General features: G+C 36.1%; 2 protein-coding genes across 2 annotated transcripts; one reads left to right on the top strand and one right to left on the bottom strand.

The window, feature by feature from the left end:
* Nucleotides 1-24,065: 24,065 nt before the first annotated feature.
* Nucleotides 24,066-24,572, top strand: LOC132562631 (uncharacterized). Its single transcript, XM_060227384.1, has one exon. It carries the CDS (start codon nt 24,066-24,068, stop codon nt 24,570-24,572), a length of 507 nt encoding a protein of 168 aa, XP_060083367.1.
* A 19,492-nt stretch (nt 24,573-44,064) lies between these two features.
* LOC132562632 (retinoblastoma-associated protein-like) lies at nt 44,065-119,089 on the bottom strand. Its single transcript, XM_060227385.1, has 29 exons — nt 118,991-119,089; nt 113,897-114,082; nt 112,753-112,808; nt 109,669-109,764; nt 108,876-109,007; nt 108,357-108,392; nt 107,917-108,002; nt 106,270-106,377; nt 105,521-105,621; nt 104,430-104,501; nt 103,790-103,899; nt 103,529-103,585; nt 98,099-98,186; nt 97,546-97,722; nt 97,076-97,190; nt 95,161-95,312; nt 83,212-83,262; nt 82,880-82,971; nt 80,928-81,079; nt 80,114-80,178; nt 79,521-79,598; nt 78,878-78,982; nt 74,185-74,317; nt 73,017-73,068; nt 71,051-71,174; nt 70,182-70,300; nt 69,896-69,994; nt 45,100-45,298; nt 44,065-44,310 (listed from the first exon to the last, which is right to left on the bottom strand). Exons 1-29 carry the CDS (start codon nt 119,087-119,089, stop codon nt 44,065-44,067), a joined length of 3,186 nt encoding a protein of 1,061 aa, XP_060083368.1.
* Nucleotides 119,090-124,073: the final 4,984 nt, after the last annotated feature.

Genomic DNA, 124,073 nt, shown 5'->3' on the forward strand with positions numbered 1-124,073 from the left:
AGCTCTAGCCATGACTACCTAACACTGTAGTCGTTACTACGTGCACACAGCACTAGCCACGACTATATACAACCCTAGTCGCGTCCACACAGTCCGGTTGGCTTATAGCTATCGCCAACACCTGAGTAGCTCACTATCACACACTGTCTTTTATTAATTATGTCTAACACAGCAGTGTTTGGGTCAAGGGAACCCTTATTCAGTGACTTCTATCTTCCCAACTACAGCTGGTCACATACACACTACTTACGGTACTAGGGTATTGTTGATGTTGATACACCGAGCTCCACAACAGTTCTCCCCAACTTGCTGGTTTTCGAGTATTTGTACCCTATGGCTATACTAACGCCACCTAGCGGTGAGAAATGATATAATCCCCAATACGTTTTACTTGAGCCTCTATAAACACTACTTCTGTCAAGCGCGTGAAGTACAGAGATAACCAAAAATGATTAAAGCCAGCCGATCTGTTTACATGTTTCTAACCTGAATGATATGCTACATTAACGGAGCTAGGATTACGATATACCCATTCATCACAATATCTATGTAATCCAATGTTGTATTGTACTCTCTATATATAATGCATATGTTTTTTATACGTATAACACTGCAAAGTATATGTAACATGCATATCTATGTAATTCAATGTTGTAATATACTCTCTATTTATAATATATTTTTTAAAATGTGTAACACTGATAAAGTATATGTATCATGTATATTAACGTAGTTGTAATTTGTATATATACTATATATGTGTACTATAAATAGGTCACCCAAACTACCTGGATGATATATACGTGCAGGCACTGTCACGAAACTGATCTGTTTTTGTGTTGTCCAGTTTTACATACACTGTCCATGTCTTGTGCATATGATATATATTATAGAATTCGTAATGCCCTGTGCTAACGTGACCTTGACATGCCCTGTAAGTTAACCCTTTATTTCGTTTGTTAAGACATTTTAGCGGGAAATCTAGAAATGTCAGATGCATGATAATTGCTTATATATTTTATAACTCAATATCATTTAGTTTGGTAATGATGTTAAAACTAAAAGGTAAGGTGGATGGATTTTATTCTATAATTGAATCTAGTATTTCGTTAACGCATGATTGATTTTGAACGTGAGATACACAAAGTATGAACTCTCATAGTAATGCAAAATAGTACATTTCTGGTCGGTTTTTAAAAGTGTATTTTATGATTTTCCCCGATGAAGTGGAATTTGATATAAACCTACTGAAAGATGATTGTCTTTGATCTTGTAGTAGTTACAGTCAGATCATAACCGGTATCATTTCTAAAATTGATCACAGAGATTAGTAAAAACTCTCATCCCGTAGTCAGGGTAAGCAATATTTCTATAGTGTTGAAATGAACCATTATGAATGAAATGTAATTTGTATGATATCCACTATGTATCATTTAACAAGTGGATTATCTACCCTTGTTATAGCCTATGTGATGTTCTTGCCATAATTATCAGGGTAGTAAGAGAAGACTGATGTTTGCTTTGTTAATTCATAAGACTAAAGGGTAGAGGAACACATTAATTTTATTTATTGGTACGGATATAGATTTTATTATGCTATTAACATACATGTAAATGTGGAATAGCCATAAAGGTTTTCATATCGTATTAATAAATCATGTACCGCAAGATCATACAGTATTCAGTACTTAGATATATATCTTATATGTATTGGATAAACTACGCGACGACATAAAATCATCGAACCCGAGCCAGTTGTCTTCGATTTCTCATTTCCGTGACCCCCTTAGGCAACTTATAGTTTTGTTTTAATATAATTTTGAAGACATTTTGGAGCAGATAGCAATAGGATTTTAATAACTTCTCTCAATGAATCTATAGCACAACGTCAAGGTATGATTACATGTATTTCGAAAGAAGGTAAATCTGTAAAATGTGTAAATATGTAAAATAATGGCAATCTACGACTTCTCTAGATTTTAAATTTTAAACACTTTTGCATAACTTTAATCCTTCCTTTAATGGATGAATATTTTCTATAATCATACTTCGTATTGTGTTATAAATAATGAACACTGCTCCGATATTTAAGCAATGCTGTGAAGTTGGACAAGGTGATCCAAGTAGTCAATCCTTTAGGTAGAAATGCTAAGTTTAACAAAAAAAGCAAATCCAAAATTTGATAGCAACAACTGAAATAATTCTGAATAACTTGTCAATCAGTACCCCTCAGATTCAAGTTTAGAAATTTTAAAGGATTTTGGTATATGTCTTGTCTCAAGACAGATTGGTACGAAACGGGTAGTGGAGATGAAATACTTTCAGATAGGAATTTCAATTGGATTCATCGAATTTTAAGAATCACTTTTTAACTTTTATCTGGAAAAATATCCAGACATTTTTTATAAACGTTAATCCCAGTTAAAAATACTGAATGACTTGTCATTTAGAAAATTTATTTTTATCGGAAAACAACTGTTATAAAATCTTTTTAACTTTAACTTATTTAACCCATTAAAAAGACAATTAAAAATGTAATGGATTTCTTAAATACTTCACCTTGGAAGGCGTAGATTGAAAAGTATATAATTTTGAATGGAAATTGATTTTACTGAAAAGAAATGAACCAAAATGAAGCCATTCAATATTTGAAGAAACTTGACAAGGTTACAAACTGTATTCATTGACATATTCTAAAATTACTTACAGAAATATAAATGAAAGGCAATGTGGTGCATGGCAGGGAACTTTATGCGTAAACATTCCTAAAGAATCCTGGTATAATCTTATTTGATTTTCATTGCGGATGAGAAAAACCTTCGATTTAAACTCTCTTATATAATACTTTATTTCAATACTACATTAATATAATCTAAAGGAAACAGAAAGGTGTACTTTCTGTGGCGAGGGAAGAGCAACATCATTATATTCATTTTGAGGGTGTTCTACAGTCCCTTTAATTATCTTTTATGTGTCTTTTGGGATCTCCATGTCAAGCTTCAACTTTATTTGCAAAATTCGTTTTACAAAGGGTAAATAGATAATGTTGTTTGAAGCTGAAATGGAATATGAAATAAAGTCTTCATTAAACAACTAAAATATTACAGCTAATTGTGTAAATCAAAGAGGATAACATCTATAAATGTTACCGATAGAAAACTTTTACTTTTTTCCATAAAAAAGAAGAGTATGAACTTAAGGTGGCAGTACGCAGTTTCTCAATGTGGCTATAGTAATATTTTCGTACATTTGATTATCCCATCATGAAGGTTTAAATTAAAATTTGAAGATAAATCCTTGCTAATATTGGTCTCGTCATGTTGAAGTGGACAATCTGGGTTTTTTCAGAATAATATTTTAGCTTTGTGTTGGAGATAATTATTTGGCCAGTCTCGAATCTGTGTCTATCCACTTAAACTAGCTTTACAGAAAGTGAAATTTTCACAGTGCTTACACATGGCCATGTTGTAAAGGATTTGCGTGTAGGAATTTGTTACCATGATAGTGTTGGTGATTTCTTGTTGGAGTGTAAGGTTGCAATTATCAGGTTTTTTTTGCATTTTTAGCAATTTACGAGTTGGTACCATGCCAATCACGTATCAGAAATTAGACGAAAATTTTGATTTACACAAATTTTATCTTTTATCTCTCTACTATTATGTAATTGTTATTTAGTTTATCAATAATATGATATAGGATGTATTTTTCACAACTAAACTTGTATACCTGTATATCTCAAACATGACCAATAGTTTCAGAAAAAATATAAATTAACTGTTTCCTGCTACCTAATGTACAAAAATATGAGTTATGGTAAATATTTACCTTTAGTTTAAAACAAACTATTTTGATACAAACCACAGAGGTAAATCATTGATGAAACACTACAAAATTAATGTAACTAGAATGACTATAATCTTTTGTTTCATTTCTCTTTACATAGCATCAGTAGTAACATCAAACACATAATTGAAATTAAATATGGAAGCAAGTTTTACAACGTATATAAATCCATCTCTAGTTAAAGAAAACCGTAATCGAAATTAGAGACATCAACTGAAATAATATGTGAGAAGAGTAAACCAGTAATACTCATAGTATATTGTCTATAGAAAAAAAGAGGAAGACTTTGTCACTCAGATATATTAACTGCATATATGTAAAGTTCCTGGTAAATGAAAGACCTTAGCATGCGTGTATAGTGAGAGGGTAAAGAACACTCATTCAAATCTTTTCGATCTGAGGATGATATTTTGCGTACATGAAAAACAAAGTATTTTCATCGATTGATAACTCTTCATCACAGAATAAGAGCAATTAAGTTGAGATTGGATGATTTATTGCCGCAAAGGAATGTGCACGGAGTTGACGGAAAAGACTGCAATGTAACAAACCCTTGTTCATTAGTGTTCATTAGTCTCTTCGTTTTCCATTCACGAACATAAAGGACTATCAACGAGATTTCTACAATATCTTGAAGAGCTACACTCCATTTTCAATCTGTAGTGGTGGATTTGATCCATCCTGCTACCGATATAATAGAAAGGTGGTACTTTGTGGGAACGATCAGAGAGATGATTTTACAGTCTAAGAATCGATGGACTATCTTTAATTAAGTCTGGTAAGGAATTCAAAAGCCCATTAACAGAAGGCAAAAATGTTTATGATATGAAATCGTACGACAGGGATTTGGACAAAAATGGTTTACCAACATGGGTATGGTGATCATGAATACGGTTGTGACGTTGAGTACAGTTTCGTGGATTCACTAGATCTGGGCCAATAGCTTTAGAACAGTCAAAGTTAAGTAAAGCATCTCTTACCTCGAGAACAGATGTATTGATATTTTATAAACTATTGTTACACTCATTAATAAAATTATGGAGAACATTAGATTCATCAACAGATGATTGGGCACAGAAGAAATCATTAAATAAACATAATCATCAGAGATAGAGATTTCATTGTGAAGAAGTGGTGGTATACAGAGTTTTCCGGAGTTTGGTAATAGTTAATGTACCGTTTCAATATATTTGATATTGATTATAATGAGGAAATTGTTAAATTGTTTAGTTCAATATCTAAAATGTCGAGCTTTTGTTTGAGACTGTGAACATTCAGATGAACAAATGAATAATTTGTATTGGTACCAATTTAGTCACTGGTAGTTGTTGAGACGGACGAGTCAGATGTGTACTTGAAGATAAGGGACCTGGATTTACCTCGATGCACCAGATAATGCAAAATGTCACTGAATTAGTGGACAATGTAAGTATATATAACATGATAGATCTACTATACTAATTTCTGCAACATTGATCACTGGATGATATTCATTTACAAATATCAAATATAAACGGATATAGAATCAATGGCAAGAGCCCAATACACAACATGTCATGGACGGTCACATAAGTAACATAACTTGAGACTTATACGCAATGATTAAAAACTCCTGCTCAGGCACGGTACAGTGGCAAATTGATAGTCATTTAAGTTACCCCAGAACGAACCTATGGGGAAAAAGACCAGTGTGCACGATGTGGTGTTTTAACAAGATGTGAACAGTTTGATATAGTAAGCAACAGAGGGAGGAAAAGGGGGAAAGACATTTAACTAAATGAAAAAAAAAATCTACCACAATACCCCGTGTTATTCAACTCCCAGGTCATTGGATAATCAATGCAACTGTTGAATAACATTTCTTTATATCACGCGTGGTATAAACTCTAAGCACATCACTTGACTTAAACAAAATAAGTCCGCAAAGAAATTAATTTTGAAAACACACAGAACGAATCTCTGACCGACTCCATTTGACATATACAGTTATCGAGAATACATTATAGAACACACTAAATGTCAACTGTTTGAATACACGGTTTGATCACATATACAAGTTATCAAATATACGCCAACCCACACAAACCAATCACATACCGCACACACACAGTTCTTATGCTGACGGACTGACAGATGTCCAGTCGGACGTACATGTTTACATACAGGTCTACAGTCACACATATGTTCATGTTATGTACATGTTCATAATATTATTATTATTGCTGTTGCCCGTCAGCACATAAAAGGTCATTAGGGCCATCAACCGGTAAACACACAGCGATCCAAAAGGAAATACCATTAAACAAACCAAAAGGTAAAAGACAAATGCTAAAAATCTTAAATAGGTATTTTAACACAAAAGATTAAAATGGTACGCCATAGTCTATTATACAGACTAACATCTTTCAGATAATGTAGAATTTTACAAATCTCAACAATTTCAAAAAGAGTCTTTAGTCCTTGTAATCTCTATTCAATGATGTAGGTAACATACGAAGAGTGTCCTTGCAAGTTATATTCAATGACGAACAGAAGCCTTGTAAGTTATATTCAATGACGTAAAGTGACCTTGTAAGTTATATTCAATGACGTACAGTGGCCTTGTAAATTATATTCAATTACGTACAGAGGCCTTGTAAATTATATTCAATTACGTACAGAGGCCTTGTAAGTTATATTCAATGACGTACAGTGGCCTTGTAAGTTATATTCAGTGACGTACATATGTCTTGTAAGTTATATACAATGACGTACAAAGGCCTTGTAAGTTATATTCAATGACGAACAGAGGCCTTGTAAGTTATATTCAATGACGTACAGTGGCCTTGTAAATTATATTCAATTACGTACAGAGGCCTTGTAAGTTATATTCAATGACGTACAGATGTCTTGTAAGTTATATTCAATGACGTACCGTGGCCTTGTAAGTTAATTCAATGACGTACAAAGGCCATGTAAGTTATGTCCAATGACGTACAGAGGCCTTGTAAGTTATATTCAATGATGTACAAAGGCCTTGTAAGTTATATTCAATGACGTACAGAGGCCTTGTAAGTTATATTCAATGATGTACAAAGGCCTTGTAAGTTATATTCAATGACGTACAGAGGCCTTCTTATTTATGTTCTATGATATGGAATTATAATCATAACATGTTATGAACTACAAATGAACACTATTTCCGTCCAATAAAGAAACACAATTTCCATTCAGAAAACGTACAATTGATTGAGATAACGTTATTGGGGGTGTCGATAAAAAAACTAGTCAAAGCTTTGGGTATGAACCTGTTGCGTCTTTTTCTGCCAAATGATGTATTGTTTTCTCGGGCGATATCTTATACCAATAGTAACGGTTATTTTAAAGACATGTGTACCTGTAGATAGACATGATCCGTGTTTCAGTGATTCACATGTTGACCAAGAGTCAAACATACACCATAAGTCATTTGTGCACTTCGATACATTGGTGTGTTACAGTGTATAAAAAATTGTATACGATACTTGTCAGCACACTGGAATTCAATTTTGTCCCTGTCAATTATTTTAACATTTATTAAGTTTTCGGAGTTATCTACTAAATGTGATATTGATTTATTTGTCAATATAATTGATTTGAATTATTTGTATAATTTATAAATTAGAATTATTGAGATCATCAATTTGAATAAGTGATTTAAAAAAATGAACCAGATCATATATTTAAATTGTTGCATTTTGAAAATGAATACTAAAACGGCACACCAAAGGCACTTCTATGAGTTGTAATTCTGTGCCTGCCAAAACATGGGAATTGAAAACCTTGGCAAATTTTGGTCAAATGCAAGAAAGAAAGTTTCATTTTTTGTCTTAACATTTCCCACGTCTATTGTTTCTGTCATTTTCATAAATCAGACTCAAAATGGAGCGAACTGTGAAACTTAAATGCGAAAAAAGGAAATCTGCAAGGAAATCGTCAATAGACATTAGTCAAAGGCAGTGCTTAGTACATTTTGAAGAAAAAAGATGTGCTGAAGAAGTCGGGTGACGTATGTAGATAGGATTTAACAAGATCAAAGAAGTTGCTAGGGAAAGATTAATGTATGCATCCCCTAAAGACAGGCTGGAAAACTTGTCACTAAACCTTCCAGGTGACCTTGATCCCGTCAGACATGGGATCCACAGAAAATGCTACCAACGATATACAAATATAGATAAATTCAGAAAAGGAAGTTGACTTCCTCCATAGATATTGAATGTGCAGCAAGTTCATCAAAGCGCGTACGGCGCTCATCTTCTTGCAGCAATGTGCTTTTTCAGGCTGACCAGTGCATATTTTGTGATAAGGAAACGATTAAAGTAGATTAAAGTAAAAGGTTAAAAAACAAAAAACTGACAAAGTGTGTGACAAAATGTGCGGAAGAGTCGATAAAATTAGCAGTCACTAACAAATGTGATGATTTGTGTGGTTTTGTCCTAGACCAAGATTTGATGGCAAGAGAAGCCTGGCAACGCAATGTTTATAGAAGGAAATACACTTGAAAAAAACAATACAAGGCATGTCTCTCACAAAGAATCCAGAACAACCCAATCCATAGAAGCTCACTAAAGCGCATTTGAGCATATTTGCAAATATATAGAAACATACATCATCGAAAGCCGGTCTTAATGCCGGTCATATTGGCAAGGCCAAGGAAGAATTCATACAGGACAGAATAACGAATTAAACTACAGTCCTATCAAACGGAACAGACTGAAAATATTTGCAACGGCTGAAGTGAAGAAAACGCTCAAGAGTTCCCAAAATAAAATCAAACAGATAAAAGCAGAGCGAAACATCTTTGGGCAACTTGTCTTGCTGTCTGTACAAAAAGACATTAATCTTCTCGTTATCATACCCCTTGAGCCCTGTTCCGTTGTCATCAACCACAGTTGATAGCGTGCCTGTCAAAACAGATAAATTAAAACTTTTGCACTACCTTGAACATTAATTGTACCAACATTGCTCCGTCCAAGAGACGGTGTTGTTCATATTTTTGATTGAATGCAATATTGCAGATAGTTTTGAAGATTTATCAGCAGTTGTATTCGGCCTCCTTCCCAAATCTGGCCGAGTAGATTTTGTGACTGACACGTACAAAGATGTCGTTCAAATCATTCGAACGTAAACGGAAAGGTTCCACACCCACTTTTTTTTGCTTTCTGGGTCGAAGAAAAAACACCACAGGACTGGAAGAGTTTCATGGGGAACGATGATAACAAAACCATAACAGTTGTTACAGATGCTCCTGAACCATTGGAAAACGGACAAATATGCTCTAGCTTTTCAGGATCGATTCGTCTACTACGTTCTTGAAGACACCTACCGTCGTCTTACAAGTCATGATGGAAAGCACACTGAGGTGTTTCCGAAATGCGCCCTTTCCTCTACATAGGGAAAGGCAGACACTCGCATTATACTTTACTGCATTCATGTGAAAGACACAGTGCCGGACGATACCAAAATATTGGTAAGGTCTCCTGTCACAGATGTCTTGGTTCTACTTTTGAAGTTTTGCAACCAAGTAGACAGGCCTGTGTTCTTTGATACTGGTTTTGGAAACAGTCGGAGACTACTTAATGTCAATGACATAGTTTCCAAGATTGATGAACGGCTTTGCTCAGTCTTGCCAGCATTCCACTGTCTTACCGTCTGTGATACTACGAGTGCCTTTGTTCGCAGAGGAAAGATATCCTCTCAAATCTGTTGAAAAGAACCCTGACTATATATCTACGCTTTCCAAGCTTGGACAAGAACATGACTGCAACAATGAAATACTGAAAGAAATTGTAAAACTAGTTTGTGGAAAGCCCAAATACAGTGACATCATCTAGTTACGTTATGACACGTTTTGCAAGAAGAACCTTGCACATGGGAATGCTTTGGATTCTCGAAACAGCATCGATATGAGTCTTTTACCGCCTTTCAAGGAATCGCTTGATATGCATGTGCGTGTCGTCAACTATCAAACATACATCTGGCTCCATGCTGATGACAAGCGACCAGAACACAGTCAAAGAAGTGGCTGGAGATTTGATGTAGAGGGGATGGAATATATATGGACAAGTTGTGCAATTGTGCCACAAGATTTGGTTGACATCATATGTACGTCAAATGAGTTTGACAGCGACAATGAGGACGAGGATGAAGTGGAAATGAACAGTCTTGTCTATGAAATATTTGATGAGAAAAGTGACGATGACCATGTCTGAACAGAAATCAAATCTTCAGTGCGTTACTTTGACAGCCATATAAATCATACTTGATGTGTTGAAGTTCAGCGCCGAAATGCCATTTGTCCTATATGGAATTTTGCTTATAGAAAAGATTTAAGATTTATACTTCATAAGTGAAAATACTCGTTTTTACCAAAAAAAGTAACTTAATTAATATTCATACAAATGCAAATGAGCTTAATTTCATATTTTAGCAATTAATTCAACCAGACATCATACCATTTATTAGATATCACTTGGACAAAACTATGGTTTCAAAATTGTCCAACATGTAACAGAATGTTATTTGGTACGCTAGCAAAATTTTGGGGTAGGGTTGATTTGAAATAACGACATGCCTAAACGGCCCAACACTCAAAGTTCAAACATAGCTTAAAATGTTGACAAGAAAACCTTCTTTAATAATAAACTAATAAAAACTATGGCAATTTCAATTTCTATACTCCAGAGGTAAAACCATGCCATATGTTATTAAAAAAAAGTCGGCCACTTTGAACAACATCATTGATATTCATAAATAGGCAAATTAGCTGGTGGACATATTTTGGCATCAAATTATAGCAGAAGTCATAAGCGGGAACAAACGTGTTTCTGGATCATGGCCTGACAGGTGCAGACCTCAAGTTTCGTTTCATGCTAAAAACTTAAAATCTACCAATACACTTGAACTAATGAACAGATAAAAGTAAATCATATGCTTGCCATCCATGAAACAGAGCAATATATGAAGGTATATTTCTTTTGAAAGCATTACAAGTTCATGGGATCGATACTAACAAATATTATTTTAGCATGTCTGAGGATTTCTTATAGTTTTGACTTAAAAGCCAAGTTATCACAACTTATTAATGTCCTGCTTATAAAACAGTTTATCACCTCTGCAAGTATACAAATGATTCATTGACTTTTCAATGACCTTCAAAGGAGGTCAGAAATAAAAAAAAATATTTTAGGCGTCGACAGCTAGTTAGATGACGCTTTGTATAGGAGTCGACATACAGGTAGATGACACTTTGAATAGAAGTCGACAGACAGGTACATGATACTTTGTATAGGAGTCGACAGCCAGGCACATGACATTTTGCACTGACTTGTACTTACACATATCCTTAATTATCAACGATTAAGTGTTTTTGTACATTCACCAGAGCTATCACTACACATGAGCAATTTTGGTGTCAGAAGTCAAAAGAGTTTATTTTTTATTTGAACCCGGATAATTATAAAATTATTAAATGCATAATTACAGCTCTTTCATTGTGTTAGTTTCAGCACCTTTTTTTTTTTTCACATCGATTGCCACCTCTGAATTTTATTTTTATTTTTTTCCCGGTAAATAACCTTTCTTGTAACTATTGAGCACATCAAGAGTGTTTGTTAAGATATTTGTGTCAGACTTCCGGTGACGTCACGAAGCATGGCGAACTGACTTTCTTACCTGGGAGACGGGCTGCTTATTTTTGCCTTAGTTTAGGCTTAGTTAGTATCATGGCAACTTAATTTTCTACCTAAACCTTGTCGGTGAGTGGGTCCAGTATTGGTGACAAGATTTTAGGATAGATTGTGTTGTCAATGAACGTTTTTGGATGCCATAGTTCTGAACCACGTGTTTCGGTGCAAGGCATCAGCGTCGCCATCTTGGACCCATCGACACAAAGTCGACCGAGTTCCCTAATTTCCTGGTCAAATGAATGGAAGGAGTGCTGGACGAGGACGTAAAGGTACTAAGGACGGGGCTAAAGGTAAAGTTGGCCCAGACAAAAACTTAGACGATTACTTCAATACACGCTCAGTGAACAGTAGTGATTTCGAAACCGGTGGCGGTGTTAACATGGCGGAGGACCGCGGCAGCGACTCGGTTGAAGTCTCCAACAAAGATCTCAAGGCTATTATGATTGAGATACAGCTTGGTATCTCAAAGTTTTTGTTACCTTTTAACAGTTAGTAACTTGCAAAATGTTTCGTTTGGTAATTGATTCAAGCATGATAATATTCATTTAAGCTTGTTCAACGTCATCGAGGTCTAATTTTATTGTTGACCGGGGTTAATAGGTCCTTAATTGATTATAACCTTTTCCTTTTTACAGTTACAATTGTATATTGTAAACCGTTGACCTTTATAATCTCATATTAACCTGTAAATATACTCATAGTAGGCCTGTAATATTTATAAACTCATGGTTTTTCCATGCTAAATTTAACAATTAGTACCTGTGACAAGATATTTCTGTTTCTCTCATTTCCACCTGTGTCAGATAGGCCTGTCCAGGGTAATAAACATGGTCATGATAGACGTTTATTACGCAGGCGCCTGTGTAATAAAGCCTCGCGCGCGGAGTAATTCGTAGTTTTTTTTTCCCATGTCCTCGTCAACCGCTTCATCCACAAACACGTATAGTCGATTGGAGTCGTTGTTTTCAGAGTCGTATTTACATAACTGTTCTATAAATATCAACATCACTAACCCTGGGACTCAGCCTTTCCGCCGACGTCCACGTGTGATTGAAAGTGACAGTGACTAACTTTCCTCCTGTCGGTGTGGCGCGAAATGTGTGACGTAAGTGACGTCATCTCACAAGCAAACCAAGAATTCCATTCATAAATGTGAAAGATTTGTAAGATTACTATTGACAGTAAAGTAGTATTAATAAATTGACCAACATGTTCAAAGATGTTAAATGTGTTTATGATATATTATACATTGAACAATAGTAAATATTAAAAAGAAAAGTGTTGTTTTATTGCGTGTTTTAAGGCGCTATATTTGAACGCGTATGCATGTCTCTTGGTGACATATTTGACAGGGTATTTGATCCGGCCCGCTTGAAGTAAAAACAGTTTACACTGACGTTGTTGGATGTTTACATTCACAGTCCATATTATGTTTTCGACAGCAAACATAGTTTGCAAAATTTGGGGATGGAGAATCTATTTCAGCAATTTTTTTTTTATGTATATAACCCAAGGAAAAAAATAGAATTCTGAAAAATGGCGGCGTCCAGTGCTGGCTATCGCGAGGTGAGTGCAAATATCTGATAATATGAGATTAGAAATGAGAGAAAAAAAAACTCTTTTCTATATGGGTATGTAGGATAGGGATATTCCACATACCCATATAGAAAAGAGTCTTATAATCCAGCCTCCACGCTGAATTAATTAAAATAGTTATAGACAACAGTACGTACTAGTCAAATGTCAATGGAACTTGCTTATCTAAACATCATTGAGTTTATAGTCAAGTGATTGATATTAATAAAATGCTTCTTGTGCCACGAGACTGATGGGCCACAGGCTTTTCAATCAATGAATGTTGTTTTTTTTCACCCTGGCCATCTTCTCTCAGTTGAAAATTAATGTTTTCTATATATTCCTTTGATGTCATTTTGTTTGTTTTTTGTGTACTTTTGTATTATTAAGACAAAATAAATGATTTTATTAGTAATTGGATATATTATGCTTGTACTGCCACTAACTATATTACAAAAGTTAAGAATAATATTTAACTATGGCAGTTAAAATTATGTCAATGAACTGTCAGGGACATAATGACTCTCAAAATAGGAGAGAGGTTTTAGATCTTCTTCAGAAAAAAGATTGTTCATTATATTGTTTACAGGACACCCACTTTATTTCAAAACAAATACCCTTGATCAGGTCCCAATGGGGCTTTGAATGTATCATTAACCCTTACAGGAGTAACTCTAGAGGTGCAGCAATATTTTTTCAAACCAAACTTTGAATACAAAATAGGTGAAACTAGAATGGATTGCAATGGTAACATTCTTGCAGTAATGACACAACTACAACCATTTACTTTTACACTAATAAATTTGTATTGTCCCAATAGGGATTCACCGGAATTCTTTGATCGTATAGCTGAAATTATTTCAGACTTAGAATCCGAATTTGTTGTTATCTGTGGAGATTTTAATTTGATGCTAGATCCTGATCTGGATTTTTATAATTAAAATAGAGTGAATAATCATCAAGCAAGAAACAAAGTTCTAGAAATTATTGATAAATTGGGATTATGTGACCCTTGGCCTATAAGAAATCCAGACCTAAGAAAATATACTTGGTCGAAAAAAACTCCTATTAAAAAACAGCTCCATTAGACTTTTTCTTAATGTCAGAAGAACTACTATCAAAAAATGAGTCCACAGATATTATTCCAGGGTTTAAAACAGATCATAGTGCCATCACCTTGTTCCTAAGATTGTCCACATTCACCAAAGGTAAGGGTTTTTGGAAATTCAACAACTCACTCCTAAATAACAAAAATTATGTAACCAAAGTTAAAACAGTGATTTTAGATACTTTAAAACAATATTCTAATGACACTTCAGAACTCGGTGAAAACTTAAGTGATATAGACTTTAATAATATCTCATTAACAACAAATGATACATTGTTTTTTATGTACTCTTGATGGAAATTAGAAGTATGACCATTGTCTTCTCGTCTGAAGCAAAAAGAGAAAAATTGAAAAGGGTTGAGGACTTAGAGAAACAAATAAAAAAATTGAAAAACATTCTTGATGAAAATCCTACAGATCAGGTTTCTTCAGATATGCTCGGTCAATATATGAAATAATTTGAAAGTCTTAAGAAGAAGGAATTAAAAGGAAGGATGTTGAGAAGTAAAGCTCTCTGGATTGAGGCAGGAGAAAAACCAACCAAATATTTTCTTAACTTAGAAAAGAGAATCTATATCAACAAAACAATTTCTAAACTTATTGACAAATCTGGTAGGGAAATAATAAGACAAAAAGCAATTTTTGAAGAATGTGTTTATTTTTATAGCAGTCTTTACAGATCGAGGGAAAATGAATTGGAAGATGTTGATCTGAAAACTCTTCTTGATAACAATGATAACCCCACCTAATTCTAATGATGACATTAGCGATCGAGGGGAAATAACTCTTAGTGAGGCTGGATTTACATTAAGTAATATGAAGAACAATAAATCCCCTGGTTCTGACGGATTTATTGCAGATTTTTTCAAATTTTTCTGGAGAGATTTGGGAAAATCTTTAGAGTCTAAACCATTCATATATGTCAAATGAATTGTCGATATCACAAAAACAAGGTATCATTACTTTATTGCTGAAAGTTAACAAACCTAGAGAACTTCTAAAAAAAACTACCGCCCAATTACATTATTAAATACAACATACAAAATAGCATCTGGGTGTATCGCGAGAAGAATTAAGTCAAAATTATACCATCTGATACATGAGAACCAGACAGGGTTTCTCAAGGGTAGATGTATTGCAGACAATACTAGACAGTTGTATGATATAATGCACTCTGCAAAAGAAAATATATATCCCTGGACTATTGTTACTAATAGACTTTGAGAAGGCTTTTGATTCACTCTCTTGGAAATTCCTATACAGCGTACTATCTTATTTTAACTTTCCAGAAAATGTGATTAGATGGATTAAATTGTTAAATAATGATTGTAAAGTTTGTGTTCTCCAAAGTGGTTTCTTTCCATCCTTTTTTCCAATCCAAAGAGGTTGTAGGCAAGGTGATCCGGTAGCTCCCTATCTGTTTATTTTATGTGCTGAAATAATGACCATAATGATAAGAAATAACAAAGATATTAAAGGTATTCGATTTGCTGACCATGAATATAAACTTTTGCTATTCGTTGATGACACCAGCCTTACTCTTGATGGCACGGAGAGATCACTTAGATGCTCCTTGGATCTTTTAGATCAGTTTGCTAATTTTTTTTGGCTTGAAGCCTAACATCGAAAAAACAAAAGCTGTATGGATAGGTTCTGAAGCAGTCAATAATGAAAAGTTATGTAAAGATTACAAACTGCATTGGACCAATGACATTTTTGTGGTTTTAGGTATAAAATTCAGTACTAACCTTCAAAGCATCCCAGAACTAAATTTGCATGATAAAATACTTGATATTGAACGTCTTCTTTCTCATTGGTTGAAAAGGCAATTGACAGTCATGGGTAGAATAACAGTTGTCAAGACATTAGCTGTGTCTAAAATAGCACACTTAATCTTACGTATTCCTAGTCCCCCTGTTTATATGATCAAAAAGTTAAACAAAATAATTTGCTCTTATGTATGCAATGGATCAATCGATAGAATAGCCAGGACAACTCAGTCATATGAGAAAGGAGGTTTAACCTAGAATACTTTTGTATGTCATTAAAATTGACTTGGGTGAGGAGACTGTGTTTGTCTGGGTCCTCTTGGCTTCATATCATTCTTAAAGATATTTCACACCCTAACCTGGGGCTGGCAGGAGCTGGAGACCATTATTATCAGCATTGTTCAGAAATAATATCTAATCCTTTTTGGAAAGAGCTTTTCAAGTTACTTCATACATTTTGTGTAAAGGTTCCTCTCAATGACTCAGTTGTTTTCAATGAACCCCTTATTGTACAACGCATTAGTTAAGATCAGTAACAACAGTATTTACCTGAAGGAGTGGTCTGAGCATGGTATTTATAATGTTCATGATTTATTTGATGTTTCAACTGGTAAATGATATACAAATGAAAGATTTTGTGAAGATAATCTTGTTGTCCACCTTTCACTAAATTTGAAGGAATTAAAAGGGCTGTTCTCAAATGTTGGCCAAATTTAAGTAGTCTTACTCTGCCTGTAAATTTGTCTGCATGGCCAGGAAGAGCCTTTGATATCATCTTTCAAGATGTTGAAAGATGTAGAAATATTTACAATGTGTTTGTAACTAGCTCTTATAAGAAACCTAAAGCCATCTTAAAATGGAGCACTAACCTTTTCCAAGAGAAAGATGAAATCTGGTGGGGAAAAAGTATTTATGTTACCAGTAAAAGTAACCAAAGATGTTACCCTTAGATGGTTTCAGTACATATTAGTTCACAGAATACTACCCACTAACTCATATCTACACAGAATACATTAAGTAGATTCTCCATCTTGTAGCTTTTGTGGTTTGTACAATGAAACTTATGAACATTTGTTTAAGTGTGACATTGTTATAATTGTTTTAATGAAGGTTAAAGAATGGTTGACACCATATGTTCTTGAAGATTTAAACCTTGAAAATATTATATGTGGAAGTGTAAATAGTATTTCTTCTTCAAATTTAATTCTCCTTTTATTGAAAAAATATATTTATTCTATAAAATTCGAAAATAGATTCCTAAGTATCAAGTGTTTTAAGGGGATACTTTTAGATTATTACAAGTCTTAGCGAGTCTTTTATATGCACAACAAAGGAAAAAAGGTGGTGAAGAAAGACTTCTAGACAGATGGGGGTATGTTCCCACAAATGTCCCTTCAGACTTTTCTGAGGTGAACTAAAACTTAAAAAAAAACACTAGACCAATTTCTCTTCTGATATCTTTAATGCAGTTGATTGTGTTATGTAGACTGATACATAAACATAGTTCGTGACAGTCAGAAATTTTGTTTTTGAAAGCAACTTTTTGTAACTAATCATATTTGTTGGCACCAAACATTGATATTGTGTTCCTACCATTTCTTGTATATCCATATCTCATATATGTATTTCATGTTTTGTGATGTCATATAAATGTGTTGAAAATCAAAAACAAAAAAATTGTGTCATAACCCTATGAAAATATGTAACTCAGGATATTTATCAACTATTGAGCTTTGTTTAGCACTCTTTTGTACGTGTGTTACTTTACCCTGTGTATAACATTTATTAATCATCTTATTTTTCGATCTGTGAAAATTCATGCTTCCCATTTTAAAGGAACCTGATTTTCATTTGATGTTTTCCAACCGTCTCCCTTGACGCTGCCTTACTTTCGGTCGAAAGTTCAGTGTTCGCCCTTGTGAAGCAAGCTTTTGGTTTGTTCTCTGACCGGGACATACCAGAGTCTTTAAAATGAAAATTGCAGCTCCCAACCTGACATTCAGAATTATGGTCGTGTCGTTACCTGTTCACCCATTGTGAGCGGATGGGGTGTTCTGCTGGAAATTTTCAAAAGTACACGCTCAACGCACAAATTCATCTCACCTACATCTTTTCATACCACATCATTTTAAGGGTTTTCATGAAATGTACAGTTATTTTTATCGTTTAATTAGGACTTTTCTCTTACAGATCATGCATTCATTACCCCTATGTTATTTAAAGGGTTTCCCGGTTAATCGAGTCAGATTTACATTGTTTATGATTTACGAGCAACGCATAGATCGATAAAGTGTTCATATTTTATTCCAAAATTGAATCACATGACCAAAAAACATAAAAATCCAAGAAAATTGGATCCGGAAACAAGTTGAAATAAGTTCAAACCGTTTCCAAAGGAAAAGAGAGATATAGACTAAGAAATGTATGTCAATATAGAAATCGAAATACATGTAGTGTTTAGACAGATTTAGAAAGAAGCATGATATACCTTATTACATGAGTGTTTCCTTCGAAGCTTGATTATAAAAATTTTGTGTCTCTTTTTTCTCTTGATTTTCATTGAAGAGTAAAAAGCGAAGTAGCATTAGTTTTTTCCACTAACTAAAATTTTATAAATATTAATTTCATGCAGTAGATCCAAATAACAATGAATCTACATTCATCCTCGCATTCTCAGTTGATTGAGGTTTAAACCTGCCATGTCGTATATAGACTTGTAATCAAATACTTTGCGACACAATTAGATAATGCAAGGGAAGCAACTCTTTCTATCGAGATTCACAGTGTAATCAATGGATAACTAGGAATTCTTATTCCTTAATGCTTGGTTAGAGTTAACTAGTGCTTAATGAATGAATACAACCCTCAACCGCACAACTGACATAGATCATATCGACGTTATTACATACAACCCTCAACCGCACACCTGACATAGATCATATCGACGTTATTACATACAACCCTCAACCACACACCTGACATAGATCAAATAGACGTTATTACATACAACCCTCAACCGCACACCTGACATAGATCATATCGACGTTATTACATACAACCCTCAACCACACACCTGACATAGATCAAATAGACGTTATTACATACAACCCTCAAGCGCACACCTGACATAGATCATATCGACGTTATTACATACAACCCTCAAGCGCACACCTGACATAGATCAAATAGACACCTGATATAGATCATAATCGACGTTATTGCATACACCCCTCAACTGCACACCTGACATAGATCATAATCGACGTTATTGCATACAACCCTCAACTGCACACCTGACATAGATCATAATCGACGCTATTAAATACGAGGGCTGATTGAGTTGAGAGCCTCATACTTAAAAAAGTGAATGCTTAGATTTCGTTGTTTTTTCCATGCGTTGGATTTCGGACTAGCGTTGTTTAAAATTAGACCATTCACAAAATTATAGCACTTTTTTAGAACAAAAAATGATAAAAATGATAAGCTGAAAACTAATACCGGCCGATAATCGCCGCGGTGTTTACCGTCAATTCTTGTTTTGATCGGGGATAACCCGCTGCTTTGTTATGATTTCTAAACTTGCATGCGCAAAGACATTGTTTACACACTACGAATGATAATGCTTTTAACTAGTGTTGAGTTGCTCCCATTTCATTTTAATATTTTGACGGAAAGAGCACAAATTTTAACAGATATATGTTATAATGCTTTTAATCAGTTATGAGATGAAAATCTAACCATGAAGTCGCTTTACGGTTTTTGCATTTTGGGCGTCATATTGCATACTTTTTTCAACATAATTCCCGTCAGTATCCATACACTTTTGCCAGTGATGTTTCAAGTCCTCAATGCCACTTTTCTTGACCATTCAGAAAGTCCTCCATGTATGACGTCATCATCTGACAAGATATTGACTTTTTCAATTTTGGAAATATCCGGTAGAAGAAAGCCTGATTGAGCGAGAACAGGCCAATAAAATGGATGCTCAATCAATTAAAGCCAAAATTGTTAATGACAGTCATGGCTATGACAGACTTGTGAACAGGAGCATTGTTCTGGGGGAACACCACACCTTCACTGATTTTGTCGCGGCGCTTGAGTTTGATAATTTCTCTAACTGCCTAAAAGTGATGCATAATATGTGCCATTGACCGTTTGTCTCTTTTGCAGATAAACTACCATCATGTTATCATCAGCATCACAAAAAACCGAGGTCATAGCCTTTCCAGCTAATGGAAAAGTCTTGCCCCATTTGGCGGATGTGAACCAGGATACTTCTCCAGGCCTATGGGGTGACGTGATGAACCAACGTTTCATACATTGTCACAATTCTCTTCAGAAAGGTAGCAGGATCTGCCTCTAAAAGGTTCGGATTAGCACGCGAAAAAGTCCGCCTGGTATGCTTCTGATCAACTGTCAGAAGCCTTGGTACCCAATGGGATGAGAGCTTTTTCAATGCAAGATCTTCTGTAATAATGGAATGTACTCTTTCCTGTGAAATCCCAACTGTACTGGCTATATATCTCTATGTAACTTGCCTGTCAGCCATGACGATATTCTAGACTTTCTAGGCTCTGCCTGCCACGCTCAAATTCCCCCACCCACCTTTTCACTGTAGCATATGAAGGGGCATCAATCCGTAGTGTTGCTACCATATCAGTAAGGATGCTCTTAGGTGCTAGACCTTTCTAGTGCAAATATTGAAACACTGTTCTTTCAGCGATTTTGTCCATTTTGCGAAAGTCTCTTGCCTTGTTTAATTTAGAGTACTGCCTCTTAGACATAAACTGACTCACAACTTATCAATCAGGATAATTGAATGTGTGTAATTACTTAGTATTTAGTATTTTGCAAAAGACAATAACTGATAAAAATTGTTATCAGTGTATCAATGTTTCAACATTTCAATGTTATAATACTGAATTTTTTGTAAACATGTATATTCCTTTTTTCGCTTTATATATGTATATAAATAATATAGCGAAGAAGAGAAGAAACGATAAACCTTAACTGAGCAACGTTGGAGAAGTAGATGAAAGAGGCAATAACGGGTGTCAATTGGTGTGTTATTCGTCCTGTATTTTCGAACCAATAACATATACTACATCTAATACCGTGCGTTTGAAATTAAATCAATAATTCATTCGCGATATATCGCAAAAAACAAGTGTGTTTATTCCCAATTCGTATTGAACAACGAACGACATTTAGTCCACGAAGTGCTATTCAGCACTAGATATAACTCTAGCGTTTTCCATGCATGACTTTAAAATCTGATGTGTTGGATATCATAAAGTTGAATCCCGATGTGTTTGCAGAGGGGTCTTTGATTTTTGTGTTTGCCTTCGGATCTGATTTCCATTATTGATATAGGAAATGACCCGATCCCCGCGGATATTTAGTGCCTTGGCTTTCAATTATGCTTTGCTGACAAATATTAAGCTCCCGAAGGGTAAGCGTCTTCTGCTTCATCGATGACACTCGTCAAATAAATCTTGGTTAATCCAAGTAAGTTATGTTATTGTTCCAAGTTAAACAACAACAGAACCACCAGGCATACTAACGGACACATTAAAGACCGAACGCGTTCAGAAATTAATGCTGATGTGCTGAAAGGATAGAAACAGGGTGCTGACAGACACGGATTTTAATTTCCCTGTCATTGTCGGAATACGCCTCCCACAAATATTATTGTTGTATTCAGCAGTAACGGAAAAAAGGGCGTGCACGTACATTAATTCGAGAGAAATGCTTTCTGATTTACTTACACATTTCATTCAAAAAATATAAATAACTGTTTAGATAAGCTATTGGCGCTCGGGAGAGAAAGACAAAAGTAGTTTTCGAAATGCTCTCCGCTGGTGTATTTCTGCACCCTCGCCAGAAAACTGCTTATAAGTCACTGACCATATATTCTCTATTTGTATATTCAGCAGTGGCGGGAAACAGCTGTATTTTAGTATTAATTCGACAAGATTGCTCTCTTATTTACTTTAATATTTCATTTAAAAGTAATTAAAAAAAACTTTAAATAATTTATCTTTTATGTTTCAACAAACAAGTTGATTTTTTGTCCATGGAACTGTGGGACTATATTTCTACGCGGAGCAATTATTTTGAAGCCTGGCACGATTTAGCGTCAGGCACAAAAAATTAATAGCCCCAACAAACCGTTGAAGTTTCGATAATCTGAATTTCCAAGAGTTCTGTCCGTATTCTTTAATTAGTTATGTAATCTGATCCGGTTCACTGAGATGTTAAGAAGAAGAAAAATTTTTAAAAATCGTGGCATGCTACCAACGTCTCTCTTTTCGATGCTGAACCAACATATATCTACGACACTTGAACCTCCAGAGTGACGAAAAATACAAAGGCTGTAAAATTAACACATTCAAAATAAGATGGACATGTGCAAATGCACTTTACAATATGATAGAAAAAGTAAATTATACCATAGCACTAAAAGTACCATTGCTGAGAAATCTTATCTCACACACACCACACACGTTCCATACTGTACGTTGATACAAGTTTCAAATCTACAGTTCATAAACATTACAGGAATCCTCTCCAAGACTTTATGTAGGAATGTTAGTACAGCTCCAAATATGGTAGATATATCTTGAAATGTACACAGGACGCGGTACAAGATACGTCTTCAATACCTAATGTTCAATAGAAAAACGTACACAGTTATCCAGCTGAGTATAGGATTACAGTACCACAGTGCCTACAAATGCACTAAACATTTTACGAGTTACCTCCCTTTACCCAGGGAACTTTCCATACATTACTGTGTCTTCTATCCCGCCTGACGTCGCGTAACAGGAAACAAAACACTGTTGTCACAGCTATCCATCCCAGTGTTGATACATTGGGATTAATTTTACTCCAACCATACCAAACTCCATTGCTCAGTGTTACGAGGTTAATTACGGACTGGACTCTGATCAGAATTTAATTGCTTACTTAGAAACCGTCATTTTTAATCAAAGATAATGGTACGTCGTATGATGTTCAACACCGCCATTGCGATAATGGCATTACGTTGGGTGTAATTTACGGATGTAGCCTGACGTAGTTCCTCCCCGCGGTGATTCACGGTAACTGGGTACCTTGCAGCCCCAGACTGAACTGCGAGGACACGGAGGTGGTCTTCCCCCCAGACATGCGGCATGCCAGACTCACTGGTGTGCGGACACGCCCTGGTGCCCATGAAGTAGACCCCAGCTACTGGGAAAATAGTATCTTTGCCTTAAGGTTTACCTTTGGGAAGGGACAGTCTCCGGTTATAAGCCCACGCTGAATTTGCGTAGAGCAAGGCGCCAGGGGTTACTTCCGACAATTGAAGAGATTTCAACTTCACTGGACAACTACCGCCTGCCTCAAGCTGAGCAGCCCTCAGCCAGTAAGGTGTTGTCCCGCCACTGACCACCTGCTTCATTGGATGCATGGACCAAATCGACAATTGGACACCTACTACCTGCACCAAAGAAAACACACAATAATACGAAGACTCCAGCTTGGGTGCTTGAACGTCAGAACAATGATGACAGGCTTATCATCTGATCTCCAAGCCATCTCTGATCTGAGAAAAACTGCAATCATCAACAGAGAACTACTTCGCCTCAAAGTCGACATTCATGCGCTCTAAGAGACTCGTTTTGCTGACTCAGGCAGCCGAAGGGAGGCTGATTACACTTTCTTCTGGCAAGGCAAATCTGAAGAGGAAGTTCTTGAACATGGAGTTTGATTTGCCGTCAGGGACACTTTAGTCGACAGGTGCAACCTGGTCCCAAGGCTACTGAACGCATGCTTTGCCTTCAACTCAGTGCTACAGATAGGCCTGTAAACCTACTCTGTGTTTACGCCACAACACTCACAGCTTCAGAAGATAGCAAAGACAACTACTACAACCAGCCGGGTGCCTTCATCAAAGACATCCCAAACAGGGAGGAACTGATAATACTTCAATGACTTCAACGCTCGCGTGAGCGGTGATAACGATTCCTGTCCCAACTGCCTTGGCAACTTCATCATAGGCAATTGCACCGACAATGATCAATGATTCTGGAGCTTTGTACATTCCATGAACTCTGTGTCACAAAAACATACTTCAGCACCAAGCTTAATCATAGAGTCTCCTGGAGACATCCAAGGTCAAAACATTTTCACCAACTGGACCACGTCCTTACCAGACGCAGGAGCCTTAAACACGTGCTTGTTACCAGAACGTATCACAGCGCAGATAGCGACACAGACAATTCACTTGTATGTCGTATGACAAGACTCAAGCTTAAAACGTTCCACTGCATAAAGAGAGAAGGAAAGCCACGGATATATGTAAGCAAGACACAGTGGCCCCAACTCTCCAATGACTTCATCTCTCGCTTTACAGTTACCTTCGATGGCAACTACAGCCTTACCGTATTTTACCAGTGGAACAACCTGAAGTTTACTACCCACACTATAGCACTTGTCACTTTTGGAAAAAAGAAAGGGACTTCACAAAACGACTGGTTTGAAGCAAACTTAGAGCTGCTTCTACCTCTTTTTGAAGCAAAGCGATAAACCCTTCAAGCTTACAAAGTCAGCCCCTCAGAAGAATGATTCATTCCATGAGGTCAACAAGAAGCGCCATCCAAGTCAGGAGCTGCGCGAATGAATATGAGACTAGCCTCTTTCATTCAATACGACGGAACAAAAAAGACAAGGAACTGTGGTACTCTAAGGAAACCATAGTTCACCAGTATGCTCTTGATGAGAACGATCAACAGAAATTGACCAAGAACTCTCGATGGAAGAATTTTCTAAAGCCATTGTCATGCTACTGGCGTGGATGGAATACCAGCAAAAGTCATCATGTGCGGCAAGGCGGGCCTACTACAGCCTCTTCACAAGCTCTTGATCAAATGTTGGGAGGAAGGTGATGTACCCCAGGATATGCGCAATACCAACATCGTGACATTGTACAAGAACAAAGGAGACCGGAGCGACTGCAATAAATATCGACGCATCTCCCTCCTCAGCATAGTCGGCAAGCTGTTCGCTCGAATTGCGCTACGCAGGCAAACAGGATATATTCAGTGTCACAGTATGGTTTTCGTGCCAAGAGGTCCACAGTCGACTTGATCTTTTCTCTTCTCAACTTCAGGAGAGAAATGCAGAGAACAAACCCAATCTCTGTACATAGCAATCATAGACCTGACAAAAGTGTTCGACCTAGTCAGCCGTGATGGTCTGTTCAAGATGCTGCCATCGGGTGACCACCAAAACTCTTGAGCATATTGAGGTCCTTTCATGATGGCACGATGAGCACAGTGCAAATTCGACGGTGATACATCAGCAGAGTTTGAAGTCAAAAGCGAAGCTTAACAGGGCTGCGTTCTCGCACCAACCCTCTTTGGAATCTTCTTCGCCCTCTTGCTGAAACACGCATTCAACTCCTCAGAAGACTCAGGGCAAAACCAAAGTCAGAAAAGTCCTCATCAGAGACAGACGACTCTGCCATAGTTTCTCATCATCAACTAGGGCTCCATAGACTTATGGACAGGTTCTCCGACTCTTGCGATCTCTTTGGTCTCACGATCAACCAAAAGAAGACCCAAGTCATGAGTCAAGCCACTCCAGAACCAACTCTCATTACAGTGAAAGGAGAAGAACTGGAAGTTTTTAATCAGTTCCAATACCTCTGCTCTACCACATCGGACTCATTGTCGCTAGATATGGAGATCAACAAACGCATATGCATAGCTTCGTCCACTCTCTCCTAACTCTCCAAGAGAGTCTGGAACAACAAGCACCTCACAATTCCCACAAAGATTAATGTTTACAAGGCCTGCGTTCTTAGCTCTCTTCTACGGCACGACATACCTCTACCAGGTAAAGAACCTCCAGGTCTTCCACCTCCGGTGCCTCCGCAGAATACTCGGGATAGTATGGCAAGACAGGGTATCTAACAACGATGTCCTGGCCAAAGCTGGTCTACCATCCATCTTCACCTAGCTGCGCCAACGTCGTTTACGTTGGTTTGAACACGTCTTCAGAATGGAAGACGGACATATTTCTAAAGATCTCCTCTACGGTGAGCTTGCCACAGTTACGAGAAAGAGGGATCGTACCCAGCTCCGCTTCAAGGATGCATGCAACATTCAGCCTAGGCCATGGGAAGACTCAGCCAGCTCAAGAGCGACCTGGAAGCAGCAAGTAGCCAAAGGCCTGAAGGAAGGTGAACTAGCCCTTTGGCAACTGAACAGCCAGAAAAGAGCAAGGAGAAAAACCAATCAGTGCACTACCAGCAATGACCAAGAGCCACAAATGTTTACATGCCAGGACTGCAGCAGAGCATGTGGATCGAGAATCGGTCTCTACAGCCACCGACGTAGATGTTCCCTATCAACCAATCAGAATGCTAATCCATAGTCGATACTTCTGAAGGATTCCAACCAACACCAATTTACGAAATTTTGAAAACAATCGGAGGAAATCCTATCACTTGTATGATGACTTCACTCATTACCAAAACACCCCTTTTCAGTGTTAAGTAATAAAGCATGAGAAACACGACGATTTATCTGTCAGACATGCGTTTTCCGCCAGAACATCGTTTAAATCAGTGATGTAATGTCTTAAAATATTTTAAGTGGCATTTTTTAAATAACTTAAATGCATATGGTGTAAATATTTGCTGTAGCATGCTGTGATGAACGGCTACTGCATTTGTTCAAATAAATGACCTTGACTGTCTTTCAAGATCAAAGGGGTTAAATGTAAGTTTTCAAATGACTGATTTTTAGCAACCAAATGGCACAGGCTTCTGATATTGTGCCTGTAGTATGCTAGGATCAAGGGGTACCTATTTGTGGTTATGATATGTCTTGACCCTTTTTAAAGGTGACAGTGATCAAATATGTTAAAATCTTCCAAATAACTTCTTCCCAATAACCGAATGACCCAAGGAACTCATATAGGGCCTATAGCATGTTTGGATAAAGGGGTACTTTGTTTGTTCATATGATTGACCTTTACACATTTTTCAAGTCACAGTCACATTTAAAATCTTTGAATTACTTCTTTCTGAATAACCAAAGGTCCAGGCTTTTGATATTGGTTCTTTATCATAACTGGATGATGGGCTACCAAACTTATTAAAATGTTTGACCTTGACCAACTTTCATGGTGTCTGGGGTCAAATGTGTTTAGATATTATTATTTTTTCAACAAGCAATATGTCCAGGGTCATAGTATCTGTATATTAGTGTGAAGTAGGAAAAGGGTTCCAGGTTTACAGAAAATATTTTTTATAACCGACAATGTCTTTTTTTAAGCTGTAGATTAGATGAGTTAGGTCTCACATACAGGTATTTATAGTCAGAAGACTATTAAGGCCCATGGGCCTTTTGTTTGTTTTTTTCCTGGAAAAGTTTTGATGATTTTGAATAGGTAAGTTATAGGTTGATCAGCTGGTGTTTGCTGTAGTGATTTACGAAACATTTATACTTTATCAATCTTATTATGCAATTAAAATCTTATGACATGTTATTTTCTCATAGATATTCATAAGAGAATCATATTACGTTTTCAATTATTAATTGATCTCTATGGATGCAGTCAGAGTGACAGAGCTGCATGTAAAATTATGGATGTTTGAAGTGATTTCAATCATTTCAATGAGTTTATGTGAATTAATATAATGTGGCGACCGTTCAATGGCTAATGAAAAATGATTCCATTTAATGGGGCATTGTATTATGAAATCGATTACGTTTCTTGTCCTATGTTCTTATGAATAAGTGAAAGAGGTGCATTGCTGTTGGGGAAGTAAGGCTGATGAAAAATAGACGAAGGTTATTATGACTACAAAAATTGTTTATAATCAAGTCGAAATATAACTCGGGACGTAAATCATCGGAGTAAATCTGTCTTGAAAAAGAAAGAACTCAATTTTATCAGGATTAGAAATGATTCCCATATCTGGTGCAAATGATTTATGAATGGCGACCTGACACTACAGTTACAACGATGTCTAAATACTGCAGTCTGTACTGCTGCAGTACCTGCTTGGCGTTCCATTTCTGTCCTGTCCTTGTCTCTGCGCTTAATCCTCTGACCTTGTCGTCTACGCTATCCCTCAGCATGATGACCTGTCGAACCTTGGTTACCTTGAACTCCTAAGTCACTTACTTGGGTGGAAATTAGAATTTGGTTGCAGATACAGACATAAGACCGCTCCAGCACCTTAGTTCTGGCCTTAGGTGTGGTGTTTTAAGTTTTAAAATCCAGCACAGTTATCTCAATTCAATAGAGTGCCCAAAAATCCAAGTAACATCTACAAAGTAAGCCACATATACACCATACAAGACCAAGATATCTCTCCCTCTCCTAACATTCGAAACATCACTTACTTACTTTCCCGGGATCTGTATCAGAGGTCAGTCACCCAGTGTAGACATGCAGAAATGTAGCACACCTTATCTGGTGGCTAAACAGAGTAAAGAAAAGACTCAATTAGGGATTATTTTTACTAACAGCTTGTTCCACCACAGAACACAGTAAAATCTACCAAGGGTGAGAATCCTCTGGTTAAAACTTCGTGGTTGACTTCAGCTCATTGCACCAGTATTAATTACTTTACCAGTTATCATTGCGGTAAATAGTACCAATAGATAGTAATAGGTGGGAATTTTGTACCTCTGCGTCGTGTGGTGTTTTTGGTAGGGCCAAATAGAAATAGAAAATAAAAGATGTACCAAGTAGTAGTAATCACTGATTACCCGAGTACACCAAGTTTTACAGGTAAACATACCTGTTCGACTATAATCCCTATCCTGTATTATTGTATAATATCTGGGTATGACACTGAGAGATCATCTGTTCGTTAGCTGTCAGCGTGTACTATCATTGCGTGCGATAACACTGATCAATTCAATTTAATTTTATTTCGAAGGTTTTACAATTTATTGCATTTTTACAAATGACAGATAACATGACATACATTCAACGGTCGTGCTTATTTCATCATAATCAACTAGTTGGAAATATACAATTTTACAAATGCTATTTCAGAATATGTATTCAAGAATATATCATTATCATTGACAGCAATAAATAGTGTTATTAACGTAACAAGAAAAGACTACAATAGATATTCATCATATTCTTATAATTTACACTCTGACGAGTTAATATAGATATGAGCTATGATAATTATTATATCAATTATGTTCGTTCTTTATTGGCTTCAAATATTAACTAGCTAGCTAGTATTATCGACACTAAGCAATTGTAAATGCTTATACATGGAAGGAAATCGCCAATAAAAAGGTTTTATAAATCTCATTCTTTGTCTTTGAACTCTCGGTATATTATTATACCTGCCAGTTTATAAGCCAAACTATGCGCGAAAAGGCGAAGTTTAGATAAACAAATTCGATATTTTATTAAATTAAACTTCGGCAAATAGTACTGTAGAGTAAAATTATTTGCAATGTGCTTATATAAAGTACATTTAAATGAGTAATAATCTCAGATGTTGCTGACTTTGGTTAAAAACTATTTTCTATATCAAATACAAAATACTTTTATAATTATAAGCTTAGTGATTTGTCCATACATCTCCGAAGCCTAGAGAAAAACGACAAGGTTTAACATGATTTACTCAGTTAAAACAATTACCTATATTACTACTACTACTAAAAAAGGTGCATCCTAGTTTTGGGCAATCAAAGACAGGTGAATCGGTGCTATTGCAGAGACCCGTGAGTTCTTGTGAGGGCTCATATTCCAATAGTTGGCACTCGATAGTTGCTATTCTACAGTGCTGTTAGCAGTGTTGGGTGTTTGTTATTAGTGTTGCTCGTTGGTTATTGATTGTTATTCTATTATTTAATCCACTTGTATATCTGTCACAGCAGAAATAGTATATAGTCACAGTGCTTGCTCAAACATAGCCAATGTCCCTGAGCCAGATACGCATATTCCTCTATACATATATAATTTATCAGAATAGTATTACATCCCGTTTGCTGTGGGATTAACTATTTGGAATCTCCAGTGACGACTGGCACGAACCATAGAGAACGTCATAAATGTCTCGTTTTCCAATCCAGCGTCTTGTACTGATAACAACTCTCTTCAAGATCTTTTTACTTATAGAAGGTAATGATATGTGTATCAGTGATTTACACATTGACCAAAAGTCAAACAGATACTACAAGTCATTTATGCACCTAAATACCATTGGTGTGTTACAATGTATAAAGGTTTGTAAACGATACAAACTGTGTGAGAAAATCCACCACAACAGGGAGCAGTTAACATGTGACCTCATGATGACGTATGCAGAAAAGGAAAACACGTGGCCACTTGTTGATGTACAGTCAGTACAGGTAAGTCAAGTATTTTTCAAACTTGTCATTTGAATCAGTCTTCAAACCGTTGTATCACAACACACCGACCAAACATCGGTACTGTACCATTCGTTACCAGGTGTACGTTGGTTTCCAGCTTAACGATTTCGTTCTTTGTAAACTTCACTTCATGAAAAGTGTAAATATACATTAAAATCCTTATGTTCAAGCCTTTATCTGTACTTAGGAGCAGAACAGGATTAAAACCCAACGCGCTCAACATTTCAATATTCAAAATTCAAGGTTAAAAATACGCAGGGATCGATTTCTTTCTTACGTCAATGTTGGAAATCAGATCCGAACACAAACACAAGAATTCGAGTCCCGTCTGCGAACATATCGGAATTCAACTTAATGATAACTTGTTTGATCTTAAAGTCATGCACGTAAAACTGCTGGAATTCTATCAGATATCCAGCAGTAAAACAACAGCACAACAGCAGCAAACAGTAATATACAGCAGCAAAACAACAGCGAGTATCAGGGAAAGGCAGCAAAATAGCAGAAAAACATATTTTCGGACGTGAAATATATCCGACCAGTTAAAATTGTTACATACATGATAATAGTCATTTGAATAAAACTCCTTAAAAGCTTAGATCAGATGATGTATATTGTGTAGTTGGATATTTTAGGTCAGATGATGTGTATTGTGTAGTTGGATATTTTAGATAAGATGATGTATATTGTGCAGTTGAATTTAGGTCAGATGATGTGTATTGTGTAGTGGGATATTTTAGGTCAGATGATGTGTATTGTGTAGTTGGATATTTTAGATCAGCTGATGTATATTGTCTAGTTGGATATTTTAGATAAGATGATGTATATTGTCTAGTTGGATACGTTAATGTGCAAAGTAACATTTATTACACTAGAGGAAGCACATATGATAGTTTTCGATTCATACGTAAATAGTTAAATAAACATCGTCTTTTGAACTTGAGGGACGTTTTATCCTGAACTTACATATTTAAGATCAGAACATGTTTTATTTTGTCAGCTTCATAGTGGAGCCTGCAGTGGACATAATTGTTCAATATATGAGAGATGTGTTCCAAAAACGGAAAAAGAATATATATGTTTGACTACCTTCTAAAGTGAGTATTCTTTGAAATCATGAAGTTGATCTTACCGTACGTAGTTTGAATGAGAAAAAAACCGTATACATATTCATTAAACTATAAATGACCGCAAATATTGTCACTCGAACAATTATCAATTCTGTCATTACGTATTAAACATGAAATAAGGTAGCTATACACACGCACCAAATATGATGTCGGCTGTTTTGGTATTTAGGTGAATGGGAATGCCATGAATGGACGTCAGATGAAAGTGCAGTTTTGGATGAGGTCGGATATAGCTTTGAGCAACAGAAAAGTATTTGTGAAGCAACAGGTAACCGTATCTACTACGTCAACAGTCCACTGAAACCCGCGGGATGTGGGACTTGCTGGTGTTGTAAGCCTGTCTTTAGCAGCGGTTCTAACAGTTCATAAACCAAGACAGTCTAGTTAGAATTTTCATTCCGCTTTGAATAAAAAAGGGAATGCACGTGTTATAACTTCATGATATCAATTTGCGATCAATTTGAAAAGTTTGGATGTGATTAAATTGTCAAGTCGACTGAACCTGTGAGTTTTCAAAAAGTAGAGAAAAAGAATCGTTTAATAGACTTGAATTGTTTCATTACAAATTATGCTTTTACTGCAAATTGTATGAAGACAAAGCTCATGAATGACCTTCAACAGTGAACAATTGAGATCCTTGATCTTCACGGGAAAGGATGGAATCCAATCGCATAATATCATCCCTGCAAAGCGGTTTTAGATCTAAGCGAGGTACCAACGATCATTTGGTTAGACTTGAAACCTTTGTGCGTGAGGCTTTTCTAAAGAAGGAGCACTTGGTTGCTGTTTTCTTCGATTTGGAAAAGGCTGACGTCACAACGTGGAAAAAATTTTGTTTCAAATTTTCTATCAGATAGAGTATTTCAAGTCCGGAATTGAACGACCCTTTCCGATGTTCATCAGCAGGAAATGGGTGTACCACAAGGTAGCATTTTTTCGGTTACACTTTTTGGACTTAAAATTAACAGTATTGTCAAAACATTATTCCCTTCAATGGAGGGCGCTCTTTATGTCAATGACTTCATCATATGCTGTCGATCTCACCATATGAATACCATTGAAAGACAACTACAACAATCTTTAAATCGACTACAAATTTGGGCAGTTGAAAATGGTTTTATATTTTCACAATCCAAACATGTTTGTATGCATTTTTGTCAAATTCGGAAACAACACGATCTAAATCTGTCTCTCTGTAGTGCACTCATTCCGGTCGTTGAGCAAACGAAATTCTTGGGTGTAATATTGGACAGGAAATTGTCGTTCCTTCTACACATAAAATATCTTAAAGCTAAATGCCTTAAGTGTCCCACACTGATTGGGGAGCCGATAGAAAAGTTTTGCTAAGACTGTATAGAGCTCTTATAAGGTCAAAATTGGACTACGGTTCCGTCGTGTATGGATCTGCTAGACCTTTATATTTAAAAGCATTAGACACTGTTCATCACCAAGGTCTCAGGCTCGCTCTCGGAGTTTTTAAGACAACACCTACAGCAAGCCTCTATGTATAGGCCAACGAACCATCATTTTATAGCCGTCGAAATAAATTGGCTTTGCAATACACCATTCAGCTTTGGTCAAATCCAAATCCTTCAAATCCTGCTTCTAACCTGGGAACATGGAAATACCAGGCAATGAAAAAGCAGATCGTGCCGAAAAGGACTACCACCTGTTGTTTTTAAACTTCATTTTACCGATTTTAAACTATCTATTAAACAAATATTAAAAGCTCAATGACAGGAGGATTGGAATACCTATACCAATTTTTGCTGTAAATACTGTATATTTTATATTTTCGACCACATGTGAGAAGAGTCTTTGACTCAATGTGTAATCGAATGAAAACAAAGTCTATTATTATTTTATTTATGATTTTTGTAATAACAAATTGCACTCCGTTAAACCTGTTATCGGTGAATGGTCTCCAGGCTATAATAATAATAATAATATACAACATTTCTATAGCGCACTATCTATTTTGAAAAAATAATCTAATGCGCTTCACAATTACATAATAATCTTACTACAAAATTTATAGAACATGTATAACACAGTAATCAACATATGTAACACAGTAACCAAATCAAGTAAGTAGTGGTGAAAGTATGTATATACAGGACGTCTGCGTGAGAGTCTGAAATGCAGACGTAAACAGGTGGGTTTTAATATCCCTCTTGAATTTGGCCAGGGATTTTGACTTTCTAGTAGCAGATGGTAAGTTGTTCCACAAAGTGGCCGCTACCTTTCCAAAGCACCGGTTACCATAAGTCTCAGTACTCTGACCGGAATCGCACGGGCAGCCAATGCAATAAGTAAAGGACTGGTGTAATGTGGTCCCTCTTTCGAGTTCGGGTAACTGGGCGTGCTGCGGTGTTCTGTACCCTCTACAGGCGGCTCATTAGTGTATCAGATACACCAACGAGTAACGCGTTACCATAGTCTAACCTAGAAGTAACAAGAGAATGTACCAATGTCTTGCATGCATCTGTGGTGATGAACTGACAGATACACCCAATGTTTCTGATTTGGTGATAACAGGAACTGGCAATTGAGTTTATCTGTTTCTCCATGTTCAGAGAGCTATTAAAGTGTACACCAAGGTTTCTCACAGCTTGGACGGCCTCAATAGTTTGGGCACCGACCTTTAGCTGGAGACTTATAGTGTGTTGATACTTGTGGGAAAAGACGATCATTTCTGTCTTTTCATGATTGCGCTTGAGCATATTTGAGTTCATCCATGCACTGATGTCATTTAGACAGGCTTCAAGACTTGCTACTATTATGTCCCAGTTGTCTTGAGGTCTGATAACCATGTAGATTTGTGTGTCGTCGGCATAACAATGGTACTGAAGGTTATGACGACGACAAATCTCCCCGATTGGTTTCGAATAAAGACAGTTTTTTCTAGGTCCCAGAACGGACCCCTGAGGAACTCCGAAGTCTAAGGTTTTGCTGTCTGAAACAGTTGATCCAATGGCAACACACTGTAGTCGTTCATTCAAGTAAGACTGGGTCCAGCGTAATGCATCACCAGTCACCCCATAAGAGTACTCCAGACGTTTGAACAGTGTGCCATGGTCAATGACATCAAATGCAGCAGACAGATCAAGCATGATAAGAACCGCTCTACACTTGTTATCCAGAGCGGCAGCAATATCACTGTAGACACGAAGTAGGGCCGTCTCAGTGGAATGTCCTGTGCGATAGGCTGATTGCAAGTTGTCATGAAGACTGTTAGCATGGAGATGAGCCTCAAGTCGCTGGGACACAATCTTCTCCAAGATCTTAGATAAGAAAGGGAGATTTGACACCGGACGGTAGTTTTTAATTCTTCTTTGTTCAGTCCAGGCTTCTTCAGCAGTGGTCTTACATTAGCCTTCTTGAAACACAATGGAACCCTAGACTCTGCTAATGATTTGTTCATGATTAAGGTGATCAAGGGGAGCAATGCATCAAGACATTGCTTCTGTAAAACTGTGGGAAGCGGGTCCAGCTCACAGGATTTCGATTGAGAGTTAGTAATGATCTTGCGCAATTCTTCTTCGGTTGTTGGAGTGAACTGCGTCAAAGGTTCACCAGAGAATTGGATATCGGCATCCATGGCAGAGATGCCAGTGTCGGAAGTTAAGTTCACAACATCAATCTTTTGCCTGATGGTGTTGATTTTATCCCGGAAAAAATCACTGAACTTGTTGGACAAGATTTTTTCAGATGAACAGCTTGGTAGGGCGACTTCACCAGTATGTCCTATAAGGTTTCTGGTGAGTCTAAAAAGCTGTCTTGTATCCGATCCACATTCTGTGATTTTTCCTGAATAATAATCCTTCTTACGTTGAATGAGTAGTGAACTGACTGCCCGGCAATGTTCTCTGTATATCAGGCGTTGGATGCTTAGTTAGGTCTTTCGCCAACGTTTCTCCGCCTATAGAGACAACCAACGAGACGAAGTTGTCCTTGCCCGTTTTCGGATGGGTCATACATATCTTACACATTCGCATATGTTGAAAGGCGGAGGTAATCCTTGGTGCATAGGCTGTGATGAGCCATTCACCGTTAAACATTTTTTATTGGACTGCAATTACCTTCTGTCTACTCGAGAACGTTTTAATCGTAACATTACATGCCTAAAATCCCTGTTTTGAAAGATTTGTAAAATTTTACATTACCTGAAATATGTTGGTCTATATAATAGACGTACCATTTTATTTCAATCTTTTGTTTTAACATACTCATTTAAGTTTTTTAACATTTGTCTTACCTTTTGGTTTGTTTAATGTTGTTTCCTTTTGGATCGCTGTCTGTTGTACCGTTTGCTGGCCCTAATGACTTTCTATGTGTTGACGGGCCATTAAGATTGTAGCAATAATAATAATAACCATCGTGTTCACGGCCAAGTAAATGTAGCTGATGACGTCATACATGCAGTGGAAGACGTTTTGAACGATCAAGATATGGACTTCTTTACAAGTGGAATCGATGTCAAAAGTGTATGGATACTGAAAGAGACTATGTTGAAAATAATACAATATGCCCGCCTTAAATCAAACCTTTAAATTCGAGGTTCACAAATTACCAATCAGTCCTCGTATATCACATGTAGGCAATTGTCAGTATCGAAGTTTTGTGAATATTTGTTATAATTTCATTGTTTTTATTGTTATCATGAATACTTATACTCTATATTTTGGAGAGGATGTTATTAATTTAACTAATTTTAACATCAAAATTTTAAAAACAAGGATCAATTATTATGACTGACAAAGTTAATTCAGCGGAGGAAAAACTGTCTCTTACTTAGCATATAAAAAATGGAAAAGAATAAAGTTGAAGACAATTCAGAGTAACTAGAATTACTATAATCATTTGTTTCATTTCTCTTTACATAGCATCAGTAGTAACATCAAACACGTAATTGAAATTTGATATGGAAGCAAGTTTTACAAGGTATATAAATCCATCTCTAGTTAAAGAAAACCGTAATCGAAATTAGAGACATCAACTGAAATAATATGTGAGAAGAGTAAACCAGTAATACTCATAGTATATTGTCTATAGAAAAAAAAAGAGGAAGACTTTGTCACTCAGATATATTAACTGCATATATGTAAAGTTCCTGGTAAATGAAAGAACTTGGCATGCGTGTATAGTGAGAGAATAAAGAACACTCATTCAAATCTTTTCGATCTGATATGATATGAAAGTATATTTCTTTTAAAAGCATTACAAGTTCATAGGATCGATTCCTAACATATATTATTTTAGGATTCCTGGTAGTTAAAACTCATTTCATAGCAATTTATCACAACTTATTGATTATTATTAATTATAAATAATTAATTAATTATTATTTATGATATAATTCATCACCTCTGCAAGTCTAAAATAATTTATTGACCTTTCAATGACCTTCAAAGGAGGTCATAAATAATAAAAAATATTGTAGGCGTCGACAGCTAGATAGATGACGCTTTGTATAGGAGTCGACAGCCAGGTAGATGAAACTTTGTATAGGAGTTAACAGCCAGGTAGATGAAACTTTGTATAGGAGTTAACAGACAGATTGCACTTTGTATAGAAGTCGACAGCCAGGTAGATGAAACCTTGTATAGAAGTCGACAGACAGGAAGTTAACAAATTTTATAGTAGTCGACAGACAGGAAGTTAACAAATTTTATAGTAGTCGACAGACAGGAAGTTAACAAATTTTATAGTAGTCGACAGACAGGAAGTTAACAAATTTTATAGTAGTCGACAGACAGGAAGTAAACACTTTGTATAGTAGTCGACAGACAGGAAGTTAATACCTTGTATAGGAGTCGACATACAGGTACATGATACTTTGTATAGTAGTCGACAGACAGGAAGTTAATACCTTGTATAGGAGTCGACATACAGGTACATGATACTTTGTATAGTAGTCGACAGACAGGAAGTTAATACCTTGTATAGGAGTCGACATACAGGTACATGATACTTTGTATAGTAGTCGACAGACAGGAAGTTAATACCTTGTATAGGAGTCGACATACAGGTACATGATACTTTGTATAGTAGTCGACAGACAGGAAGTTAATACCTTGTATAGGAGTCGACATACAGGTACATGATACTTTGTATAGTAGTCGACAGACAGGAAGTTAATACCTTGTATAGGAGTCGACATACAGGTACATGATACTTTGTATAGTAGTCGACAGACAGGAAGTTAATACCTTGTATAGGAGTCGACATACAGGTACATGATACTTTGTATAGTAGTCGACAGACAGGAAGTTAATACCTTGTATAGTAGTCGACAGACAGGAAGTTAATACCTTGTATAGGAGTCGACATACAGGTACATGATACTTTGTATAGTAGTCGACAGACAGGAAGTTAATACCTTGTATAGGAGTCGACATACAGGTACATGATACTTTGTATAGTAGTCGACAGACAGGAAGTTAATACCTTGTATAGGAGTCGACATACAGGTACATGATACTTTGTATAGTAGTCGACAGACAGGAAGTTAATACCTTGTATAGGAGTCGACATACAGGTACATGATACTTTGTATAGTAGTCGACAGACAGGTACATGATACTTTGTATAGGAGTCGACAGACAGGTACATGATACTTTGTATAGTAGTCGACAGACAGGAAGTTAATACCTTGTATAGGAGTCGACATACAGGTACATGATACTTTGTATAGTAGTCGACAGACAGGTACATGATACTTTGTATAGGAGTCGACAGACAGGTACATGATACTTTGTATAGTAATCGACAGACAGGTACATGATACTTTGTATAGAAGCCGACAGACAGGTAGGCCTACATGACAGTTTGTACTGACTTGTACTTACACATATCCTTAATCATCAACGATTAAGTGTTTTTGTACATTCTTCAGAGCTATTACTATACATGAGCAACTTTGGTGTCAGAAGTCAAAAGAGATTATTGTTTTTGAACCCAGACAATGATGTCTTAACCCTATGAAATATGTAACTCATAATATTTACCTTGATAGCTTGATTCCAGGACCCACTAACATTCGTGTCATGTTTTAAGCAATATTTTGAGGGTAATTTATGTGAAATATTATGATCAGGACATTTTGTTTCGTCTTTCAGAGTATCATTTGAGTGCGAGTACACTTACATCGTGTCACTATAGCGAAATATCATAGTGGATTTCACACGCGTCTTTCTTCGCTGCTATCTAAGTATCTGAAAAATGATTTAGCGTTTGATTATCAATCACATTTTATCGACAAAAGTGATAACCATTAATCAAAATACGACCCGAAATATATGTCTGTTGTAGGATCAAAATGTCCATCTATATAAACATGTACCAGAATCATAAATTGGTAAGATATTTATAAATGCTCCTCGTCCCTCTCTGTACTTGTTCCGAACATTTTTACATTTAACGACAATTACACAGTCCAGAACGATTCTATTCACTATTGGTGAAGAGTGTTAGGAAACGAATGTTCAATGTATTCATACTTCTAGCAAACGCCATATCATTTTTCAGTAACCATGGTATCTTAGGCTGAATTATTTTTTTCAAAACTGTGTGCCTTTTTATGTTTTTTTAACGTTAAAATGCAGGAGATTCGCCGTACTTTATTTCCAAATAGTAACCGTATAAAGGCATTCACCGCTGCGTCGTCGATCCTTACCAGCGTGGCATTTGAGAGAAGAGAGCATGTTCTTAAAGACCTATATCAGAAGACATAGGAAATAGAGAATGGAATCCGGGTAAAAATAATAGGAAGCATTGGTGAGATGTGGATATATAAGTTTAAAGTTTATCGTTTAACACGTAGAACAAACTCGTCAGGATAAGGCAAGGTTAACTAGCAGAATTAAACTTTTTTATTTATTTATTTATTTATCTATTTCATTTTCATGTAAATGTGACTTTGCTTTTTGAGCAATGATATTTGGAAAATTATTAAAACATTTAAATCTGTAAATGTATCGTTGAATAATTGGAATTATCATATTGTCTGCAATGAAATATATACTATTTTAATTATTAAGCTCAACTGGAAAGGACTGTTTGATTATCGCAAGAGGTATGTTAAGAAAATTTAGAAATATTTCGATATTTTTTAATCTTGTACTTAATAGCATTTTCACATCAGATGAACTAACGTATTTAATCAAATGTAACAAAAACAACACAATAGACTAATTAGAATAGAATACCTAAATTACACGTAGGACTAATTACATTGCCAGAATTACACTTTGGACTAGTTACAATGCCAATTTTTTTTAAAAAAAATTCCTAAACTTTCATCAAAAATAAAAGAAAACTGCACCCTATTACTTCTTAATTATACATCACAGTGAATGAATTATATGATGAGAATTGTATCATTTTGTCAAATGAGAAAGTAAATGGATGCTACAATTTGATCACACTATATTAGTCCTTTAATTTGTTACTAATTGTTAACTTTCAGACAGTCGTCATACATAATTTAGCATGTGCAAAAGCGCCATTTCATTGTGGCGTGTGATATAATTACCAGACCAGACATTAGTTATTGAGGTTCTGTATCAGATGTTCGTACCTCTAGTTAAGGTCGGCCTGGATGTGGAAGCTTGTTCGTCACACCCGAGTGACATATCTAATCATTGATATGGTTTTACCTCACTTATTAGAATTATGATGATTCCTGGTACATGCACACTTTTCCGTATTACCAGCTTTATTTGCATCGTTTATGATGGGTATTCAAATCGCCCTACGTCCGTGTATCGTTCGTCCTTTCCAGTTGTGTTCTTCTGATATCTTATAGGCGTCCATCTTGAATTTTGACTGTAAAAGATTGTTATGGCTCTTACGCGAGAGATACTGAATGGATCTTTCATTACATTTTACATATACATGTAAGATCTTGGTCGTAAGTTGTGGACTTTTAATTTGGGACTGATCAGAAAAACAAAATAAGCGACAGGCGACCATCTTGGATATAACAACGAATGATTATTATCACTATTCAAATTTCAAATAATTCAAAGCAACAACAGGACAAAATAGAATAGAATGGAAGAGATCAAACTTTTAGAAAACATGTAATGACAAAATAATGGTGGGCGCCAAAACTCCACTCGGATCTCTTGTAAACTGGAAATTCTTTGACACGTGATGAAAATATAAATATAAACTTTATTTATTTTACAACAAATGCGAAACAAGTTATGTCAACTTACACTGATTACTCTTGTTAGCCTGGATGTAAGCGCGCGATGGGACTCTTATTGTGGGAGGAAACCGGAGTACCCGGGGAAAACCCATGTGGTCGGGCAGGTGGCCCCTTACCTTTTCACGTCCGTTCCAGGAATCGAACCCCGGTCGGCGAGGTGAAAGGCGAATACGTTACCACTGTGCCACCCGACCACCCATGATGTCGTGTAAATCACTGATACACAGATCATGTCTATCTACAGGTAAACATGTCTTGAACAGTTACCACTGGTATAAGATATCGGCTGGGAAAACAATACATTATTTAACTGAAGACGCAACAGATTCATTAACAAAGCGTTGAATGGTGTTCTGTCGAAACAATTATTAACGTTATGTAATTCTCGATCATTTGTATGTTTCATGGATGGAAATGGTGTTTATTTATTGGATGGAAATAGTGTCCATTTGTAGTTGATAACATATTATGATTATAATCAATATTTTCACAGATAATAAACGTTTACTATGTAGCTTACAAGGCCACTGTTTATTTGGTACCCACATCTTTGAACACAACTTACAAGGTCAGTGTATATTTGGTACCTACATCATTGAATATAACTTACAAGACCACTGTGCGTATGCTTCCCACATAATTGAAAAAGACACACATTGCACTTTGAGTAAAGCATAGACCTCCTTTGTTATTGAAATTGAACACCTTTCCTTTTAATAAACAAAAAAGACTGCAGCACAAACTTTGTCTAAGGCAATAGGTTCAAACCCATAATTGTGCAATTTAACGTTTTTCTCTACGACAGCTCTGCCCTCGTGTGTTAAATCAAAATTCATTTCAGTATTAATTACCATAACGTTAGTATGTATGTCTTCCAATAATTCTCATTCCTTTGTATATAATTTAAACGAAAACGATAGCCAAATACCCCTCGTAAGGAGTTCGTCTATATGCCGGTCGTACCTCGGTCTGGTTCTTGGGAGGAGTAGCCAGACTCCGAATGAGCCCGCTCTAAAGCCGAATCGATTTGGACCACTCGGACGCTCTTTCAGAGCTTGCCTCGGTAGGGGTGTCGCAGTCATTGGTCATCAACTCCGTTGATGGATCCGATATGCCGGTAGCTTTTGGTTCTGTGGGTCAGTCCAGGGGGCTTTGGACGTCTAGACGTCTTAAGGCCAAGGTGGGTAAGTGTTCTGGCAAACGTTCCCATCCTAGACATTGTGACAAATATTTGTCAATGAATATGAAGCAGTGGATAAAAGTCATGGCTCTTAAATATATTACATTTACTCTTTATTAAAAACAGTATATGCTTGTAAATACTCCTCTTATACTATTATTGAGTTCTGTTCTCGACCATTGGCAATATTGATTCCCCAGTAGAGTTCATTCCCTGTATTATTCTCTTCTCTTTGATATGACTTTGTACCTATATACATATTTTTTCCATTCAGTTGAATGTCTTTCCCCCTTTTTCCTCCCTTTGTTGCTAAGTATGCCAAACTTTTCACGTCTTGTTAAAACAACACTTCGTGCACACGGCTCTTTTTTTCAAGTTCCTTCTGGGGTACTTAAATGACTGTCGATTTGTTACAGTATTGTGCCTCAGTTTTTAAATACTTGTGTACAAGCCTCAAGTTATGTTACTTATGTGACCGTCCTTGACATGTTGTGTATTGGGCTCTTGCCATTTATTCTATATCCGTTTATATTTGATATTTGTAAATGAATATTCTCCAGTGATCAATGTTGCAGAAATTACTCGTCTCACCATTTTGTCTTTAGTATAGTAGATCTATCATGTTATACATACTTACATTGTGCTCTAATTCAGTGACATTTGACATTATCTGGTGACGTCGAGGTAAATCCAGGTCCCTTATCTACAAGTACATCTGACTCGTCCGTCTCCAAAACTACCAGTGACTATATTGGTACCAATACAAATCATTTATTTGTTCATCTGAATGTTCAAAGTCTCAAACAAAAGCTCGATATTTTAGATTTTGAACTAAAAAATATTAACAATTTCGTTATTCACCGAGACCTGACTAAACGTTTGCGATAAGTATACAGATTTAATCTAAGCTACGCCGATTCATTCTGTTTTGTTAAGAGAGAAGTAAAATGCAGTAAATTTGAACACTCTCATTGAAGTAGAAGATATCAATGTGTCTGTTAAAAATTTTATAAACACTCTCCTTGATATTGCTTAATTGTGTATTCCCGACAAATTTGTTACAATCGGATCAAACGAAGCTCCTCGGATGTCGAACGAGACTAATTAGGAAACGTAAACATAAGAAAGTCAAACGTTGTCTTAGCGATGCTCATTGGGTAAAATATCGCCGTATTCGTAATAAATACTACAGAGTCAAATATATTGAAACCGTTCATTAACTATTACCAAACTCTGGAAACCTCTTCTTCACGATAATACCTCTACCTTTGATGATTATGAGAAAGCTTGTTAATTAAATGACTTCTTCTGTGCCCATCCTAATATTACTGGTTAGTGTAACAATAGTTTTTCTGATATCAATACATATGTTGTCGATGTAAGAGATGTTATACTTAACCTTGATTGTTCTAATGCTATTAGCCCAGATCTAGTGAAACCACGTTTACTTAAAGAACAAGGCAATTCAACAAATTATAGGCCTATATTTTTATTATCTATAGTTGTTAAATTGATGGAAAAGTGCGTCTTTTAACATGTTAATATGATTTCCTGCAAGACAATTCCCTCTTATCCGCTCATCAGTCTGGATTTAGACATGGCGATTCCCCTATCAACTTCTTGTTAAAGAAATACGAATGGTCTTTTTGTGATATAAGCAAAGCATTTGATCGGGACTTTGCATGAAATTGGTCTTAAGGGAAAGCTGGTGTTCTCCAGGACTCCATTCTCGGGCATCTTTTGTTCTTAATTTTTATCAATGATATTGTTTAAGATAAAAATGATATCATAAAATTATTCGCAGACGACACCTCCTAGTACATTTTTATCGATTCCTAGAGGTCTGTGCCAGCATTTGAATAGCGACCTTAGTCAAGTCAATGACTGGTCCAAACAGTGGTTGGTAAATTTTAACCGTGCTAAAACCGAAAAACAACTTCAGATAAAAATACTTTTTTTTATTTATCATACAACAAAAAGTGAAACTGGAACGAAGGTCCTATATACAATGGTGACCATCTATTACTCATCTTCTGGATTTCTGATGATCTAAGATCTAATCTACTGACTTACCTCTGACAGTCGACTAAGGTAATCTGCACCTACATTGTCTCCACCGTGGATAGATTCAATCCTGAATTGGTAGTCCTGTCATAGCAAAGTCCATCTCATGATCCTTTAGTTCAGCAGCTTGGCTTTGTTCATATACACCAGCGGCTGGTGATCCGTCTGTAACACGAACATCCGTCCGTACAAGTATGGATGGAGCATAAGCGATTGGATAACTATCTGTTTCCCATTCCTGTAGTAGAACAGCTCCAAGTCCTACGTTTGACGCATCTGTTCGGAGAATGAATGTCTTCTGGCAGTCCGGCTAGTGTAACACAGGGGCCTGAATCAACTTCAATGACTTCAAGGATTGAAAAGCCTGCTCCTGTTCACTTCTCCAAACTACTTGATTAGGCTGTCCTTTCTTTGTCAGATCTGTCAAGGGCTAAGCTATAGTTGAAAAGTTGGGAACAAACCGTCGATAATAACTGACTAGTCCGAGAAATGACCTCACCTGTTTCTTGGTTTTTGGTATGGGTGCTTCCCGCACTGCCCGAATCTTACCTGGATTTGGACGTAACTCACCATTTCATACTCAGTGTCCGAGAAAATCCAAATTGTTGAACCCAACCATACACTTTGATGGTCGAGCTGTCAGTCCAGCTTTTGGTAGACGTTCAAATAACTCCCTTAACCTATCGAGATGTACTTTCCAGGTCTCTGTATGAATCAATATATCATCTAAGAAACTGTCAATGTCTCTCATACCTCTCAGGAGAACTCTCATCATGCGATTGAATGTTGCTGGAGCGTTTACCAGTCCGAATGGCATAACTAAGAACTGATATAGTCCATCCGGCGTAAGAAAAGCTGTGTATTCCTTACACTCTGGTTTACTTTGATCTGCTAATATCCCTTGCTAAGATCAATCTTGGTGAAAAACTTACTTCTTGAGATGTTTGAGAAAATTTCCTCTGGATCAGGCATTGGCTCTACAACAAATACTGTTAGTGTGCTCAGACGTCTGTAATCTTTACAAAACCTAATACTGTTGTCAGACTTCTTAACCAACACAAACGGATGATGCATAGGGTGATGTCTATGGCTCTATTACCACCATTTCCAACATAGTCTTGACCTCTGTATTTACCGTCTCCCTCATAGCATGAGGAACTGGATACGGCTTAGACCTGACTGGCTCATCTGTTGTCAGCTTGATTACATGCTCTCCAATCTTGCAGTGTCCCGGTAGATTATTGATTTTAGAAATATTTACCAAAGACTTGTGTGAAGTACAAAGAACAGAATCATTTCTTCAAAAAATTAAAATATTAGTAGTACAGAACAAATGCATAAGGGGTATGTTTTTGTCGGTCGTAGTGAAAAATGAAGAAGCAAGACGATTATCTAAGAAAATACTTTTTAGGTTTGAGAGCATAACAATAAAGGTTAAATATAAGATAAGTCGATCACGTCAATTGGCTACTACAGTGAACCTCTACAGTTTTCGAAGTGAGAAACTAAATCGCTTGGGTCGAAACCCCTTTAATTAACGTTAACTACATGTGGGATGCAGATTATTCCGATGTATCTAACATCAAGCAGCATAACAAACAACGGTGTGTGTTTTTCACTCCTTATCATCTATCATTTGTCTCGGCGTGCTTTTGGTAAAGTCTCTTTAAAAGCCAACACCATTTAAGTCATGTAATATGCCTCAAAGAAAACATCCAAACGACAATACCCATCTCCCTGACTTCCACAAAGATTGACCTAATCTAGATCGTTTGGACGCTTCGCTCACACACTTGATAGTCTTAGATGACGGAAGTGGATGCAATCGTGACGTTGTTTATTACGAAGAAAAGTCATTACAGACACGTCAGCGTGGTATACATCATACATTTTTTTTTTAAAACAACACCACAGAAACATCAGTCGTAACGCCCAATGTATCGTATTGACGAAAAACTCTAAAGACGCTTCGTAAAGACGTCTGTCTCAACAGATGTTTCTTGGAGGAAGCACTCTTCTGCGAGAAGCTTACGATGACGCAACTTCTAAACCCCACGCCTATTTGCTTATAGATCTGAAACAAGATACTCATCCTGACCACAGATTGCGTACCGAAATATTTCTCGTACAATATCAATATACCCTTAAAATTTTATATAAGGTAACCGCCTATCGAGAGAATATTCAAACTTTCGAAACATGTCCTCGTTTCTAGAATAATACTTGTCACGGGTATATCGATCCTCAAAAAGGGCGACGTAGGTCTCCTTTATTGTATTTGTGAGTGCTTTCAAAACATATTACAAAGTCGGGTGCCATTGACGAATCAAAAGTAGAGACGGGTGACACTTCGAAAAGTCGGTCAGTAAATAATTCAAGAGACTGCCGTTAAAATAAAGGAAGCACATCGTCTAAAGGGAATGTTTCATTCAGGCACGGACACACATAATCTAACCGTTAGCAACCAAACTCTTGAGGTGACTGTTCCAGGGAAGATGAGAAAGAAAAGACATTGACGGTGATATGTCAAACATCTTAAATCGAGACGATCTTCCGTTAGACGATATAATGACGTTAGACAATCAAACCAGGAGTACATGGCCAGATACCGGCAATACAGACACGACAGTGATAAACCTATATATATAATCGTACAGAGTGTACCGAAAACTTCACGTTCTAAATAGGAAATCTTGATGAATCGATTGAAAGACGTCATCAGTTGGAACGAAAAGGGGGAATGCGGATGTAAAGGGTAATCAGTGATTCCGGGTTCGAGTTCAGTAGACTTAATAGGTAATGCCGCGCTGCACAGAACTCTGAAACACGTCAATCCCGAGGGTACGAACACTTTTATGACAGCTCTCAGACACGTAAACATTCCTCAGAGTTGGTTAAGTAATAAGTTGTATTTAGAAAAGATGACGTAACTTCCACTCCGTTCAAAATATTCCGGTTATTTCTTGTGGCACGGCAAAGAATCCTGGAGACTCATCGAACGGAATATCTAGCCATACAACAAACAATAGAAATATTGACAAAGATATGGTGGAATGGAAAGATGATGACAATGATGACGAAACCGGTTACAGCACTACTATTTCATTCGAAACTCCCGGATTACAAATGCCAATTTCCCGTCGACCAATATCAGAAACTTTGAAAAACTGGGAGATATATTACCCTTCAGATTAACATTTCAAATGAAGAGCTAGTCAAAAGGACAAACTGGGTCAAAATATAACAAAACCAAAAATCACGCACACAAAAAAGTTCACCAAGTCTACGGACAATACATGTAATGTAGAGACTAAGTGCGACAGCAGCTTGTCTATGACCATTCATCAACATCGCAATTGCTTAATCCCTCTGAGTTTGCTTTAAGCGTGGCATCTCGGTCAATGGCGAAATCAAAATGCCAATGTATGAAGTATCGGTTGAAATTATTCGTTTGAAACAATCAGGCTTGGCGTGATCACGCCGCGTGATTTGGTGTAAAGAGGCTCACAAAGTCAGAAAATGACATCGCCATGCTTGGCTGATTTTAGGGCAGGTTTTCGAGAAATTGTCGAAATCGTTCTCGATGTAATACATATCCAAATATTCAATTATTTCCCTACAGTTTAGGTGTGCTGCATGGGGGAACTTAGTGCATTTCTCTCTTTTATTAGTATATGTATCGTTGCTTTAATAAGAACATCATTTAAAAAGTATTGTGGGAGAAGTGTTTTTATAAACAAATTTCTTTTGCGTGTATTATGTTGCTGTAATATTGTGTTGTAGGATTTCTGTTATAAGCTCTGTTCCCGATAGTCGGAAGACTTAAGGGAGAAAAGAGTTTGAATATTGAAATGTTGAGCACGTTGGGTTTTAATCCTGTTCTACATGTATTCTTAAGTATAGACAAAGGCTTGAACCTCGAGGATTTTAATGTATATATGATATGCATATATAACACTTTACAAAGACAGCTTGTGTTTTCCTATATTTACAAAGTTTCATGAAGTGAAGTTTACAAACAACGAAATCGTTAATGGTACAGTACCGATGTTTGGTCGGTGTGTTGTGACAAAACGGTTTGAAGACTTATTCAAATGACAACCAGATGGCCACGTGTTTTCCTTTTCTGCATACGACATCATGAGGTCACAGGTTAACTGCTCCCTGTTGTGGCGAATTTTCTCACACAGCTTGTATCGTTTACAACCCTTTATACACTGTAACACACCAATGGTGTCTCAGTGCATAAAAGACTTGTAGAGTCTGTTTGACTTTTGGTCAATGTGTAAATCACTGATACACATATCATTACCTTCTATAAGTAAAAAGGTCTTGAAGAAAGTTGTCAACAGCATAAGACGCTGGATTGGAAAACGAGACATCTGTGACGTGTTCTCTATGGTTCTTGCCAGTCGTCACTGGAAATTCCAAATCGCTAATCCCACCCCAAACGGGATGTAACAATATTCTGATAAACTATATATGTATAGAGGAATATGCGTATCTGGCTCAGGGACATTTGCTATGTTTGAGTAAGCACTGTGACTATATGCTATCTCTGCTGTGACAGATATACAAGTGTATGTTTGCATTAGTTGACTATGGTGATATATACATGACTATTCTTGAATGCATATTATGTAATATCATTTGTAAAATTGCATGTTTTCAACAAGTTGATTATGATGAAATACTCACGACCGTTGAATGTATGTTATGTTATCTGCCATTATTGAAAATCTCATGTAACCATCGTACGCGTTGATATTTCAAGCTAACAGCTCACGAATAGATTATCTCTCAGTGCCAAACCCAGATATTAAAGAATAATACCAGGATAGAGTTTATAGTCGAACAGGTAAATTTACCTGTAAAACTTGGTGTACTCGGGTAATCAGTGATTGACACTACTTCATTTTCTATTTAAAAAAACTAATGACACATTTTGTAAAACATAGATTTGAAATATATATATTGTGATAACTTCTTTACACGATGCATAGGTACAAAATTCACACCTAGTACTATATATTGGTACTATTTACCGCAATAGTATTTGGTAAAGTAATTAATGCTGGTGCAATGAGATGAAGTCAACCATAGAGTTTTAACCAGAGGATTATATCCCTGGGTTGATTTTACAAAGTTCTGTGGTGGAACAGGCTTTTGGTAAAGTAATCCCTAATTGGGTCTTCCCTGTACTCTGTCTAGCCACCGGCTAAGGTGTGCTACATCCGTGGTTGTGTACACTGGGTGCCTGACCTCTGATGCAGATCCCGGGAAAGTAAATAAGTGATGTTTGGAATGCTGAGAGGGAGGGATTATTATTTTCTCCCACCATTCACAGTCGTGTCTCCCGTTTTAGCCGGGAAAGATCAGCTTGTCACCCCCTAGGGGAAGATAGTCTCGTGCCGATTACCTCGTGCTAAACCGGAAGTTCGACCGGAACTACTTCTGGATTGTAAACAAACATCGTCTGCTAGTATCCTGAAGCAAATTCAAATTGAAGATAATAGAATTGGTACCAATCATGAACTTCAAAGTAGGAAGTGTGGTGAGAGTAGGTGCAAATGGCAGAATTGGGAAAATAGTTGACACTTTTCGCCCCATAGGAACATATTTTATGTTTAAAGTCCAAATGTTTGACACCGGTGATATTGTTACGGCTTCAAAACATGAACTTGTAAAAGGGATGTCAGACGAGGAATTCTCGGAAGAATTTCAATTCTTGTTCGATTCGTTCCACGACACAGTTACTAGATCTAATGCTCTCCCTCCAGCACCCTGCCCACCCCCACAACAAGTCACTTCCCCGCAGACCTCCCTCTCAAGTGATACCTGTACTGAAACTGAAACTGAAAGCAAGAGATTTGTCCCAATGAAGGACGAAAACATCGTAGATTTTGTATCTGAGCACGAAAACAAAAGCACACTTAAAAAAAACGCTCTGTAACGTAAATTTGTTGAGAAAGTTGTTAATTTCTGAAGATGAATCACGTCCAATTCACGAAATACCACCAAACGATCTGGATCGGTATTTAGCAAAATGTTTCATTTGTGTCCGTCAGAAGAACGGTACCGAATACCAGCCAGGCTATTTGCGTGGAATGCTTGGATCATTTGAACGTTACCTAAAGAGACACAAATATGGTACAAGCGTTATCAGCGGATTCGAGTTTTCAGGTACGAAGGAGGCACTGCTATCGAAACAGAAAGACTTGGGAAAAAAAAGGACACGGAAATAAACCTCAAGACCGCATCGAAGACAAGGACATCGACACACTTTACACTAACGGACAATTAGGAAATTCCACACCTGCTACTTTATTGAACACTCTCTGGCTAAACAACACACTGTACTTCGGGATGAGGGGAGGGGGAGAAGAACATCGATCACTCTGTTGGGGGGATATTGAACTGTGCTATCACACTGACACAAGATTAGAATAATTAACTTACAATGAAAGGCAGACAAAAACAAGGACAGGAATCGACTTAAACAACATCCGACCTAGCAAACCACGAATGTATGCTACCCCTGAAAACAAGGACAGGTGTCCGGTGGAATGCAACAAAGTATTTAGTGATCGAAGGCCAGCCAATTACTGTAACAGAGATCACCCCTTTTATCTCGCGCCCGTCACATGTGTATCAAAACCAATTCCCAATCAGCAATGGTTTTTGAGAGGTCCTGTCGGGAAACATAAATTAAGCCAGTGTGAATATGTCACGCATCTGCCTGGCGATGAAAGACTCGAAATTCCCTGCCATGTGCACCGGTCGCGGTCGGCTACACTGATCACGACCTGTAACGTACGCTTTGAAGGGACAGGGAGAAAAACGACTGTTTATATATGAATATGGTATATTTAGCATCTGTTGATCGATCCATTGATATATAATATCAGAAATACTATATTGTAAATGAATAATTAATAAATATCATTGATTTTTTTACGATCTATATTATGTTGCGTAATGATTTACATGCAAACAGTGACGTCATGAAACGTGAATGGTGATATTCATGCGCCATTCAAACACTTGTACCGTGGGATTTTTTTTTTTTTTTTTTACGTCGTGGCGGAAATAAACGGGTGGGAGAAAAATAATCATCCCCTACCCTCAGTGGATGTGACAGAGAAATCTCCAACCCTCGGGGTGATTTTTTTGTAGTCTAACCCTCGGCAGAGCCTCGGGTACGACAACAACAAAAATCACCCCTCGAGTTGGAGATTTCTCGATCACACCCTCCTTTATTTCCTCCAAAATGAAGATTTATCAAGTTTATATGTACAATTGATTAACGCAAATTAAGTTGATTACAATAACATCATCATTCTATTATACACTGTTAATTCTTCAAAGCTATATGCTGCTTTATATATATACGATTTCCATTGCGACTTGCTCGGAAAAACTGCGTTTGCTAAATACACAATTAAAAAGTCAAACAAATCTTTTTTGTGTAGTATTTTCTCTGTATCGGGAATAAATCCACCTTGACCAAACTCGTGTATACTATACATAAATAAACATTTACTACCGATGAAGGGAAGGTGTGAACGACACACTTACTATAGTATTGAACAAAGTATTGATACTATTGTATTGAAGTATTCAAATAATCGAGTCAAGTATACAACGACCTCTGTGATTGGTCGGGGGCGGAGTTTAGACAACCTGAATAGTTGATCTGACACCCAATTTGTTCCGGTAGGCGGAGTTATTGTACACTATCAGTTACATAACAATTACTAAGTAATCGCTGGAAAAATGTCCGACGACGGCAACAGTACGCAAAATTTTCTTCGACGAAATTATGTCCGATACGAACGATATGGGGAATCCTGTTTTTGTACAAGGCGATGTGGTTGTGATGGATAATTGTGGATTCCATCACCATAGACAGGGAGAGCGCATTTTAAGAAATATGCTGAAAGAATATGGCGTGTCCCTGGTTTTTCAGCCGCCTTATTCCCCGGAATACAACGTAACTGAATATGTATTCAATGTCATGAGACAGAGGCTTCGGGCAAATACCCGACTTGTGTCAGAATTTCTGGAACTTGCAGTAGTAAATGCTCTAGATATTCCGCCCAACCAACTTCAAAGTTTTTTCACATGTTGCGGATATGTATAATTTTCGATGGAAAGATAAAAAATAAAATAAAAAATATATGGGACCACAGAATTCCTTTATTTTTTAATGCAGTATGAATTATCGGCATATATCAGGAGGTCCCAGGTAATTCGTAATTCTTTGTTACATATAATAGAGCTTGGGCTTAAACCGAAATATTTTGAGCCAACCCCCCCCCCCCCCTTTCAAAAAATAAATATATAAATAAAACTAGTACAGAATGACTATATGACTATATTCACTGTTAAGATGTTATGAATTCTCCGGTCCCAGTGATCTAACCTGTTGATATATATTTTGTAGGTAAATATGGAAAAGCAAGGTATCATTGGGTGTAGAACAAAAAAATGGGACAACCCAATTAGGTCTGATCTGAAGCCACCTGTGACTTGGACTCTTCCAATTAACGTCTCGCGACAGTCGAGTGTTTGTAAAATGCCGATGTCTGCACAGTATTTTTTCACCTGGCTCCACCCACAATCGATCTAGACCTTTGCTCTGCCAATCAGAGAGCTTGTTGCATAAATTTAAGGAATTCGATTGGTGAAGTACTTCAGTACAATACTATCAATACTTTGTTCAGTACTACAGTACTTGAAACGTTCACACCTTCCCTTCATCGGTAGTAAGAAATATGTCATGTGATAAATACTTAACAATTCATCCTACAGAGTAATATCAATGTGCGCTTCAACAGAAGTCCACCCGATCAAGGAGTTTGCCATGTCTGTTCTAGCTCTAGTGCTGAAATCTTGTATCGATTTTACAATAAAATTCTGAGTGCGTTCTAATTTACCAAGCTCTGATTTTGTTGTTTGCCATAATCCACATCCAAATAAAGCTGAAGGGTACACATATGAATTAGAATTATGCTCCAAATTATATCTGACACATTCTTAAAGATTAAAAGACGTACACAAACTACACATGTTCTTCTGGTAGGCAGATTGTTGTCTATTAGGAAACGCATCAATGTCTAACAAGGAATCCATTCTTTGAGCCAGAATCGACTCGAAAATTTTGAAGAAAACTGGTATCAAAGTTTTACCTCTATAACTGTTGGGGTCATTTCTGGGTTTCCCCTAACTTTTATAAAAAGTAAAAAATTGTACTCGTTTTCCAAGCTTTTGGTATTTGTTCATGTTTAATAATTAAAATGAATTATTTAGTTATATAAGTAAGCAAGTTATCTCCTCCATATTTAATATGTTCATAAATCAAGTTATCACAACCACCAGTTGTGTTGCTTTTAAGTTTCATACAAGCACAACACTTAAAATATCTGATAAAAACGTATCTTTTTCTATGTGAATATCATTTTGGATTTCAATAATCTTGAGTCATATATTTTGAGCAAAATTGTCGTCAAATGACTCAAAAGAGTTATCATTACCAAAGCATGTACTGAAATGTTTACCCCAGGCTTCTGGTTCACGTATAGTAATACCATTATACGTCATATCTGTTTGGCAACACCCAGCGTTTCGACAAATATTCTTAAAATGTTTCAAAAAGAGTTCTTGGTCGACATCACCAGATTTATCGAGCTCGAAGAGGTCGTCTAAATATGGTTTTAATCGACTTGTAAATTTTAAACAAATAAATTTCGCCTCTTGGTCAACCTGATGCGATTCAAGTTGACCTTTTGGAAACCGCCTCACTATGGAGAAGTGATACTTTTTTGTTCCATTATGGTTTCAAATATTTCTTAAAGGAACTTCTATTTATCGACCTCTCTGCAGCCTCAAGTAAACAAGATTGGATATGACCGTAAAAACATCTACGTCATCTACTTCTGTATCATCTTCAGGAGTTCATTAACAGTTTTCTGGTAAAGATCAATCGATCCATTTATTACTGCATCTCTCCATTTAAATCTCACAAAAATGGGACTTCACGTTTTACTATGATTTTTTAAGAATATTCATTGTACACATTACCGTTATATGATCAGATACATTCAGTTCATTTAAAACTTCACACTTGACAACCAAATATAAACAGGAAGACTCGATAATAATGTGATCAATAGTAGTAGTGCGGTCTGTAGCAGGAAAATACGTGTACTTCGGACCTTTACACATCTCTGATACGGTTACTGAAGTCATATTTACATCACCTAAGAATGACTAAGAATAATTTGAATGATCTATCGTTCTCAACAAATTTACACCGACTACCATAAATTTGGACATTCATATCTCCCTGTATAATTACTTTTCCTTTTACATAATATACAGAAACTAACGATTCCAGCATATCAATATGCTCCACAAAAACATATATCGACCTGGAGGGTGCAGGCATGTAAACCGAAAAGATAAATATATATTCGATACCCGGCAATTTAATTTAAAGTCCTTATATTCCTGGACTTTTAGTAATAATTTCTTGTATTCTCAAGTGATCTCTAAACAATACACACACTCCACCTCTAATATTACACCTGTAGCGAAACGGGTCTAGTTCTTGAATAGGTTTAACAAAATAACTATAGCCCGTGCTTTTAAATGAATCAAAAAAGGACAAGTTACATTCCCTGATCCAGTGCTCAGAAATACTTCATATATGGCATACTTCTCTAAAGAGGTAAGGAGGTAAGGGATTCCAGTCATAATACCTTCGATGTTCCAACACATAAGCTTTAGATTATCTTGTGTCTTCATGTTGATTTTGGAAGGCACCTCGAGTTAACCACTCACATGGACACTATCTGGCCAGAACGATGGATCTTCATTTCGGTTTATGAAATTTCCATCATCAGTTACATTGAGTTGAGCCGAAGCAGTACGTTTCCAAGACTACGAGAAATACCGTACATAAAAATATTTGAAAGAGTTCGTGGACAGATAATCGCAAAGTGCCTCAGCTGATGACTTCAACTTGTCTATATCATGTATGTAGTATCATCTTTCTCGTCTCCATTTTGTTGATGTGAATCCGACAAAGCTAGAACTAGAGCGTGTTGCCGACTGCGGCGCTTAAACAGCTGCCTTCTCCATATTATCTGGACCGCACACGGAAGAAGGAAAATGAGCTGGAATCGGGACTTCTGTCTGTGTTTAGGTTCCTTTATATTTTTCCTGCTCTTTTTGCAGGGTGTCATTCTTATTCGACTTGAGGAGAGTGTTATCTCTTACTACATCAGCCTTCGAAGTCAGATCTCGAAGTAGACTGTTCTGAGGTTTAGAGGTACTCAGTTGTGATGGATAAGGATGTGGAGGCGGTTGTGCGGGTTCCTGATTTCTGTTTTGTTCTCCAGTTACGTTAGGAGTCATATGTTCTGAATGTCCCCCTTTTCCTGTTTCATTTGTCTCTTGATGTCGTTTACTTGTTTCTGCAATGCCACCATTGTCTGTTTATTACGTTCGCTGTTTTGTGTTGTCAATTCAAGACTTTTGTTCGTTTCCATGACATCCTCTACACAGTTCTTAGTTGTTTGAAGGACGTATTTCAGTGTATTTTTTAACCTTCGATTCCGCTTGAGAGATCATCATTGAATCTCTGAGCAATTATCTCGCAATTAGTTGTTTTTGTCCATGTCTCGTCAAAATGCTCTTTTGAATTACGCACTACTTTAATCTAACACATGCTCTTCCAGTTCTTTGTTGTTTTCGTTGAAATAGTTGAATTCTTCTGTTTGTAAATCAAGTTTTACTAGTAGTTCACTGTTTTCTTTCTCTTAATTTGCATTGTTTTAATTTCCTCTGTATACTCTTTTGCCCTTTCTTTAGTATTTTCTTTTCCCTTGCACAAGGTTTCAGCTGTGTATTCATACATTCAACATCTGTACATAGAGATTTATCGTCTACTTTCAAGTTATGAACGTTAGACTGTAAAGTTACACCGGCTTCTCTCAAAGCTTTTATACCGTTAACTTCTATGTTTACAGAGGCTACCTTTTGAGAAGATTCGTGGGTTTTTTTTTTTTTTTTTTCGTTTTGAAACAACCCCACTAAACTCCTCGGTATACTCTCCGACCAAAGCTCGAAGTAACACGAAACAATCTCTAGCAAGTTTGGACTCTCTTACGGAGAAGACATTATTTGATAAAAAGAATCCTTTTCAGAGGCTAACTTAAAAAGTTTATACCTTTACTGTTCGAGATCTGGTTCACTGTCATGGGTTATGGACCGTATCAGTTCAACTAGCAATGCTCTGGGTTTGTCAATAATTTACCTCAGTTCATTGAGGTACCCAGGTATATCATTTGAGTTGGCATTACTAGATTCAAAAAATGGAACATGTGAAAGGTCGTTTTCATTTGGTGTATAGATAAAGGATTCATCGTCGTTACTTTGTCTGTTTTGCCATGAACTAAATGACTGGATAGGAGTAAGCTCCGTGTAAATAGGACGTTCCGGGTGTGACAATAGGTTGCTCATTGTGTAATGCCATCAATATCGAGTATTAACTATCGTAATATGTACGACAGTGTCCGATTACCTTGACGGCCATCTCTGTAGGAAAAACACCCCACCTAAGGTCAGAACTAAGGTGTTGATACAGTGAACTATCTTTGGTCACTGGAGCGGTCCTACGTCAGTATCTGGAACCAAATTCTAATTTCCACTCAAGTCAGTGACTGAGGAGTTCAAGGTAACCAAGGTTCGACAGGTCATCATGCTTAGTGATAGCGTAGACGACAAGGTCAGAGGATTAAGTGTAGAGACAATGACATGAAGGAACTGGCACGCCAAGCAGGTACTTGACATAGCAGTCCAGACTGCAGTATGCAGAAATCAGTGTAACTGTGGCATCAGGTCGCCTTGGCATGGAAGCCTTTTCCATTGAGTTAGTGATAACCACACGAAAAACTCAGGGACATGGCTCAGGCAGGGATCAAAATGATGGATAAGGACGTTAGGCAAGTGAATTCTAGGGCTTAAGCTGTCAGTCGCCATAAGCGCAAATGGTGAAAATGAACACTCTTTGGCGATTTAAAATTGCATTGGCGAAAGTGTGAAATTGCCAAAATACACCGATATTTCACTGTCCCAATGACTAAAATCGCCAGTCATGGGCATGTCAAGCTCTACTTTCCAGACACATTGGCACTGGCAAAAAGGTGTAATTATCTCACTCCCTCCTATCGTCTCAGGCACGAGACTCATATTACAGGTAAGGGGCCATGGGTCTGCCTGTACCCTCAGACGATCAATACAAACACTCTTAGTTAATGATCGTTAATAATTATTATCCTATGACAATGATTGGGGACCATTACTTCATAAACAAACACTGTTTATCACTGTCACGGTATTGATGCAACAGGTTCAAAGTAGAGCGTGAAAAATCATCTAGGTAACAAAAACATGCAGCTGTGAGAATCGATCAGTCCCTGGTTGGCCTGACCAACCAAGTCGGTGCACCTCTGGAGGACGTCGTGGAGAGCATCGCAACGTCTGAAGGAGGATCAACCTGATGACTGGCTAGCATTGGATTACTCCAGTGAATTCATGGTTCTGTCAAAGTACATAATGTATATATGTTTAGTAGATTAATTTCGGATTTAAATTAAATGAATGCACATATGTACGTATGAATAAGAATGCCGTGCGATAGTCATTTCTGTTGACAAAAGTTCACTGCTGTAATTGTACACCACAGACAACTTAATCATGGTCGCTAGATGTATGCAGCCATATTTTATAATTATATATTTGTTTCATTTATCCGGGTAATTTTTTTTTTTTTTTTTTGTTAGTTAAGTTATAATTTGGAATTTTCATTTGTTCTTAGTGTTGTTTGACTTTCAAATGCAAATAAGGTTATGAGTGTTGTATCTTCATATGTTCTGTATTGGTTTAAAAAAACCTGTTCTATCATTCCAAGTTATCTACCTCTAGTTGCCTAACCTACATGTAGTGAGTTCAAAGACACTAACCAAGATCTCATTCTAGAATCCGACTGAATCATATATTCATGCTGGACCAAGAGGACTCACTTATTAGTAGCCCTTCATTCAATTATGTTACAGAACCAATAGCAACCACAGTGACCTTTTGGTTATCAAGATGTCATTTGAAGATTTTAACATGTTTACAATGTGACCTTGAAAGTGGGTCAAGATCAATCATTTTAACAATCTTTGTAGTCCATCATCCCAGTATAAGGACCCAGGGCTTTTCAGTTATTAGGGACAGACAAGACACGACGCCTAAAGGTCGTCCTGACCTTTCTTTTGCTCTTAATGATAAGACATTTGAACATTCCTTTGCAGAAATAGCAATGATTATCTTTACCTGCCAAATTCATAATCAAATGAACACAAGGAGAGACCAAAGGGAACATATGTATGAAATTTGAGAGACATTCATTTAGTACTTCATATGAAATAACAATAAAACTTTTACTAGGCAAAACTCAGATGGTTGCCGGTGGGTCGTTTTGGGTTTTTTCAGCAGTCCCTAACCCACACAGGCACAACTAGGGACCGGAAGGAACCTGTATATGGCATTTTAGAAAGATTTATACAGTAGTTCTCAAGAAATAGCGATAACAAACTTGCAAAGTCAAAATCCAAGATGGCCGTCTGTCGGCCATTTGTGTTTCTGATAATTCCCAGAAAATTAAATGGGCACAAACAGGGACCAAGGTGAGCCTACATATGAAATTTAAGAAAGATCCATCGAGTACTTTTCAAGAAATAGCGATAACAATCTTCATTGAAAAAAATCCAAGATTGCTGCCTGTCGGCCATTTTGGTTTTTTTATCAGGCCCAATATCAAACAAGCACATTTAAGGACCAAGGGGAACCTACATATGCAATTTGACTAAGATCCATCCAATACGTCTAATGAAATAGCGATAACAAATATTGCTAACGGATGGGCGACGGACCACGGACGCAGAGCGATTTGAATAGCCATCTGATGATGGAGGCTAAAAAGGTTGATGGACGGACATTGCAATATGACAAAGGTCAGTTGGCCCTCTGAACCATGGGAACTAAAAACTTGAGTCCTCTTCATGCATCAATGGTTCAGATCAGAGTTGCTTCCAATTATGTTGTAGCTTTATCTGAAAAGGCTTTAAAAGTTTACATGGATTCTCCTTGCCCTTCCGTTCTTCCTAAACCGAGCTAGATCCTCAGGTTACACCAATATATGTCCTATCATCTTTTGGATACACTTGACCAAACTTTCACTAAAACTTAACATTATTTCCCTTATTTGATATGTCCTCCTCCCTAAAGGCTGACAAGGTTTTCATTATGTCATCTGACCGGAAGGGCCATCATGCTTCGTCTGTCATGCGCTGACTTTAACATTTCAAACTTCTTAAGTTCCAATAGTGGAATTGAGCTCAAACTTACATGAAATGATCCTCAGATGATCCTGACCAATTGTTATTTTTTGGGTTTGTCTAAATCCAAGATGACCACTGTCCTGAAAACATATCTTAAAATTCTTCTCCGGTTCGACAGGTGCTATTGAGCTCAACATTAGTGGGAATGTTGATGAAAGGTAGCCAACAAAGTGTTGTTACTTTTCGACCTTGTCAAAACTTTGATAGGCAGTCATGGAGGCCATTTTGTAACAAGATTGCGCAATCATGGTTTCCCTGTGCAACACCTATTTCAAACTTCTCAAGTTTGACCAGCTGGATTAAGCTCCAACTTTAAATAGGTAACACTTGCTACCTACTCCTCACCAAAACTACCATCTGTTTCAGTGGAAACAGCTTCTTGGTAAGATTTAATTCAATTCAATTTAAGTAGAAAAATAACCCTTCTCCCTGCTTAGAGTTTTTATAGTCAGATAGGCCTCTTGTGTCATACAAAATGAAGTCTCCTTCGCCTAAGTATGTGTATAGACCTATTTTGTCAAAACCCATTATGTAGTAGCATGGTATTGTTGATAAAAGGATTGAGGGATACAAAGGATGCAGTGTATCATGGCATAAAATGAGGACCATTTTTATAAAGACAGGTTTTCCAACGTATGTTATCATGTTCACCCTAAAATGGATGCAGCAAGATCCTTAGCATCCAGATGCACTACAAACATAAAACAGCAGAAATTATGATTTGAATTAAATCATGATTTCACTTTCATTTCCAAAGAATACCAAGATAAGAATATCAGAATTCAATAATAATTTATTCTATACTTTGAAAACTGCAAAAAAGGACATATATGTAAAAGTACATGTATCATGTATTCAAACAAAAAAATGTAACAATGGGCAATTGTGTAATACACTCAATATGTATTTCAGGTGTCCATCATAAAGAAATATTGCCTGAAATTAACACAAAAATTACATTTATATATATCTGGATTCCCTCTACTCTTGATTTCCTTTGGCCAATATATAGCCAATTTGGTCATAATTTGGGAGTACAGGGTTTTAAGGATATTGATGGGACTAATTGTACCAGAATAGAGAGAATTGTGGATTAGTGAGGGGCCAGTTCAGTTAGATATCATTGTACTCATCAGCATCATCTTGGTGACACAGTCCTTCCGCAAAATGGAAGGAAGTACAAACTTTGAAAAACTTTAAAAGTTATATTTGGAAAATCTTAATACGCTAGTAAAATTACTCTTCAACTAAAATAATAAGCAGCTGCTTCAAGAAACAAGAGATCCCAGAGGGATCTTGGCGCCCACCATTTGAGGATCTGTTTTCAGTTCTTGAAGATTTGTTTATTTATTTTTTTGTTTGTTACAGGTGTTGTAAATGTTCATGAACTGGTCTTCATTGAATGTACTCAATGATGGCACAAGATATTTTTATTAAGCACCTATAAGCAAATATCATTTGAAAAAGATCCCAAAGTATTATTAGATAGCAGTCAGTTACAGGTGGATAATGGACAATATGCTTGTGCTGTATTACTGTCGACATCCAAGATGGCTGCCTGTGGGCCACCTTGATTTCAAATCAGTCCAAAAATGGTACAATGCACAACTAGGGACCAAGGGAAACCAATATCTATGAAATATCAGAAGGATCCATCCAGTACTTCCACAGATATAGCAGTAACAAGATTTTGCTCTCAAAATCCAAGATGGCTGCCTGTCAGCCATCTTGATTTCGGATCAGTCCAAAAAGGTATAATGCACAACTTGGAACCAAAGGGAACCTGCATATGAAATTTGAAAGATGGAAAGATCCATTCAGTACTTTCCAAGAAATAGCGGTAACAAACTTTTACATCCAAAATCCATGATGGCCACCTATCGGCCATCTTGAATTCGAATCAGTCCAAAAAAGGTACAATGCACAACTAGGGACCAAGGGGAAACTGCATATGGAATTTAAGAAAGATCCATCCAGCACTTTTCAAGAAATAGTGGTAACAAACTTTTACATCCAAAATCCAAAATGGCCACCTGTCGGCCATCTTGAATTCGAATCAGTCCAAAAAAGGTACAATGCACAACTAGGGACTAAGGGGAAACTGCATATGGAATTTAAGAAAGATCCATCCAGTACTTTCCAAGAAATAGCGGTAACAAACTTTTACTTCCAAAATCCAAGATGGCTGCCTGTCGGCCATCTTGAATTCGAATCAGTCCAAAAAAGGTACAATGCACAACTAGGGACCAAGGGGAAACTGCATATGAAATTTGAGGAAGATCCATCCAGTACTTTCTCAGAAATAGCGGTAACAAACTTTTACTTCCAAAATCCAAGATGGCCACCTGTCGGCCATCTTGAATTCGAATCAGTCCAAAAAAGGTACAATGCACAACTAGGGACCAAGGGGAAACTGCATATGAAATTTGAGAAAGATCCATCCAGTACTTTTCCAGAAATAGCGGTAACAAGAATTGTTTACGGACGGACGGACGGCCGGACGGACGGCCGGACGGACCACGGACGCAGGGCGATTTGAATAACCCACCATCTATTAGATGGTGGGCTAAAAAACATGTGTTGTAGTTGTAAGCACCCATGAGCTCAACAATTATCTTTTTGAATTGAAGTTGTTTATACAAGAAAGTTTTGAAGTTTTTAAAACAAATTCTACATGGAGAGTTTTAACACCTTGTTGTACCTCCAAAGTATAAGAGTTTCAACTTTTGACAAATTACTAGAGTAGAGAGTTACATAATATAAATGAAAATGGGAAAACCGCCAGAAGATATAAAGAAATAAAACAAATATAAAAAACATTTCTCTTTACAGGAATGATCTCTGCCATGAGAATCTAATTCCTGGGATGGAGATTGACTCTTTGGACAATAATGTAATGATGAAACAGAGACTGTAATGAGTGTGTAACTTGTCATGGTATTGGTTAAGTTAATGCTTTTCTAAATCATTACAGGAAATAAGCATATTATAACATGGAGAAAATATGAAAGAGACTAACTATCTTACTTGCAGTATAAAGTATAGTCACTTTCTGTCTTAAAACAAAACTCCTTAAAATCAGTTCTCCAACATAGATAGTCTATTTGTTACAATGTCATAAATATTGATATATACATAAAATAGATGAAAATGAAACCACACCATCCGAAGAAAAACAATAAAATTTTTAAACAAAATAAAAATTACAACTTCCTAAAGTATATTCTTGTAACTTTCAATCAATAATCATCCTTTATATAAAATAAATATATCATTGATGTTAGACAATATTTGCAAACCATCATAAAACGAACCCATCCAACAAACAAATTGTATCAAAGCTGTAGAATAAAATTTTAATAGTCTTAAATCAACAAAATCAAAGTAATATTTTGGCTGTAGAAGAATAATTTGGTTAATGGTGCTTTAATCAATTCTAATCAGAGCATGACACTCTGGGTAACTGTTTTTCTAACAGAGCTCAGATGTTCTTTTTTCAAATAATTATCCAAAATGTAATCATAATTCAGCTTAAGATCATGATTAGATCAAGGTTACAAACTTATAATTTGATTGCTTTAGACTACCATGGTTTTTGTAACTTCTTTTCAATACTAAATAATACATGTTGGTGTATTTAAAATACTAATTCTCATGACAGTCACTCACATTCATATTGCCACTCACAACCTAGCAACAGAAACACTGAATAATACTTTCCAAATATATAGTTTCTATATTCTGGAGCGCTAATCTCGCTAATAAAACCACGAAGTAACTGATCCCCATCATAACACAACGAAACAAGAGGCCCATGGGCCTTAACGGTCATCTGACAAAAAGCAGGCCAAACTCTAACAACAGTGAGTCTGCTGTTAAAACAGTGGGCTTTATTCATTTGAATAAACTTGATAGCCCTTCCTTCCAGCATCCTACAGGCCCAATATCAGCACTCTAGGGCCTTTTGGTTACTGAGAAGAAGTCATTTACAGATTTTAACGTATTTGAACCCTGTGATCTTGAAAGTGAGTCAAGGTCATTCACTTGAACACATTTGATAACACTTCCACAAAGCATCCTACAGGCCCAATATCAGCACTCTAATCATTTTCGTAATTGAGAAGTCATTTGCATATTTTAACATATTTATTCCCTGTGACCTTGAAAGTGGGTCAACGTCATTCATTTGAACAAATTTGGTAGCATGTCATTCCAGCATCCTACAGACCCAATATCAGCACTCTTGGACTTTTGCTTATTGAAGAGAAGTTGTTTGTATATTTTAACAAATTTGACCCCTGTGACCTTGAAAGTGGTTCAAGGTCATTCATTTGAACAAACTTGGTAGCCCTTCATCCCAGCATCCTACAGACCCAATATCAGCATTCTGGGCCTTTTGGTTGTTGAGAAGTTGTTTAAAAATTTCAACATATTTGACCCCTGTGACCTTGAAAGTGGGTCGAGGTCATTCATTTGAACAAACTTGGTAGTCATTCCTCCAAGCATCCTACAGGCCCAATATCAGCACTCATGGACTTTTGCTTTTTGAGAAGAAGTCATTTGTATATTTTAACATATTTGACCCCTGTGACCTTGAAAGTGGGTCAAGGTAATTAATTTGAACAAACTTTGTAGGGCTTCATGCCAGCATGCTATGGGCCAAGTATTAGCCCCCTAGGCCTTCTAGTATTTGAGAAGAAGTTTTTGAATTAAAAGTTTACAGACGGCGCATGGCGGACGATGACGGACGAAGCACTATGGGTCAGATGACCAAAAAACTGCTCCCCCTAATAACACAATGAAATGACTGGTCATCCTAATAACAATGAAATAACTGGTCCCCCTAATAACACAATGAAATGACTGATCATCCTAATAACACAATGAAATGACTCATCCCCCTAATAACACAATGAAATGACTGTTCCCCCTTATAACACAATGAAACGACTCATCCCCCCTAATGGGCGGTGCCCCGCTCATGTTTACGATTCAAACCATACATCAATAATAATACTGATCAATATCCTCTTTATCAAAAGACTTTTTCATGTTTCTCAAGCAAGAATTGATATATATATTACTAGTTTCTTCCCAAAAATTATGTCTGAATGGAATAACCAATTTTGTGCAGCACATGATGCTGTCACTTAGTGCAATATAATCAGATGACTTACTTCAATGCATTGCAGATCCCTAACAGCAGAGCACCTCTGAATTTTTCATAAGTAACAAGAACGTGCTCTTTGAAATTTTTGTAAGTAATTAGAACAAGTTACATAATTGATTTCATAAAACAATGTCTTATATGTACTTATCTGTAAAACAAGTCCCCTAGTACTCATCACACCTTAATACCATCCCTTCAAACAAAATATAACAGAATGCTTTAATGAAACTGCACCTGTTCCAACTGATTGGAAATATTTTTCATTAGTCATTGAACAGCTGTCAGATTGTATCACTATCAGCATGTCACAGTTTGATTTAAATGATTTCAAGCATCCATCATTCTACACGCAACTACGTGTCACCTGACTGCAACCAGACAATTTCTTCTAAATGATTAATGTATTAAATGTATCATGCACTGCACCTGTTCCAACTGATTGGAAATATTTTTCATTAGCCATTGAACAGCTGTCAGATTGTATCACTATCAGCATGTCACAGTTTGATTTAAATGATTTCAAGCATACATCATTCTACACACAACTACGTGTCACCTGACTGCAACCAGACAATTTCTTCTAAATGATTAATGTATTAAATGTATCATTCCAGGCGCCATGCAAAGCATCAAAATAACATAGATTCATGTTTTGCCATTACAACTTTATTGTGATTTAGAATGTGTCTGCACACTCATAAAACGAACATAACCCTGTGACCTTGAATATAAATAAAGATCACTTGTTGTCAAGATTGTTTGGCTTTGTCATAGGAACATACCAGCCAAATATCATGCCTCTAGATTTTTAAGTTCATGAGAAGAAGACAATTAAATGGATTAAAAAAAAAATCTTTCCCCTGTGACCTTGAAAAGAGGTCAAGGTCATTTCTTTTTCCAAACTTTGTCAGACTTCATTCTAGGAATATGCCAGCCAAACATCATGTCTCAAGGCTTTTTTCAGTGCATGAGGAAAAGTCTTTTAAACGGTTTCACAAATCTGACCCCTGTGATTTCCAATCCAGGTCAAGGACATTTATTTTCGAAAATTAAGAACATACTACCCTAACATTTCTAAAAATTTGGTCAATCGGTTATTGAGAAGAAGTTGTTTAATGGAAAAAGTTGATGCTGGAGGAAACGCCACTGCATAAGCTCACTTGGCCCTTTCCCAAACCTGGCAATTATGTTTTCATCCCGATAAATGTAAAATTATCATAGGAAAACATATGGTCAAATTCAACTACAAGCTGAAAAAAAAGATTCACAGTCATTAATATTTGTGGACTCGGAAAAGGATATCAGTGTTACTATTGATGATAAATTAACGTTTCATAAACATATATGTGATAAGGTTAATAAAGTGAATTCAGTCATGGGAGTAATAGGAATATGCTGTCCAAGTCTGGAGCCCTCATTTGGAAAAACAGGTGGCGATCAAAAATTTCCAATGCCGGGCAACCAAGCAGGTACCAGGCCTTTCATCATTATCTTACACAGATCGTCTACGAATACTACAGTTACCAACATTAGCATACAGAAGATCACATGGTGATATGATAGAGGTGTTTAAAATAATTTCCAGGAAATATGACTGTACATATTTTCTGTACCTTGTCAGAATAAATCTATGTATCTATGTATCCATGTTATGTAATAGGTATGAGGTAAGGATATATACTACACAGTGACATCCTTCTTTCCAAAAGAGCATAATACACCTTCCATCTTTTTCAGCATTTTTTGTAAAAAGTGAGAATACATTTGAAATATTGTAAATTGGGGATGAAGAGTTTCTTGATTCTGGCTGCCTTGAAAACAAATACTGCTTGGGGAAAAATGCAGGTCAGATTGAACACTACAAAAAAAACGAAAATGTTTCAAAGGGGAAAAAGATAACGGATAAAAATTTCCAGTCTACAGAATAAAACATAAGAATGTGATTCTTGAAGAGATCAAATAATAATTGAAAACTTAATGTGATTTTCTTATGAATATCTGTGGGAAAATGACATGTCATAGGATTTTAATTGCATAACAAGATTAATAAAGTATAAATGTTGCGTAAATCACTTCAGCAAATGCTATGTCGACACCTGCTGATCAACCTATAAATCAGCTATTCAAAATAATCAAAACTTTTCCAGGAAAAAAAAAAACAAAAAAAAAAAAAAAAAAAAAAAAAAAAAAAACAAACAAAAGGCCCATGGGCTTTAATAGTCTTCTGACTATAAATACCTACAAGTGAAACCAAACTCATCTACTCTACTTTACAAAGAAGACATTGTTGGTTCATAAAAACATTTTCTGCAAACCTGAAACCCTTTTCCTACTTCATGCTAATACACAAATACTATGACCCTGAACCTATTGCTTGTTGAAAAAAGAATTTTCAATATCTAAACAGATTTGACTCCAGACACCATGAAAGTAGGTCAAGGTCAAACATTTGAATAAATTTGCTAGCCTTTCATCCAATTATGTTAAAGAGCCAATATCAAAAGCCTTGACCTTTGTTTATTCAGAAAGAAGTAATTTTCAAGATTTTAAACCATTTTGACCTCTGTGGCTTTTAAAATGTGTCAAGGTCAGTCATATGAACAAACTTGGTACCCCTTTATCCAAACATGCTATAGACCCTTTATCAGTATCTTGGGCCATTCAGTTATTGAGAAGTCATTTACAGATCTTAACATATTTGATCCCTGTGACCTTTAATAAGAGTCAAAGTCAGTTATAATCACAAATTGGTACCCTTTCATCCTAGCATGATACAGGCATAAATACTTCATTACATTTAACCCCTGTGACCTTGAAAGACAGTCAAGGTAATTTATTTGAACTAATGCAGTAGCCTTTCATCACAGCATGCTACAGGCCAAATATTAACACCATGTGCATTTACGCTATGAAGAAAATGCCAAAAAAGTTTTTAAGACATTTAATCCCTGCAATCTTGAAAGTGGATAATGGTCATTTATTAAACCAATCTCAGTAGCCTTAGTTACTTTTAGAAAAAAAAAAAAGAAAAGAAAAAAAAAATTGAGCACCACATATTTTACAGCATATGTGAAACTGATAAAAATATATCCTGATACACTTGAGAAATGAAATTTGTTGGACGATAACTCACCTCCTTTCACAAATGATCAAATTGAAACTAAGAATTGTATAATATTATTCTTACTATCAGGAAATTGATACTTGAATTCAATTTAGAATTTCATGTTTTGTACAAAACAAGTACCGGCCAGAATCCATTTACATGTTATATATAAACTACTCTTAACTATGATTTGATGTAAACAATCTGTTTGATATCATCCAGAGCTATTACATGAAATATCAAGCCATGAAATATACATAAAATGGACAAATTTCACAAGACATTCAGCTTGGTATGAAGACAACCGCATATCAGATTTCAGAAATTCTATGCTAATAAGATAAACAGATCAACATCAAAGGTAGTCTTGCACATCACAATATGCATCACCTGACATTATTTCTATGAACCTGTATCGTATTTAGTTTGGCATTATGGCATGTAAACAAAATATCTCATTGATAATTGGAGGCCATATTATAACAAAATTAAACCTGTCTTTATCGGATATAAAGAAACAAATCCAACTAAAAACAGACATGATCTAGTATTCATGATACCAGGAAGATAACAATCTTCAGTGATGAATGAATCCTATTGACATTGCTTGGAAAAACTATGAAATGTTAACACCATAACTACATACATCATTATAATCTTGTCGTTCACTGGGCATTCTTTTTGCATATCTTAAGTTTCGAGAGGTATGTATGCTATGTATCTTTTCTATATCCATCAGTTTTACAGAATGGTAACAAAACATTGCAAACTGACACTGTTATTATGTTATTTTTACCATCGTTTGGTATTTCTTTGATGTAACCCTGATAATGTCATTTATGTATTGCCAGCTCATGAACTGCCCACGATAAAGGAATATTGCAAGTTAAATAAAACAAATTGAGGTTGCCTGCCCACTATAAGAAGATGAAAGTTGAAAATCATAAATATAGGCATGGAACTGTTTTAAGTTGGCATTCATAGAGGTATGAAAGCCAACTGCATAAAGAAGTATGAACTCATGAGCTTTTCAAATACAATGACTTCAGTAAGGTTACAATGCAGCATCAACATACAAAGATATACATTGTGGAATAATGTATTTCATTAATACTTAAAAAATTTTGAAAAAACACTAATGATTGTTGAATTAAAGACTCACATGCTTTTAGGTGCCAATAAATCATGAACAGTCCAATACCACACAGTATTCACACCATTTCATTATATTAACATTATCCTCAATTTGGCCTTACTAATGAAATAATGTTTACACTTCCATAAACGTCAAATCTGGCACATAGAAGCCAGACCACTGTACACTTGCATTAAAAATTCGAGTGAATCCACCGCTACATTTGCTCAAAATTTTTTAATTTTGTGAATTTATGTGAATCAAAGCAATATGTGAATGGAAATATCTAAAATATCTCACACAATGGTAATAAAATGATGATAGTATTGTGGAATCATTTTCTGTTTTACTTCCTGTAGTTGACAAACTTTCCTGCGAAATTAGAGTCAGCTGTTTTCCTATTCCATCAGTTGTCAGGCTGTTCTGTTAGTGCCTATAACGTCCAATTATGGAGCGCAATTAAAAACAAAAAAGTTTATAAAATACAAATGTAAGAAAAATGTTTAACATGCATCATGTTAACCAGGCATCAATTCTTACCCCTACATGAATTCTGTAATATCATCACTGATCAGAAACTCTGTCATTTCCATTTTCACTGCTCCAATATCTTGAACTCAACATTTCCCCTTAGCAGTACAAAAAAAGATGAATCATTTTTGTCTTCACAGTTTAAAATAATGGGGTTCCATATACCTACAATCAAGAGTTTCTTCCTATGCTCGATAAGGTTAACTAGAGCCTTCTCCATCTGGGTTCTGTAACTTTTTATGTTCCCTGCAAAAGTAGACATTATATTTGCTCTTTAACATATGTTGCTGATGAAATTAAAATTAACAGTTTGAAGATTCTTTATGTCAAATCTGTATCTAAGATTTTGAAAAATCTCAATTCTGGGTTTGATTTGTTTGCCGAGAAAAAGGAAAATAAAAACAGATTGAAAATTCCAAATTAACAATTCTCAAGACTTCCGAATGTCTGTAAAGGAGTATGCAAACTTTCAATTTTGTGTCAGATATCATAGCCCACCTTATATATTTTGGTTGGTGTTTCATGGTGGTGATCTCCGTTCCTTGTATTGAAACTTTCTTTTTCTTTATCACAGCACAATCATCAGGTAATGCCATGCTGAAATAACCAAAAGGATTCCAGAATCAACACAATTTCCCTATTGACAGATGTTTATACAACTACATCATGTTTTTCAAAAACTTTCAGTTTCAAATTCCAGATCAGAACCTTATTCATTAAGTTTTATTTATTAGTTTATTTTAACATGTTTTTATTTTGTGAAAAATAAGTAGCATACAAGCACCTTTGTGCATCTGGTTCATCCATTTGGTCAAACATTAGACGTTTCTGGCTACGAGGCGTCACACTTCCACTTCGAGCTCTCACCATGGTCTCGTTGATTCGCTGTAACTTCTCAGACGACTACAATCAGATGCATCATACATTACAAACTGACATGAATATCAAAACGAGACATAAAGTTAATGATTGGATACAGCAGCTTAAATTCAGCATGCAACACGCATCACCAAGAAAATAAAGTATATATAATATACCACAGAAGAATTAATTAAATCATGACTGCACTTACAAACCAACAGAGTGTAAAATCATAGACAATAACAAAACAAAATGAAGTCTGTCAACTCAGTTTTCATTCGGTAGTGGAATATTAGACAGAATTTGTTAACATCTTTGTTATCGGAGATTCCAATTAAAAATTCACAAAGAGTTTAAATTTATATCCAATTGATGCTAAATTGTTCCAAATTTAACTCATTGAAGAGCTGAGTTTTCACTGTTCATACCCTATTAATTGGGAAAATTCTACTGCTTGCTTCAATTAATAATGACTATTAAACCATTACGGCAAGGATATGTGGTGAAATTTTAATCAGTTATGTCAGAGAGCTTATTAATGATTGATGGAAAGAATTATGTTAGTGTGGTTTATTTAGTATATCCCCAATTTTTTTTGTTAATCCATCACTATTTGAAATAAACCAAGGTATGTTCAAATCCAAAATACCTATGTAATGTCATTATGAAGTTAAAGAAAAACAGGATATAGATACTCATATAAATCAACCTTCATAAAACTAACAGCTTCTTTAAAGTTTTCAAATCTAATGCTTATTTTTAATATCATAGGCTTAAGGATCCCATTATTACCCCAATCCTTTCTCCGAAGTTGTACAGCTGTCTGCTTCTAGGTGTCAGCTGGCTAGGCGAAGGTGGTGGTTTAAACGGAGAGTCTCGTAGTGGAGAAACATAGAAACCGCGTCTGCTGGAGACACTGGAATTTGATGTGAAAATAGTAAATGGCTGCTCAGAGGATCAGCATATCATCTAATCATAAGGTGAATACACAAGTGGATTTATCATTCTACTGGTCCTTACTGGTCTAAAGTTCAATTTCTAATACTTATTCAATGAACTAGAAAATGTCAACAATACATGAATTTTCTAAACAAACTAGAATCTGAATGGGTATAAAACTTGATGTTGTGAAAATACAGTTTACAGGAAGGCCACTTCACAATTAGAGACCTTCCAGTCCTACATGCTACTTATTAAATCATCTACAACTAACATATATTGTTTAACATTTTCTAAGATGGAAAATATTTTAAACAAGCTTACTGAGTATTGCTGAAGCAATATATGTTGCCTGTAAGTCACCACAAGCTGTAACATTGTAATAATTTAAAAACTTTATGAAAACAATAAGTAACCTCAACTAGTTAATGTGATGCTTTAAAAGTGTGTGAAGTTTGATGAGAATTCCTTAATAATGAAGCATCCACAGCATGACAAACTTTCACACATGTAGGGGCATATAGACGGAGAGAAAAATTAGACCCCACCCCCAGCCCCAGCCCCAACCACCCCTCCACTCCTAACACCAACCCAAACTGAAATTGCAACCCAAATCAGCACTGAACAGCTAAATATGAGACTTACTACAAGAAGATGAGTACAATATCAACAAGAGATCCCAGAGGGATCTTGGCGCCCACCATTTGAGGATCTGTTTTCAGTTCTTGAAGATTTGTTTATTTTTTTTTTTTTTTGTTACAGGTGTTGTAAATGTTCATGAACTGGTCTTCATTGAATGTACTCAATGATGGCACAAGATATTTTTATTAAGCACCTATAAGCAAATATCATTTGAAAAAGATCCCAAAGTATTATTAGATAGCAGTCAGTTACAGGTGGATAATGGACAATATGCTTGTGCTGTATTACTGTCGACATCCAAGATGGCTGCCTGTGGGCCACCTTGATTTCAAATCAGTCCAAAAAAGGTACAATGTACAACTAGGGACCAAGGGAAACCAATATCTATGAAATATCAGAAGGATCCATCCAGTACTTCCTCAGATATAGCAGTAACAAGATTTTACTCTCAAAATCCTGACAGGCAGCCATCTTGATTTCGGATCAGTCCAAAAAGTTATAATGCACAACTTGGAACCAAGGGGAACCTGCATATGAAATTTGAGAAAGATCCATCCAGTACTTTCCAAGAAATAGTGGTAACAAACTTTTACTTCCAAAATCCAAGATGGCTGCCTGTCAGCCATCTTGAATTCGAATCAGTCCAAAAAAGGTACAATGCACAACAAGAGACCAAGGGGAAACTGCATATGGAATTTGAGAAAGATCTATCCAGTACTTTCCAAGAAATAGTGGTAACAAACGTCCACTTCCAAAATCCAAGATGGCCACCTGTCGGCCATCTTGAATTCGAATCAGTCCAAAAAAGGTACAATGCACAACTAGGGACCAAGGGGAAACTGCATATGAAATTTAAGGCAGATCCATTCAGTACTTTCCAAGAAATAGTGGTAACAAACTTTTACTTCCAAAATCCAAGATGGCCACCTGTCGGCCATCTTGAATTCGAATCAGTCCAAAAAAGGTACAATGCACAACTAGGGACCAAGGGGAAACTGCATATGAAATTTGAGAAAGATCCATCCAGTACTTTCTCAGAAATAGTGGTAACAAACTTTTACTTCCAAAATCCAAGATGGCCACCTGTCGGCCATCTTGAATTCGAATCATCTAATAATAGATGGTGGGCTAAAAATACTGTGATTATAAATTTTAATGATATTTTTCCAACACTTACACATAGATTGGTGAATTTAATGGTGAGGATCCTACCACTGGTGATAATTGTGGTACCTGCAAAACAATTTTATTTTTCTTTAGTTGCGTATTATCAGTATTCTCTTCTCAGACTTAAGACACTCTCAATACAACACCATACTCAAATACTGTTAACAGGACCATAGCTTGAAATCAATAGAATTGCTGTTAGTCTCATCAATCATTTTCTCCTATTGAGTACCAGGTTGATAGGATTTGTTTCTGACATACTGTCATATAAAATAATTTACGGAATTTAAATTTGAAAAATCATTGGCCCTCAATGTCAGTCTAACCAAAATTCAGAATAGAATTAAATTAAAAAGTGACTTCTTCTTGTGAAATGAACAGCAAAACAGTATTAAATACTTTACAAAAACAGATAAACAGTAAGTCCAACCGAAGTATGGCAGATTGACAAGACAAGGGGTCCAATGGGCCTGCATTGCTCAACAGGTATTCAATGTTCATCAAAAACAAAATTGGTATTAATCACAAATACATTAGTACATACACCATTGACATTCAAAGTGGGGATATCTGATCAATTTTAAATGATTTCCACAACAAACAGCTCCTAACACTCAATTCTGAACAGTTACAGTTGTGACCATGAATTTTTTATTTTTCTTGAAATTTGTCCAGCTTCGACCTAGAAACATCCTTTCACCAAATCCTGCTTCACTGACTTTTGGTTTACCACAAGAAGTCTTTTACAGGCTTTGACAATTTGACACCTATGACCTTGATTATCGTTCAAGGTAATTTCTTTTTGCAACTTTGTCAGGCTTCATCCCCCAGACCTCACAGTCTATGACATGCTTTTGTGCCTTTTGGTTAGTCAGGAGAAATCATTTTAATGTTTAAACAAATTTGACCCTATGACTTTGAATAAGGTCAAGTTCTTTTCTTTTTTCACACTTAGTTGGGCTTCATCCCAGCAACCCACCAGCCAAATACCATCACATTTGATCTGTTAGTTATTGAGAAGAAGTCGTTTAAGTGGAAAAGATGACGCCGGAAAGACAACAGGCGGATGAACGACAGATGCTGCACCATGGTATAAGCCAATTTTGCCCTTCTGGTTGGATGTGCTTCCAATGAAATATCCATCCTTCCATTTTCGTTTGTTTGGAAGTAATAAAGATGAGTGTTTCCACTTACCGCTTGTCTTGAAACAAACTGCAGGATGAAAGACTTCATATTGTGCATAAATACTTTATTGTAGAAACCAATTATGGAATCGGACTTGTCACCTTCTATCAAAGCACTCTTGTATACCTGTAAAACATAAGTAAATCGTGGATCAGTGATTACAGGTAACAATCATCTGTATCATAAGGGTCTGACCAGTAAACCACTACACAAAGAAACACCCAGAACAAGGATATTCAAAGATAAGAACAAACATAAAAACCATTTCAAGAGATTATCATCTTGAATTACCAATCAAACCAAACTGAGTGTGTGTACAGCGATCATACTATTACTTATTTATCATGCCTCTCTGTATATCTTACAAACATCTGCCGTATTTTCGGGATTATAAGCTGCAAATTTTTTCCTTCTGAGTCCGGCATGTGGCTTATATATTGATGCCGCTTATATGTGGACAAAATGACCTGCCCACCATGTATCTGTGACTGAAACGGAGCATGTTGACCTTTTACATGTAACTGTATACAGTATGATTTGAAGATTGCAATAAAAAAATTGTTATTGTGGATTTAAATAATCATACCTTTTAATATCAAATAATATCTTCTTGACTCTCGCGCTTACTTCTCTGCATTGCATGAGCAAGAAGTTTACAGTAGTCATAGCACCCTTGGATCTATAGGTCAATGGGTGATAGTATAATTCTAGAATGACTGCTTGTTTACAATATGTATCCCATTTACAGGTGTACCTTACAAGAAGACATAATTTGGAAATATAAGAATTTTGTCAGCATACAAGGGTCATCATTACTATTTAACAGTACCGACACCAATGGAAAGATTGTTTAGTAAACAGTATGTAACATCAGGCCCTATGTCACAAATCTGTGAGGGCATCCAAGCCAAACAAGTTTGATATTTTCTATTTTCATGTATTTTTAATGATCAAAATTTTTTAAAACACATCAATAAAATAAAAGATTTTTTGTGCATAAATTATTTGCTAACTTTATTAAATGTTTGACTGACTATCTTGATAAACTACCTTTCTTTTTTTGTTATATTGACAAACTATGGTCAACTATATGGTTACTATATCGTAAGCAGGGGTGTGGATTATATTCCAGTGTAGCAAATATGTGGATCAAATCGAAAAAAGGGCCTGTTTCCAGTAATGTTAATTCTCCATAGGAGCCTGCCCCCGTATAATTTCTTATCTAGCTCAACTACTGTTTTTTTCTTTTCCGAAAAATAATTTTACACCTTTCCGACACCCAGTGAAAATGTATTTTTATAAAGTTGTCAATTTCAGCATCAAAGACATAAGTTTGTAAATAAAAGAAGGTTATCTTGTAATTCGCAACATAGTATAAATTTCTTTTGATAAATATTTCCAAAACATCGTGTTTATTCATAAAACATAAAAAAAAAATATTCTCGGATGAAAATGCACTTGCAGAGACACAATTATGAAAAAAAATGCCATAAATTTGCAATTTTCTCCCGTTATATAGTTTTGGATGCAAATTTCCATCAGAAAATCGGATAGAGCTTTACTTGTTTCATATGTGTACCAAAAATCAGCTAATTCCATGTGGTGGAACGTTCTCATATCGCCGCCTGAATGTGGTTGTAAATTGAAAGAAAAGGGGAAATGAGTAACAACCTTGTCTGAAACCCTATTATATAGCTTATTATATACAAACTTTTATATTGAATATCAGAGCGGATATTTTCATGACAGTTTTATGATGTGTAAAAAAAAAAAAAAAAAATAAAGTACTGTTTCCCCGTCTCGATCTTGATTACTTAAGAACCATTACGTGTGGAACGTATCAGATATCTCTGGCTCCTGGTTACATCGCCAAACATTTAAGTGATGACGGCGACTATGAGGTGTGGCTTTACCAGCACTCCCCAGACCTTCTCCGATGTCAAATACATTCTCGACACAAAAGCCAAACGAAATATAACGTTTGGATACAGTTCACCGTTTTACCCGATGTTGAGGCCCCAATAAAGGACTACTACTGCCAGTGCCCAGTTGGAGAGAGAACTATGGGAATGTGTGCGCACATCTCCAGTATCTTGTACTACCTTGGGTATTACAGGACGCTGGAAAACCCTCGACCATTACAACCACAGGTAAAGAAATTCAGACAAAACTTGAAATAGTTTTCCATGCGGCAACGGAGTGTATATGTCGAAAGTATGTTTGGGGCTCGATATGAAAGATCCCCGTTACCATGTGACTAACCAAACTTATAAATATAGGTATTATACAATCGCCCATACCTATGAACACTCCCGTAAATGCGAAAACCAACCAAAATCATAAGGAACACGTTTTGTTTGTTGTTCTGTCTATTTGTCAGCCAATGTCTTCAACCACGGGGACTTGCGAAGTAGCCATCTTGGATTTTTTTATGAAAAAGTGTTTCTCTCACTTTTTTCATATCTGTGTACATATTCTCAACATACCGAGCAAATACTCTCGTTTTTTTGTTAATTTTCTATAGAAAGTCGAAAATCGGCAATTCAACCATAGGCTAATTCAACCCAACATTTGAAAATGTTCAACCACTTACATTTTGTTGATTTTTCCTCTCATCAATAGCATAGTACTATTTAATAGGATAAAAATTGGTTTGCATCCAACGCCCATAAAAGGGTGTATTCTCTAAAAAACACAGTTTTTGTGTCTAAAATGTTATCATCGAAAACAGCATTTTTGAGATTGTTTCTTCCATAAAACAGCCAAATGGCGCGATGGAAACATGATTTTTTGTCACAATCATGCCATGAATGTATTCGTTACGGTGACTATCATTTGATTAGATTTTCATTAATATTTTATATAACATACACATTTTATCAACACTTAGACAGCTTCTGAAAGGTACAACTTTGAGGAGCCATAAAAAACAAACCAAGTGACCTAAATCTTTATACTTTATAGATTTGTGACCACAACGGCATGGGCAATGCACCACCAACAGGAAATCTGAATCAGAGAAGGGGCCGTTTTGGAAACCGGCCCTTTGCTAAAAATCGGCACAGTGGCCAATATATCGCAGCCTGAAAATATGCTATCTAAAAATCATTATCAAGCGAGCACACAAAAGTTTATCAATAAATGTGGAAACCAATTTGAAACATACACAAGGAACAAGAAGTCCATGGGCTTTAACGGTCACCTGAGATTTTAGAACCAGTCTATCAGTCAGAGCATTTGTACAGACAGAAAAGAACTGATATATGCACACGTACAAAGTTTTTATTGTTTCTAAATTTGAAGGCTTAATTTTCAACTGATAGCACTCTTTGTTGTTGTAGTTTAGCATATTTGACCCCTGTGACCTTGAATAAAGGTCCATTCATTTGAACAAGCATGATAGACCTTCATCCCAGCATGCAACTGGCCCAATATCAGCATCCTTGGCCTTTTGGTTATTGAAAAGAAGTTGTTTAAGGATTTTGACATCTGTGAAAACATGCATAATTAATACTTAATGTGCACAGGTACTTTTTGTGGCATAAAATGGTAAAAGAAAATGCTAAGATAACATGTCAGACCAACGATATAAAGTACAAAACTTGAAAGTATTCCCTTCAAAATTTGTTTTCCTCTCATTTATTGACCTTCTGTTCAATTACAGCCTAATGCATGATCTTGTTTGTTTTCTTGATTCATTGACATCAGACACGTCAACGCTAACTTCCGCTGATACATATGAAAACACATGCTCATTGCTTTTACTTTGTAATATCCAACGTGAAGGAAAATAAAATGAAACCTGCCAATTTCTTGCCAGCTAATTAGATTATAATTGATATATTTTTCAATGTCCCAAACAGCCCACAGTCTCTGCCAAATCATCCAGGTTTTGCATGATATTCACTCGAATAGCTTGCATTACTATATAGAGTAATTATTTTAGTTATTACTTTTCTTCATAAATAAATCCTCTTTTTGTCAGTTTTGAGTACCAGATGATCCTGACAAAGATGGCAGCCTCACAGAATCTTTTATTTTTCCATGATACATAATGTTTGCACCCCAACTTTGGACATTTATTTTCTCAAAAAAATGTGCACATTACATCGGTATTAACATTATTTTTATACAAATGGCCTTGAAAGTGGGTCAAGGTTAATATTATGAACCAAAGTTAGTAGCCCTTTATGCCAGCATACCACACGTCCAATATAAGCACCCTGAGCCTTTTGATTATTGAAAAATTGTTTAAAGACTTCAATACATTTGGCCTCTGTGACCTTGAAATTGGGTCAAGGTCATCCTTTGATACAAACTTGTTTGCCCATCATCCAAGCATGCTACATACCCAATATCAGCATCCTGTGTCTTTTATTTTTATCGAAAAATGATTTTACATTTAAAGATATTTGACACCCGTAACTTTAAAAGAGGATCAAGGTCATTCATTTCAACAAACTTGGTAGCTCTTCATCCCATCAAGCTTCTGGCTCAACATCAGCATCCTGTGTCTTTTGTTTATTGTTAAGTAATTTCAACATATTTGACCTCTGTGACCTTGAAAGTGGGTAAAGGTCATTCTTGATAATGTTGACCTTGACCCACTTTCAAGGTGAAAAGGTCTGTAATGATGGTGAAAAAAGCTGGACTTTAATGATTTTGAGCTGAAAGTTCTATACATACATGCTGCTGGGAGTGAGGTAGATCTTTATATGTCTGGACTATGGACTTGAATTTGATTTCCTGCTCCACAACTTTGCAGATGCCATATAAGGAACACAACATGATCTGAAACCAAGAGAGGCATCATTGAAATCTACACATCACTGAAATCATATGCAAGGAACCTGTAAACCAGCTTTCATTTGCATCCAATTCATTTTAAAATAGCTTTAAAATTCATGAAAAATAACCATCACACATTAATACCGAGATGACAAGAATGTCTGTTTAAAAAAGAATAGCTTGCAAATCATATTTGAAAGTTAAAACTTGCAAATCATATGTGGAAGTTAAAAGAAGTGAAAGTAAATTGGAAAATTGGTCGCCAGTATGAATTTTCTACAGATCTCTTAGTCCAATGAACAAGTAAAAGCTCTTGTCAGGCCCATAACAGCTAGAAATGTATATCAACACCTAACATCACAGAAACAAATGACAGTTACAGATATGATACAAATCTATCATACATTCCCATCTCCTTTGAAATCCGACAGGTGTAATTTTAACAGAATTTAGATATGATTAACAGAGATCAAATTCCTAATACAATCTCTCCAGAGCTATTCAAAGGTGAATAGTCAAAGCAGTTGCCCAGTCAATTTACCTGATCAAGATGTCTGTTCTTGAGAAGATCTGGCTTTCTTGTGATGCAGTATTCAAAACATGCCCATATTTTACGTTGCTGAAATTATGAAAACTAGACTAAAACAAATTTTTGACAACTCAACATGAGGGGCACTCACACAGTGACAGAAGTATCCATTAGATATTGTTATCACATCTGTGGCTGTGTCACTTCACATTAAGGCTTAATTACAAAATTAGTGCAAGATTTAATCAAAGTAGTAAATATTCACATGTATCAAAGCCACAAAGAAATTTCATTTCAATTGAAAATATTGTAAACATACATAAATAATTGTAATCTTATATTAGCACTTTTTGCTCTGATGATTTTGCATTGAAATAGGACAAGGCTAAGTGCAGTTTCTGTTTGTAGATAGCAATTGTTGCCATATGCAAACTGCACTTATTTCTTCAAAATCAATTTTGTATAAAAATTTGATTGCATCAAAATAACAATGTTAACAGTTTCTATTATAGGTGTTTAAACACATAAGGAATTCTTATTCTGAAGGATATGTGAAATTAAGAAATAAACATACAACAATTCAAATCGAAGTTTCTTATTCTTACCAAGTCTCTTGGTACATTTAATAAATTACAAAGCTGTTGTAGCCTGTGAAAACCAAGTCTGGAAACTGAAATGAAGGAAATTATCAGAAAGTTAAATCACTGCCAAAAGAATAGTCACAATTTTTCTTTGAAAAATTTGGGAATAATTAATTTTACTAAATTGGCAAAAAATACTCCATACAACAACAATCTGAATATCATATTTTTCCTTTAATTTCAGACTTAAGCTAATAAAAAATAGACAAATTTTAAAGGCAGGTACAAAAAGAGAAGAAGGTTTTTGAAATCCGAGTCAATTTGACCCCTTTTGACCCTGCCCCTCAGGCCCCTGGATGGGGTGGTGGGGACTGTATAATTCACAATTTTGTTCATCTTAGGCCAGGCAAAGGTTCTGCAAAATTTCATTAAAATCAGATCAGGCGTTTTGAGAAGAAGTAAAAAGTGTTAAATAGTGTTAAATAGTCGGCCAAATAAATTTACATAAAATTTTTCTTTGTGTTTACATATATTTAATGATTTTACAAAATGGGGGGAGGACTAAATTTTAACATATTATCTGGTAGTCTTCAGTATTAACAAATGTCATTTTACTCATGCGATACTAAATTATTAGACACACCTGTGAAATATATTTGTTATTATTGAAGACACTATTAGATATCTCTATTTCATTTCTATCTTCTTTTTTTTTTTAAGAAAATTTTAATGGTTTGATGTTGGATTAATATTTGGTTCAGAACAATTCAGAAGAAAGTTTCATTTGTGTTTATTCAATCAAGACAATTACGTGGATAATCTATTTCAGTTCACTCACCTTTGTTGAGAAAGATTTGAAGGGATTGCGAGCGTCTGGGTGGGGGCTTATCGGGACTGTCTTGTGGTGTTGTTACAGGTGTAGTTCTAAGAACCGCCCCAGCAGTAGAAACAGCTTTTGTCCTCAGGGGCGGGCGCATTGGAGAAAGGTAGCTAAGAAATTGACCAAAAAAATATGACTGCAATCTTAATCATTCCCTAAATAATTGGTTTTGAAGACAAGTCATCTAATGTCAGCACAGTAAGGATTGTCATGTAATGTCAGCACAGTAAGGATAGTCATCTAATGTCAGCACAGTAAGGATTGTCATGTAATGTCAGCACAGTAAGGATAGTCATCTAATGTCAGCACAGCAAGGATAGTCATCTAATGTCAGTACAGTAAGGATTGTCATCTAATGTCAGCACAGTAAGGATAGTCATCTAATGTTAGTACAGTAAGGATAGTCATCTAATGTCAGTACAGTAAGGATAGTCATCTAATGTCAGCACAGTAAGGATTGTCATCTAATGTCAGCACAGCAAGGATAGTCATCTAATGTCAGTACAGTAAGGATTGTCATCTAATGTCAGCACAGCAAGGATAGTCATCTAATGTCAGTACAGTAAGGATAGTCATCTAATGTCAGTACAGTAAGGATTGTCATCTAATGTCAGCACAGCAAGGATAGTCATCTAATGTCAGTACAGCAAGGATAGTCATCTAATGTCAGTACAGTAAGAATTGTCATCTAATGTCAGCACAGTAAGGATTGTCATCTAATGTCAGCACAGTAAGGATAGTCATCTAATGTCAGTACAGTAAGGATTGTCATCTAATGTCAGCACAGTAAGTATTGTCATCTAATGTCAGCACAGTAAGGATAGTCATCTAATGTCAGTACAGTAAGTATTGTCATCTAATGTCAGCACAGTAAGGATAGTCATCTAATGTCAGCACAGTAAGGATTGTCATCTAATGTCAGCACAGTAAGGATAGTCATCTAATGTCAGTACAGTAAGGATAGTCATCTAATGTCAGCACAGTAAGGATAGTCATGTAATGTCAGCACAGTAAGGATAGTCATCTAATGTCAGCACAGTAAGGATTGTCATCTAATGTCAGTACAGTAAGAATTGTCATCTAATGTCAGCACAGTAAGGATAGTCATCTAATGTCAGCACAGTAAGGATTGTCATCTAATGTCAGCACAGTAAGGACTGTCATCTAATGTCAGCACCGTAAGGATTGTCATGTAATGTCAGCACAGTAAGGATAGTCATCTAATGTCAGTACAGTAAGGATAGTCATGTAATGTCAGCACAGTAAGGATAGTCATGTAATGTCAGCACAGTAAGGATAGTCATGTAATGTCAGCACAGTAAGGATAGTCATGTAATGTCAGCACAGTAAGGATAGTCATGTAATGTCAGCACAGTAAGGATTGTCATCTAATGTCAGCACAGTAAGGATAGTCATGTAATGTCAGCACAGTAAGGATTGTCATGTAATGTCAGCACAGTAAGGATAGTCATGTAATGTCAGCACAGTAAGGATTGTCATGTAATGTCAGCACAGTAAGGATAGTCATGTATTGTCAGTAAGAACTGGGAAAAGTTATTAACTAGACGATATCTGTTAGATGTATGTATGAATATCGTGGTTTTGGGAACTTGCAGAGGTTCATCTTTGACCTTTAAACCTTAAATAAAAGGTGTAAACCTCGATGTGACGATACTATGGAGTATTTTATGAAAACATCACCAATGAGTCACAACATGACAGATGGATGGATGAGTAAAGATTGGGGCAACACTCTTTAAACTCTCTGAGTAATCTCATGCAGTTGGCATAAAACTATGCAGATCAAAGTAAGCACACTGACAATGTTTATGGTAGGTGTTAGGTGGTTTCCAGACATTTCAAGGGAGATAAGCATTTTACCAAATTGCACTGCTATCAATATGTCTTACAGATCAGCACTGGACGGAGTTATCTCATGGCTGGAAGCATCAGGGGGAGAGGCAGGGATGCTATCATAGAGTAGATGAAACAGCGGTGAACCCTGCATAGATAACACAATAATAAGCACAGATAATTACAGATCATGAAAGGAAAAATCCAGGTATATCCCCAATCCAAACGCAAAATAATAAAGATTTACAAAATTAACTGACAAATTTTCCAAAGAAAATAAAGTAATCACTATTATCAATTAGTCTGCATGACCATTTTTGAGCATATTGATGGTTTGAGCCAAATGATTATGAAAAATAACCATATCATGTCCTGTTTATCTACTAACCTCTTCCCAAGCAAAGCTTTCCAATATCTTGATTTCAATGGACTGGAGATGCTAAAACATTTAAAAAAAATATTTCTGACACTTTCTGTAAAATAACATTTCAAAACAACAAATGATTTTTCTACATTCACAAAAAATATCTACAAAAGATTATTTTTGCTGTTAATATATGTATTCTTTTTTTAAAAAATTCATAAAAAGATGTCAATATAATTTCTATCCAAATTTGAGTGAAATATTGTTCATGAAGAATGAAGTTTGAAGGGTAGCTAAAAAAAAAATTTTCTAATTGGCTGTGATAAAAGTACTTTGTATTTACATAACATTGTATCATTCACAATATCTGGATGGTAATTTAGTTAGTCAAGGTCCACAAAGGTGTTCTATTCTGAAAATTTTCCACTAGACCAAGAGCTAGTGAACCAATTTTTCTCACTAGCCCTGATCAAAAGTAGAAGCCCCACTTTTGGAATTTTTCAATTTATACTGAATGCTGTTTTTTTACCATAGTTTACTGTTTCCTCCACAGAATTAATTACATGTGTTTTTCAATAAGCAATAAACATGTATAAATGATACTGTCTGTCTAGTTTCTGTGTAATAAGTTGACAATTAACATGAAGCAAATCAATATATGTACATTGTACATGTATACCACAGGTTTAGCGAGTCATCCTGATCTCATTTCCATTGGGAAATCCCTAGTCAACAAAGCATACATTGGATCTGAATTATTACTGATAACATCCATGAAACTGTTATTCCTATATTTCACAAAGGGAAATGTGTAATTGTAAAAAGTTCATTAATAAACTTGCAATATTTGAAGGAGACAAAATGACTGAGAAATAAATATTTCATGAGACAATGTTGTAAACATATATCAAGTAGACATAACTCATGTAACTAAAATATTTCCTATATTATCTGGAAAGCCATGATTTTGGTTTCAATTTCAACAACATGAGGATTTGCTTTATTCATGATTTAGAACCATACCGTATTTTACCTCAAATAAGCCCCCACACCCAGTTCAAAAAAGACTGTCGAAAGAGGGGAGGGCTTATTTGCGGGCAACCCCCCAGTTCACGAGATGTACGTGTGTCCGCCATCTTGGATTTTTCGTCATAAGGAACACTAACTTGGCATATCTGTCATCAAAATAAAATAGGATCAATAATTTTATTAACAATATAACAAAATATACTAAATAGCTAATCCTCCAGCCCGAATCCTCCGAATAGGAGAGTCTCGTCATCGGACTCGTCTGAACCAAATAAGATGCCGTGGGCCCGTGTCGCATCAAGTTCCTGCTGTAGGACCTCATCGATCTCGCAGACGTCCATGCCGACATCCTCACAAAGACGGTGCGACATCCTAGACAGTTACAGGCCACACACCTGCCCAGAATATGTATGACGCACATCATCCGTGTTTGGTCCCCACACACGCGTCACCCTGGCGACTTCTCTCCCCTTGGACTGTAGTTGATACCCGGAGACGGCTCAACCCTCAGCGCGTTCCTCAACGAACCAGTTAAACACGGCGTCATCAATCTTAATGGACCTACGTGCTGGATTAGTGTCAAGCTTCTTCACCTTGGAGTCTGTTCCTTTTCCATGGCCAGGGAGTTTCTCAAAGTCTCTGTCCCACTGTCTGACGAGTTTCCTGTCGACAGAGAATTCTCGTGTTGTCTGATGGCGATTTCGGCCATTGTCCCCGAACCAGTTGACGATGTCCAACATTTCCTTTACTGAGTAACGTCTTCGTGAAGCAGGCATGATGATTTGTGTCTTGGTTGGATTTTTACTCTCTGTTTAACGACACTGACATGGCTTGGGACTCAAAATGTCAAAGTCTTCTCAACAGGTCAAAGCGACACTGTTGTTTTAGCAAGTTTTGAGCGAGGCCCTCTCGCTCAGTCGCTGTGATTGTTAGCTAATTATCACCAGTTTAAATAACAAAAAAGTGGTCACCTGTAAACACTACAAAAACAAACCCTTAATAATTACACCTGGCGATTAAATGTAAGTACTGCTTTATCGTCGCACATGTTTTTTTTTCCAAGAAGGGGGGAGGGGGCTTAATTGCGAATACCCCCCTATTCCTGGCAAATTGGAAAAAGTGGTGGGGGGCTTATTTGCGGTGAAATACGGCATATCAAAAAGTCAGTGACATGTTCACCTACTGTTTCTTCATATTACAATTCTTATCTAATTCATCCCTGAAATTTTATCTACATCTATGACATAACCAAGCATTTGATACACCTAGATGAAGATTTCTTTACATCTGAGAATCTTGATGGACCGATGGAAACCACCTGTGGTTGTAAAATTTTACTACCCTAACCACTGTGTACAGAAACAGATCGGCTTTTAATGCAGATTAAGAGAGGAAAAATTTCACTAACCCATGGGTTAGTCAGTGTCATGGAACAGCTAGCCGTGACCTGAAAATCACTAGTCCCAGGCATTTGGCTAGCGGAATGAAACCCCCCTGGGTCCATTGGCATGAATCGTTGAAATCAGCAAGGCGAGAAAATGTTTTGAAAACACACTCGTCCCTCAGGATGAGCCCAGTACAATAACCTCTTCTCCCGAGACCAAATCCATTTGTCCCATTTATTATGTATGATCATTATAGTAAAAATAACAAAACATGATATCAATTAACATTATTGGTTTCTTTTGTTGATCATGGCAAATTAGTTATCGTATAAACAACCAAGCTGAGCTACATAAGTATAGTGTCATTTTAATCTGTAATCATTCAGTTTATTCATCATCAGATACAACTGCCATTTCAGGTGGCTGATCAACTTCACTTGTTTTTCCTCTCAGATTGTTGATGAGATGATGAAAGATGTCTCCTTGTTTTAGCAGAATGAATTCAAGTGTAGACTGCTTTGTCAGCTTGAAAAGTAGACAAAGTGTCTGACACCAGTTTGATCCTCATTAGATTGTGCAGGGTAACCCGATTCATCTGAGATCTATATGTAGTTTTGAGCTTATTCATCACACTAAAGGCTCTTTCACAGAGTGCAGTGCAAGGTAAGAGTATCATCATAATGTTCACAAGGACTAGAATGGACTTCAAATTGTCTGGATTAAGTGCCAACAAATTAGCATAAGCAATTTGAGGACTTTTTGTTCCCCGTCTCTTTCAATTCTTGCCACTGCTTAGAAGCCTCTGAACATCCCTGCTCACTTAAACATGGAGCAAAGTGCACCAATAGATCAGAAACTTGTTCATTGCCAAATGATCTTAAATCAATCTCAAAGACTGGCCATAAAGTTTGGTCAAAAACTTGAAAACAACTGAAAGGAGGAACCTGCAAAGATCCAAATCTATCACTGATATATTGAATGGCACTGTCAAGGAATTTAGTGACTGTTGCCTGCAAATCTATTCCGGTTTTAGAGACAGCAACTGACTGTCCATATTTTAAAACACCATCTGTGTAATTATGTTCAAACTTACTGAAGTACTTTGATGATGACAGGCCATTTTCTTTTAATTCTGACAATTTCCAACAAGCCAACTCCAACTTCAATTCACAAACAAGTCATCCCTTTGGTAGCTTTCACTGAGATTTTTCAAAACTGCGGTAACATCAAGCATGAAATATAAAAATTTCACAAACTTGTCTGTTTTCGATTCCGTTAACAGACTTCTAGATTTTGCTGCATCTTCTCTAGATCCTTGACCAACATGTTTTAAGTGGTAGAAAGCAGCAGGATAGTGCTTCAAAAGCAATCAAAGACCTGTGCCTACTGGCTAACCAACAGATTTGCTGTACTCCATTGAAATATGCCTTTTGGAGAATAATAGTAATATTTGAAGATATTTTTAACAGTATTGTCAAATTGCTGCAAATAGGGAACTGTCTTTACAGCATCCAGGGGTCGAAATTAACTGTTTTAGGCACTAGCAAACCATTGCTAGTGCCTAAAATTTCCACAAGCAAAAATGATGAACAAACTAGCAATTTTTTGGTGAATAGGTTTGACTTTTATTTACTGTTATATTGAGTTTTTCAGGAACTGAGTGATATTGGAAAAGTTATCCAAGACATTGGATAAGAATGGCTGATTGCTACCTGTATCAACATTTTAAATCTATATAACTTTGAATTTATCAGTTTTCTTTTTTTCATGTATGAGCTACATCTAATCTGACTGTCATATGATCAGATCCATTTATAAATGTAACTGTACCCAAATTTATATTATTTAAAAAATTGTTCACATTAATGATCATTTCAATAAATTATTATCAAGACAACTATCTTCCATGTTCCCGGCAGTCATTGCGCCATACTGTATTAACAACATTGTTACTAGATGATTTGTTGTGTCTAGAATAAAATTCAATTCTTTTTCTCATTTCTGTACCGTTTTTAACGTGGCCGTATATGCACGTTGTTGTGGCGGTGATTTTATATCAGCAGCGTCAGGAGAAACGCTCTCCGATTTCGACGATTTTTTTTCAGAAGGGCCAGGCTGTGGCTGTTGACTATTGTCTTGGTCACCGCAAGCACTGTCAGATGCTTTCCTTTTGAAAAAGTTTGTTATCATAGCTGATATGTCGCGTTTCACATGATGAGCAGACAGAAATCGTAGAGTTTTTCCAAGACAACTTTTTATTCGGCTTACACATAACTATCAAGGGAAAAACTGGAGGAATTCCGAATGTATTGATAATCTATGTCACTTTAACGTTTGTAACCTATTTACTCACTTAAAGGCAGACAAAGAAAGGCATTTTGTGGCAGATGTTTCGTCAAAAATAGTGATTAGGTATAGTTCATTTCCACTCGCAAAATTTTGCTAGTTCATTATTTTCCATTTAGCAATTACCAGATTTTAGCTGGAATTTTGCTAGTTGTATATAGTTAATTTCGAACCCTGACCATCCATAACACTAAGTTTCAAGTTATGTGCAATGCAATGGATTGATAACTTTCTCTGTTAACTTTGTAGCAACACCAAATTGCTTGCCCATCATTACAGCAGCACCGTCAAAAGCAGCTAACAACTTTGTTTTCAATATCAGCCTTAGATAACCCAACAGCCTGCAAACCCTTCTCAACGCTTAATAATATCCCCTCAGCAGTAGCATTTCAAGTGCAATACGTCACACAAATGTGTTTTGGGATAGCCTGATTGAGAATCCACAAACCTAACAAATACTGACTCTTGCTCTGCTATTCCAGCATCTGTACTACCATCAGACAAAATACAAATAGACCTAGTTTCCTTCAACTCACCCACAACAGATTTGACTTTAATTTCAGTTATTGATTTTATGAAGGTCGCATATACCTTATCATTTTTATATTTTGGACCGAGATCAACCCCATTTTTTCCCTGTAAATCACAAAGACCTTGAAATGATTTAAAAGACTGACCCTGCTTTGCAACATAAAATGTAGTGTTGAACTGACAGCAAATTTGTTTTTGTATGTTATCACTTAGAGTAAGGGATATTTCTTTAAAGGCCCAACATAATCTGGTCAACTACCAAGTATCTTTTCATGACACGTTACATGTTGATTGGACTTGTTGTGATGAGTAAGAGTTTCTATACTAAAATTTCCTGCACCCCCGGTTCCCTTAAAAAGGTCACTATCCTTGTCTGCTATAGTAGGAAATTCAAGACAAGTGGTACAATACATTTGATTTTTTTCCTCGTCATATTTAACCCATGGAAATTCCTTCGTCCACTCAGATTTGAAATTTTGATTTTTTCTTCTTTAGGGTTGTTGATTGTGTCACTTTAGAGCCTCTCCTTACTCTCACTGCTAGTACCAACTTTAGTAAAGAAGGCATCGATAGTTTGTTTTACCATTTTCTCAGTAGGCCTTGCGAAGAATACAACTTACATTGCTGACATTAACTATGAGAAAAAAGATGGAAAATAAAATAAGAAACGGTAGCTGCCATGCAAATGCAATCTGTATTCAATCTACCAAATGAACAATCTGATATATACAGTCGAATCTCGATAATCTGGACACATTGGTCCCCAGCAGTATTTGTCCGGATTGTGAATCTTCCAGATTGCTGGAACATGACCTTGATGACCGTCGAACTTGTCATTACCATCCAGAGGTGTTGATCACGTATGCCAGACTGAGTACATATGCCTGCACATGGTACATATTCACGTCGTGTTTGTTGTTTGAAAGATGCATGTTTGTGAAATATTATGTATATTGTTTATACATGGTTCAAACATTCCTTTGATGAGTTTGGGCATTTTGTCAATGAGTTGGCAGATAGTTTTCTTAACACTAACAGGGATTTCTACACGACGGTGTTTGGGTGCGGGGGAAGCCATAAAACACTGTAAATGACAAATAGATACCGATTACCAAAAAAAATAAAAGTAAATAAATAATAAAAAGATTTCAAACGTAAAAATAAATCTTATAACAAAAAAGATAAATCGATGCGTTACTGTATTATGAGTGGCTGAAAGCGATATGATCTTCCGAATGGTCCCGGGCAGAATTTATACACAAGTTATATTTTGAAAAGCAGACAATTGAACAGAATTCACGTAATCACTGAACACCGTTAATCCAATTATCCTAGTATTTACACCTAGGTTACCTAACAGGTTTTATACCACTGATCATTGTCCAAGCCGAGTGGTCGCGCCACTGTGTGATTTACCTGTGGGAACCTCTCTGTCGCAGCATTGTGTGCATTTGAGCTGAACAAAAACACATATTTGCATTCCCAAAATAGTGTTTGTTCCTTTGAAGAGATCGACATTATGGCGAAAGGATAAACAACGCCAATTTCAAAACAAACGCTTTTATTAATTTCATTCACCCTGGAAAACAGTTTATAATAGGACGACTTAGCAACAGTGCAAACATTTTACGGTGACATTAGACAGAGGTCAGCTTGGGACAATCGACATACAATCATGTGTGACGGACAATGCCCCCAGTCAGGTAAGATGAAATAGCGGTCTATTTTTTCTGAAAAAAAAATTCTTTTGTATTTTCTCCATCCGGATTATTGACTCAAAAAAGACCATATTTCTGGGTTTGGTTCCCGGAAATTGTGCCCAGATTGCGAATCCGGATTTCTGGATTAGTAGCTCAAAATAACATTACGGAAATCCGTTCCCATCGATTCTCGTCCGGACTGCGAGATTTCCGGACCAACGGAGCACGGATTATTGGGTCTCGACTGTAATGACATTTGTCATTTGAATTTGTTGTCTTTATTTGAATTGTTTTCACTTACATCTGTAATAAAAATAATTCTAAATATTGATGTGTAATTCTTTTAATTCCGAAACACAGTGCTATGTCCGGAGATGTGTTATCCTATTATATCAATCTACCTAAATGAAATGCTTTGATGACCTGAATCGGGTGCGCACTCACCATGCTATGCTCTGTTGTTTGTGTGGTACACATACATGTACTAACTTCCAATAAGGAAAGTACCGTAAATTTGCGGGTATAGTGCACACTCGGGTATAGTGCGCAGGTACTTTTTTGGGGTCAGATAAAAAAAAGAAAAGATTTTCTTCACAGAGATTAATTGATTACTGGTTACCGCAACGAAACAGTTGTGGTTTGATCCATTGATAATTAGGAAACCACAATCATCGTGACCCTAACATATTTAATTACCTTATGTAAACAAATTCACCCAGGTGCCTGACTTAACAAGCATGAAAGGTTTTGGCTAATTGGATAATTAACGGTTCTTAACAGGTAACAAACACATTGAGTATGAGGAGATTGATGACACCCGGCTTCGGCTAAACGCGTACTATTGCTCAGAAAATTATGTTGTTTTAACTGTCTGAAAAATTTCAATCGTACCTTGTCCCCATATCTGTACCTACCGCGGTATCCAAAGGTACTTAATTATAGATAGCGTACACCATTGACTATGCCGAGAGACTTCGAGTTTCGTGCCGCCGGTCGCCACTTCGACATTCCAGAGTGAAATATCAAGGCACAGATGAAAAAAAAAAACATGTCTAAAGTTCCAACCACTGACCAGAAGGGCTGACATTGGTGTGACAGCGAAACACCCAGAGATGGAGTGAGAGCTGTTCAACTTTGTATGCGATCGTCGAGATGCCGGCATCACTGCCAGTACAACAGAACTGCGCATGCGGGCCATGCAGATCAAGAGAGGTCATGGGGTCACCAACTTTGGGCATCGATGGGATGGGCTGTACGATTTATGAACAGAACGACAATCGCCCAAAAACTTCCTATGTGAACTAACTATGTGAAGGGAGGCAATCCAATATGCCGGAAGCAGAACTCGGGAATGATAACCCCAAGAATGGCATGTTCCTGCATATAATGCGCACCCTCTTTTTAACACAACAGTTTTAGCTTGAAAAAGTGTGCACTATACGCGAAAATTTACGGTAAATAATGGAAATTAAGACTGGTTGATCTTTTTACGTAACGTTGTGCCTATATTTATGGAAAAATACATTTTTTAAAAACTAATTGCACTCATCCTAAGTGATAAGCCCAGTTGAAGAACTGCTCGGCCTGGGCCGTTTTTCACCCGTCCAGGAGGGGTGGAAGAGTGCATTTTTCGCACTCTGATCAGTGTTAACTGTATATATCAACCTATCTAATTCTTTTATCATCTTCATATAGTTAACTGAAAAAACAATTTCAGTAACTAAATAACTACAAATGATGCTTGCTTAAACTCCCAAAAATACAAGTGTACACCAAAACACAAAGTGTAACAATAGCATACTTCTACATTTAACTAATATAGAAATACAAGAACTGAAAAATTTCTATACCTACTTCTTTAGAGACGAAGGAGTAAGCAGGAAATACAATGTTACATGTAAGCTAAGATCACCACCCCATATTAATACAAGAGGCCAAGGGGCCGTAACAGTCACCTGAGGAATATATGTCAATAATCTGGGGATTTTAAAATGATGCAAAAATGTAACAACACATGTGCAGGACCATGTGTAAAACATCTGTACCAAGTTTGAACATGATCCACCCAGTGGTTCTTGAGAGGAAGTCCAAAATGTCTTAGCCAAACAGAGGCCAGGTTGGCCATCTTGGATTTTGAATCGCCCCAAAAAGTTAAAACACTTGCCAGGACTCTGTGTAGAACATTCGTATCAAGTTTAGACATGATCAACCCAGTGGTTAATCTGACTGTTGGTTCATGCGAAGAAGAACTTTAAAAATTTACCTAATTTTACCCCCTTTTTCCCCCATCTGGGGCCCCTATTGGGGCCACGCCCTTTTTCTTTGCAAACTTGAAGCGGCTTTCCATGGGGACACTTTGTGCCAAGTTTGGTCAAAATCAATTCCGTTGTTCTTGAGAAGAAGTTGAATATGTGAAAAGTTAACAACAACAGACAAATCATGATGGCAATAGGTTACCATGAGCCTTCAGCTCAGGTGACCTAATAAATAGATGTTGTTAAGTTTTGTATGTGACATGCGATAATTTTGCAAAACATGTAGTATGCGACATTACACATTACCTGTAAACTTGTCTACTGCACATGTATGTCTCATAACATAAATGATCTTAAGACTTGAAAATGACTCAACAATTTTTATTACAAAATTCCCTTTCAAGAATCTATCGAACAAATATATTTTATCCCTGACTTCCCAGAAATGTAGATGAATACAGATGAAATTTCTTGTCTCGAAATCTCTTGAGCCGAAATTCCATTGAGTCAAAATAATTTTCAAGTCCCAATTTTTTTCCTTCTATATCTTTGTAATTTTAGTTTGGATGACTCAAACTACATAAGTCCAAATTTCTGGTGAATCAAAGCAATTTTTCAGTCCCTTCAATCAACAGGAGGCCCAAGGGGCCTTAACGGTCACCTGAGGAATATATGTCAATAATCTGGGGATTTTAAAATGTTGCAAAAATGTAACAACACTTGTGCAGGACCAAGTGTAAAACATCTGTACCAAGTTTGAACATGATCCACCCAATGGTTCTTGAGAGGAAGTCCATAATGTCATAGCCAAACTTGAAGCAGCTTCCCATGGGGATGCTTTGTGCCAAGTTTGGTCAAAATCCATCCACTGGTTCTTGAGAAGTAGTCATTTAATGACCCTTATGGGCCCCAAAGGGGACATTATCACTTTTTTCAACATAATTTCATATGTCTTTCACTAAGGGATGCTGTCTACCATATTTGGTTGAAATCGGTCAAAGCTGAATTTTCTACCCTTTTGAGCACCCCCTAGTGGGGCCGTTTTTGACCCATTTTTTTTTTCATACCAAACTTTGTAGACCTTGCCATAAGGACCCTAAATATCAAATATGAATTTAATCTGACTGTTGGTTCATGAGAAGAAGATTTTTAAAGATTTACCTAATTTTACGGCGCACAACGCACAACGACAGACAAATCATGATGGCAATAGGTCACCATGAGCCTTCAGCTCAGGCGACCTAACAAGCTTACAGTTAGTGTTGCATACAACACATGTCCCTGCCATAAATTACTGTATTTATCAGCAAATAAGCCCATGTCTGCTAATAAGCCCACCAATGTTTTGTTGTAAAGCAAATGTGAGCAAATGCTACTTAACTGTTTGCAATAAGCTAACCCTTTACTATGGATCCGATTTTATAGGTTGGCCCCATGATCTAATTGCAGTATAAATACATTATTTTTCCAAGAAATGTAGAACTTGTTCTGTATTAGAAGTGTCTTGTTTTATCATTTGTAAGCTTCCAGTGTATCAAGTTTCAACCAAATCCATCAATCCGTTCTCAAATTATTGTCCGGAAACTAAAATGTGTCAATTTCTATTTTTAGTAAGTGACCTTTGTAGTTGATCTTTTGACCCCAAACAAAATCCCACACTATATTGCCTTATAAACTACCATGGTTTGAAGTTTCATCCAAATCCATCGTCTGGAAACCAACATCCAGACAGACAGACGGAGAAACACTATATTCCCCTCCGGTTTCACCGGCAGGGGACTAAAAAAGGGAAAAGTAATTAGTTGTCTAGAAATTAATTTTTGCCAAAACATCGGCACATCTTCTGTCAAAATTGGCAAATAAAAACACACAGTAGAAAATCAACTGTGCATAAAACATGGCTAATTGCAGTGTATCGGTAGTCCATCGTACACAAAACACCTGGTCTCTAGCATTTAATTACGAGTTTAATTATCCAATTTGGCTTCTTAATTAGTGTCACCATCCTGTATCAGTGACAAAACATGAAAACATTTTAGGTTGGTTGTGTACATCTTCAAGAAAGATGAAAAAGAAACCATCAAACTAGTACAAACTTTTTGACGAAATCTGATCCCACACAATTCTTAGAAAAATTAATTCTAATCTTGTTTACTAAAGGACTGTGATAGGGAGCTTTGCAAGATTTAGTGTTTGTACAATGAAGTGCTGAAAGTATTTTTCATTAATAGAGTTGAAATCTGCGTGATTTGTAGTCTAGTGCTTGTACAACGTTTTCTCTAACAGGTAAAAACTTTCTAGTGCTACATATTTCATATGCTTATTTATTCCCAATAAAGTCATAATGATATGATCTGTATCTTTTTACATCGTTTCTTGTAGCGTATCAAAAGCAAATTTAATTTGCTTTTATTGTCATTCCGTAAAATATATTATGTATATGTGCTTGGTCAGTAAGGGTATTGTACGCATGTGCAGAACAGAAACAAATATATTTGAATGGAGTTGTTTTTATATGTTTTCACAGTCCCTTGAATTTCAAGATAACGAGTTTCGAATGTATGTTGAAACATTTGAAACTTTTGACCTCTCGTTTTCAGACTCAGGTTGGGAGACAGGCAATCAAACATCATTTACTGACATTTCATGGAAGAATTAAATGGAGTGGGTGGGCCCATTACAGAGTATAGGCTTACTGAGGAAGTGCCTACCTATCTATTAACATACCTTTACAATTTCTTTCGTCAGAATTGGCTCTGCTTTGATGAAACTATCCAGCACTTTGTAGAAGTCGTATGGATGGATTTCGAACACTTCAAGTATCCATGGAAATGCAAACTTGGAATCTCCAGCTGCCAGAGCCTTTATGACTGGGTTCCCTGATCAATTTATAATATTTCATTTTATAATTCATATTTGTACTATTTTACGATCATTGGCTCACCAATAACACAATCTACAACAAAAGAACACTTCATACCAAACAGCAATGACACCCTGCATTCAAACTAGTTTTTATGAACTACTCGATCTCTTGTAGTTTCAGTTTCTAAGATATTACAGAAACAATAGTTCTTCTTGGAATTGTCTCAAGGAAGTGTTTCCTCAAGTGCAAAGTATATAGCGAAAAATGTAAGGAACTTAACTGGAAATCCATCAACTCCTATGGAAACAAATTTCTCACTATGTTCACTAGTTCAAATGTATCTTTAAGGAGTCAAAAAACCATTACCCTGAACTCTGCCATTAATGAAAAATATTTCTCCAATATCAGTCTTTATAAATCTGCCTTCTGAGTGCCATTGCACAAGTTATTTTGAATAAATTTCTTGCAAATTCAACACATGATGTACAAAGGGCCTGTAATGCTCTTTTGGCTTTGACTGAAATTGCTTCATCCTAGTTTAAGGAAAAGGAATTCTAAAGGTTTATATGTACTTCCCCATGTGGCCCCATCCCTCTGCCAACAGTTGATCAGCCAAACCATTTACACAAACAAGAGGCCCATGGTCCTTAAAGGTCATCTGACTCCAAAAACTTTCAGCAGGGAAAAGGGTTATTTTGTCTACGTTGAATGAAATCTTACTATGAAGCTGTTTTCCATGATGCAGATGGTAGTTTAGGTGAGTAGTAGGTAACTGTAACAAGTGTTTCCTATCTTTTTGACAGTAAAGTTGGAGCTCAATCCAACAGGTGAAACTTGAGATGAAGTTTAAAATAGGTGTTGCAAAGGAAAACTATGATTGCACAATCATGTTACCAAATACCCTCCCAGACTGCCATATCGAAGTTTTGACAAGGCTACCTTTCCTTAAAATTCTAACCAATTATTGGCACAATGGCACCAGTGGAACTGAAGAAGTTAGAAATATGTTTTTTAAGATGGCGACCATCTTGAATTCCAAACATACCCAAAAAATAACAGCACTTTGTCAAGACCATCTCAGGATCATTTCATGCAAATCTGAGCTCAATCCCATAGATGGAATTTGAGAAGAAGTTTGGCAAAAGTTTACGCACAATGGACGGAGCACAGCGCATGGTGGGCGACAAATATGACGAAGCATGATGGCCATAGATCAGATGACCTAGAAAATGTCTTCTTCACCCAAGCCAGCTTCAGTTTTTAAGAATTTTGCTATATTTCCACTGTTGGGCCCGCCCTTCCCATCCTAGAGGGTAAGACACCCAATGTATATACAAAATTCATTTCCTTTAATACCAGAATGCTCCAGACCAAATCTACGCAATTATACAAAAAAAATTTCAAGAAGACTTTCCTCTATTTCAAAAATTAGGCTTCCGTCCAATAGGCTGATGCTCACCATTTCCATAAAAAATTAACCTTCATTAAAAGATGTTTACGGCCAAACTGAGACAGAATCCATACATTCCATCACAGGAAGAAGAATTTCAGAGAATTTGTTCTATTTCCCCTAATGTTCCACGCCCCTTATGCCCCTAGGGGCCAAGACCCACTTTTTATACAAAACTGACTTCCCTGCACACTTTGATGTTTCTGACCAAAATAGTGATTTGTAGGAAATGTTTATTGATGGACCAACTTTGGATGCAGCTGTATGCCATAAGCTCACTTGGCCCAAAGCAGGTTTGAAAGGCTGTAATTTTTCATAGCACTTACATGACACACCATAGGTCATCAGGACGATCTCAACAGAACAGGCGACAAGGGACTTGTGGAGAGTTTCTATTTTCAGAAGTGTACTGAAGTCAGTTTTGGAAAGTCTCTCCTTCTCCTGAAATACACACAACAATAATCAACAATTATAGGAAAATTTGAGAAAGATCCATCCAGTACTTCTCAAAAAATAGCCCAAATAAGAATTGCATAAGGTCAGATAAAGACAGATGTAAGACAGATGGACTATGGATGCAGGGTAATTTGAACAGCCCATCATTATCAGATGGTGAGCTAACAAAATCTAAATCTAAGCAATGTTTCAAGAAATTAAGTAGGTGAGAAGAGCACGAGGGTTACTACATTAAATTTACACAGTATTAGTACCAGCACAACAAGATCGCTGCTATTATCAAAATCTTCTTTTTGGAACTTTCACATGAAAGAATGATTCATAACACTACAATCATTACCGTCTGTAACATAGCCTCCAGCACTCTGTAATACAGGCACTTTGCCAACGTGAACCTCTGTTCTGCTACAGACTGCTGATTTGAGCTTGTCAAGTTCACAAACCGTTTTATGAAAACCTCCTCCATCTGCACCACACGGTCTGCAATATCTTTGGCAGGATTTTGTCCTGAGCATTTCTGTGTATCAAAAAAAAATTAAACACTATACTATAACAGTAGACAAATCCTTTTAGAGACATATCAATTGGTATTATGCACAAATTTAATATCCAGTGATAATTGTTTTAACAACAGTTAATTTTTATTCTATTTTTTTTACGCAAAGGGATTTATTTCTAAAACTGGTGTTAATCTGCATCCCCTGCAACTAACTTAAAAATGTAATTCTGAAAAAAACTGTTTACAACATTGTTTATCTGCATCCAAACAAAAACTTACTTCCTTGGCATTTTTACAAAATAATGTCCGAGCTATTTTTCATGACTTAATGAAATTATAAAATTATATATTTCAACAACTGAATCATCAGAAACGCTATAAATACTAAAGTCACCTCGTAAAATTCTTGCAATTTGGCACTTGGTTCATCCTGTGAAGAGCTAAGGATGTTTTTCAGCTGCTGTACGGTATTTAATGCTGCTCTGTAATACATGGAAACATGATCAGGAAATCAGTAAAAATGTCACTACTACAGATATCAGAACTCTATTGTATCAACTATTCATAATACAAACTTTGTACAGTCAAACTTGTTGAATATGACACCTCATAGGGTAGAATTGATCAGTCTAATCTGACACCCAGTGGGGCACCATGGACTTGTCAGGTTAACAGTCTAATCGGACACCCTGTGGACACATTGTACCAGTCAGGTTAACAGTCCTATCTGACACCCTGTGGACACAATGTACCTGTCAGGTTAACATGTCTAATCGGACATCCTGTGGACACAATGTACCTGTCAGGTTAACATGTCTAATCGGACACCCTGTGGACACAATGTACCTGTCAGGTTAACATGTCTAATCGGACATCCTGTGGACACAATGTACCTGTCAGGTTAACATGTCTAATCGGACACCCTGTGGGACACAATATACCTGTCAGGTTAACATGTCTATCAGACACCCTGTGGACACAATGTACCAGTCAGGTTATCATGTCTAATCGGACACCCTGTGGACACAATGTACCAGTCAGGTTATCATGTCTAATCGGACACCCTGTGGACACAATGTACCTGTCAGGTTAACATGTCTAATCGGACACCCTGTGGACACAATTTACCTGTCAGGTTAACATGTCTAATCTGACACCCTGTGGGACACAATGTACCTGTCAGGTTAACATGTCTAATCGGACACCCTGTGGACACAATGTACCAGTCAGGTTATCATGTCTAATCGGACACCCTGTGGACACAATGTACCTGTCAGGTTAACATGTCTAATCTGACACCCTGTGGACACAATGTACCAGTCAGGTTATCATGTCTAATCGGACACCCTGTGGACACAATGTACCTGTCAGGTTAACATGTCTAATCTGACACCCTGTGGACACAATTTACCTGTCAGGTTAACATGTCTAATCGGACACCCTGTGGACACAATGTACCTGTCAGGTTAACATGTCTGGACATCTGACACCCTGTGGACACAATTTACCTCTCATCTGACATCCTGTGGGACACAATGTACCTGTCAGGTTAACATGTCTAATCGGACACCCTGTGGACACAATGTACCTGTCAGGTTAACATGTCTAATCGGACACCCTGTGGACACAATTTACCTGTCAGGTTAACATGTCTAATCAGACACCCTGTGGGACACAATGTACCTGTCAGGTTAACATGTCTAATCGGACACCCTGTGGACACAATTTACCTGTCAGGTTAACATGTCTAATCTGACACCCTGTGGGACACAATGTACCTGTCAGGTTAACATGTCTAATCGGACACCCTGTGGACACAATGTACCAGTCTTGTTATCCTCTTTCATTTGACATGCTGTGGATACCATCAATCAGTCTGATTTACATGCTTAATCTGACACCAGGTAGGATACAATGTCAGTCAAATTAACCTGTCTTATCTGACATTCTGTAGGACACAGTGTATCGATCAGGTTAACCTGTTGAATTTGACACCCTATGGGACAAAATATACCCGTATGGTTATTCTGTTGAATTTGACACCCTGCTGAACACAATCTATAGGGAAATCTTTTAAAGATTTTAACCAGTAGGACAATTATAACAATTTGGCATGGCATCAGAACATATGCATGCTAACTTGGTAGTTTCATGAGAAATGTAAATATATCATTATATAGAATTACAAGAGATGTTAGAATACAGAACATACAATGAATCTTTTTGTCTATAATGTAGTCAGCATTTTAAATATGACCAGATTGATTCACACAAGCTCAAGGGAGCTAAGATCAACTTTTTTCCAGAAAGTTTTGATGGAATAATTTGATCAAACAGATGAAAATTTTCCTATTCAATGTGTGTTATTTTTATCATGACCAGTTATGAAATCAAAATACTGCATGAGGTATAATATTCATCAACCAAGTTTTGATGGAATAATTTGATCAATTAGATGAAATTTTTTCTGCTCGATGTGTGTTACATTTATCATGACCAGTTATGAAATCAAAATACTAAATGAGGTATAATATTCATCAACCAAGTTTTGATGGAATAATTTGATCAATTAGATGAAATTTTTTCTGCTCGATGTGTGTTACATTTATCATGACCAGTTATGAAATCAAAATACTACATGAGGTATAATATTCATCAATATTCAACTTTTGTTATTTTGTTAAATGAGCAATGGGAAAAGAAAAACATATTTACAAAAAAAAAATGCTTGAAATAAAAGGTGAAATATATACTATTAATATTTAAGAACAAATCCAGCTTGATGTGAAAAAAAAACATGGGAAAAGGTTTCTCACAATATACAAATTAGACAGAGTATATAATACAACACTTTATTTAAGTAAATTACATTAGAATCTATGGTATGATTATGACAACATTTTTATCTAAAAATTAAACATAAAATAAATATTTCAACAGATGTTTACTGACCGTACAAACTAAATAATCAAACCAGTGATGCTATATAACAGTTTTTGGCAATTTATATGATGAAATTGTAAATAAAATATTGATTATTTCCACTGATGTTTATCCTAGAGGTATGTAGTATTTCAACATCATTGGACAAGAATTTCAATTTTTGTATAAAAAACAACAACAATGAACTGCAATTAAAAAACAAAAGGAATGAAAGCCATAGTTTACAAACCAAGTCCGAAATCAAAAGCCAGAATACTCCCACTACTAGTAGGTATACTAGATCATCAACAAGGGGATGATGAAATACCCTCTACTCATTTCCTTTAGAAATTTGCTCAGCCCAAAAACACACCATAAAAAGGCAGTTAAAAGAGTATAAGGAGGTATTTGTGTATTACCTGCATAAGAGAAAGTTTAACATGATAAGCAGTGTCCCCTGTAGTACCTCAGTACTGAGTCTAATTTACTTTTAACAAAGTATACTATGGGAGTATCCTTGAAAACCGGAGGTGAATGTCTCAAATTTTACTGGCTGGGGGTAGGGAGTGGGGGTAGGGAGTGGGGGTAGGGGGTGGGGAACATGTCTGTACCCACATTGCATAATTGGGAATACTGTTGAGGACCGGACATGCAACAGTGGCATTGCATAAAATGTAAACAAGTCAGTGATAGAACCTGTAAGAGCATCACAACTCTCTAATATGGTGAATTCTAGACCAATCAAATCAACCCCACTGTACTGAAGAAGATATAAACCTATTTGTCTGTTAATATCACTTTTAAGTACAAATGATTACATTTGACAGTTAAGTTGTACACCACTTCACAATCTGCATCAATTCCCCTCAAGACAAAATGATTTATGGAATTTTACGTTTAAGCAAGCCTCTGGTTCTCAAGTGTTAATTAAAGACACCAGTAACAGGGGAGTTTATAGCAACAAATCTGACAGATTGTTTTCTAAGAAATTTCAGATCATGCACAAATGTCATACATATTATAACAAAAAAGGCAAAATCTTTCTGGTAATACCTCAAATGTGGATCAATGCAGTCTTCAGATAAACATAAACTTCCGAAGAGGTCTGAATACATTTCCACATCAGTACTCCTAAATGTTATCAACAGATGGTTGAGGTCTGAATATTGTACATGTCCACATCAGTACAGAAAAACATGTTTATAACAAACATGATACAACCAATTCAAGCCTACTATATAGTATTTTCCATTTCCTGCCAGATACTGTATCATATGTACATAAAATTTCAAACAAATAACAAATTTCACAAAACTTAATACCTATAATGTCACAAGTTCTAGGTCTGCTCAGACAAGTATCAAAGCTAATCCCTGACCATATAACATAGTAGCCCTCAGGAAATTGTCACACCTGAGTGTCGCCAACCTTCCAACAACATAACTTGTTGTATACGTATATAACAGTGTTCAAACCCATGTCCACTTAATAAACACAAGTGACAAATAAACCAAGTTGTGAAGAATGATTGATGAATACATATATCACTTAATCAGCATTGGTTGCGTGGGAGTTCTCTTTCATGCCTTGCTAACATCATATTTGTAACAAATAACACAACTTGAGGCCCAACTCTGTATTACAACAATTGTAACAAGGAACATGGAATATAGGCATGTGTATTGTCAAAGAATCTCATTACACATTTTGATAAGAAAATTACATCAAGACCATCCATACTCATTACACAAAACAAACTTTTTTAGAACCATGTATATGCTTCATAAACACAAAGGAGGCAATTTTAATAAACATTAATCCATAACAATGAAAGTCTCAACTGACACTCCGCATACCGATATATCAATGTTGAGTTAGCCAATACACAGCAAACACATATTTACATGTTATCATTGTTTGCAATATCCAACATGATAGAACAAATGAAATGAACAGACCTCTCTAGCACATTATTAAAATTTCATGATTTTAGGCTATGTTGATTCTGATATTTGGAGTTTGGCATGATTTATTTCAAAATTTGTTGTAAGTGTTTAACAAACTATGCTTGTAATAAACAAACTTTCTTGCATTCTCAATATTTAAAAAGTTGCAATCACTTTCGCTCTCTGCAGCCCTGGGACATGTCATGGCAAAACTGAAGGAACAAGCAAAGTAACTTTGATTGGTTTCAGGAGAAAAAACTGACCAATCACAGGCCGAGGTGCTCCTTTTGAAGACTACAAAGGAGAGACATCCAACTTCAAAGTCATTACAATATACTGTCATACTACTTCAAGATTTGTTTGATGTACAGCAAATCTTCAAAGTCATTTCTTCAAAGCCATTACAATATATGGTCATGTGACCACGAGATTCGTTTGATGTACATCAGACAAGTCTTTTTGTCTTACCCACAAGGTGTGGTACATGGAACCTTCATTTTGCCATGACATGTTCCATGGGTGCAGAGAATGAGTGATCATCACCTCTGGAGTATCTAGGATGACGTGATTGGTCCCTCAAGATTTGTTATAAACATGTTTTACTGTACTCATGAATGTCAACAACAGACTACATTGAATTGCCATTTTTCATTGCACATGTATCAACATTAATGATTATTCTTAAAGCAAAACTCAGCTCTTACTTTTAAGTTCAAGAAAATGGTGGAAAGTCGCTATAAGGAATTAAACTTGAATCAATCTTGTCTTAAAGTATTGGAATTTAATTTGCTGCCATGTCATTTTCATCGTTGTATTTGGTGTCAATGATTGAAAACTTTGTGAATATTCTGTGTTTTGATGAAAACCATTTCTATGTGGTCTTAATCATATACACATGAACTCAAATCCATCACTTCTCAACAAATATTTACCCAACTCAATAAATATAACATTACCGAATAGGTGTCATGGGTGGATCAGCATGGTTTTCTTTGGAAGGTGATGACTTTTCACTGCAAAACAGACAAATAGTTACATAGATTAAAACAGATGAACTGGGCCACATTTCTTAAGACTTTTACTGACACATCAAACACACAAAATTAAGGTTTTCATCGTATACAATAAGTCATGTGTCTTAGGCATTCACTGATACATCAAATATATAAAATGAAGAAATGCTGTTCATTCACATAAATCTTATCCTATTCTATTACCCGTGCTGTTCTAAAGCTACTAGATGAGGGTCGTTGTCTAAGAAACGCAGTTCATTGATATCTCCCTCCTGGTGATAAAGCTTCTCATATGATTCTGTAAGTTTCTTTATCTGGAAATGGATAAATTACAACAAGAGTTTTCATAGCATCAACATTTTGAAAATTAGCAGAAATTCTAAAGGAATCTGGATGATTGTCAAATGTCAAAGTGAAACGGAGAGCAATATCATTAACATTCCACAAATTTGAAGGCTTTCCTGCTAACAACATACAAATATCAAAGTTCCAGATTTCAATTATGGCTGACCTGATAAATAGTTTTAATTTGAAATGTAATCTGATATTCTTTCTATTTACAGGTTTCCATATAATATTTCTTTTGGCAGCTTATCCAGCACAAGAATGGTACAACCAAAAATATCAAAAGTACTGCACTTAAATTACTTGTCTTTAAATTCAAAACTTATTCAATAGTAACTGGACTCTTATTCACTTCTGGCATAAAGTTGTACACAAGACATGCAAAACACACTATATGTTTGGTCTAGAAATTATTATTATGAAACCTAAACTAAACTGTCAATTACTTGTTACAAAAAGAACAACTCTGAAATTATTACGTGATTGTAAAGACGCTTACATCTAATTCACCATCTGTATGAGGTAGACTTTGTATAAATGGTTCCGTTCTGTTAACTTGAACTGACTGCACCTAAAATATTTTTTTAAAAAATGACATGTTAATTAGCTTAAAATCAGGTGTCTTTATCACACAAATAACATAAGGTCTAGTGCTCTACATGTCAGAACAATTCCCTCAACTTATATCAATATATATCTTATCACTCAACATGAAAGAGTATACTTTTCTGTAATTTTTTCAGCAAGCCAAGCTGTATAAATGGGTACCAGCATCGTGGAAAGTAATGACAAATCCTATCAAAGAACTTATGATTCATAGTACAGGGAATCCACTTACATGTCAAAATATAGTAAGAATCTTCACTTTTCATAAATCCGTGCAATGTGCCAAAATTTGTTTTAAAAGTTTGTTGAAGTCAAAATTAAAAGAAAATGTTTTTATTTCTCTCATTTTGGCTTTTTCTGTACAATATACAATGTACAAGTTTTCAATCATTGTTTTAGTGAATCATCCAGAAGTTTACATATGTCTATTACCAATTGTTCATTTCAATAAAAAAACTAAAGTTTTCATCACATCAAAAATCTATCTTTAACAAAAAATGCCAGTTCAGAGAACTGAAGAAATATGTACAACATAACCGTGTACATGTAAATGATTACAGAGATAAAATGCCACAACAATAATGTTCTATAACATAATTTTATCCTATTTCATTGATTAAAAATTTGCATTTTGGTATTTCCTATCTGTCTATTGTAAACAAATCTTGATAGTGTGTCTGACATCATGGGGGAGTCTCTCTTTTAGAACTGGGCAACCTATATTGGTTTTTGCACCCTTTTTTTCCACTTAAAGTTCTTGGTTGGTTGATTGACTTGTTTTCCATCACTGCGACTCCTCCAGTGTCCGAGGATAATCTAACTGACAAACATCAGTGTTTTGGCAATGTAATAGGAGTTCCAGGAGTAGGACCTGCTGTATACAGGATACTTTTTTATTTTTCATATTATGATCATGTAAAATTTTACATGCCACATGGACAAATATAATTTTCTTATATTACTATTATGAGCCAAAAACCATACCTCTTCATAGCACAATTTCAATTCCTCAGCTAGTTTCTGTAGCATGTTGGTACTTGCCCCTGGTACTTTAGAATTGTCTATATAGTTCATTACTACTGCATCTGAAAAATAATACATCAAATCTGTAAACTTCAAAGAAAAGTAATTCCAATTTCACTATTTCTTATATCATCTGCAATCTTATATTTAAAAAAATTCACTATGTAAATGGATATTTCAAATACCTAGAAAACAATTTTTAACATAAATGGTAAAAGGCTTAATCTGCTAAACACATTTTTTATATTTAGTAAATATTTGAAGAAATATTGTTAACTACTCACCCCACCCCACCAACTTTCAGCTCTTGGTTTAAGAGTGAAAGTTTTACCGTGCAGGCTATATGATTAAACACAAATAAGTTATCATGTTAATTATCTAGACTGGATACAACTTCATTATTACATAATTCCATTTATCTCTCAGATGAAATTCTTTTTCATAATAAAACCTGAATACTTCAAAAACACTACTCCTATTGGTAACTTTTCAGCAAACTATGCTGTTCACCAGAACATAATCTCCTTATTTGGTTTTAAAGCCTGTCAATTATCAGAATAATTTGTTTAAACCTAAGGGAGAAAATCTCCAGACAAAGAAAAGTTTAAGACTGACAGACAATGGCATACCATAATACATCCTGTCAAAATTTTTGACTGGCATATAAAAACCTCCAAAGACCTTTAGGTAATCAACTGCGCTCCACTTACCAAAAGGAGGATTTAACTGGAATGCAGGGACTGTGCGAAGGATATACTCAAGACAACACACCAATATGTAAAAGGCATCAACAATCTGCTCATCTGTCAACAAAGCACCTGTCAAAATAGTGTTTTACAATGTCTTTACTATCATAACACACAATTAAATCAGTTTTTATTGGCCTACCCTCACAATTTGTTACAAATTATTGGATGTTCATAATGCAGGGTTTTCCATAATTTTGTTAGTAGTAGGCTGTGTAGTGAAAGTAGGAGGCTGGTGAAGCAAGACAACCCGAACCGCAACACGGCAAGGTGGGGGTGGCCTGCCGTGTACATGTAATCGTGTATGGAACATTATCACGGAACTGGATTGGTGTAGGCGGCCAAATGATCAAAGAAGCTGGTCAAATTGGCTGGCAACCGGCTCTTATGGAAAACCCTGATAATGTATATTCAATGCCAATTATCCCAGATTTCACATCATCTATCAAATCTTACTTCTTCAGGGGTCGAAATTAACTGTTTTAGGCACTAGCAAACCATTGCTAGTGCCTAAAATTTCCACTAGCAAAAGTGATGAACAAACTAGCAATTTTTTGTTGAATAGGTTTGACTTTTATTTACTGTTATATTGAGTTTTTCAGGAACTGAGTGATATTGGAAAAGTTATCCAAGACATTGGATAAGAATGGCTGATTGCTACCTGTATCAACATTTTAAATCTATATAACTTTGAATTTATCAGTTTTCTTTCTTTCATGTATGAGCTACATCTAATCTGACTGTCATATGATCAAATCCATTTATAAATGTAACTGTACCCAAATTTATATTATTTAAAAAATTGTTCACATTAACGATCATTTCAATAAATCATTATCAAGACAACTATCTTCCGTGTTCTCGGCAGTCATTGCGCCATACTGTATTAACAACATTGTTACTAGATGATTTGTTGTATCCTAGAATAATATTCAATTCTTTTTCTCATTTCCGTACCGTTTTTAACATGGCCGTATATGCACGTTGTTGTGGCGGTGATTTTATATCAGCAGCGTCAGGAGAAATGCTCTCCGATTTCGACAAGTTTTTTTCAGAAGGGCCAGGCTGTGGCTGTTGACTATTGTCTTGGTCATCGCAAGCACTGTCAGATGCTTTCCTTTTGAAAAAGTTTGTTATCATAGCTGATATGTCGCGTTTCACATGATGAGCAGACAGAAATCGTAGAGTTTTTCCAAGACAACTTTTTATTCGGTTTACACATAACTATCAAGGGAAAAACTGGAGGAATTCCGAATGTATTGATAATCTATGTCACTTTAGCGTTTGTAACCTATTTACTCATTTAAAGGCAGACGGAGAAAGGCATTTTGTGGCAGATGTTTCGTCAAAAATAGTGATTAGGTATAGTTCATTTCCACTCGCAAAATTTTGCTAGTTCATTATTTTCCAGCTAGCAATTACCAGATTTTAGCTGGAATTTTGCTAGTTGTCTATAGTTAATTTCGAACCCTGTTCTTTTTCTTCAAATTGGAACATATCATGTAAACAAAAATTTTCAACAAATTAGAACAAAGTTTTGAATTTAGTTCATGTGAAAAGCTTCAATTCTGTTATTTTTGTCTTTATTTAACAGACACATGAAAAACTTACTTTTGGCATGAACAAACAGTGTCCAACACAAGCGTTTCCTGATTTCCACACCCTCCCTCAGAGGAATAGGGATTGCTATTGTCTCTCTGAAACAAATTCAATTTTGTTTTCTTATTTTTTTTCAGATCATCTGTTAAAAGAGTTTAGATTATCAAAATTATCCAGATACATAGAAGTATATAGGGAGACAGAACACAAACTCATTATAAAGGTAATGCTTATGAACATATATCTGAAATTTAATGGTAACTAATTTAGAAACAAAATCAAACGATGACGCATTAATTTCTATTTAAAGTAAAGCTGATACTGCTTCTCACCTCAGATAAACCAAATACATGAAATTTCATAAGTTTCAAAAAGCTTGAACTTATTTCATTTTTTAAGATTACATAAATAAAACACAGTACATGTATCATAATATTATATACAGAACTTACTCTTTTTGATCTTCATTAAAAACATTTTCACAGAGTCTGAAAATTAGAACCAATTTAATCATTAGTACTAAAATAGGAAAATTTAGTTTCCAATCTCTAAGCCATTACATATATCCATCAGAAATTGCTGAACTGTCATTGATCTAACCATACCCAATTGCATTGTACCGTATCTAGAAATGACCAGCTCAGCCCGTTATCTTGGAAATGGGATGTACACTCAGAAAAAGGAGAAATTTTAATTGAAAGAAAAAATCTGAGGTTCTCATGATGCTAGACTGAAACAGCCACTAAATCATTCTATCAGATTAAAATCTTGTCACAACAAGTCTAATTAAAGTCTCATCTGTTAACAAGTATATGTGAACCAAACAAGAATGTACATTTTTTCTTATCTACACCACATACATCCGTGTGTAGAAAGTTTGCATTCCTATCTAAGCCATAAACATGTCTTATGTCTAGTTTTTTTATCTACCTACATCACATACATTACAATTTCCAAAAGGACAATGATACCTGTTAAATCTATGAGAAAGTGCCGACACTATGCAATATTTCTTCTCCAGAAACTTCAGGTGATACTTTACTGCTTCACTTAGACCGACCACATCTCTGATCTGGTGCATTCTTCTAAAAAGGGTTTGTACACTGAAAAACAAAAAAATATTCCATCCTGCCATTTATGAATAGTAAATAATGTCTCCTATTCAATGATTCTGTTTTATTTACATCTCTTGGTTAATAAAATATATGACATCATAACTGTGGCATAAGAGAGAGGAAAAGGAACAGACAACAAATATCCAAAGTTGTCTAAATTGTCTTTCTGTGGAAAAGAACATGCATCTTACATTGTAATCATCAGTGTGTATATGTATTTAACAAAGGGTTATTAATTCAGAAAAAGTATACAATTTTTTTAAAAGTTGAACTAGAACTGTCATCTTGAGAATAACAAATATCACTTCTTTGTTGGGATATAAATATCAGGTAATTACTTACCATTTCTTTTCCACAAATTAACAACATAAAATCCACGCCACTCAGTTAAATAAGTTCAATGCAAAAAATATTGCCTTGAAATACTTACTGACAATATTATGAAGACAAGTGACAGACATGCAGATTATTGTAATGGCCTTATCCACTTTATGGCAATTTTACAAACAAAATCAAAAACCCTTAAATGCAGTACTAAACTCATGAAAAATGATTTATGTTTACAATGAATATTTTACCATAATTTGACAAGATTTTCTTTCATATCATGTTGGGACATGTCATATAATTTCACTCTATCTATACTCACCTAACTTGAGCATTAACCAAGATGTCTGTGACAGTGACTGCTGGTTGTTCCAGGTACCCACACTGCAGCTGTGGGTCAAAAGGTCCATATGGCATCCTGATGTCCAAAAAAATAATAATATACACCATGCTTATTAGAATGACGAAGAACAAAATATCTCTGATCAAAGATATGTTTTCACTACCTTATTTGCTGTTAAGTTTTTCAATAGGACAGAATCAGCACAAATTAATGTATGCAGATCTGTTCTATGACTTTATGAATTTTCATTCTCTAATCCTCAAAGTATAACCATCTAATCAAACTGAAATGTGGTTACTAATTATATCAGACACTACCTAGACAGCAACCAATCAGACACTACGCTCAATTCAACCATCAGATGCATCAACCAATGAGATGCTGACCTCACATCAATCAACTGACAAGAACATAGTCAACAAGATCTCCCTCCTACATTCATTTGTACAACATAAAACATGAGCTACATTTATTGTTTAAATTCAGTTTAAAGTTCCACTGAAACTGATCAATAAAATAACAATTTAGTAGTGTAACAATATGAATATTAAAATCTGCTTATCATACTTTTATGTTAACTTCTTTTACCAAATGGTAATGATAGAATATTTGTTACTTAATTTCAGTGATGCTGGATCGATCATCAATGATTCTATTACCGCATAAGTATGACAAAACACTACATGGTTTATACAGATTTATAAAAAAACAAGAGATCCCAGAGGGATCTTGGCGCCCACCATTTGAGGATCTGTTTTCAGTTCTTGAAGATTTTTTTTTGTTTGTTACAGGTGTTATAAATGTTCATGAACTGGTCTTCATTGAATGTACTCAATGATGGCACAAGATATTTTTATTAAGCACCTATTAGCAAATATCATTTGAAAAAGATCCCAAAGTATTATTAGATAGCAGTCAGTTACAGGTGGATAATGGACAATATGCTTGTGCTGCATTACTGTCGACATCCAAGATGGCTGCCTGTGGGCCACCTTGATTTCAAATCAGTCCAAAAAAGGTACAATGCACAACTAGGGACCAAGGGAAACCCAATATCTATGAAATATCAGAAGGATCCATCCAGTACTTCCTCAGATATAGCAGTAACAAGATTTTACTGCCTGTCAGCCATCCTGATTTCGGATCAGTCCAAAAAGGTATAATGCACAACTTGGAACCAAAGGGAACCTGCATATGAAATTTGAGAAAGATCCATTTAGTACTTTCCAAGAAATAGCAGTAACAAACTTTTACATTCAAAATCCAAGATGGCCACCTGTCGGCCATCTTGAATTTGAATCAGTCCAAAAAAGGTACAATGCACAACTAGGGACCAAGGGGAAACTGCATATGAAATTTGAGAAAGATCCATTTAGTACTTTCCAAGAAATAGCAGTAACAAACTTTTACTTCCAAAATCCAAGATGGCTGCCTGTCGGCCATCTTGAATTCGAATCAGTCCAAAAAAGGTACAATGCACAACTAGGGACCAAGGGGAACCTGCATATGAAATTTGAGAAAGATCCATCCAGTACTTTTCCAGAAATAGCAGTAACAAACTTTTACTTCCAAAATCCAAGATGGCTGCCTGTCGGCCATCTTGAATTCAAATCAGTCCAAAAAAGGTACAATGCACAACTAGGGACCAAGGGGAAACTGCATATGAAATTTGAGAAATATCCATCTAGTACTTTCTCAGAAATAGCGGTAACAAACTTTTACTTCCCATTCTAAGATGGCCACCTGTCGGCCATCTTGAATTCGAATCAGTCCAAAAAAGGCACAATGCACAGGACCAAGGGGAAACTGCATATAAAATTTGAGGAAGATCTATCCAGTACTTTTCCAGAAATAGCGGTAACAAAAATTGTTTACGGACGAAAGGACGGACCACGGACGCAGGGCGATTTGAATAACCCACCATCTATTAGATGGTGGGCTAAAAAATACAGCATCTTATAGTCAGATATGTAAAATTGCAAGAAAGTTACTATCAATAAAACAAATCATAGCCGGTGACAGTGCAACATCACTTCGAACATTAGATTTCTAAAATTTTTGAGATTCACTTTCAGGTTTATTAGGGCTTTTTACCAACTGGTGAAAAGACCTATAGATATTTTTCTGTTTCTTATCATTAATATTCTTATACTTCTTCCATGATTTTGTGGCATCTTAATTTCCTAATCAGTAAGAGATATGTTTATGGTCTTTTAAAGGTCTATTATTTCTTCACATGATATCCTGTGCAAAGCCATCAGCCATTCAGGTCATAGTTGTCTCATTAGATATCCCATTAACTAGCCGATAATCAAACTTAAGAGAGTGGTTGAGGTACTAAGTCTGCTTAGCAAGTCTCATAAAAAATTTTATCATTCCTTTAAAAGAAGTGTGAAAAGCGATCATCAAGACTATTTCAAGAAATTAGCCAATCAGGTAAGAGCACCATGATTAAATATGCAAGGAATTCACAGTTGATCCGACTCGAAATAGATTATGCAATAAGTTTACCAAGCAAATCAATGAAAATTCATTAATTCCTTCAAAAACATGCAGAAAACATTCAGTAAGAATGCTGAAAGATATCAGCCAATCAGGTCACAGTAGCCTCATTAAAAATACGCAAAATTTGCCAATAATCACACTTGAATGAGCGGTTAAGGTAACAAGTATACCAAGCAAGTTCCATCAAAATCCAACCAGTCCTTCGAAAGGAATCATGCAAAAAAACAACATCCCAGAGTGATAAAAAAAATCAGCCAAGCAGGTCGAACAGCCTTTTTAAATATGTGCAGAATTCTCTGTTAATCTAGGGCAAGGGATGAAGGTAACAAGTGTAACAACCAAGTTCCATCCAAATCTAACCAGTCCTTCAAAAGACATCAAGCAAACCACAATTTGGTCGGAAGTACGGAATCCATTTCAATATCCCCTGCAAACTTTGTTGGGTGCACAATAATCAAATATTTAGTGCACAATAATCAAATATTTAGTGCACAATAATCAAATATTTACTTGGCTTCAATCAACCAATCAGAGAATCACTTGCATCAATCAACTTACCTGGCATCAACAACAGCAATGTAGACAGCACATGCCAATATCTCCATTTTTGGAATCTGCAAATAAATGCAATCATATGTAGACCATCTATTTGTGTGAAAATCACAAAAGAAAACTCTGCACTTTGTATATATTGAATAAATGATCTTAGAAAGCAACTAATCTTAAAACTCCATCTGTTGTCATTCCTAAACACTTCTTTCTTCCTGTCTCCCCTCGTTTTATGTTTTCTTCCTGTCTCCCCTCGTTTTATGTTTTGAAATGGATTATTCTATGTGCAAGGAAGGATAATGACTCCAGATCAACTTCCTTCCCAAAGCTATGACAAATACAAAATCATTAAAACTAACTGCATTTGATGTTCCCGCTGATCAAGGAGACATAACTAAAACATACTGATATATAATGAATGGATAGACAGGTCACTCCAAAGTGTCCATGACATGACATTTCAGTGATATAAGAAGGCAGCTCTACTCAAGGATAAGTTACCATCCTTGTATGATATTTTCAATTGATTTTATCCAAACATAAATAGAAACAAGCCAAGATAAGAAAAATTTTAAAAAGTCCCCTCCAATTTTTCAAAGATAAAACACAAAACGCATTCTAACCAGGATTACATGTAATTATATATCTGGCCTGTCCTGTTATGTGAATATGGTAATCCAAATGCAAAATACACTAAATTCATACTCCCCCACCCCCCAGCCCCTTCCCAATATACCAAAGTTCCCAATCAATCTTAATTCTGTAAACACTATAAATATATTGTCATATTTAGATATTGGTCCAACTGTAAAACATTAAATGAAAATGGTTCCTTCATCCTTTCTCAAAATCAAGTCAAAAACATCTTTTTACCCAAAAATATCACTACTTCCAAATGAGGGCAAGAAAACCTGTTTTAATATAACTACAAACTAAATAATGAGTAAATTGGTTAAAACCTGAAGACTGTAGTAATTCCTTTTAATTTTATCTTATAATCCCAAAAACAATGCCAAAAATTCAATGATTAATTCTGATGTCACTGTCAAAATAAACCATAATCTTGCTTTTCCAACTTTTCGCAGCAAGCGAGATTACAAAGCCTACTTTGCTAGCAAAATGTGTTGGTGCTTTTCTAAAGAAAGAAAGAAACCTTCAAAATATCTTCCTTGCTTTTGAGCAGATTGAGCATGTTACAGGCCCGCTGTTGTATGTCATCTGGAATGTCAAGGTCACTACAAATCATCTCCAAGTCAGAATCAGCCATATCCGTGTCCATAGCAGGTACACCATTTGGCACACTGAAAAATAAATTTGTGATTTCAGAAAAGAATGAACCCTGTGGAAAAAAAAAAATCATTTGACTTGAAAAAATGTTCATATCAGTCAGGTCATGCAACTATACTTTACAAATATAGGTTGATAAGATGATCATTATACTTCAAACTTGTTAAGCAGTATTTCACTTTTTGAATATTCAATAGCCGGCTACTTACTAATATTTCACTCTGAATGAAATAGGCCTGTGAGTTTTTATAATTGTTCTTGATGTACTTACAGCTGACCTTTTCAGAAGCAACTATTGATATAATCTATGTTACCTGATAAACAGACGATCTTACAACACCAAATAAACACTTCTAAACACCTGCAAATTGTGCAATTGCTCCCCAGTCAATAATGTAAACAGGACTAGTGGGCTGCAAAATTTACTCGTCCGGATTGGAAATTTACTCGTCCAAATTCAGTTATGAAATGGCGACTTAATCAGCGACGATGTGACATGTGTCTTTCTTTTCTATTTTTATTTTAAGTTTTAGTGAAAAAAGTATGCAGTGATGGCTACTTTGCAGCAGACATTGTATGCGACTTAGGCCTATCCGTAGTGTTTGTTTACATCTGACTGGCTAGGTGCTGCTAAATACAGACCTGTACATGTTTGTACTACCCGAGAGCACCTGACATCAGTATGATCGCAAGAAAATGCCTAAGGTATTCCGAATGCTATATTTGACGTCATGGGAGTTCCGGTGTAATCAAAAGTTAGAGTGCAGACTGGAATATTTTGTTTTCGAAGTACCGTAAACATGTTTCTTTGTTTTATATTTTCTGGTCGTCAAAGACAATTTTCACTCGCCCATGGCTACTGGACGAGTGCTTTTCCAGATCCCTGGTAAAGTTAATCACACAGATAATTGAATACTACATTAAATAGATCAGATGTGGCATGCTTATTTTAATAATTTCAGTCTGAAAAATAATTGAACTCTCATATATCTCAATTCAATCACCTCATAGATAGGTTTATTAATCAAATTGACTAAGTTCGCATCAAATTTGACACGACTATATAGAAAACTTGCATTGAAAATACAAAATACAAATGTTTGAATGGGATACCATTGGTTTTTTTCTGGCAAACGCATTTATACAATTTGTTTCATGTTTCTTTTTAATCTTTTAACAATATCACCTTTTCAAGGTAGGAAAGCCTAGTAATTATAATGAGCCATTTGTGAAGTCTTAACAACTGTTTTCAAATCCTCATTCAGTCTATACCAGAACTTGTTTATAATATGTAAATGTTCAAAATAAAAAGTGTTAAAACAAATAATTAACTGATAAAGCAAACTGTATCATTATTTATTTAATAATCAACCCTTAGGATAATTGCTATTGTGACTGCTGCTCTCATTTACTGTCTAGCTATGTAGTTATAATTGATCAACTGATCAATAGCTGCTATGTTGCAGCCCTGACACAATTATCATTTTGACATAATGTGTTCATTCATTTGCAAAAGCTGTTACACTTCAATTTTTAAAAAGATTAATAATAATATTACCAAAATTGTCTGTCGTAAGATATAAGGGTCATCAGGTACAATGTTTACAACAGTTACGTCATGCAGACTTTTGTATAATAATAGAGTTTGAGTGAATGACAGCATTTATCCATGCTACAAAGTATTCTTTAAAGAATACTAGTAATTCTAATTAATTGTAAGCCATAAAATTGGGTAAAACCATCATGTGACGAGAAAGCATCCGAAGGACGAAAGTGAGCGTATCGTCAGAACTGCAGTGGAGGAGGTTGTACTCACATGCTTTGTTTCGCCTCATCGCAGTGTCCATTTGGTTCTGAAGCCATATCTGCATCAATAAGGTGTAGTACTTGTAATTCTATCTCCTAATCAGCGTCTAGGTTACAAACGCTATTTGCTTACATTTTCTGTTGTTTTCTTCACGCACAAACAAAAACTTTATGATGAGACTTCTACAAGAAAAACCCGCGAAACCTCGGGATGAATACCTACCTGAGTTGTGATTGGCCAATCAATGTACATTTCATTGCGAAGGGACATAACTCGTAATCTCTTACTAGTAAACAAAATTAAATCCCGATAAAGCAAATTGACACCCTATGTTAAGAACCAAAAACACGATTTTTAAATCAGGATATATCATATTCCTGACAATTTAGATAGACTTTCTGTATCAGCAATTTATAAAACATAAAACATTGCAGTAACGTTACCATGACCGTTAGTACCAGTATTATGTATTTTTTAAATGTTTAATAAAATTCACTTTCATATGAACCCATAAAAATATGTTCAATTTTTGCATACGATAAATGTGCCAGAAAATTTTTGTATGCTATTCAATAATGTACTAAACTCAGACAGTGGGTTTAAAATTCTGGAAAACTAAATAACTGCAAATTGATGTGCTTGAATCAGTTTTGTAAAACTAAACTGGCGTGAAAGTTCTTCAACATGGTTCAAGTTATCGCAGACAGGGGGTTTCTGAATGTTAGTTTTGACATTTTCAAATTCTCCGATTCGTAATTTATTTGTCTATATGCAATTAAATTTTCGTACATCATCATTTTTTCATAAACAATTACAATGGCGAATTTTTGCATTCATATAATTTGCTATATTAATTAATTAGCACAGCCATATTTTATCGTGTGATACTTTGTGCACGAAAAACGGTGAAATATGTCCGTTTACAACACGAATTACTTCTATTCATCCATACAACACGAATAACTTATATTCATCTACACAATACGAATTATTTATATTCATCGATACTTTGGATGCCGTGTCTAATTTTGTAAAACTTTTATGGCTTAAAATTGGGAGCATTATGTCCCCGTAGAATGCAAGCCTAGTCTGTGGAAGCGGTATGTTGATGACATATTGGAAAAAGTAAAAAACAGATCAAAGAAAGATTTAGCTGAGCATATCAATGTCATAGATACCACCAACAACGTTTAGATTCACCCGTGAGAAAGAAATGTCGTTCCTTGTCACCCTCCTAGCGCAGAAAGATGACGATACTATCAAAGTATATTTAAAAAAAAAGGTGCACACGGACCAATACTTACACCAGATGTTGGGTGCTGTATGAAACTTTCTCAGCAGATGTGAAAAGATTGTCACATGAGAAGATGACAAAAAGCCAGAACCAAATCACATCCATAGCGCCATACCCTGATTAGGCAATCCAGAACGTTAACAATGAATTTGATGAAAACATAATTACCAATAGACGAAACACATAGGAAAAGAACAAACGGAAGGACAAGCAGTCACCCCTTACATCAAAGACCTGTCATAAACCATTCAGAGGATTCACAGTGGCCATGGTGTTGTAACAGCCATTAAACCTGACAAGACTATCCGAAAGTCGCAGATACGTATATAAAATCGAAAACAAGAAGTGCGATGCGTCGTATATCGGACAAACAGGAAGGAGATCCGGGGTTTGACTTACTGAACATTAGAAAGACGCGGGATCCCAAGAACGCAAAACAAATACAAAAACACAAGTACACTTACAGATCATTCCACACAGCAAAATCATATCAATTACTAGGAAAATTCCAAAATAGTCAACTTGGAAAACAGCTTTCAAGACGGTAAGTTAAGAAAGCTATCAGGGGGCCAGTATCAAACAGGGACAATAGAGGGAGAGGAGGCACAGACCTTTTCGTTCACATTATGACGAAGTATTAAGCAACGCGTAGCTTAATATACTACAGTACATTGTTACTATATTTTGTAAATTTTTTATCTATAATCTGTTTACCATCTCGCCACGCCATTTCGACCGTAGCGTACATAGGGTTATGATACAACCGAAAGAGTTGGTAGGATTCCTTACCATCTCGCACACTACGCACATCAATGTTAGTATTTTCCACACTGGTTATTTGTCTGATGAAGATTATCGTCCCTTCTCGAAACGTCACCCTAATCTTCTACTGGTTGTGTTATAAGAACTTCTATTCAATTGACATTTCAAACCAGAAGAATGGTGTCTAACTCCCATGTTGTAGGAGCTAAGTATTTGTAGACAACGAGCAATCTAGCTTACCGTAAAGATAATCTTTGAAATTCACAACAATGACAAGCCTTTTCCGGATAACACAGTATTGCCTCTCTCACTTGGTAAGAGTTCTGCCCGCATATGCAAGGGGTCTCTCTATTTCATCGATTTGCTAGAATAGTAATACTTCTATTGCGTCGTAACTGGCATATGTATCCAGTATAAAAGGTAAGAGAGAATTCTGGGTAAACCAGAACTAGTGCATGGACCAACTGGAGTGTCTCGAAGTCTTGCGTCCACTCAAATACCTTTTTCGGCAGTTTATCCAAGGACTTGGCTATTCCTGAGAAATTCTTCACAAACAGGCGATAGTAGCTTTAAAATCCTAGGAAAGGCCGTACGTACTCGACAGAGCTCGATAATCGTCACCCTTCAACTTTTTCGTACATTCTCGCAATCTGTTGAGATGTCCTCCTCAAACATAACATGTCTGAGGTAGCACACTCTCTTTCCAAATAGATTACAATTCCGAGCTTTTAGTTTAAGACCAGAAACAGCAATGCGATCGAATAGCTGTCCTAGATTCTTCAGCATATCATCTTTCCTAGTACGATTACGACATCCAAGTAGATTAGGTATATTTATTTCATATATGTAATACAGTTTCCAACTGCCGCTCGAAGGTCGCTGTTGCTGAAGTTAATCCAAACGGCATAATCGTGCGAGTGCTAAAAGCCGTCGATCATGTTCATTCGGTTCTATCTGAACCCACGTGACACTTGGTAAGCATCGTGAAGATTTACATTGTTCAGCTGTCAACAGTCCACGCAGAATCGTGACGTTCCATCATTCTTCTTGATGAGAACTATGCCAGAGGAACGTGAGTTTGTTGAATTATCATTTACTCCTTTCTCCAGCATTTGCTGCACCTGTCGGTACATTTTCTCTTGCACATGGACGGATACCCTTCGCAAGGGCTGCTTTCTAGGTCTTGCATAGCCCATCGCTATAGTATGCTTGGTTATCCGTGTTCTTCTAGATCCGCATCATTAACTGCGAATTGGCCATGGTAGCGACGAAGAAATATCTCCACCTACTTCGTCTGGGCTTCGGTCTTCTCTGGTAGCTGACTCTTTGTGATGAATCACGAGGACCTATTTGGCTGACTTTACTTTCTGCTGGGCATGCAGTAGCTATTGTCGTTCCCGGATATGTCGCTTTTGGCTCGTATTGCAAATTCATAATCGTTTCATGTTCTGTGACAGTGTTACACACTAAAGATATCACCAGCCTTTGCCCCATCCACTTTCAGAAGGGTCGGAGCATCCTCATTGATTAAGAAATCAACCTCTCCGTGTTTCCCTGATGATTGAACTTTACCAGGTTGTACGGTGTCGCACTGGGCGGGAATGGTCACACGCTCTGTATACCCGAAAACATCCAAGTGATCCTTCATACTTGATAGCGATTGGTATGTCGTCTAATGTTAATCGACGTCTCCTCGGAGGTCGGGCACACCTTTCTCCGCATGAAATATATATTGGCAACAACTGCCTCAAAGTTGGAAGCATCGCATCCTTCGGGTTCAATAGTGAATACATCTCCACCCAACACTTTTAGCTTGGCGCCATTCGCCGCAAGGAGGTCTTTTTCATCTCGCATTACACTGGTCGTGATTCCTTTGGAATTTCCTCGTACATCTCATTTGAGAGAATGGTCAAAATTGCTCAAGTTTCTACCAGTGGCCGAGCATTAACATTCTGCACTTCTGCGCTCACATAGAGTCCAGCCTCGTGATTCATAATCCTGGTGGTTTATCTCCGTTAGTGATGTGTAGCACCAGTTTGACTGGAGGATGCTTGCCTTATTCTGCTAACTCTTTGAATTCTTCAAATTAGGAATATTTCTCTTTTCGAACAAATTTTTGCAGTTTTTTGTTTTTTTTTTAAATTTCGTTGATATTGGGATTATAATGTCACTTTTAGGTTCAAGTTATTTTAGAATGGGGATAGTATGCTTGTTTTTATGCATGTATTGGAGATTAGATAATGAATTTGTCGTTTTAACACGAGACGAAAACTAAAATTCATGTTCAAATTTACAGTATATGCTTAAAAGCAAGCATGCTGTCCCCTAAATGATATTAACTAACACTAATGTATTAATATTAGAATCAAGAAAATGGTTTTAAAGAAAAAATTGAATAAAAAGAAAAATACTACCATCAGTTATCATTGAGGCAGGCACAGACTTAAACAGTCCTTACGCACTCACTATGCTGTACCTATATAAGTAGAGTGAATGAGAAATCATATTTCAAATTCATTTAAAAGGGACTTAAAAGGTATCGGTAATGAACCGCTGAATTAATGTTAAAATAGATATGTGCATGTTTGCATAAAATGTATGAAAACCTCATCAGGATGACCACAATCACAGGCAGGGCAATTAACTTTTCGGAAAGCAAGATTAAGATAACTAACAAAGTTACCTAGTTAATAGAGAATGATATTTACCTTTCTGTTTCCACAAGATGTACATCAGTAACTGGATGTGATATATCACTTATTTTTAAATGTGCTTTGCTAAATTGCACATGTTTTCGTCTCCACCGAACACAGTGAAACAATGCTGGCGTTCGTCTTGTAACATGTTATAGAAATTATCTTGTTAATAAAGTAAGATAACTTGGAATACATTCTACATTGAATATGTAATACAAATATTAACTGTCCATAACATAAACTGCCATCCCATGCTAAGGCTTCTAACCACGTTTGAATTAACAGAAATTACACTCAAAATGTAATTTTCCTATATTAAATCTTCCATCCATGAACAGTATTTGATAGATCATATCTGGGTAAGATTTTTGAAATCTGAGTCAAGGTGAACCATTTTGACCCCGCTCATAAGCCCTTGGATTAATACGTGCATATCATCAAGCTGTCGTCTTATGCTAATAATTTGAAATACGTTTGACTATATACAAATTATGTTATTTTCCTACATATAATTTGGTAATATTTTACCCCTTCCTGAGGGGAAATATGAGACCCTGAGGTCATGAAATTTACAATTTGGGTAAAGCACATTAAAACACTTTAATCCCAGAAGAGCATTTGATTTTTCTATACCTGGGTATTAAGAAGAATACTTTTGAAGTTCAATAAATTTTACCGTATTTGGTCTCGCCACATTTTATATAATTTACAATTTTGGTGCACCATTGGCCATGGAAGGTTTCTGCAAAACGTTATTGAAAATGATATAGAGAATTTCCAGAAGAAATAAGAAATATTAAAAGTTTTCGAAGCACGACGCAAGACAAAGGGCGATCTGAATAACTGATCTGATTTCGCTGTGTGGCAGGTGTTTTCCACCAAAGACAACACCAACTGCAGAAAAAACAATTTTTAAGCTGTGGTGCCGGTTAAAAAAGTCTTGTACTTGAAGTTTTTTGAAATCATCAATACATAAAGTACATTTTAATTATCCTAGCTCCTGCAGTTATTTTCCACTTTTCTTGTCCTACTATAACTGGAGAATCCTATAAAATGACCACTCGTGTGGACCTTTAGGCACTCCTTTACAAAAGATTTACAGTATAAATATATTTTGAGAACAATTTTACCATTATCTAAACTGAAGTCAGAAACACCGAATGGTAAACTGTAACTTACGTTACCGTACAGCTACTCAGTTTTTTTCCCATGCCGCTTTTCTGTTAACACTTGCGAGATTGATATGATACCCAAGTAGACAATTATGAACTTTCACGTGAAAATGTCGTTATTGTCACTTACAGTCTACCTTGTTTATAAGTGAAGAGTACGGGCAGGTCATAGTATTAACAAGAACTGGTCAGAACAGAATAAAAACAGCATACATTGGAATTATATTTTTGAAATAAATTTTGACTTACGCTTTAGAGTAACGTAGAGGAAAATTGTTATGAAATTATTCGTCAGAACGAAGACATCCCATGCCATTTTCTAACAACAACCCAAAACGACCAAAACGTATAAAAGGTATAATTAAATTAGACACATAAATAGAATTGCTACCAACTAGAACTCAATAGAGGTAGCAAAACAACAAAGAAAATGCTGACACGTCAACACAATCTTAGTTCAATCCCATTTGTGGAAATAGGAGCAAAAGAAAGATTTAGACAGAGACTCATGAAAAGTATAAGGAGAATATTGCCAGATGGTTCGTAGAGTTAGTGTCTTTTGCTTCATTGACGACATCCGCTACCGAAGTAATGTCACGTTCCTAAATAAGAACAAGGTAAACAACAATAGTATTAGCACCAAAACAAATGAGCACGTCCAACGCCATATTGAACACTGGAATATTTCTCAATGAGATCATTATGATCATTGTGATCAAGGTCGTGTAGCTATAGCTGTACAGTTTCTTCCTCTAAATTTGTATTGAAAGCTTTTTTCCATATTTCTTTTGCAAAATCCTTTGAGATCGCAGGTGGTAGACACTAAAGGTGGACTTTGCTGTAACTTGCACGCAACGTGTTAATTCATATGAATAATGATATAGTTTAGGACACGGATTTATGCTTGACTTAATTTTATTTAACAAAAGACATTGTGTATGTTGAAGTTTGATATTAGTGCCACTAATCCCCCAACTACTTTCACATTCAGTTCGACCAATTTTATCCTATCCAGCCACGTCCTGTATGTTTTAACGATTTATGCCCATAGCATGATTACTCAAACATGAATGCAAAGAACGAAAACTGTATTCGATGAAAAACGTTTAATAATATAATCATGTACAAAAACTTAATACTTTTGAATTCAATATCAACGAACTCATAACTGCATTATGGAATGGACGATTAGAGCATTATGAAGCGAATGAAGGAATGTAGATAAGTCAGTTTTGACTTATGGAGTACAATTTATAATGAATAATTCATCACTACACTGTGTTTCGCCATTTTTGGTAGATCACAGTGGATATTTTGTAAGGATAACACGGTATTAAAACTTATATAAACACTTAAAACCTAAAGACTTCAATGTGTTTGAGTAAAACAAAATTACAACAAAAAGGTGTTCAAACCGAATGCCCATATTTTGTTGCTAGGGGAGATAATCCGATATATTTTATATAGCAAACAATTCCTCGCTAGCACATATTTTGTTACTAGGGGAGATAAACATATATATTTTGTATACCAAACAATCCCTCATCAACATATTTTGTTACTATGGGAGATAGGCCGCGATATTCTATATAGCAAACAATTCCTCGTCAATACAATTTCTTTCTAGGGGAGATTATTAGAAATATCAAACATAACAAACAAATCCGTAGTCAATACTTTGTGACTAGGGGAGATAATCAGATATATCAAATGTAACAAACAAATCCGTAGTCAACACTTTGTGATTAGGGAAGATAATCAGAGATATCAAACATAACAAACAAATCCGTGGTCAACACTTTGTGACTAGGGGAGATAATCAGAGATATCAAAGATAACAAACAAATCCGTAGTCAACACAAACTTGTGACTAGGGAAGATAATCAGAGATATCAAACATAACAAACAAATCCGTAGTCAATACTTTGTGACTAGGGGAGATAATCAGAGATATCAAACATAACAAACAAATCCGTAGTCAATACTTTGTGACTAGGGGAGATAATCAGAGATATCAAACATAACAAACAAATTCGTAGTCAACACTTTGTGACTAGGGGAGATAATCAGAGATATCAAACATACTAACAAATCCGTTGTCAACACTTTGTGACTAGGGGAGATAATCAGAGATATCAAACATAACAAACAAATCCGTGGTCAACACTTTGTGACTAGGGGAGATAATCAGAGATATGAAACATACTCACAAATCCATAGTCAACACATACTTGTGACTAGGGAGATAACCCGCGACATTACAAACGATGTAATACAGTTTTTCCAAAAACTAATGACTAGTACTGTACAAA

This window comes from Ylistrum balloti, unplaced genomic scaffold (genome assembly GCF_031769215.1).
Source record: "Ylistrum balloti isolate Yb309-2 unplaced genomic scaffold, AGI_CSIRO_Ybal_v1 Utg371468, whole genome shotgun sequence".
NCBI classification, from domain to species: Eukaryota; Metazoa; Mollusca; class Bivalvia; order Pectinida; family Pectinidae; genus Ylistrum; species Ylistrum balloti.

Coding starts and splice junctions, on each gene's coding strand:
- LOC132562632 (XM_060227385.1), bottom strand. CDS start 119,089: ATGGGCTATGCAAGACCTAGAAAGCAGCCCTTGCGAAGGGTATCCGTC. Junction 112,809..113,896: donor GCAAGGAAGATATTTTGAAG/GTTTCTTTCTTT, acceptor ATTTATTTGCAG/ATTCCAAAAATGGAGATATT. Junction 79,599..80,113: donor TAAATGTACCAAGAGACTTG/GTAAGAATAAGA, acceptor TCATAATTTCAG/CAACGTAAAATATGGGCATG.
- LOC132562631 (XM_060227384.1), top strand. CDS start 24,066: ATGATTCTGGAGCTTTGTACATTCCATGAACTCTGTGTCACAAAAACA.